The 135720-nt window shown below is 45.3% G+C and overlaps 1 protein-coding gene across 1 annotated transcript; it reads right to left on the reverse strand.

Annotated features, from left to right (window-relative positions):
* Nucleotides 1–84013: 84013 nt before the first annotated feature.
* On the reverse strand, nucleotides 84014–120412 carry LOC137035025 (cytosolic phospholipase A2 gamma-like). The gene is made up of 15 exons (XM_067408270.1): nucleotides 120037–120412; nucleotides 119640–119692; nucleotides 119511–119530; nucleotides 119190–119310; nucleotides 115638–115780; nucleotides 104218–104419; nucleotides 102143–102248; nucleotides 101917–102075; nucleotides 100679–100732; nucleotides 100360–100500; nucleotides 100157–100252; nucleotides 97176–97229; nucleotides 96930–97084; nucleotides 84673–84838; nucleotides 84014–84591 (listed from the first exon to the last, which is right to left on the reverse strand). The coding sequence occupies exons 3-15, from the start codon at nucleotides 119528–119530 to the stop codon at nucleotides 84428–84430; spliced, it is 1581 nt and encodes a 526-aa protein (XP_067264371.1). The 5' UTR covers nucleotides 119640–119692; nucleotides 120037–120412; the 3' UTR covers nucleotides 84014–84427.
* Nucleotides 120413–135720: the final 15308 nt, after the last annotated feature.

Consider the following 135720-nt stretch of genomic DNA (forward strand, 5'->3'; position numbering starts at 1 on the left):
CATCTCTCATATTGATATTGACCTACTATATAACTATTAACACTAGAGTTAGAGATTGTGTATATACTGTCTCGTTTTTAATGCATCTCTCTCTCACACTGTTCTGTTAAAGTATGAATGCAATCTTATATTAATTCTCATGATCAATAATTACTAATGTAAAAAAAATGTGTATGGTTATATTATTTCCACAGATGCATCGATGAGCATCAGTGATCAACTGTGAGGATGATCACATCCACATACCCTGAACTGTGATGCAGAAACACACTGGGAGGATCCATCTGTCTCTGACCACAACTACACTTCAAAATCACATCTCAATCTGAAGCCTCCTACATCTGATATGAGAATTAAATGCGTTGAGCTGGCGCCATTGTACACAACTCTGCTGAGAAACAACCACCATTCATTCAGTCGCCGAGCACCTTACCAATATATACACCAACAGTTTCCAGCTACACACTTGGGATCAGCTCCTGACGACTCTGATGGAGCTGCGTCATAATTTATTGCGGGGTGATCATTAGGGTGGTATAGGGTGGTGTTACGGTATGTAGGTCGAGAGACGAGGCAGGTACGGATTTCCACAAACATGTACTCTTTACTTCAATAAACAAAGGCAGGAACACCAACATACACATGTACACAACAAAGAACCGACCAGGAGTGAATGGAGTGAGTGCAATATAAAGGGTGTGTTAATGAGAGAGTCCAGGTGCAGGTGATCCGTGATGATAGGGAGATGATGAGGGAAGTGAGTGCAGGTGTGGAGAACAGGAGGATACTGGGAAATGGAGTCCAGGGGAACAAGGGATCTGTAACAGTACCTCCCCCTCCCGGTAGGCGCGTCCTCGCGCCGTAGATGTAAGAACCGGGAGGGGGGCGGGTGCCCTGGAGACCTCAAACCGGAGCAGGGGGAGGAGTAGACTGGGTGGAGGTCTCCAGGGCAGGTCCAAAAACCATGGTGGGTCAGGGGCCGAGGGCAGCCATGGAGGGTCAGGAGCCGAAGGCGGCCATGGAGGGTCAGGAGCCGAAGGCGGCCATGGAGGGTCAGGAGCCGAAGGCGACCATGGCGGGTCAGGTGCGGCGGGCAGCCATGGCGGGTCAGGTGCGGCGGGCAGACATGGCGGGTCAGGTGCGGCGGGCAGACATGGTGGGTCAGGGGCCGAGGGCAGCCATGGAGGGTCAGGAGCCGAAGGCGGCCATGGAGGGTCAGGAGCCGAAGGCGACCATGGCGGGTCAGGTGCGGCGGGCAGCCATGGTGGGTCAGGAGCTGAAGTCCTCACGCCGTCAAGCCCAGTCGGCGCAGAAGGACCGGCGGGAGATGGCGGAACGAAAGGCTCTGCCGACCGAAGCGCAGCCGGGACTCCAGAAGGCCGCAGTGGAAGCAGTAGGACAGCCAACAAAAAGAACACCGGGGGAAGTGAGGAAGCCAACTGAAACTGAGGGACGGAGTGACGGAGCGGAGACGGAGGAGTGTAGTCCAGAGGGAAGGGCAGGCTGACGAGTGCACAAGGTGTGAGTGGAGGCAGGATGGATACTGGTGACGCTGGTGGACTGATGGGTAACGGTGGAGCAGAGGGAGGTTGGAGCCGGGGTGTAGGTAATCGCCCAGAGGTCCGAGGTGGAGATCTGGGCGAGGGGGCTTGAGGTGGAGGTTCCGTGTAAACAAAAATGGATGGAGGTGGGAGAGGGAGGCAGGGAGGGAAAACAGTGTTAGAGCTGGCGGGTTCAGAAACACAGTTCATAGGGGCAGTAAGCTCGGCGGCGGCTGAGACTGGCGCTGCTTGCTCGGCGGCGGAGACTGGAGCGGCTTGTTCGGCGGCGGAGACTGGCGCTGCTTGCTCGGCGGCGGAGACTGGCGCGGCTTGCTCGGCGGCGGAGACTGGCGCGGCTTGCTCGGCGGCGGAGACTGGCGCGGCTTGCTCGGCGGCGGAGACTGGCGCGGCTTGCTCGGCGGCGGAGACTGGCGCTGCTTGCTCGGCGGCGGAGACTGGAGAACTTGGCTCGGCGGAGACTGGAGAACCTGGCTCGGCGGAGACTGGAGAACCTGGCTCGGCGGAGACTGGAGAACCTGGCTCGGCGGCGGCGGCTGGAGCTGAGGGCTCGTAGGCGGCGGCTGGAGCTGAGGGCTCGTAGGCGGCGGCTGGAGCTGAGGGCTCGTAGGCGGCGGCTGGAGCTGAGGGCTCGTAGGCGGCGGCTGGAGCTGAGGGCTCGTAGGCGGCGGCTGGAGCTGAGGGCTCGTAGGCGGCGGCTGGAGCTGAGGGCTCGTAGGCGGCGGCTGGAGCTGAGGGCTCGTAGGCGGCGGCTGGAGCTGAGGGCTCGTAGGCGGCGGCTGGAGCTGAGGGCCAGTTCATTCCCTCAAATACAATTAAGATCCCCACAGGCACTGGAGCTGGCTCTGTGGGGACTGGAGCGGGCTCTGGAGATACTGGAGCGGGCTCTGGAGATACTGGAGCGGGCTCTGGAGATACTGGAGCGGGCTCTGGAGATACTGGAGCGCAGGAGACTGGAGAGCGCTCGCCCTTCTTCCTCTTCCTCCATTTACTGGGCCCAGTAAAGGAATGAGGGTCCAGCATGGGGCAGGCAGGGAGTTTGCTGGAGGGGTATGCGGAGGAAGACGGAGGTTGACTGACTGGCCCGGCCAACCGTGTTTCTGGATGGACTGGACGACAACACTTATCCTGAACCTCATCCACAAAGAATTTGGAGCCATTTAACCACAAAATTAAATTGATAGTTTCACTTAAGGAGAAACAAAAAACAGGTTCATCAAAACGGATAGTGTCGTCATCCAATCCATCCAAAAACAGGGAGATCAAAACTGCTTCAGGCCAGTCAGACAAATAAGCGATCTCAACGAACTCCTCCACATACCTCTCCAGCGAACGACCTACCTGCAGGAGCCCGATAAGGCGATCGCTGGCTGTCAGGGTGAGAGGTGTTGGAGGAGCTGGAGCCAAGGAGCTGGGGGAAGTCTCCATCCTTTTTTTTTTTTCTTGTGAAAATCCAGTTGGTAAGGTCCGTTCTTCTGTTACGGTATGGTGGTGTAGAGATGAAGCAGGTACGGATTTCCACAAACATGTACTCTTTACTTCAATAAACAAAGGCAGGAACACCAACATACACATGTACACAACAAAGAACCGACCAGGAGTGAATGGAGTGAGTGCAATATAAAGGGTGTGTTAATGAGAGAGTCCAGGTGCAGGTGATCCGTGATGATAGGGAGATGACGAGGGAAGTGAGTGCAGGTGTGGAGAACAGGAGGATACTGGGAAATGGAGTCCAGGGGAACAAGGGATCTGTAACAGGTGGTCATATCAGGATGATAATTTATCTATATCAGCACTGGAGTAAACAGTGATGTCATCACCCAGCTAAGTTCAGTTCGCATACAATGTTGTCAATGCAGATCAAAACACTGTTGAATATCAAAGGAAGGTGAAACTTGTCATTCCAGCATTCACCAAGAGACGCACAAAACTCTCTGAAGAAGACACCATGTAAGAGCCAATTTGATGTGTCAATAACTTGTATATTTTGTTTGTTTAAAGTGTTGATAAGTAATAACAAATGTAATTGTGATTTTCTTTGAGAGGCAATTCTGATATTTCCTGTATAATTATTATTATTTCTTATGTTTTCTGTATGTATAATTTATATTCTGTTTTTTTAACTGCCACGCCCACTTGGTGTTACGCGAGACTGAACGGGTTCAGGCAGAAAAAGGGAGAAACAGTTTTCTTACCGTTGCTGTCTCTTATGGATAAAACTTGTGTTTAGACGTTTAAGGAAACACAAGATAAAGGTTTAACAAGTGTTATATTCTAGGATACAAGAAGAACCAACAAGATTTGTGTTTATTTTTGTAATTTTGATTAAACTCGAACTTGTTCACGGACTTTGGACGGACTGTGATGAGTAAGAAAGAACCCATTTTTCCTGCCACTGTGTTCCAAGTTAAGTTAATCTAGGACTTTGCATTTACAAAAAGTAAGAAAACTTCTCTTTTTCGTCCGAAACGAACCATATTTTTGTTTTAAGGAGAGGATTAACGTTACCGAGTTATTCACGCATCATCAGACACGATATTTGGATTTTAATGGACTATCGCGGCTGAGATTCTCCGATGGCGTTTGGATTATACACACTACGGATTTCACTGATCGGATTTTGGTGAACTTTCACAGCTTTTTGGACGTTTTGGGGATATTATTGGACTTTGGATATTGCTGAACTGCGTTATTGTTGCTGCGTCATGGACCTGCCATGTTTGCGCTGCCGCACAGCATCGCAAGAGGGCGATCTCATCTGCTTTCGTGATGAACACTGTGCGCGCTTTGAACAAGAACATTGATTGTTATGGAAACAGAGGAATTTACCCCGGCCTCTAAAAGAGTGCCGAAGATGACTGTGAAAGCACAAGAGGAACGGCTTAACCAGTTGATGGGAACTAGAAAAGCCAAGCTGGGACATTTAACAAGGCAAATGAGAGAAATTGAAGCTTTGCTTGAGGACTCTGGTAATGTTGACAGTGTGTATGAATGCATAAATGGTGAGTTTGCACAGTCGTTTCTTGCATTCCAAGACATTAATAATGCAACCAGAGAACTTATGTCAGATGATGAGGCATATTTAGATCAGTTACACTGGTTTGAACCCAAGTCTCAAGCAGTTAAGCACTTTGTAGACAAGGTTAAAGACTGGATTGAAAGAGTAAAACTCCAATCCAAAGAGGCAGAGCAATGTGATGCAGAGGTTGAATGTACTGACAGTGCCTCAATGGTTATTTCTTCTTCACAACTGCCGCTCTGTACGAAAAAATCTGGTAGTCAGGTCTTCTCAGGTGTTTCATCTACAACATCTTCTAGGTTGAGAATTGAAGATGAAAGGGCAGAGCTGTTAGCAAGAGCTAATACTTTGAAGCAGAAACAACAGCTTGAGAGAGAGGAAGCTGAGCTCAAAGCAAAGAAGGAAAATTTAGAGCTCCAAACTGCTGTTGCGGCGGCTGAAGCCAAACTTCAGGTTTTGTCCATGTATGAACCAGCTCGTAGTGTTTCTGATGTATCTGGTAGTGCAGCAAAGGCTGCCACACTGCAGAAACCCATAAAGCTACATCTGATAAAGTAGTACGGCCAAAAACATTTTTTCGTGAGTCAGCACCTGACGCTGATGCAATACCAACAGTCAGTAATGCGCAACAGGGCTTTGCTACATCACAGCCACCAAATACAGGTGTAAGCATTCCTGCACATGTTGATACAGGAAGTTTGTTCAACATCATGCAGCGTCAAAATGATATTGCTGAGATTTTCATAAAACAGCAGTCTTTATCTACTCTCCCGCCTATGGATATTCCAATCTTTAGTGGCGACCCACTTGAATTCACATTCTTCATTCGAGCCTTTGAACATGGAGTAGAGAACAAGACAACAAATAACAAAGACAGGTTGTACTTCTTAGAGCAGTTCACCACAGGGCAACCAAAGGTACTGGTACGCAGTTGTCAACACATGCCTTCTGAAAGGGGCTACAAAGAGGCCAAAAGACTACTCTACCATCATTTTGGCAATGAGTACACAATCGCCACCGCCTATACGGAAAAAGCACTGAACTGGCCAGCTTTAAAGCCTGAGGATAACAAAGCATTAACAGAATTTGCTCTCTTTCTTACTGGTTGTCGCAACACAGTTGATAGTGTGGAATATGTTGAAGAGATGGACAGTCCAAGCAACATGCGTGCAATTGTATCAAAGCTTCCTTTCAAACTAAGAGAAAAGTGGAGGGTAGTTGCCTGTGAGCTTCAAGAAAGGACTGGCTTAAGAGCAAGATTCTCTGACTTGGTTAGTTTTGTAGACAAACAGGCAAAGATTGTTTCCCATCCACTGTTTGGTAATATTCAGGATAACAAAATGGCAAAAGACAATCTCAAATTCAAAACAAACAAATCAAGTAACTTACAAATGAAAGAAAGGAAAGCAACATTTGCAACAAGTGTGACACCTGTTCCGGAACTCAAAAAACAAAGAATAAAGGAAAAGGATGGAACAAAAGCAAGCCATGCAACCCTCTGCTTATGCTGTAATAAAGACCATGGATTGGATGTTTGCAGTGTTCTGAAGCATAAGCCACACAAAGAAAAATTTGACTTTCTGAAATCTAAGGGCTTGTGCTATGGTTGCTTATTACCAGGTCACATGAGTAAAGGTTGTATGCAAAGACTTACCTGTCAGAAATGCTCACTAAAGCATCCAACCATCCTTCATCTCCCAGAAAAGAAGCCAGCACTTTCAGGATCTCAAGATGGAAACAGCTCTGCAACTGTTTCCGAGCCATTTACCGTAACAAGCGAAACTTGTGGCTGTACTGGGGCTGGTCATTTAGTGTGCTCATTGGCCATTGTACCAGTTAGAGTTAAGTCCAAAAAAGGCAATCACGAGGTTACGACGTACGCCTTCTTGGACCCGGGAAGTTCTGCGACATTTTGCACAGAACAGCTAATGAAGGAACTAAGGCTAACTGGTCGGAAAACAAACATCCTGCTACGTACTATGGGACAGGAAAGGTCTGTTAGTACACATGTTTTCACCGAACTGGAAATAAGCGGACTGAATGAGAACAATTTTGTGGACCTCCCTCAGGTGTTCTCACAAAAGGAGATTCCAGTTAAAAGAGAAAACATTCCGCAACAGAAGGATGTTAGAAAATGGAAATACCTTGAAGAGGTGCGTCTTCCTAAGATTGATGCAGGTATTGGCTTACTAATAGGAACAAATGTACCCAAGATTCTTGAGCCATGGAAAGTGATCAACAGCAGAGGAAATGGGCCTTATGCTGTCAAGACCATCCTGGGCTGGATTGTAATTGGACCGTTGGATAGAGAGAACATTCAAACTAACACAGGATGGCCACAGGTGATGGTAATCAGGATTTCAGTGATAAGCCTGGAAAGCCTAATTCAACAGCAAATGAGTTATGATTTTCCTGAATGTAAGCAAGCTGAAAAATTGGAAATGTCTATAGAGGATAGGCAGTTTATGGAGTCAGTATCACAGTCCATAGAGCTTGTTGATGGACATTACTGCATTGATCTTCCATTGAAGAAAAAGGATGTAGCATTTCTCAACAACTATGCTGTTGCTTCTCTGTGAGCTCAATTTCTGAAAAAGAAATTTAAAAGAAATCCAGCTTTCCACAAGGACTATTGTAGTTTCATAGAGGACATGTTACTCAAAGGTCATGCTGAAAAAATCCCTGCAAGCGAAATTGAAGAAAACCCTGGCAGAATCTGGTACATCCCACACCACGGGGTGTATCACCCACAAAAACATAAACTTCGAGTGGTGTTTGACTGCACAGCTACCTACCAAGGAAAATCGCTCAACTCTCAACTGTTACAAGGACCCAACCTGAATAATTCTCTAATTGGTGTGCTGATGAGATTCAGACATAAGCCAATAGCCCTTGCAGCAGATGTAGAAGGGATGTTTCATCAGGTCAGAGTTCCTGCTAAAGACAGAGACCTGCTGAGATTCCTTTGGTGGTCTAAAGGGGATACTGATCAGGAATTGGAGGAATACAGAATGACTGTTCACTTATTTGGTGCCACATCCTCCCCAAGTTGTGCAATCTATGCTCTGCAAAGCTGTGCAAAAGACAACAGTGCACACCACAGATCAGAAGTAATTCAGACAGTCCTTAGGAATTTCTATGTGGACGACTGTTTGACGTCTGTGGCTACTGAACAGCAGGGTATTGCTCTAATGCATGAATTAAGGGAGGTGTGTGCATCAGGAGGATTTAATTTGACCAAGTGGATGTCCAACAGTCGCACTGTACTTGCATCCATAAGTGAGGAGAGCAAAGCAAAGACAGTGAAGGACTTGGATCTGGAGAAGGACAAGTTACCATTGGAAAGGGCTCTAGGGGTTCAGTGGTGTGTTGAGACGGATACTTTGAAGTTCAAGGTAACCCTACAGGAAAAGCCTCTTACGAGGAGAGGTATCTTGTCCATGGTCAGCTCCATTTATGATCCCCTTGGAATACTTTCTCCAGTTATTCTTCCTGCAAAACAAATACTGCAAGAGCTTTGTAGAACAAAACATGAATGGGATGACAGTATTCCAGAAACTCTCAGACATCAGTGGAACCTGTGGTTGGCTAGTCTTCAGAACCTAAATGACTTTCAGTTTGATAGATGCATAGAGCCACTTAACTTTGGTGAAGTCACTTCAGCACAGCTGCATCATTTTGCAGATGCCAGTGAGCTGGGTTATGGCACTGTGTCATACCTGCTCATGGAGAATCACAAAGGTAACCAGCATTGTGCCTTTGTTATGGGTAAAGCAAGGGTTGCCCCAGTAAAATCGGTTACTGTGCCACGTCTTGAGCTCACTGCAGCTACAATGGCTGCTAGAATGGATAATATGCTGAAATCTGAATTGGACTTGATTCTTCAGGAGTCTGTATTTTGGACAGATAGTACTTCAGTCCTGAAGTATCTCAACAATGAAAGCACACGGTTCCGTATTTGTGGCCAATAAGGTAACTGCGATCAGAGAGCTCTCTAATGTGTCACAGTGGAGGTATGTGAGTTCTTCTTCCAACCCAGCCGACATTGCCTCAAGAGGACTTACTGTTGATGCTTTCCTTAAAGCAAATTCATGGCTTACAGGTCCATCCTTTCTGACAAAGCCAGAATCAGAGTGGCCAAAAATGCCAAGTAACACTCTTAAGATATCTGGCAATGATCTGGAAGTTAAGGAAGTCTCAGTCAATGCAGTGTGTGCAGATAATTATGACCATACATCTCAGTTCTTTTCACACTACTCAGATTGGTACCGTTTGAGAAGAGCCATTGCATGGTTCCTCAAATTTAAAAGCATTCTGAAGGCACTGACAGAAAAAAAGGAAAGAGCTGTGCCACACTCTAAGACACAATGTAACCTCAAATTCTGAACTTGAAAAGGAAATGGAAAATTTCAAAGCTTCATTGTCAGGTGTTACATTGACTGTAAGTGACATTGAAAATGCTGAGAAAGAAATCATTCGCTACAGCCAGACAATCATGTTTCCTGAGGAAATTAAAGCCCTCCAGCAAGGTAAAACTGTGAAACGCAGTAGCACTCTCTACAGGTTGTCACCAGTTTTACAAGACAAAATCCTAAGAGTAGGTGGCAGACTAAGCAGATCAGCTATGCCTGAGGAGTCCAAGCATCCTGCAATTTTAGCAAAGGACTACCATGTTTCACAGCTGATCTTAAGATCAATACACGTAGGTGTAGGTCACAGCGGCCGTAATCACATGTTGTCAAAGTTGCGAGAAAAATACTGGATTCCAAAAGCGCAGACTGCCATCAGAAAGGTTTTGTCTCAATGCACCGTTTGTAAACGTCAGCGCAGCATTACAGGCAAACAATTTATGGCTGACCTTCCCTGTGATAGACTTATGCCAGATGAACCCCCATTCACAAATGTAGGCATTGATTATTTTGGCCCATTTGAAATAAAAAGAGGAAGGTCATTGATTAAAAGATATGGGGTAATCTTTACTTGCCTGACGTTAAGAGCTGTTCACATTGAGATTGCTAGCTCTTTGGATACTGACTCGTGCATTCATGCACTGAGGAGATTTATTTCTAGAAGGGGTCAGGTTCAAATAATCAGGTCTGACAATGGAACGAATTTCATTGGGGCAGAAAGGGAGTTGCGAAAGGCTATACAAAGTTTGAATAATGACAAGATTCAAACCACATTGCTTGCAAAAGGTGTACAGTGGATTTTCAACCCCCCAGCTGCATCCCACCATGGAGGAGTTTGGGAACGGCAAATACGAACTGTCCGAAAAATCCTCAACTCCATTGTAAAACAGCAGTCTCTTGATGAAGAAAGTCTTCAGACGCTCTTATGTGAGGTGGAGGCAATAATCAATAGTCGCCCCATCACTAAGGTGTCCAATGACCCAAACGACTTGGAGGCCCTCACTCCAAATCATTTGCTGCTACTAAAGGTAAAACCGTATATGTCCCCAGGGGTTTTTGATAAAGCAGACCTATATTCGAGACGTAGGTGGCGCCAGGTTCAGTATATGGCTGACCTATTTTGGAAGCGCTGGATCAAAGAATACTTGCCAAGAAAGACAAAAGTGGCAAAGCCTAATGAAAAATCTGAAGCCTGGGGACATTGTATTGATTGCTGATGATTCTGCACCGTGAAACTCTTGGGTAATGGGACGTGTGTTACAAACATTTACAGACAACAAAGGTCTTGTGCGCCAGATGTTAGCTGTCAGTATCTTTTTAATAAAACCATATAATGTGAGCTCTTACAATTTAAAGGGATGAAGTATTCTGATTTAAATAGAATAAGTCATGTCAAGTTTGCAAATTAATTATATCTTGGTTTATTGCATATGAAAATTAAATGGTGAAACATTATCTCTACATGAAGGTCAGTAAAAGGTGTCTAGCTTCCTGATAACAACAAACACTCTTACGACTGATTTTATTACAACTTATTAAATTACACATTTTCTAAAATACAAATCACAAAGTTATCTTTGACAAAACTGATTTAAAATAATTCCAGTCTTCACCTACACCCTCTACATGCTGCTCCATCGACTCCTGACAGTCCCATGGTTTACTCTGGCCACTTCTTCATACAGTTACGGCCGTTAACAGTGACGATATGAGACTATCTGATCGTTGTATAAAGTTTTCTCCGTGCTCCCAATTTGAAACATTTACTGCATTAATGTTATTTGTCATTTCTCTAAAGTTATAGCTCGCTATAAACAATCTTTTAATTACTGATCTAGCTACCGGATGTGCCGAGTCAGTTTAGCGGAAGTCGGATGACAAAAATGCGGAAGAGCAGAGAATTAAAAATGGGCGTGGCGGAATAAGGTGAATAGTGACGTGACATACAGCGCGCGCCTCCACAAATGGAGTGCGCGCCGCGCGCACAGTATGTTGACAAGAGAGTAGTTAATTTTTCTGAGAGAAGAATTTATTTTTCCGAGGTGACAAACGAATAAATGGCTTTTATAAAAATGTATAAAGTTATCTTTGGAAAGACACAAAACCTTTTTTTTATTGTTATGTTCACGTTAGTGCTTGTGGCCGTTAGAGTTGCCATGGCAACCGGAAAAACATTCAAGCTGCTAGAGAGGACAGCGTTGACGTTTCTCCGTGTTTCTCGTCAGTTTTATAGCAATTAAGTTCAACAACTGCGTCAGATTGGTTAAGTACCATTACCCACAGTCTACCTTAAGTACTTTATGTTAATATTTTTACCTCTGTGATTGAACGTCTGAAATATATGTTGGCAAAATGTTACGCTAGCATAGCATATGTTTTTAATGATACTGAGTGCAAAACGTCTTCTTGAATGCTTTTATTTTATGTTTCGCTGTGTAGGCGATATGTTTTTATTTATAGTTTGGGTGTATTTAATTATTTTTATTTGGATTTTGTCATGTTCTGCGTGTTTTTCAAAATAAATGAATTTAATTCATTTTGAGCTCTGCATTCATTGTTCACAGCTGTTGGAATAGCCTTTAAATTAGTTTGGGCAAATGAGGACATACATTAGGTTAAACGACTGCATGTCCGCCCATAGAAAAATAAATAAATATAAAAATTACCAACTGATTACCAACACACAACCATTGATACACAACGTTGCCATGACGTCGCAGTTACTAACTGGCAACGTCACAAAGTTACGTTGTGGCAACGTATCCGGGAATTTCACTTTTCCGGTTGCCACAACGTAACTAGTTACGTCGCCACGACGAAAGTTTGGTCACCAAATTACGGTGCAGTTACGTAACAGTCACGTATTTTGGTTAGCTGGGTTATAATGTCCCTCATGTTCTGCCTTCCAGCTTAGAAACACAATGGTGAAAGTGAAACTCAAAATAATTTTGACCAAAATTTGGCTTTGTCATTTGTATTTATTACAGATTAATAACTTCTGATCCGTTTGAATATGTACGTGCTCATGCCATGAATAATGTACGAAAACACGTTTAGAAATGTCATGTGATAGCTCGTTGAGATCAACGCCTGTTACAGATTTCAGCGTTCCGTTTGGCGATTGCATCCCGTGGTGGACTGTTACAGATCTCAGTGTGCAAATTCTACTGCCGGTGGAGGATCCTCTTACACAGCCTTGATCCATTTGTTCATCCCCAGGTCAGACTGTGCAATATTTAAAAGCTATTTTTGGTAAATGATGGATGGTTTTACAATTTAAAATTAAATGGTTATAAGATATAGGTGTCCAAGACTATATAATAAATAAATGAATACATGTCTTTGTGTTAACTGGTAGTAGTTTAAGATGATATATTTTATGATTATTCATTTATGTATCAATTTTCATGTTTGTTAAGAAAACGTTTAATGAGTGTTAAGGGCATTGATCTAAGTGTGGATAATCAGTCTAAGAGTGTTTTACTGTTAACTTCTGCCATTTTATTACTCATTTGTACTAATTGTTAAAGTGCAAATTCTGAAAAGTGAAAATGTCAGTTCAGGGTGATCTAGCTGAGCAAAATGATTCTCTATTACAAGAGCAAGCTGTTTTAATTGTTGGGTTTGATACACCAGAGAATGAGATGATAGAGGGTGTTGTGAAAGATCGCCATGCATCATGTACAACATGCACAGAGAAATCTGAGGCAAGATTTAAAGAGCTTAACTCTGATTTGTTGAAAACAAATGAAATTAGAAAATCTTCTCGTGATAAACGTTTAACACCAAAGATGCAGGAGTTAAAAGAGAAAGAACTGGTCTCAAAAGGAAAAGAAGTTTAAATCTGCATATGAAAATTGGAAGATTCAAGTCAGAGATGTTCGTTCAAAATTAAAATATGAGTGCTCTGAAAGTGAATTGTGTGACATGATGGATGGGGTTGAAAAGCAAGAGTTTGAATTGAGAAAGTTGTATGATAATATGCGACTCCAAGTAGCACCAAGCCAAGAAATTAGGAGGAAAATTGATGCATGTTCAGCTGTAATGGCAGACTTGGTGAAATTAATGAGGGTACGCTTGGTGGAAGATAGTATGGAGTTTGACGCTGAGGCTGAGAGAGCAAGATTACGCATGCTGCTGGACTGTGAGTATGCTAGGTCCATATATGGATCCACCGTTTCTAGAGCCACACTTATTAGTAATCATTCTAAACCCCCATCAGAGTCTGCAAGCATTTCAGCGAAAAGAGCAGAGACTGCTGCATTGTTGGCTGCAAAGAAAGCTGAAGTAGAAATAGAGGCTGACATTGATGCACAAAGACAGCAACTGAACAAGCTTGAAAATCGCAGAGATATTGAAGTTATGGAAGCGAGGCTTCGAGCGTATACTGAGGAGGAATCAAGAGTGAAAAGTCAGCAGTGTGGTTCAGCATGTAGTGATATGAGCATCCCTAGACCATTTGTTTCTAACACATCATGTTTGAACCAGCAAGTTACAAAAAGTGAAGTATCCGTAGTACAAGCGATACAAGGGTCGATGGCCCTATCTCGACTTCCAACTCCAGAACCCTTTGTATTCTCTGGTGATACATTGAAGTTTTTAGAGTGGAGCACGACCTTTAAGGCTCTTATAGAAGGACGCAGCCCAAATCCAGCAGATAGGCTGTTCTATTTACAGAAGTATATTGATGGTGAAGCAAGATCAGCTCTGGAAGGTAGCTTCTATAGGAAAGATGAACAGGCCTATCAGCAAGCATGGGAGAAGTTGAATGCCAGATATGGTCACTCCTTTGTAGTGCAACGTGCCTTCAGAGAGAAACTTAATAGGTGGCCCAAGATTGGGGCGTCAGAGTATGTTAAGCTAAGAGAGTTTACTGACTTTCTGCAATCATGTAGTGACGCTATGCCGCACATTAAAGGTCTTCAGTCGCTGAATGATTGTGAGGAGAATCAGAGGATACTAACCAAGCTTCCAAACTGGGTGACGAGCAGGTGGAACCGTTATGTCACAGAACAGCTAGACCAAGATAAGGATTATCCAAGCTTTAGTGAGTTTGCTTCATTTGTCTCAAAGGAAGCACGCATAGCGTGCAATCCTGTGTCATCATTGCATGCATTAAAGATGTTTGAAGAGAAGCCACCTAAGGAGATAAAACGTTCAAAAGCAAACACATTGGCAACTACTGCAGAGGCTTTAGATGCAGCATGTGCTACGGCCCAATCCAGTAATATTATTGAACCGAAGATTATATTGGGTAGCACAAATTCAGTTAAATGTATGTACTGTGATGAAAGTCATTTTATCCATAATCCATGTCAAAAACTGATGGAGAGAACTGCGGAGGAAAAGAGAAAGTTTGTTCTGGAGAATAAGTTGTGCTTTGCATGCTTGAGAAAGGGACATGGCTCTAAAGACTGCAGAAATAGGGCTGTGTGTGCTGTATGTAAGAAGCGCCATCCAACCCTATTGCATGAAGACCGTCAACCAGAAGACCAGTCACCTATACAGAGAGCCTTGCAGGCTGAAGAGAATACATCTATATCATGCTGTGTGAATGGGGGAGAAGGCGGTATAACGTCTATGATTGTTCCAGTATGGGTGTCTTCATCTAACTCAGAGACTGAATTCTGTGTATATGCCTTATTAGACACTCAAAGTAGTCACACATTCGTCAATCAGGAAGGGTGTGAAAGCTTGCAGGCATCAATGGAACCAGTAAAATTAAAACTTTCCACTATGATGGGAAAAGACTCCATTGTGGAGAGTCAGAGAGTAAGTGGACTTAGAGTTAGAGGATTTTCTTCAGACAGTCCTATCTGCCTGCCTCCTGTTTATACAAGGGACTTCATTCCCTTTGAACGCACACATATTCCCACCTGTGAAACTGCTATGAAGTGGAAACATCTACAAGTGATTGTTGATGAGATGCCTGCACGGATGGATTGTGGAGTTGGTCTTTTGATTGGATATGATTGCTCTAGAGCACTGGCACCTCGACAGGTAATCACTGGCAGGGATGAAGAGCCTTATGCTATTAAGACTGACCTGGGCTGGAGCATCATAGGAGGAACACCACAGAGTGTGAGTTTCAAGGATGTTACTGGTTTATGCCATCGTATATCAGTCAAGGAGCTTCCCTCTGTGACACCTGCTGCTGTTCTTAAAGCACTTGAGTTGGATTTTGTGGATACTCAGTTAGGAGAAAAGAGCATATCACAGGACGATGTTCAGTTTCTGCAGGTCGTAAAGGAAGGTGTCCATCAAAATGACTGTGGGCATCTTGAGATGCCCCTTCCTTTTAAAACACGTCCCCATCTTCCAAATAATAAGAAACTTGCATTAGGACGGCTGAAGTACCTTAAGAGAAAAATGGATAAGGATCTGCAATTTAAACAAGATTATATGAAATTCATGGAAGGTGTCTTCAAGGATGGTGATGCAGAAATGGCAGATGAACGACCAGATGTGGGAAATGTGTGGTATATTCCACACCAAGGTGTTTATCACCCTAGGAAACCAGATAAGATCAGGGTAGTCTTTGACTGTTCAGCCAAGTATGAAGGTACTGCCTTGAATGACCATCTATTAACTGGACCTGATCTTACTAATGGATTGACTGGAGTGCTTTGCCGTTTCCGTAAACACCTGATCGCTGTCATGTGTGACATTGAGAAAATGTTTCATAGATTTCATGTTATTAGAGAAGACCGGGATTATCTGCGGTTCCTGTGGTGGGCAAATGGAGACACGGACATAGAGCCCAGAGAATATCGTATGAAAGTACACCTCTTTGGAGCATCATCCTCTCCAGGCTGTGCCAATTATGGCTTAAAGTATCTCGCCAGTATGAATGAAAGTGAGTATCCTTTGGCTGCTAGTTTCATCAGAAATCATTTCTATGTAGATGATGGTCTCATAAGCTTGGAGTCTGTTGAGGTGGCAATCAAGCTGGTGAAAGAAGCTCAAGCCTTGTGTGCTAAAGGAAAGCTGCATCTTCATAAATTTATTTCTAACAACAGAGAAGTGCTGGAGTCCATTAGTGTGTGTGATCGTGCTGCTGAGGTGAAGAATGTTGACTTCCATCATGACTTTCTTCCAGTACAAAATGTCTTGGGAGTAAGATGGGATGTAGAGAGTGACACTTTCACCTTTAATGTTACTCTTGATGAGAAACCTGCCACACGACGTGGAATTCTCTCCATTGTGGCTTCCGTTTATGATCCATTGGGGTTCTTGGCTCCATTTGTTGTATCTGGTAAGAAAGTGCTGCAAGAAATGTGTCATAAGGGCATCGGTTGGGATGAACCATTACCCTCGGAGTTGAGGCCAAGGTGGGAGAATTGGTTGAATGATTTGCCCAACCTTGGAAAAATACAAATCCGAAGATGCTTTACACCTCCAAATTTTGGAAAGATCTTGAGAACTGAACTGCACCACTTTTCGGATGCTAGCAGTCAAGGTTATGGTCAGTGCTCCTACATCAGATTGGTGAGTGAAATCAAAGTACACTGTGCCTTGGTGATGGGAAAGGCGAGAGTTGCTCCTGTAAAGGTTGTCACTATTCCAAGATTAGAGTTAACTGCAGCGGTGATTTCTGCAGCTGTGAGTATTATGCTGAAGGAGGAGCTGGCTCTTGGAGTCGACAGAGAATATTTTTGGACCGATTCACAAGTAGTCCTTGGTTATATCAACAATGAAGCTAGACGATTTCATGTCTTCGTTGCTAACCGTGTCCAAAGAATTCGGGAGACCACTGATCCAAGACAGTGGTATTACATCAATACAGGAGAGAATCCCGCTGATCATGCCTCAAGAGGTCTCACGGTAGACGAGCTGATCAATTCAAACTGGCTCACAGGGCCCAGATTCCTTTGGGAGAAAGAAGTAGTTGCTAAACAAGGAACATCAGAATTGTCGGTGGGAGACCCTGAGGTCAAAGCTGTCCAAGTATTGAGGACTGAAACCATAGTGCAAGTGGATTTTCAACAGCAACTATCACGATTTTCAAAATGGTCTACAGCTGTGAATGTTATTGCCCGGATCCAAAGATTAGTAAAGAAGTTGAAGACATCAGAACCTTTAAGTGTGGAGGAATGAAGGAGGGCTTCATTCACTCTTATTCAGCTTGCACAACAGGATGCCTTTAAGGAAGTATTGCATGCACTCAGCCAGGAATCTGGGAGGCTACCTCGTAACCATCCTCTGTATCAGCTTGATCCATTTATGCAAGATGGAATAATGAGGGTGGGAGGACGATTAAGGAAGGCATCTGCACCTTTTGAAGTACGGCATCCAGCCATCCTTCCTAGTGACGGTGTTGTCACATGCCTTATTCTGGCGCATTATCATCAAAAAATTCAACATCAAGGTAGGGGACAGACTCTGAATGAACTGCGAGCCAATGGCTTTTGGATTATTGGCGGCAGCAAGGTGGTAGCCCAGTATATACGGCAATGTGTTCCTTGTAGGAGAGCTCGCAGGCCACCAGAACAACAACAGATGGCAGACTTGCCCCTTGACCGTATTGATCCCTCCCCGCCATTTACCTATTGTGGCATGGACTGTTTTGGTCCCTTTTACACCAAACAAGGTCGTAAGGTATATAAAAGGTATGGTCTCCTTTTCACTTGTCTCTGTTCAAGAGCTGTTCATATAGAGATGTTGGGAGACATGACAACTGATGCATTCATTAATGCTTTACGATGTTTCATTGCCATTCGTGGAGCTGTCAGACATATCAGATCAGATCAAGGAACTAACATATCTGGCAACTAAGGAGTGTGATTTTTGTCTGAATGCACCCAGTTCAAGTCATGCTGGAGGCGCCTGGGAGCGGCAGATTCGAACCACTAAAGGGGTAATGAACTCAGTTCTGGCACAAAGTGTTGGGAGATTAAATGATGCCTCTTTACGTACGTTCTTTTATGAAGCTATGTCTATAGTCAATAATCGTCCCTTGACAGTAGATGGCCTCAGTGATCCTACAAGCTTGGAGCCTCTTACTCCAAACCACCTGCTTACCATGAAGTCATCTGTTCCACTCCCTCCTCCTGGTACATTCGTCAAAGAAGATCTTTATGTAAAGAAACGGTGGAGGCAGGTGCAGTATTTGTGTGAACAGTTTTGGAGTAGATGGAGGATAGAATATCTCACTAATATCTCTCTCAGGCAAAAATGGCACACAGTAAGACAGAATGTGCAAGTTGGTGACATTGTCATCGTAAAGGAAGAGGAAGTTCCTCGTAATGAATGGAGGTTGGCTAGGGTCCTTGAAGTTTCCAAGGACAGTGATGGACTGGTGCGGAGAGCCATGATACAAATGGGGAATCGGGGGTTGGGAAAAAGGGGTGAACTCCTCACTAAACCCTCTATTGTCGAACGCCCGATCCAAAAGTTGGTAGTTCTTGTAGCCAAAAGCTGAATAAAATAAAATAAAATCGCTCTATCACTTTATTAGAATCTTAGTCCTATTGGTATCAGTTTGTATCTTGATCATGTGTCGATTTTGTGTTGTTTAATATTGGTTAATATTAAATCATGTAATTTATATGGTGGACAAATGTGTTCATTTTTTGCTAAAGAATATGCATTTATGAACCGTGGAGTTTTGAATCATGTTGGTTTGATCTTATGTATTGTGTTGATGAAATTACCATTGATTATGTAATTGTATTTATGTAGTACATTAAAGGTAATTTGGTGGGAGTGTAGCTGACGCTGATGGGTCAGCTGTGGGTTATGTATGGCTTTATTAATTTTTAAAAGGTTTATTTTTTTTATGATCTGGTAATTATGTATTTAACTTTATGTATTGTACTTTATTATTGTTAAATTCAGTTATCTACCAGCTGAATGTGTCTTGTGACTTTACCTGATTTATTTCACCTGGAAGTATTGGCGCCAACAGTATGGCGATGCATGAATTCAGACAAGCATGTTAGTACTCCTGATTATTCTACTGCTGGTTACCAGGCATACACGGTAAAAAATTATAATATTTTGCATATTCTTTATTTGATTTGTGGTTTAGTGGTGTTATGTGTAAAGCTTTGTTGTTGTTTTTGTTTGTGTCTAGTTTTCACGGTGTTCCATAACAAATAAAACGCATGGACATCAGTACTTTGGAATCGTGGACTGTTTAATAACCAGCGAGTAGTTACAACGCGTCTGATTCATTGTTCAGCTTCTCTCGGTAAGAAATCATGTATTTTTTCCATTTAGGTCCAGTAAAACTTACTTGGTGTAGCGATTCCACAAGATAATTAATTTCAGAGCTGCATTACAGAGGATCATGCTGTTATGTTATCCCTTAATGCTTTAACATGAAGAAATCTGGGCCATGATGATATACTGGCTGAGATCAATCTATATTGTTTATTATTTTATCTGGCAGATATATCGGTGCCACTTAGTTATTAAAAACTGAAATAGAGAAATCTCTTTTGTCCTGTGTGTGGTCCGATAGAAGGCGTCAGTATGATTTCTATGCGTCCCAGATAGCAAACTGACGTCGATTCAACGTTTATTTTTGGTTGTAAAGATCAGTATCAGTCGCCGATCAAATTTCAATGTTGATTCAACGTTCACTATTTGATCGGAACATCAGAACGTTATTACGTCGAAAATAACATCGATTCAATGTCGAAATGAGGTTGTTTCATCAACTGATAGCTATGCCGACGCATATGATCGAAATCACAACGTGTAATATACAGCTATGGAAAAAATTAAGAGACCACTTAACATTGATTTCTGAACTTGGAGTGGTCTCTTAATTTTTTCCATAGCTGTATGTTGGTTAGAGGAATCGGACACTATAAATCCCTTTTCGGACGGAATAGGACGTGCATGTCTTTTGTCTTATTTACTGATATAATTTTATTCATTATAAAAACCCTATTTAAGTAAATTAAACAAGTTCATAGAAGTGGCTATTTATAATAAATCCACATAACTGAGCAGCGAAATCTAGCAGGCTCTTACTCTGACACTGATAAAATGAGCAGTCCTCAAAGTTTCCGTGTTTTTTTTTTTGTTTTTTTTTTGTTTTTTGTCCAATGCCATCCATTTTAATATTAAATGAAAGCATAGCCTACCGAAGATTGCTCAAACGGTATCGCAGGCAGGTCATAAAACACACGAGAAGGAGCGTTAATGAAAACCATAAATGCAACATACTGTATGAGAAACATTGCTAATAAAAGACTTGGATGCAAAAGCCTCTAAGGGCCGTCTGAAATTTTCTTCTAAAATGAGCATTTTTTATCAAGCTCGTAGGTTCAGTAATTTCACTTGAATTGCAATTAATAGGTCCTTTTCATTGCCATTAAAGTGAAATAACGAACATAAACATATAAGCTTCATAAAAATGCTCATTTTATAAGAATTTCAGATGGCACTTAGAGGCTTTTGCATCTGAATTCTTCATATATGTGTGTGTGCATTTATAAATTTTATATATATATATATATATATATATATATATATATATATATATATATATATATATATATATATATATATATATATATAGGCCTACTGTTTATATTTTAATTTTAATTTAATATATTTTAATTTTTTAATTTTATATTTCAAATTGATCTTCATGTTACATGTATAAATAGGCCTGTGTACATATGTAAAAATATATTTAAAAAAATATATATATATATATATATATATATATATATATATATATATATATATATATATATATATATATTCATGAATCATGTTATGTATAGTTTTTAACAAAAGACAATATTGTGAAACAACGAATGTGAAATGACTGAGTGTACACAAAGCAACACGCATACGCGCGCACACACACACACACACTGATGCCTGGATGCTACTGTATATGCACACAATCACATATTAATCAAAACCAGCAAGTACACACATAATTCACCCACTCGACCAACAAAAACAATCAAAATATTTTTTGAGACTCCATCTATCTTACATTTTTTTTTTTTTTTCATTCTGATTGTCATTGCTCATTGTTTCAGTATGTGTTATAATCAACATCTTCAACGCTGGTTCACATACTGTGTTTGAACTCCATCTCATAATACTGTATGGTTACAATTTTTGTTGTTGTTGTTGCTTCCGTCCTGTGCTCATTGTAGTGGACATGAAAAAAATCTAATATATTGTATTTTATTTTATTTTATTTTATTTTATTTTAATTTATTTATTTATTTATTTATTTATTTATTTATTTTTACAGTTAAAGAGAATCTGAAAGCACAAAAATGGCTTTTTATATATATAACAAAAGTAAAGTGTTGGTATAAAAAATACTCCAAGCACGTTTTCAAAAAATATAAAGTTCTTTGAAAGTTTCACTTTCTCATTTTGCACGAATGGGTCGATAGAACTACAAAATGCATTTTAATTTCATGATTTAATAATTATTTAATTATTTTAAATGATGTATTAATTGTAGATGTATTTATTTACATAATGTTATAATTATATGTTTGTAAATGCTGCGTGACTGTGGCGTGTTTTAATGCGCGTGCTCGTTGAACGTTCGAATCTCTTTCAAACGCTGGAGCGGATCAGAGTTGCCATGGAAACGGGGAACCGTCAGGCAGCAAGACTCCGTCTCGCTGTTGTTTTCATTGATTTTAGGTAAGTTTAGTCCATAAAATCACACACATATAAAACTGTTCCTGACACTTTTCTTAAGTGTAATTGACACACTTATGTTAAATATTTACTTAAAAGAAATGATTTAGTGTCTTTGAAAAAGTCCGTTAGCATCTCAACCGTTTTCAGAAGCGGTTGGCTAACGTTAACTTTGTTTAATGAAAGTTTAGGCTTTTAATCGCGTCTTTATGTGTAGATGAGATGTTTTGATAGTTTTGTAAAGGTTTTGCTGTGAAATTTTCAATGAATGATAGTAAACGTATTTATTTATTTAAACTAAAAGTATGCGCTTGCTGTACCGTTAATCGGTGACGTCACTTACATGAGCGCGAAAATGAACTGAAACTATTTCAAACATGTTTTGATCTCTAATGTAATTTCAGGGGAGACAGAAAACCCCCTCTACAACAAAGGGGAAGCTGACAGAGGAGGAGGAAACACAGGTGAACTGAGAAAGCTCATTAAATAATTTAATATGCATTTATTTCACAATATATCTAACCCATATCACCATGCATCTGCAGTTTTCTTTTGCAAAATTATTATTATATTTTTAATATATTAAGAAGTCTTTGACATCCAAATGTAAGTGACACTGTATGTACAATAGTGAATTCTAATACTAAAAATATAAATTCTGTTAACTTAAGATTATTTTTTAATATTATGTATATTATTCTTCCCACCTATGCTCTAGCTTGGTTCCTTGTAATAAACCTGTAATAAATATTGTTGGCTCTGAGACAAATTCCATGTTGTGTTCCTAGATCCTTCCATGCGGATGACCTCCTGCACCCCGGCAGAGCTGAGTGACCTCCTGTCAAAGGCCATGAACCAGATGACTATAGTAAGCAAAACCTCAATCATTCAGTACACTACTGTTGAAAAGTTGTGGGTCTGTAAGGTTTTTATCTGTTTTTGAAAGAAGTCTCACATTCCTTGAAAGGCCTGTAGGCTAAATAATCAGCTAAAAGAAGTAACATACGTGACAAGTATAATGTTATAATGCTTGTAGTTATAATCATTTATTTAACTATTATGATAACAGGATATCATGGTCGTTAATTTATTGTATTTCTCTAGGTCTGTTTTGAGTTATGTTTTTTAAGTGAAGAGACGCCATACTGTTCCACTCAAAGGTATTTGGGCAATTCCACGCAAAGGTCATCCTTGCCATGAAAAAAAAAAGAAAATAAAAGAACAAAACCCTATGTAAGTTGTTAATTTAGGTCTGTAATATACTGTATTAATGTGCTCTATTGGACATTTTAAGAAAATTGCCTTGTTTATCCACAATATATGAGGTAAGCAACAATGCTTAGATAACATTTTCAACCAACCATATTTCATGCTCTCAAAAAATGGATCAAAGACCCCCCTTTTTTAAACTTTATTTTAACAGTAAGCATTGTGTAGAAAGATGGAGGCATGCCTGAGATATAAATACACTCATTTCGTCATAACAGCACTGCCTGTGTAATTTATAATGGCTGGAATAAAGAGGTCATGACGCTTCAGTGCTCTGTCACGTCCATAACGTTTTAAAGATTAAGTTTGTGTCATATAACAATTATAAATGCAAATAACTTGAAACTTCATATGCAAAGCTAAATTATGTTTATGCTTATTAGGATCAACAATTCATTTTACTACGTTGCTCTGAATAACCATAATAAGCGTTACGGACGTGACCGTTACGGACGCTTCATATTAAATCCTATGAGTTTTCTTCTTTTATAATGCTGTGATCTGTTTCAGGCTTACCGTATCAGAACATATCCAATAATAGCAATCATCTTTGTGCTTCATTAGTTTTAATATGAAAAAATGTCTCAACTTTTTAGTTCATTCGATTTTATAACAAAATTCAAACAATACCTATAGATATCACTCGTGAATAAGCGGCAGATCAAGCGGATCAGGCACACATGAAATAATCTTTGCTCTTTTCCAGTTACAGAACGAAATATCAACATCAGAACGTCGGCCTATATGATAAAGTAAAAAGTACAGAAGAGCATTGTGTCTCATAGGACACTTCCCCCGGGATGTTACGTTTTTACCTATTGCGAAATACCGGAGTGAACATGGCTGTAAACGACTTTTGCAGATTATGCGAAGTTAATGCATCCCGAAGTTTGCATCCCGTGTCTCGTTTCCCATTTCCGCGGTCATTTCGGTTTTCGATTTCTCTAACCTACAATGTAAAACTCAGTGCTTAGCATCTACGTCACGGCTCTCAGCCCGCCCTCTGTTCGTTGATTGGCCCGGCTGTTTCCAGACCGGTGGCAAACAGAAAGCTCTGACGCTGTATCAGACTGATGCTGCGTTCCAATTCGCCTACTTATACTATGCCCTAAAAGTATGTACTCTTTCTGTGAACAAAAAGTACTTACTTTTGAGTGTGTAGCAAAAGAGTAAACAAGCTTTGGGACATACTAACACGTCATACAATCGCGTCTTTTCTCTCTGTCGCATCCTGTCAATGTAAACTGCCCTTTCAATCATCTTACATCGTCCACATTTCATTTAGTTAATTTCGTATCGGAGAGAAATGCAGCACGTTGATATGCAGTCGCCGGTCTTTCATGTGGAGAACTCTCCTCATATTAATGCATAATGATGCATTTAAAAGTTAATGGCCATTCGGATCTTTATAAAAGTCCACATTGGTATTTGCAGATGAAAAATAACACGGGTAACATTAAATATATATTTTTTCTATCAGGTTAAACTGATTATTAGTCACTCAAACCTCTCAGCGTCGATCGCGCGTATCCGCCATATGTTTTGTAGTTTTTTTTAATACTTTTACTCGTGTAGTTTGTAGTTCTGAACTGAATCCGCGCAATGGGTTGTGGGCAATATTAGCCTTTATAGTGTGCACGGATCCACACTTCGAAAATCTACCGGAAATAGTAGACCATCCAGGGACTTTTGGCATACTCTTTTCAATATACTATGCTTTGGGACACACTTATTTTAATCTCACATACTATTTAGGATGGATAGTATGGACATTGGAACGCAGGGTGAGTACAGAAGCGAAATGAAATTGAGCGGAAGTAGGAAGTCTGACGTAGTCAGGCTATTATGATATAGGATCCAATCTAAAAAAAAATAAACTTGTAATGCCATTTTAAAAATCTTCAGAATAATTTCAGACTGTTTTCTTAATGTTAAAACTGCCATTGAGAGACATTTTATGGGTCAACAAAAGAGCCATGATGGTTTGATTGTTGATTTCTCAAACATGTTTTATGTGTATTTCAGATGTGTCACATCCATAACAGAATTTTGTCACATCCATAACGTTGGTTTTTCCTCATTATACACTTCATAAAAAATGTTATATTTTAAACATTGATATTTTTGTGCTCAGCTAAGACCCCTTTATCATGTGAATATCAATATTTATACATTCAACTTAAAAGTTCACAGACTTTTAAGAAAGTTTCACAGTATACTGCAAATTCTGTCATTTTCTGTCACATCCATAACACGTGCCTATTTGCCTTTTTTGGGGGGGTTTAAAAATATTTTAGAAAAACATATTTTGTCTACAAATTCCCCAGATTGGGTGCTCTGAGAATATGCATTGACAATTTATATATTGTAAGAAATTTATTTTTACAGAGACATTTTAACTGTCATTATGAGTTCAAATGTCACATCCATAACGCTGGAATTGCCCATTTATTTATTTGTATACGTGCATGTATTTTTTTACTGATAAATTCTTAAATACTCTTTACTTATAAATGCTGATTGTGGTTCAAGGGGTCAACAACTTTAGGCATGTAAGTTATTTTTCTCAGAAATTTGGCCAGCTTACTCATTGCTCATACTCTTAGCCTGTAATATGTTTGAATTTATATCATCAATGCAATATCAGGGGGTAAAGATATCATTAGAGTTCTTACAGTTATGGCTGTACTCTTGTTACCAGATGAGATGTAATCTCTAGGGTTTGGAGCTGTGATTCTTCAGGACAAGATGCCATTCACACTTGATACATGAAGATGGTGAGTTTCACAATAGCTGCACAGTCACACATCAAGAGACTGACTCAAGCTTTCATCCTTATGAACTTACACACATATATATATATATAGGGATGGGTACCGAAATCTGGTATTAAACAGGCCCCTGGGGAAATTACACGCACTATTCATTATTGCTATATAGATGTTAGGGCTGGGGTAAAAAATCGATTCACCTATCACAATTTGTTTACAATTTTTAAAAAAAAAACATTTTTATTCCAGAATCGATATTAATTCATATGAAATTTCTCTATTTTAGTCCTTGCCTATAGACGAGGTGGACAGAAGTTACCCACTCTTGTGTCGTTATCAATGCTTGTCACATGGCGTAAACCAGTCCTGCTGTTAATGAGCAGAATTACTGAAGGAAAGAAACAACAACAGAATAAGAGAAAAACTTCAAGCCACAGCCTTAGATGAAATCAACCAAAGATAAAAGACCTTAAAGGGTTAGTTCACCCAAAAATGAAAATTGATTTACTCACCCTCAAGCCATCAAGCCTAGGTGTAAATGACTTTCTTCTTTCTGATGAACACAATCGGAGATATATTTAAAAATGTCCTGCACTACAAAAAAAATTTCTTACTTAGTATTTTTGTATTGTTTATATTCCAAATATCTAGAAATTGTTAAATCAAGATGCCTTTTCTAGATAATTAAAATTACATAAAATATTTCTTGTTTTCTGGGGGAAAAAAATAAAATAAAAAAACACTTTTTGCTTAAAACAAGCAAAATTATCTGCCAATGGGGTAAGAAAAATCTTGTTTCTGTTTGAAATCCCAAGATGAAAATCAAAAATCTAAAATCTGTTACAGTTGCCGATGGATATTGCCGCACCTGTCGTGGGCAGCCTATAACACATCTCGATTGAGACAGACTGCTTCAAAGCTCATGTGTGCTGTGATGTACGGGACATCTGTGATCACATAAACGGTAACATCTCAGCATGTTTAATAATAAAACCCGTTATAATCTGTGATATTGTCTACACTGGATGAGGAGTGACGCAACACAACAAATTCCCGACAGTAAGCAGGTTCCCCGTTCAATTTTTGACGTAGACCAAGTGCTTTGCAACAGTCGATCAGCTTTTAGCTGTTGAGGCGCAACACAAGAAAAGTGTTAGTTGTTGTGTAGAGTTGTTTAATCCTCCTCTGCTTTATAGATGAAATCAACTGAAGATAAAAGACATTAAATCTCTCAAGATCTCAGCAATGTTAATTATGTTCTTAATTTGTATATAATAAAAAGAACCGATAAGAATACCGTTGAAGTACCCGATCAATAAGTAACAGTACTAATACCGTTAGAACTGTAACGATACCTATCCCTACCCATATGACATACATGTAACTGACATAACTTCTATGAGTCACATGATATAACTTCTTAAGGCTGTCATAACCTAATGTAGCTCTACCCAACCACTGCATGGAGGCTGAAAGATGGCTTCCTGAAGATGAAATGACAATATGGACTTGAGGAGGGGAAACAAAAATAACTCTTTTTCATATTCACTTTTATATGATATGTGAGGACTAGGAGGGGTGTTTTATTCCAACTCTAGTCTTCATAGAACATGTGTTTGTCAGGATGGTTGTTATTTTGTAAGATTAGGGAGAGACTGTACCTCTCATTTGTGTGTCATGTGTACTATAATTTTAGAACAGGAGCTTGTACTCCTTTGATTTGATTGAAAAGTTTCAGATGGAGCTGTTTTTTACTTTCTGTTCTCATTATGTTCATGTAAACAGGTCATGGTGAAATTTTTCTAGCATTTATATATACTACTACTATTACTACTATTAATATTGTTCATATTATTAAACAAAATTAACAAGATCTTTTAAAAACATAATATAATGACTTTATTATAAAAGGACCCACTATGAAAATATAGTTTTACAGTGTTATCGGTGTCTTTCACCTTTATTTATTTATTTCCTTTTACTTTACAGCACATCACTGACAGGCTTTCCTGTGTATCACTGATTCAAGGTTTTCACCATCGTATTTATCCAAATGAGGTTTGTAAATACATGGATGTTTCATATTTTGCATTAATTATTTATCTTATGAAAATTACAATGTAAAAGAAGATGTCACAAGGTCATTGGTCTTCTCACAAAATGCCAGGTTAAAGGAATATTCAGAGGAGCGAGTTGAAATCATTTCTTTTGGGCATTATCATGCCACAAATATTGTATATTGAGCTAAACGAACTAAACCTGGAATGATAATTTGTGTTACCAGATGAGATACTTTGTAATGGGTATGTATGATGTATGATTTTGATCTGTACTATTTCTATTGCAGGATCTCAGGGATCCCCAGTTGAAGGCATCAGGACATCAGATGTTGGCCTGGAGTGGACAAATGTACCAACAGTACACCACAAAGACCTCTGCTTTTAAATGGATGGCTGATTACTACCGTGCTTTGTGAGGGTATTACTATAGCAAAACTGAGCACCTGTGATAGTGGGATTTCTAATTTTAAAGAATAGCCAAACATCAGTAAATTATTATTTATTTATTTTTATTAAAAAAATTAAAGAATTTTTAAAAGTTGCTAACTTTTTTTCTCCAGTTACAAAAACAGCCGTTACTCCTTTTCAAATTCTTCATTGGAGGTGCACAAATCCTATTTCACAAATTAAGATATTCATATGCTCACATTTAAGCCGTGTTCTTTGGACACTGTAACAGTCCTGATATGATGTCACACTTTGCAGCATCTTTTTTATTAACATGAATTCAAATTTAAAAAAACAGTAATATATTCAAAATGTAAAAATATACAATCTGACTATCTAATCTTGTCATTATTAATCAATCAGTAATCAACACTGCACCACCCTGAAATTACATGCACTGTAGAAGTATGATTTTGGCCAGAAATGAACAGTAGCTAAATATTTATCATAAATGCTACTATTTGACATTCAATATTTTAGTCTATATTAAAGGGATACAAGTCTCTTTTATGGATGATGTTTTTTTTTTTAATTACAAACTTTTTTTGTTTTTTGTAGCTAGCATTTAATATTTCTTTAATGTTACCAAATGAGAACAGCCAAACAGTGTAGGTGATTCACAAAATCATACACAAAGAAATATGCATGATTGGCCAAATTTTTCTGATCTACAAAAAAATTGACCCTATGAGTTTCTTAATTTGTGATTTGTATTTGCACTAAGTGACAATAGCACATTTTCTTACACTAGGTGAAAATAGTGATAGATTCTGTTTACACCATGTAAAGTATCAGTTCTTTGCAATAAGAGTAAATAGATGCTATCTATAGGCCTACTTAATATTGGCAGATACTATTTGCACCTCAGTATTTTTGTACATTAACAGGATGCAATAATATAGAGTGTACATGATTGTATTTATTAAAATTATTAAATGGATGCTGTCTTATTGGTAGAATAAAACCCTCCCTACACCTTCTCCTAACTACCCAATAAGCACTTTTAATATTATTAAACACTCATTTGCAGCTTATTTCCTCTTTTAGAACATTATTTTCATTTGTATTTAAAAAAAAAAATAAGAGCTTAGCAAAAGGCAGATTTCAACCTGCATCAAAAGCCAGAACTCCCTACTCGCTACATGCTGTGTCACTGAAGACGTTGCCTTCTGTGCTTCTTTTTTAAAACTTGAGTGGCCCAAAAGCTAGTGTAAATAGCCTTTGCCAACAAGGGATGCTATTTGCACTTTATGTAAATAGACACTCTGAAATTTAAAAGGTGTAACTGTTGTGTTTGTGAGAGAGAAAGAAGTTAAGTTTTCAACTCCTAAAACATTTTGATGACTTCACTGAAATATTGTCTACACCTTCCACTGTCAGTTGCTCAGTTTCACTACAATAATGCCAGATAAAATACAGCATGTGCATAATTGAGTCACTATTCTAACAGCTGGGGGCTATAGACTTATAATAAATGAGCAATATTATAATAAATATATACATTCGCATTTATCCAATTACAGGAGTGAATCCGTTAAATCATCGGGGCACTTCATGAATTGACACTGGTTTACATTTAGATAAAAATGAAATATTTTAATTTTGATATGTCAATAATAATTATAAAATAAATTAAAATATTCATAAACTTTGAAATTAAAAAATATATTTCATTTTCCATGGTATTGAAATTGCGGGTTACATCTTTGTCACCATTTTCACCCCTGATGAGTTTACATCCCTGTTGTTACAAGAGCATGGAACTTACATTTTAATTGCAAAGGAAAACCAATTCATCTGCTATATTCTTCTGTCCTCCATTTTCAAGGGTAAGATTTCTTTATAAATCATCTACTGACCCATATGTCTTTATTTTTGTTGAACACAAAAGGAGAGAGTCGTAAAGTCTCAGTCACAGTTAGAAAATAAGTGATGGTGAATTCTGACTCAGGCTGTCAGTCTCTTGATGTTCTGCCTTACATCTCTTTTTGTGCTCCAATAAAAATAACACATTTGGTACAAAAGAACATGACCAGTTTTATACTTGAGTAATTATTGCTTTTAATTTGTAACTTATTATTTATAATAGCCTATAATTAACTTTTATACCTCATTGTGTATTTGAGTGTAAATGCCTTTTCTTTGTCATTCTTGTAGAAGCCTACATCGTTAGAGCATACAAACCTATTTGTAACTGTATTTTGTAAATATTAAAAGCAATGTTAACTGATTGTGATGTGTGATTATTTTGTAAACATGCTTATCTTTTAGTATTAAGTGTTTGAGATTTTTAAAACAAGTAGAAAATGTGTTAATTGTATAGAGTTATTTCACCCAAATGAAATCAACATCAACGTTGGGTAAGCAAACCAGTTAGATCGATTTCATGTTGAATACGTGTTGATCTACAACGTCGTTTCACTCAACTGAAATCAACATCGTTTCGACGTTAGGTAAGCAAACCAATTAGATCGATTTTATGTTGAATATGTGTCGATTCTATAACGTCGTTTCAACCATCCGAAAATCAACATCGTTTCAACGTTCGGTAAACAAACCAATTGCGTCGATTTTCCGTTAGATTTGAATGGAGTGTCTGACGTTGATTCAACATTACTCCGATGAGCAAACTGATGCCGGATCAACGTCGTTTCGATGTCACGAGAAACGTCGTTTCCCTTTCAGTCGGTCACGTTCGACGTACGTCAGTAGTGACCGACGAATTGGGATATCGCTAGAGAGCCCCTATCAGCTTCGAGAGAACTAAAACAAGCCAATGGAATTGGCGTGCGATATTTGCATAATGCGCACCTCCCCTAACAGGTGGATATAAAAAGGGGGGCAGATGCAATCGCACTCTGTCTTTCGCTTCGGAGCCTACCTGGTGTCCTGCGGCTGTTTGAACTTCAAGCCTCTGAAGAAGTTTCGGCGCTTGTGTTGGTGTGACGACGCCTGCAGCGAGGTCGCGAGTTGGAGTGAGCCGGGTGGAAACATCCAATGTTTTCCCAGCGTTCCGCTGTAATTCCACTGGTTGGTCTGCGATTTGGTCTGGTTCCTCCTGTGTTTTTCTAAACACGTCGTGACGCTCCCTGTGTGTCTCGACACAAAAGAGCTGAAGTTTCCCCTTCTAAAAGAGCTTCACAGACAGACACTGCGTCTTTTTCAAGATGTCATTCTGTCTGTGCGTTTCTGGAGGCGGTCGTTTCCTATCCTCTCTGACGGCCACGATCACTTTCTCTCATGTCTGCTTAGCGTGCTGAGACTGTGTTTGTGGGTGGTCATATTTTCTTATGGAAATATGTCCACGTCGGCGCGTTGTTTGCTCGCCTTTCTCGTAAGGGCTTGAGCGCTCAGCGCGCCGTGTGCCGTCGAATTGCCGGCTGACAGCGCGCGTTGCCACGGCAACCCTGCGCGCTGTCTGGCGCTCTAGATGCACGGTCGAGACTCGGCTGCCTTTAATGAGGTGGAGTCCCCTCACTTATTCCCCGATCTAGTTATTTTTCTGAATCAGAAAAGTGCTACTTTGGTTAATAAGCCTGGGTGACCAGAGGATCACAGTGGGGCAATACCCGCCGACTCATTCTCCGTGGGCCCCCCACTCCTCTAGTGCATCGCAAACATGTTGTGACTATGTTCGTGGGTGGATCATGTTTAGATACATGGCCACGTCGGTGCCCAGGGTGCCGTGTGTCGTCCAGTTGGGCGGCCACGTTCACTGTCCAACATGGCTGGTAGCTTCTGCATGTGTTGCTGGTCCTCCTTAAAATAAATATGGAGGACCTAACATCTTAGTCAGGGCTCCAGCAGAGGATCAGATGTCGACTGCTACATTGGAGAGAGTATTGTTGGGCTCTGAACATGAAGATGAGGCTGAGCGTCCCACGGTTGTGGCGTGCTCATGCCGAATCGGATTCAGACTTGGCAACAATGCTTTCCCGGGCCCCCGGGGGTGTCGTGAGACGCGTACTCGCCTTGCCGCGCCCCCTGGCTTAGCCCGGATGTGCATGAGAAAACTTGGCAGTTTGTGGCCTTTTTTGGCGTTAATATGGAACGCCAAGAGGGTCATAATCTGCACTACAAGTTTTTCTCTCACTACCCCCTAGGGTGGGGTGGCAGTGCTACGGGCACACCACCTCTGCCCTGCATGAGTCTTGGCCCCTGGCAAGTCTGCAGTAGGTCAAAGCACTCATTGCATGTGGGTAGTTCTGAGTCGGGGTTGAGCTACGCAGGATGCAAATCAAAGCGCAGGCCCCTGGCCAGACAATGTCCACCATGGTGGTCCAGAAACACCCCTGGCGAGTCTTGCTGGGATGTGCCGTCGTCAAAGTGTGCTTTCTCGATGCGCTCATCTCACAAACTGGCCTTGAACCCAGCCCGCTCAACCCGCAGTCACCTGACTAGCGGGAGACGGTCCTGGAGATATGGCGACCTGGAGCTGACGTAAACGGTTCTTTCTCCCCGGAGGAGGGCCGGGTGGAGAATTGGTCTGTTCCGCCGCTGGCTCTCCGGAGTCCAGCGGTACCCACTAAGAACTGTTTTCCGATCCTCTACGTCCCAAGAGTGTGGCTGGCGATGTGCAGCGCCCCGCGTTGCTACTCCCAGCCCCCTCTCACCTCGCCAGCAGGTGTCAGTGTGTTGGTGCAGGCCGCGCCCCGTGTGCCGTCTCCCATACGCACTGCTACCTCGCAGAGTCTGATCACACTCTGGGCCGCTACCACGCCGCCCGAGTCGGGTCCCCGTACTCTGGTTCGCTGCCCCACCCCCGGTACGTCTGTGGTGCGTTTGGTTCTGCTGGCTCGGTGTCTGGAGGCCTGGTTAGTGCCCCCAGCCCGTTCCGCTGGCTCATGCGTACTATCAGACTCGGCTATGCGATTTATTTCGCCCGGTGTCCTCCGGCGTCCAGGGGTGTCCACTTCACTTAGGTGTCGTTGGACATTGCACCTGTTCTCCGAGTGGAGATTGCTGTCCTCCTGGCGAGGGATACAATCGAGCCGGTCCCTCCAGCCGATTTGAAGTCAGGTTCAGCCCTACTTCATTGTACCCTAAAGGGCGGTGGGCTATGGCCAATCCTGGATCTGCGCGTCTTGAACCGGTACCTTCAGGCTGCCGTTTAAGGTGCTCATGCAGAAGCGCATTTTCGAGTGCGTCCGTCCCGGGGTTTGGTTTGCAGCATTTGACCTGAAGGATGCATACTTTCATGTCTCGATTCTGCGCTCGGGTCGAGCATGTCAGTACAAACTCCTACCCTTCGGGCTGGCCCTGTCGCTCCACGCCTTACACGGTTGCGGAGGTGGCCATTGTTCCCCTCAAGGAACAGGGCGTTCGCATTCTCGACTGCCTCGACGACTGGTTGTTCCTGGCCAGCTCGCGAAGCAGTTGTGCGTACACAGGGAGATGGTTTAGCTCACCTCAGCCTGTTGGGTCTTTGGGTCAGCTGGGACAAGAGCAAACTCGCCCCCGGGCAGAGGATCTCTTTTCTCAGTCTCGAGCTAGACTCGATCGCCTGGATTGTGCGCCTCTCTGAGGAGCGCGTCCAGTCGGTGTTGAACTGCCTGAGTTCGCTCAAGCGCAGGATGGCGGCCCCACTGAAAGACTTCAGAGGCTCCTGGGGCATGTGGCATCTGCAGCCGCGTTTCGCCGCTCAGGTTGCTCCATATGAGGCCGCTTCAACACCGGCTCCGCGACTGGGTCCCGAGATGGCCATGGCAGCGCAGCACGCTCAGTGTCCTCGTGACACGGAGCTGCCGCCCTACCCTCATCCGGTGGTCGGACCCTTTGTTCCTGCGGGCGGGAGTACCCCTGGGACGCTGTGGTCCACACAGATGCCTCTACCACCGGATGGGGGGCCATGTACAACGGGCATGCGGTTCGGGTCTTGGACGGGGCCTCGACTGCATTGGCATATCAATTGCCTCGAGTTGCTAGCAGTATGTCTTGCACTGGGCCGCTTCAAGGAGCTGCTGTCAGACAAGCATGTACTGGTCCGCTCGGACAAGCACGGCGGCCGTTGCGTACATCAACCATCAGGCTGGTCTACGCTCCCGTCGCATATCGCAACTCGCCTGCCATCTCTTGCTATGGAGTCAGAAGCATCTGAGGTCGCTTCAGGCCACTCATGTCCCAGGTGTGCTTAACCGTGCAGCCTACGAGCTCTTACGGCAGCCTCCACTTGCGGGCAAGTGGCGGCTCCATCCCCAGGCGGTCCAGCTGATCTGGCACTACTTCGGCGAGGCCCAGGTAGTCCTGTTGCCTCCCCAGGAACTGCCCTCGGCCAGTGGTTTTCCCTGACCGGCGAGTCGCTCGGCACGGATACCCTGGCACTCAGCTGGCCCCGGGGCCTACGCAATATGCGTTTTCCCCCAGTGAGCCTTCTCGCACAGCTCCTGTGCTAGGTCAGGGAGGATGAGGAGCAGGTCTTGTTAGTGGCTCCATATTGGTCACTCGGACCCGGGTTTCGGACCTAATGCTCCTCACGACAGCCCCTCCTTGGCCGATTCCTCTGAGGAAGGACCTCCTGACTCAGAGATGGGGCTTCCTATGGCACCCGCGTCCCGACCTGTGGAACCTCCACGTGTGGTCCCTGGACGGGATGCGGAGGTTCTGGGTGATCTCCCGCAGGCGGTCGTAGACACCATCACTTCCGCTAGAGCTCCTTCACGAGGAGCCTCTATGCGTTGAAGTCGAACCTATTCGTTGAATGGTGCTCCTCTCGCAAGACGAGAGGACCCCCGATCATGCTCGGTCAGATCTGTGCTTTCCTTCCTGCAAGAGGGCTTGGAGCGAAGGCTGTCTCCCTCCACCCTCAAGGTGTATGTTGCCGCTTCGCTGCACATCTCCATGCAGTTGATGGCAAGCCCTGGGGAAACACGGTCTGACCATCAGGTTCCTGAGGGGGCGAGGGGACTGATTCCTCCTTGCCCACCCTCCTTACCCTCTAGGGATCTCACCTTAGTTCTTAGCTAACTTCGGCGTCATCCCTTGAGCCTTTGCAATTAATCGAGTTAAAAGTACTGTCTCTTAGACCGTCCTCCTGGTTGTATTGGCCTCATGTTAAGAGGGTAGGGGACCTGCACGCATTTTCGGTCGACGAATCGTGCCTGGAATTTGGGCCTGGGGATTCTCACGTCTTCCTGAGACCCCGGCCTGGATATGTGCCCAAGGTTCCTACCACTCCCTTCAGAGATCAGGTAGTGAACCTGCAAGCGCTGCCTTCGGAGGAGGCAGACCCAGCCCTAGCTTCGCTCTTTCCAGTTCACGCCCTGCGTGTTTACGTGGATAGAACTTGAAGCTTAGGACCTCAGATCAGCTCTTTGTCTGTTACGGAGACCAGCAGAAGGGAAAGGCTGTCTCCAAGCAGAGGATGGCCCACTGGTTAGTGGATGCCATCGCCCTGGCTTATGTTCCCAGGGCGTGCCTTGCCCGTTCGGGTTGAGAGCCCACTCCACCTGAGTGGCCTCTTCCTGGGCGCTGGCTCATGGCGCCTCGCTGACAGATTGTAGAGCTGTGGGCTGGGCGACACCCAACACGTTTGCTAGGGTTTTTAGCTTACGTGTAAGCTGGTTCTTCCCGTGTACTCGCTTCCACCAGCCGGTAGACGCGTTGAACCTGTGCTCGTGTCGGCTTGCAATGCCACTCCCGCCCCCTGGGCAGGATATGTGCATCTGTTGACTCCAGTCGTGTTCCCCGTTCGGTGAACCCTGTCGAGTTCCTCCACCTCCACCTTCGGCTCGGGCATTGCGGAGTGTCTGATGCCAGACCAACATCCATCTTCGATGTTGTCTGTTGGTTGGGTTCCATATGTTGCAATCCCTCTACGTGAGTGATTCCATATGTGTATTGTCCACGGTTACTCCCTACGGTGAGCCCGTGTCTTTCCCTTAGCAGAGCTTCTGCTTTCTCCTGTCAGATGAGTCTCCCCCTACTCAGGTGGAGCCATCCCAGGGACTCATATGCGTTCTGCCCTGCGGGCCAGTCCATATGTTTTCCATGTAAATTCCTTCCCCTCTGGGTAGGTAGTGGTTCCGCAGCGTTCCTTACGGGTTCGCTTCCCCAGTGTAGTCTAGTTTACTTAGTGGGTATATCGGAACAGCAGTAGACTTCCCGGCGTAAGCTCGCCCCCTTCTCCGTCCCCTTGGTGCGACGGGCGGCTAGAGCCTGCGCTGGGCACTGGAAGGGGTTTCGTAACTGTGGCGTTTTAGTTGGGATCCCAATTCGTCGGTCACTACTGACGTACGTCGAACGTGACCGACTGAAAGGGAACGTCTCGGTTACGTATGTAACCCTCGTTCCCTGAAGGAGGGAACGGAGACGTACGTCCCGTCGCCACAGTTTCTGTACCCTCGCTGCAGTGCGGACACCGGTTGTCTCCTCAGCGAAAAACAGAGTGCGATTGCATCTGCCCCCCTTTTTATATCCACCTGTTAGGGGAGGTGCGCATTATGCAAATATCGCACGCCAATTCCATTGGCTTGTTTTAGTTCTCTCGAAGCTGATAGGGGCTCTCTAGCGATATCCCAATTCGTCGGTCACTACTGACGTACGTCTCCGTTCCCTCCTTCAGGGAACGAGGGTTACATACGTAACCGAGACGTTCTACGTTGATTCTATGTCAGTTTGCTATCTGGGCGTGTGTATATCGTGTCCTGGCCACACGACTGAGCGATCGAATGAACACAAGAGATTCAAATAGTCCATTTATTTTTAGCAAGTACAAGCAGCTCTTTAAAAAATGAATGTAAATAAAGTCGTTTTTTCATCTGGTGATTTGTATTTATTGTCATTGTACGCTCCTGAGCGTGACATAAAACTTGGCGGCGACTACCCAGAATGCAACGCGCAGTGACGTAGTTTGCCAAGTCGTGGCCTCCAGATCATAGGGGAGGGAACGATATATTTTTCTCATGGCCACGAGTTAAATGTGTAAACAACCTGCGTGACCATCGCAACCTGGAATTATCACAAATGGACAATGCCATAATATTTTTAATTAAGAAAAAGAACGGAATTAAGAAATTATTATATTAACGTGCATATTATTATTATTATTATTATTATTATTATTATTATTATTATATGAAGTTTATAAATGTGTGAAAAACCAGAGGGGGGATGTTTTTTTTTTTTTTTTTTTTTTTTTTTTTTTTTATAAACCACAGTAGAGCTATACTATTTTTGGCAGCTGTTACAGAAACATTTTTACAAAGAAATTCTGATTTAACTTTGAGATTTGAAGTATTAGATATAGCTTAGATATTTGCAGCACTACAATGACACTAATAATTCTTAATTTCTGATGGAAATGCAAAATCAATCGGTAGTTATTAATAGAATAACGAGACACAACCCTTTAAATTCAATCGCGTTTGGTCCCATTTATTTATACGCGTTTACCTCAGATTTCATTAGATAGAATATAAGTGTACTGTGCTGTACGCAGGGTTTCATAATTACCGAGGTCAGAAAATGTAGTTTACTAGGGGGGTACGGGGGCATGCTCCACCGAGATTTAGATTTCCCTGGTGTACATATGTGCATTTTTAAGACGTTTAAAGGCCAACAAATTGGATAACAAGAGCTTTAAAACCATGTCAACAAATACATGCATGCACAGTTTTGAGACAGCTTTAATCGCGTGTTTGGTAATTTCATGACTTAACAGAACACCGAAGGTCATTGCTCATAGTTTATTTTGAGCTTTATTTAAGCTATAATAAAGTATTTATGCAGCGCGCGCCGGCGCATTTGCTCATGTAATACTTGAGTGCGCGCCACGAACAGTATGACGGATGATTGAACAGTCATGTTAATTTTTCTGAGTTTTACTAACATCATCTGACCGCAGTTCACTGTTGTTCAACTGTTTCACACATCGCACCCTGAATATACAGATGTAACTAATAATATAAAAATATTAAATAAAAAAATAAGAATGGATCTAAAAGACTGTTCGGTGGGATTAAAATGTACAACATTTAAACATTGATTTATAAACTTCATTCGAATGCTGTCTGCAACATCGCGCGCAATACAATATAATATGCACTATGTTAATATAATAATTTCTTAATTCCATTCTTTTTATTAATTAAAAATATTATGGCATTGTCCATTTGTGATAATTCCAGGTTGCGATGGTCACGCAGGTTTAACGTTACACATTTAACTCGTGGCCATGAGAAAAATATATCCTTCCCTCACCTATGATCTCGAGGCCACGACTTTATATGGCGTGGCTACCACATAAGGATGTCTTTTCCTCAACAAAACGATCTCGTGGCCGTTCCCACGAATTAATATCTTGTGGCCACGACATATTATCACGTTTCCACGAGTTTAAATGTTGCGGCCACTACAAAGCTAAATGAACCGAACATGTCCCCTGCGGTCACCGTACTAACTGTCCAATGACAGTGAGTGTTACAAGTGAGAGAGGATTGGCTCTTCAAATTGAGGTGAAAGTTGATTGGCTGCTCCCACGTGTGTAATGTCCAATGGCATTTTACCACTCGATTGACAAATGGATAAAGAAAAGCATTTGGCAAACCGACAAAGAAAAGCAACTGGTATATAGAGAAAGAAAAGCATTTGCCAAATTCTTTAAAAAAAAAAGCGATTTAAATGCGCATTTAAAATGATTTACTAATGAACTTTTTATTGTTTTATTGATCTACATTTTAAAACATGAATTAAATATCCCATTTCAAATTTGTCTATTTATTTATACATTCAAAAAAGATTTTTAAAATTTATTGTTTTATTAAACTACATTTAAAAACAGGAATTAAATAAACAACTTTAAATATGTCTATTAATTTGCCCATATAAAAGGTGAATCCTTTATATACATTTTTATGTTTGAATTATTAAATTAATTAATTGATTCTTCTTTTTATTTTTAAGTGGCACCCCTGGTCCTCCATAGTATGGAGGAGGAAGAGTAAATCTAGATTATAGATACATGTCTTCAGCCAAGCATTCTCATTACACATTTCATAACCTTGTTATTAACCCCAGTTATATCTGATGGAATTGAAACAAATGCACATACATGAATACATGACGTTAATTAACCACATGACTAGTATTATCTTAGAGCTGTTACATTTTTGGCATTTTGACATTACATTCACAGTCACCAATGACTATAACAAATCACTGTTGATTGTAACATAGAAATATGATTTTTCTGTGAATCTGCTTTGAAATGATATGTTGTAAAATTGTGATACACATAAACATACTGTATGTTCAAAATACAAGAAAAAGTAAAAATGCTAAAAGGTTATAAACAGAAGCTTATGGGTTTTAGAGTGACTGGAGTTTCAGTTTCAGTTTCGCTCTGGTGTTTATGATGTTTCTTCCAGCGAGCTCCATGAGTTCAGTGATCATCTCAGCGCTGTAAGGACCTTGAAAAGTCGTTTATTTGTTCCTCCAGGCCTCAATTTCGTCTAAAGAAACATGAACACACTTAAATCAGAACACAGTTGATATTTCAGTTTCATTCAGGACATTGTAAGACTTTAACTTGCCTCCACAGTTGATCATATTAAAGAGAGGGATGTGGATCACGGTTGGAGCGTTTTGGCCTGTGAACACATAGAAGTCCTTCGGTCTGTCTGAGAGTTCATTGGCTATGTTGGCCTCAGGAAAAGGGATGTTTAGTTTCTTGCACGTCTCTGCAGCTTCTTTCACTGTCTGCTGTAGAAAAGCATTGAGCAACATCACTCTATGCTTGTTATGAAATGCTCATCTTGAACTAGCTCTCTTCTTCTTCTTCTATATTTGAATTCCGGCAGTGTAGACACTGCTAAGTGTATTACTGCCCTCCACCGGTCAAAGTTTGAACTAATTGTTATATACTTGCACTAGCATATTGCATATGACAATTTAGTTCAAACTTAGACCTGTGGTGGGCAGTAATACACTTAGCAACATCTACACTGCTGGAATTCAAATAAAGAAGAAGAAGAAGAGAGCTAGTTCAAGATGAGCATTTATGGTCAAAATGTATATATATATATATATTTTTTTTTTTTATTTATTTTTTTTTTTTTCTAGAAAATGAGTGATGGTTTCTCTAGATAAGACTCTTATTCCTCGTCTGGGATCGTGTAGAACGCTTTGAAGCTGCACTGAAACTGTAATTTTGACCTTCAACCATTTGGAAGCCATTGAAGTCCACTATAAGAAGATTAATCCTGGAATGGTTTCATCAAAAACCTTCATTTCTTCTCTTTTCCTTAATCATTTAAGGCACAGCTAGTGGACTATCCCTTACATATACCACATAATAAAGACTGTTAAAATGAAACCATTTAAACATAGCTTTTCTTGTTTTACCTGTTAAAAATGACACACAGCATTTGTAATTATGTCAATGTTTTTAAAGTTCTGTGAATGTAAGGAGGAAAAAAGATAAGAAGAAAAAAACTTTTGTGTTTCACAGAAGAACGAAAGTCATTCAGGTTTGGAATGACATAAGTGTGAGTAAATGATTCCAGAATGTACTTTTTTGGGAGGGAACTATTCCTTTAAATGAGCTTTTATGAGAGTATGTGTGCATTATTTAGAGATATTATATATGCATATAGTACCGTGAAAGGATCATCACCCGCTGAAGTCCAGTGAAATGATGAGGTCGATGTCTCTCTCTTTTCTCAGCACTGAGAAGTAGGGTGAGTTCAGCAACAGTCCAGCGTCTTCATAGTCTCTCGTCTCAGTTTTCAGAAGAGTGGAGGGCACTGTTGGATCTGATAGTATTGGTGTGAGAGATCAGTGTGAAATGAGTCTGTTTATTAATCATACTAAAGTCCAGTGAACAGCAGATCTGGGGCCCGTTTCAGAAAGGAGGTTAAGTGGAAACTCTGAGTATGTTAACCCTGAAATGAGGGAAACTCTGGGTTTTCCATTTCAGAATGGGAGGTATGTCAAACCTGAGAAAGCAGGTTAAATCAAGCCCGTTTCTGAAAGAGAGGTAACTTCTACTCAGAGTCAGTTACCATAGTAACTTACTCTGTGAACCTAACCTGGTCAGGAGCAGGTTTTCTTCGGTAAACCCAGAGTTTCCTTCGGTCTCCTCCCCTTTTTTAAAGTGCAAGTGATGTTTAAATAGTTCACTCATTCATTCACACTGCAAAAATGCTTTTCGTACTGAGTATTTTTTTTGTCCTATTTCAAGTACAAATATCATTTTACTTAAGTAAAATTATCAATATCTGCCAGTGTGATAATAAAAATAATCTTAATGCAAAACAGAAAACAAGATTATTCGGAGTGTCTATTACTAAGTGCATATTTACAGTAGCTCCACCCCCTAATGTTAGAACAGATTAAAATTGTGGATGCAGTGGTGTAGGCAGTGGTGTGATGGGTGCGGAGAACTAACTTGTGATGTGATTGACGGGGTTCGAATCCACCTTTTGCCGAGCTTGCTATTCTCCCTTTTCCCATCACATAAGAAAGGCATTTATTTTCAATAAAAATGAAGAAAATGTTCTAAAAGTGGAAGTAAATTGCCTAACGAGTGTTTAATATGAAATGATATAATCATTTACACTCTTATTGCATCGTTAAATAATTTTTTTCTTCTTTTTTTGCATGTGGGATACCATGAAAATGAATATTAGTTCAATAATTTACGAAAATAACACTCTACCAGTTTTCACCTTTTGATATTATGATAAGAATTAAACTTGCATTCACTCAGAAGTATCCAGACTTCCTTTTGTCATGTGCTGTTGCCATGGTGAATCATAATATCGGAGCTCCATTGATGATGGCTTTTCATAGTCGTGGTGCACGTGCTTAACTCCGAGTCAACCTACTCAGAGTTGATTGAACTAACTGAATTCAGCTGTACTGAAACAGAAAACTCAGAGTTTCCCATCTCAAAGTAAGTCAACTCAGAGTTCAAGTTTTAACTCAGAGTTGGTTGAACCTCCTTATTGAAACGGGCCCCTGTTCTCACCTGTCATGTTATGAAGGAAGTTATAATTCCTGCCCCAGATCCACTGAACCAAACATCTGCAAATGCTCAAGCAAACATCTGTACAACAAATACACTCTTCAATATTTATTTTTAATATTTTTCAGTTCTTCAGTCAGTAAATGGTTCTTTTGTTATCAAGAACATGGCTGTATAGATGTGACTGCATGGTAGATTAAAAATGTTTCATTACAGGATCTTCAGATCAATATTTTTGTCATTTATCAATGTTTTTAGCTTGAATTAAAAATTCTTTGTTCTCAGTTGCAGCTACTAAAAACATTAAAAGTCCAGTGGTTTACGCTTCAATCTGGCTATAAGATCAAAAGTGGGAGACACTGTGATGGACTGTCCGTTACACTGTTTTATAGGCTCCAGTATCAAATATTAGAGACAGTTCAACCTACCAAATGGCCAGAAATTGAACCGACCACTCAAAAAGTTGCATACATCCATGTACAGTTTTGCTGCTTTTTTGTCAGCAATTTTTTCAGCATTCAGTTTTTCCACTTGAAAAATTAGCTGACTTTTGCCTCCAGCGAGGTCTGTGAAAAGAGGGGCACATGTACATTAGTGAGTTCATCTTAATGTAGTTTGCGTGTCAACAAGCAAAACATTGAAAATATGTTTTTCGGTAAACAAACACTCCGGAGAGGTAGTACGTCTTTCCTTCATGTCCTTGTTTTCATTGCATCAATACCCTCACTTTTTCTTGGACAGCAATGGTGGAAATGTTTACCTGTCAGCTTTGTTCTGATGTCTTTATCAAAAGCAGAAGGATCAGCGTCTTTCAACATTGCGAGATTCATGTTCACAAGGTTCAAGAGCACCTGGTGACATTCGTCTGTAGTTGGGGAGTTTGGATCTTTTGAAGGAAGCAGAAATTAAACATGAACACACTGCAAAAATGTCTTGAATGCCAGCACATCAGTTTTATCATGTTCACACTGAAAACTAAAGCTGCCTCAAATGATTCAGTTGACTTCTCTTTAGCAAGGAGAATCCAGCTCTGTGGTTCTGGAATCACCTTAATCATTACACCAAGATCTCAGAGTGCTTTGAGGGTCATTGGAGGACAGTCAACGGATACTGAATAAAGCCAGTACTCAAGACTACTGTTACTGTAGAAAGATTGGTTTCGATATATTTTTAAAGATGTGAGCTTTTTTGTAGATTTTTTAGAATGTGACACTTAATTTGTCAGTGTGTAGCTTGAACATTTGCTTGGCCATGAAAAATTGATCAACACATTTTAATACATGGAACTTATCAATAAATAAATGCAATACAATTCTTTACCTTGCCTCATTTACTCAGACTTATTTTTTATTTCAGTTAGTAAAAGATCTGAAAACAAAATTAAATGGAACCATGAGTGCACATGATATAATGAAATAACCTGGAGCAGAATTAAATCCTCAGAACAAGTACACTTGTACCTTTTATCCATTTCCAGAGCTCCTCTTCATCAGCTAAAACGCTGCTACACAAAGCTGCAGAAAACACACAATGACACGTTGAAACTAATTGTATCTCCACAGCTTCATGAAACAGCTCACTGCTGTACTGTATTTTAGTCTGTACTGTATTTTAGACTATAATTTAGGTCAATAAAATGTAATGTGTATTAGTAAGTTGATATTACAAATAATATTATTACCTTGCAGGTACAGCATGTCGATTTCATCCTGCGGCTTCTTCTTAGAGCCATTGTCAAACTGACTGCCAAAGCTGGAGGTGTTCACAAACGCTCCAGTGAGAGAATAACCTGCTTCATGTGGAGTGATCTCAAACCAGGGGTCTGTGGACAGAAACATGTTCATATAACAGCTGAAACAAACACATTAACTTTCTGTCTCTTTCAGGTAAACACAGACCGCCTTCCTTGCGCTGTTTGCAGTGCTTGTCAATCACTGTGTAGATGGGAAACGGGTCTTTACTGTGCTGGTCCTGCTGATCTGTGAGTGTGTGTTCATCTATCTGAAGAGAATTTTTTTTTACAGCATCATATTGTTGTAGAGACTTCCAGGACAATCACAAAAAAAGTTTGAGTGATGACATTCACATGTTCTGCGTAAGGTTCTCTTAGTTCACCCTAAAATGAAAATTAAGTCATAATTTACTCTCCGGTCTAATGCTGTATGCCCTTCTTTCTTTTTTGGACCACAAAAGGAGAATTTTTAGTGTCCCGCTCCAAGTGTTCTGGGGGTTTATAATTGTCACAAATCCTGTCAGTTCCTCGGACTACATTTCCCATCATCCAATCACATGCACTCACTCCACCAATCACCTGTTGCCACATACAGCCATGCACACTCCACACTAATCACCACACCCAGCTGATGCGCATTACCTGGACTATAAAGGACTCATACACACACCACCTCACCGCGAAGTCTTTATTCCTAGTGACAATTCTGAGCGTACCTTGTATCCTGTCTGCCTGTGTTTGATCTTGCCTGTTCCTGTGTACTGACCCGTTGCTGCCTGTCCTGACCCTTGCCTGGTATAGCGTTCTGTGTATGATATCCGCCTGCCTCGATCTACTGCCTGTACCCTGACTACGATTCTGCCTGTTCCTTACTGTTCCTGTTTGTTCCTGTTTTGACCCTGCCTGTACGACCACTCTACTTTAATGAAATGCTGCATTTGGATCTCTGCCTCAGTCCCGCTTTGTTACAGAAGACTTCGCCACCACCAAGATCCAGCAGCTTTCCAGGAGGATCTCATTACGGTATGGACATTAATCTATTGCTATTGTGGAGTTCGCAAGGCACGCGATCGTTGGAGGAATATGTGCAGGAGTATCTAAACATTGCTTACCTCTCTGATTCCGGACTGTGCACTAATTGACTTTTTTTGTGATGGCGTCAACCAGCCTCTCCAGAATAAATTAAGACGAGAGGGAGCGCGTTCATCACTTAGCAGCTTTATGGACTATGCATTGTTGACTGTTGGCTCTCCGTTTACTGTGGGTGTCGCGGAGGAATGCGACACCATGGTGTGTCCCGTAATGGCCGCCGCGCCAGGTAACACGCACAAGATGGCGGCTATCATCACAACAGCAACAGTTCATGTCGCCGCTGATCGCCCAGAGCAACGTCACGCCTTCGTTGATCGCCCAGAGCAACGTCACGCCTTCGTTGATCGCCCAGAGCAACGTCACGTCGGCGCTGATCGCCCAGAGCAACGTCACGCCTTCGCTGATCACCCAGAGCAATGTCACGTAGCCGCTGATCGCCCAGAGCAGCGTCATGCCTTCGTAGATCGCCCAGAGCAACGTCACGCCTTCGCTGATCACCCAGAGCAATGTCATGTCGCTACTGATCGCCCAGAGCAACGTCACGTCGCCGCTGAATCACGTCACATCTCTGGATCTGTCTGGGAGTGGAGAGGGTTGCGTTCCAGTGTGGCTGATTCACCGCTGATGTCGGCGGGAGCGGCTGGAATTCCCAAGCATCAGCCGGCCGCCTCGCTCTCAAACCAGCCGGCCGCCTCGCACTCAAGTTCGTCGGACGCTTTGCTCGCAAGTTCGCCTGTTTCAACGCTCTCGAGTGCGCCTGTTTCAACGCTCTCGAGTGCGCCTGTTTCAACGCGCTCGAGTGCGCCTGTTTCAACGCTCTCGAGTGCGCCTGTTTCAACGCTCTCGAGTGCGTCTGTTTCACCGCTCTCGAGTGCGCCTGTTTCAACGCTCTCGAGTGCGCCTGTTTCAACGCTCTCGAGTGCGCCTGTTTCAACGCTCTCGAGTGCGCCTGTTTCAACGCTCTCGAGTGCGCCTGTTTCAACGCTCTCGAGTGCGCCTGTTTCAACGCTCTCGAGTGCGTCTGTTTCAACGCTCTCGAGTGCGTCTGTTTCAACGCTCTCGAGTGCGTCTGTTTCAACGCTCTCGAGTGCGTCTGTTTCAACGCTCTCAAATTTGTCGGTTGCAGCCCGAGCCCGCTGCCGTCCCTGAGCTGTCTGCTCTCCCTGATACGGCCATGGAGGCCGTCACCGAACTGCCCGCTCTGCCTGATACGGCCACAGAGCAGCCTTGGTCGGCCTTGCCACCACCGTTTGGACCATTTTCTCTACCGCTGCCGCTCAGGCCATCTGCCCTGCTGGCGCCACCCGAGCTCCTTGCCCATGAACCCGCCAATGCCTCCCTTGATTTCCCCAAGAACTTTTTGGGGGGGGGCAGTACACCTGGGGGTGGGGAGCTTGGGGGTGGGGACCCTGCCCAGCCACTGCTGCCACTGCTGTCACTGATGTCACTCATGGACTGTAGGCCACTAGGGCCATGCATGGACCCTGACCCGCCGTGGCTGCCCGAGCCGCCTGACCCGCCGTGGCTGCCCGAGCCGCCTGACCCGCCGTGGCTGCCCGAGCCGCCTGACCCGCCGTGGCTGCCCGAGTTCCTGGACCTGCCCTGGAGACCTCCATACCCGCCTGCACATCCAGTATCTCCTGCCTGTAGGTCTCCAGGGCACCCACTCCCCCCTCCCCAGTTGTGCCATCTACAGCGCGAGGACGCGCCTTCCGGGAGGGGGACATTCTGTCACAAATCCTGTCAGTTCCCCGGACTACATTTCCCATCATCCAATCACATGCACTCACTCCACCAATCACCTGTTGCCACATACAGCCATGCACACTCCACACTAATCATTACCTGGACTATAAAGGACTCATACACACACCACCTCACCGCGAAGTCTTTATTCCTAGTGACAATTCTGAGCGTACCTTGTATCCTGTCTGCCTGTGTTTGATCTTGCCTGTTCCTGTGTACTGACCCGTTGCTGCCTGTCCTGACCCTTGCCTGGTATAGCGTTCTGTGTATGATATCCGCCTGCCTCGATCTACTGCCTGTACCCTGACTACGATTCTGCCTGTTCCTTACTGTTCCTGTTTTGACCCTGCCTGTACGACCACTCTACTTTAATAAAATGCTGCATTTGGATCTCTGCCTCAGTCCCGCTTCGTTACAATAATAGGGTTTGGTGAAAAACAAACCAAAATTTAATGTATCATTTAAAGGTGCAATATGTAATATTATTGCAGTAAAATATCCAAAAACCACTAGGCCAGTGTTATTTTGTTCACTTGAGTACTCACAATATCTCAAATGTTTCAAACTATTTTTAAATTTGTAAAAAACCTAATTGTTGTTATATAGCGCGTTTAGTCTTATTGTTTAAATCAATATTAGTAACAGTAATACAGCATTTTCTCCATCATACAATATGTTTTACAATGAATTGCATGCCATTTATCAACACAATCATCCAGCATTTAATATGATGTTGTAAAATCGATCTATCGTACTGCAGTGTGTAACAGTGTCTCACAGAAGCCGCCGAGCAAACGCACCGAGTAACGTTATAGCATCATTTTCAGCATGCTCAAATGTATCTAATATGACAAACAGAGCTGCGTTACCTCATACTCATGACCGGAAAACGCGAAGCGGCGCCTGCGACTGTGTCATAATAAAAGTCCTGCTGCTCGTGAGGCGTGTGTTGATCAATCGCTCCAGCTCCTCGAGTCCTATCCCTATTCTTTTGCTCCGTCCGTTGATGTGAAGACCACATGTCCCAAGATTCTGCGCTCAAACTTGGCATCATCAAGCTATGCCTTTTTTTTTTATTTGGTCTCTAGCGACCTCTAGCGGACAGAATTATTACATACTGCACCTTTAACAAAAAATCTTGCCCTTGGCCGAAGGCTGCCTTCCTCGACTCCCTACTCTCCACCACTGGTCTTTTCAGCCTCGCAGTAGACAGTTTCGCTGAGCGCTTCACTGCAGCACAGAAGTCTTCGTAGGCAATGCGTCACTTCAGAGTCGGCGCCAGAGCAGATCTACTGGAGGGGCATTGGGTCATCGGCGGGGAGGCACTGCCGTTTGAAAAATATTTTTACGCAGTGGCGACATCATAGTCCAACACAGCAGAAATGCAATAAATAAGAGAAACACATTTTATTATTATTATATTATTATTTGCGAGTTTCGTTTATTCTTGTTGTTGTTAATTTCTATATCATGTAGCCACATTTCCATTACACATTTGCGCAAAACTTTTGCGATATTTTTTTAACCATTTAGTTATTTTGGCTTGAAATTTCGTTTGTTGGAAATATGAACTGAATTTAGAAATGCTTTTGAAATTAAAAACGTTGCGTTTAATAAACAAAATGAAGAAAGCATTTGGAGTGGAGGAGTCACATTAAAAGGCAGAAAAAGCATAAAGTTATGCCCTCTCTCTATTTGAAATTCAGCTCAGTCACACACAGCGTAGGGCTGTCGTGGAGTCTATACGCAAATAAATGCAGTTTACACATCTCTGACATGTCAGAAATAGTTCATCCACCTCTCAACAGTTTATGCACTTCCAGAAAACCATTATGTAGGCCTACCACTGGTTATAAACATTAGACAACATAGCCTCCATCAAAAACACCCCTTTACAACATATAAGTAACAGGACAGGACCGCTGACATAACTGAGGCACGCATTCGGGCAGCAAGTAGCCAATTGGACAAGCCACGCATCAGACAGAAATGACATGAGCCAACACGATCACATGAGAATGCGTATCAATAGTACGAGTGTGTAATCTCGTAGAATATATATAGGCCTATAAATAAAGTGCCATAAAGTGCGTATCATATGCAAGCGAAAAACTGCGTACCATAAGCACGCCAAAACTCATTTTGGCGTATATATTCTACGAGATTACAATCTCGTACTATTTATATGCATTTTCGTGTGATCGGGCTCCATAAGCATATCTTACCTCAAAGACTATAGAATAACATAAGACGTGTCACTCGTATTGTTTTGAATGGGAGAAAGTGTAACGCGCAATATGGCGGAATAAGTCCCGCCTTCTAAATAAGAGCCAATCGCCGACTGGTAAAGTCATCGCGTCACTTCAGCGGCCGTTAGAATCACCAGTTTCTATAGAAACAGTCAGCCTCCGAAGAGACGCGCATTTAGGTCTGCGCATGCGCATTAGCTTGATCCAGCCTGAAAATTACAGTTTTTTTGTCATGATTCGAGCGTTTAGAATCTAAATTTATGAGCCGGTTGTTGTTAGATTTCATTGGTGATTTCAAATATGAAATTTAATTGTAAGGTTGGCGAACAGTTTTGGAGAATTTGATGTTTCCCCATTCAAAGAGATTGCATGATGCCCAGGATGCCCGAGAGGTGTTTCAAAGATGGCCGCCGAGTGAAATGACTTGTCTTAAAGGGACTTTGCTTACCTGTAAGATTTACAGGCAGCCAAGTATAAAACACACACAATTCTACTGCTTAGCAGGCCTTATCATCAAAGCCAGGGCTGGCTTTAATAAGTGAAATGAACAAACGACTTACCTTCAGAAGAGTTGCAGGCGTAAATCCATTTTTTGTCTATAATTAGGCTAACAGTTAGCGATAAATGTCTATGATAAAGACGGACAAACTGAAATGGATTATGCGCACAGCATGCTGAAAATCAAATGTAACAAGTTTACTCGGCGACCAATAAGCATTGACATATGATGACCAAGCCTAATAACATGTCATGAACAACCAAAATTAATGTTTTCCCCGTTGATTTCCTTTTATTTCATTTAAGTTACAGTTTGTACATTTAATATTAAAAGAATAACTAAAAGTTGTTTTTTTTGGGCCACGCCATGGCCTGTGGTAGGAGGGGCATCAATGACCGCTAGGGGGGGGCACGGCCCTCGATTGCCCCACCATAGCGCCAACACTGCGTCACTTCCTGCCAAAGCGCTCCAGCTCTGCAGCTGCTTCAAGTCACTAGAAAAGCACACTAACTCAGCAGTCCATGAAACCACTAAATAAACGATACCGCGAAACCAGTGACCTTCAGCCATCTGGAGGCCATTTAAGTCCACTATAAGGAGAATAATCCTGGAATTTCATCAAAAACCTTAATTTATTTTCGACTGACGAAAGAAAGACATGAACATCTTGGATGACATGGGAGTGAGTAAATTATCAGGAAGGCAAGGCAATTTTATTTGTATAGCACATTTCATACACAATGGTAATTCAAAGTGCTTTACATAAAGAAGAAGAATAAAAATAGAACATAAGGAATAGAAATAACAGTAAAAACAGAGAATTTTGCTATCTGGACGGATGAGCTAGGAAGTCTCAGGGAGTTTTTTTGTTGTTGTTGTTGTTGTCCGTCAGAGTGGATCTAAACAGACCTATCCATCAGAGCAGATCTGAATGGATCTTCCTCACATGACAGGACTGCTACCTGTTAAGGCACTTCAAACTGATAAACAAAGTTTCAATCTCCCCTTTTGCCAAGACACCTCAAACTGCACCACACAGCCCTAATCCCCCTTCCAATGTATTGAGGTCCTAGGCCATTGAGTGATTTATAAACAAGTAAAAGTACTTTAAACTCAATTCTAAATGCAACTGGAAGCCAGTGCAAGGACCTAAGGACTGGTGTGATGTGTTCATGTTTTCTGGTTCTGCTCAGAATCCTGGCAGCAGCGTTCTGTACGAGCTGCAGCTGTCTAATGGTCTTTTTGGGAAGGCCAGTGAGGAGCCCATTACAATAATCCACCCTGCTGGTGATGAAAGCATGAACAAGTTTCTCTAAGTCTTGATTGGAGACAAAGCATCTAATTCTTGGGGCTGTAGTCGTTAGGTGATAGGGCTACGTAAATCTGGGTGTCATCTGCATAGTTGTGATATGCAATTTGGTTCTTTCTCATTATTTGGCTCAGTGGCAGCATATATAGGTTGAACAGGAGGGGTGCGAGTATTGAACCTTGAGGGACTCCGCATGTCATGGATGTCCACTCAGACTTATGGTCACCGATACTCACATAATAACCTCTCCCTTCTAAGTATGACCTGAACCATTTAAGGACCATCCCAGAAAGCCCAACCCATTTTTCCAGCCTGTCAAGAAGTATGTTGTGATCGACAGTGTCAAACGCAGCATTGAGATCGAGAAGAACCAGCACTGATAATTTACCTGTATCTGTGTTTAGGCGAATATCATTTATTATCTTTATGAGTGCTGTCTTTGTGCTGTGATGCGGTCGGAAACCAGATTGAAAGTTGTCAAAATATCCATTCAGGCTTAAGAACTTGTTCAGCTGATTGAAAACAACTTTTTCAATGATCTTGCCTATGAAAGGAAGATTTGAGATTGGTCTGTAGTTACTCAATATGGTGTTATCCAGTTTGCTCTTTTTCAGGAGGGGCTTAATGTCATGATCATGAGTTGGAGTGCCAAGTTTAGCCACCAGAGGGCACTCCAACAAGGACTTTTGTCACCTGTCTACTACATTACCCATAAGACATTTCCCTGGACTCATTATCTCATTGTCATTGCACCCAGCTGTTTTGTGTTTCATCATTAGTGTCTGTCTATTTATACTCAGTTGTTTCTGTCCTTTGTTGTGGTTTGTTGTATTGTTACGTGCACCGTTTGTATCTCTGGCTTTTTGTTTTGTGGACTGTGGATTATCTGGATTTTGACCCCTTGCCTGCCTTTGGATTTACATTTCTGGATTCCCCAATAAATGCTAATGCTGCAACTGGATCTCAACATCTTGTTCTTGTGTGCCCGTGACAGAACAAACCACCCTAAATACTAGATCCAGCAGCATGAGCATTCGGATTAGTCCCCCAGCCTCCATTGGAGAGCGGATGGCTCTAGTTCGGGCAGTGGTGGCTCTGCGACAGGAGGGGAGAGAGGTAGGGGGTTTTGCCTAGTTTTTCTGGACGATGTCAAGAGGGCTGCGGTACAATGATGAGGCGCTTAAAGGGGTGTTTAATGGATGCCTCGACGACCCTCTGCCTCAGTGGGAGTTGGAGGGGCTCCAGATCCTGGATTTTTGGCGCTTTGTCCATTATCTCTCCCACAGAAGCCGTTGGGCAACCCACGCTCAGCCAGAGCCCGTTCCCGCCTGTGAGTCCACTCCAGAGTCTTCAGAGGAGGTGGGCACTGAGCCTCAGCTTCACTCCGGTAAAGGGAGGAGGAGGAGAAGGAAGAAGGCTTCTTCCATCCTTCAAGGCCCGGAGGCCACTCCAGCCAGTGAGTCAGTCAGCTCCAGCCAGTGAGTCCGCTCCAGCCAGTGAGTCCGCTCCAGCCAGTGAGTCCGCTCCAGCCAGTGAGTCAGCTCCAGCCAGTGAGTCCGCTCCAGAGCCCGCTCCAGCCAGTGAGTCCGCTACAGAGCCCGCTCCAGCCAGTGAGTCCGCTCCAGCCAGTGAGTCCGCTCCAGAGCCCGCTCCAGCCAGTGAGTCCGCTCCAGAGCCCGCTCCAGCCAGTGAGTCCGCTACAGAGCCCGCTCCAGCCAGTGAGTCCACTCCCGAGCCCGCTCCAGCCAGTGAGTCCGCTCCAGCCAGTGAGTCCGCTCCAGCCAGTGAGTCCGCTCCAGCCAGTGAGTCAGCTCCAGCCAGTGAGTCCGCTCCAGAGCCCGCTCCAGCCAGTGAGTCCGCTACAGAGCCCGCTCCAGCCAGTGAGTCCGCTCCAGCCAGTGAGTCCGCTCCAGAGCCCGCTCCAGCCAGTGAGTCCGCTCCAGAGCCCGCTCCAGCCAGTGAGTCCGCTACAGAGCCCGCTCCAGCCAGTGAGCCCGCTCCAGCCAGTGAGTCCGCTCCAGCCAGTGAGTCTGCTCCAGAGCCCGCTCCAGCCAGTGAGTCCACTCCAGAGCCCACTCCAGCCAGTGAGTCCACTCCAGAGCCCACTCCAGCCAGTGAGTCCACTCCAGAGCCCACTCCAGCCCGTGAGTCCGCTCCAGCCAGTGAGTCCGCTCCAGCCAGTGAGTCCGCTCCAGAGCCCGCTCCAGCCAGTGAGTCCGCTCCAGAGCCCACTCCAGCCAGTGAGTCCACTCCAGAGCCCACTCCAGCCAGTGAGTCCACTCCAGAGCCCACTCCAGCCAGTGAGTCCGCTCCAGCCAGTGAGTCCGCTCCAGACAGTGAGTCCGCTCCAGAGCCCGCTCCAGCCAGTGAGTCCGCTCCAGAGCCCGCTCCAGCCAGTGAGTCCGCTCCAGAGCCCGCTCCAGCCAGTGAGTCCACTCCAGAGCCCGCTCCAGCCAGTGAGTCCGCTCCAGAGCCCGCTCCAGCCAGTGAGTCCACTCCAGAGCCCACTCCAGCCAGTGAGTCCACTCCAGAGCCCACTCCAGCCAGTGAGTCCGCTCCAGCCAGTGAGTCCGCTCCAGAGCCCGCTCCAGCCAGTGAGTCCACTCCAGAGCCCACTCCAGCCAGTGAGTCCACTCCAGAGCCCACTCCAGCCAGTGAGTCCGCTCCAGCCAGTGAGTCCGCTCCAGCCAGTGAGTCCGCTCCAGAGCCCGCTCCAGCCAGTGAGTCCGCTCCAGAGCCCGCTCCAGCCAGTGAGTCCGCTCCAGAGCCCACTCCAGCCAGTGAGTCCACTCCAGAGCCCACTCCAGCCAGTGAGTCCACTCCAGAGCCCACTCCAGCCAGTGAGTCCGCTCCAGCCAGTGAGTCCGCTCCAGCCAGTGAGTCCGCTCCAGAGCCCGCTCCAGCCAGTGAGTCCGCTCCAGAGCCCGCTCCAGCCAGTGAGTCCGCTCCAGAGCCCGCTCCAGCCAGTGAGTCCACTCCAGAGCCCGCTCCAGCCAGTGAGTCCGCTCCAGAGCCCGCTCCAGCCAGTGAGTCCACTCCAGAGCCCACTCCAGCCAGTGAGTCCACTCCAGAGCCCACTCCAGCCAGTGAGTCCGCTCCAGCCAGTGAGTCCGCTCCAGAGCCCGCTCCAGCCAGTGAGTCCACTCCAGAGTCCGCTCCAGCCAGTGAGTCCGCTCCAGAGTCCGCTCCAGCCAGTGAGTCCGCTCCAGAGTCCGCTCCAGCCAGTGAGTCCGCTCCAGAGCCCGCTCCAGCCAGTGAGTCCGCTCCAGCCAGTGAGCCCGCTCCAGCCAGTGAGTCCGCTCCAGCCAGTGAGTCCGCTCCAGAGCCCGCTCCAGCCAGTGAGTCCACTCCAGAGCCCACTCCAGCCAGTGAGTCCACTCCAGAGCCCACTCCAGCCAGTGAGTCCGCTCCAGCCAGTGAGTCCGCTCCAGAGCCCGCTCCAGCCAGTGAGTCCACTCCAGAGTCCGCTCCAGCCAGTGAGTCCGCTCCAGAGCCCGCTCCAGCCAGTGAGTCCACTCCAGAGTCCGCTCCAGCCAGTGAGTCCGCTCCAGCCAGTGAGTCCGCTCCAGCCAGTGAGTCATGCTCCAGCCAGTGAGTCCACTCCAGAGTCCGCTCCAGCCAGTGAGTCCACTCCCGGGCCCGCTCCAGCCAGTGAGCCCACTCCCGGGCCCGCTCCAGCCAGTGAGCTCGCTCCAGCCAGTGAGTCCGCTCCAGCCAGTGAGTGAGTCCACTCCAGAGTCCGCTCCAGCCAGTGAGTCCACTCCCGAGCCCGCTCCAGCCAGTGAGTCCGCTCCAGCCAGTGAGTCCGCTCCAGCCAGTGAGTCCGCTCCAGCCAGTGAGTCCACTCCCGAGCCCGCTCCAGCCAGTGAGTCCGCTCCAGAGCCCGCTCCAGCCAGTGAGTCCACTCCAGAGCCCACTCCAGCCAGTGAGTCCACTCCAGAGCCCCCTCCAGCCAGTGAGTCCGCTCCAGCCAGTGAGTCCGCTCCAGAGCCCGCTCCAGCCAGTGAGTCCACTCCAGAGTCCGCTCCAGCCAGTGAGTCCACTCCAGAGTCCGCTCCAGCCAGTGAGTCCGCTCCAGAGTCCGCTCCAGCCAGTGAGTCCGCTCCAGAGCCCGCTCCAGCCAGTGAGTCCGCTCCAGCCAGTGAGCCCGCTCCAGCCAGTGAGTCCGCTCCAGCCAGTGAGTCCGCTCCAGAGCCCGCTCCAGCCAGTGAGTCCACTCCAGAGCCCACTCCTGCCAGTGAGTCCACTCCAGAGCCCACTCCAGCCAGTGAGTCCGCTCCAGCCAGTGAGTCCGCTCCAGAGCCCGCTCCAGCCAGTGAGTCCACTCCAGAGTCCGCTCCAGCCAGTGAGTCCGCTCCAGAGCCCGCTCCAGCCAGTGAGTCCACTCCAGAGTCCGCTCCAGCCAGTGAGTCCGCTCCAGCCAGTGAGTCCGCTCCAGCCAGTGAGTCATGCTCCAGCCAGTGAGTCCACTCCAGAGTCCGCTCCAGCCAGTGAGCCCACTCCCGGGCCCGCTCCAGCCAGTGAGCTCGCTCCAGCCAGTGAGTCCGCTCCAGCCAGTGAGTGAGTCCACTCCAGAGTCCGCTCCAGCCAGTGAGTCCACTCCCGAGCCCGCTCCAGCCAGTGAGTCCGCTCCAGCCAGTGAGTCCGCTCCAGCCAGTGAGTCCACTCCCGAGCCCGCTCCAGCCAGTGAGTCCACTCCCGAGCCCGCTCCAGCCAGTGAGTCCGCTCCAGCCAGTGAGTCCACTCCCGAGCCCGCTCCAGCCAGTGAGTCCACTCCCGAGCCCGCTCCAGCCAGTGAGTCCGCTCCAGCCAGTGAGTCCGCTCCAGCCAGTGAGTCCGCTCCAGAGCCCGCTCCAGCCAGTGAGTCCAGTCCAGAGTCCGCTCCAGCCAGTGAGTCCGCTCCAGCCAGTGAGTCCGCTCCCGGGCCCGCTCCAGCCAGTGAGTCCACTCCAGAGTCCGCTCCAGCCAGTGAGTCCACTCCAGAGTCCGCTCCAGCCAGAGAGTCCACTCCAGAGTCCGCTCCAGCCAGTGAGTCCACTCCAGAGTCCGCTCCAGCCAGTGAGTCCACTCCAGAGTCCGCTCCAGCCAGTGAGTCCGCTCCAGCCAGTTAGTCCGCTCCAGCCAGTGAGTCCGCTCCAGCCAGTGAGTCCACTCCAGAGCCCGCTCCAGCCAGTGAGTCCTCTCCCGGGCCCGCTCCAGCCCGTGAGCTCGCGCCATCCAGTGAGTCCGCTCCAGCCAGTGAGCTCGCTCCAGCCAGTGAGCTCGCTCCAGCCAGTGAGCTCACTCCAGCCAGTGAGTCCGCTCCAGCCAGTGAGTCCTCTCCAGCCAGTGAGTCCGCTCCAGCCAGTGAGTCCGCTCCAGAGCCCGCTCCAGCCAGTGAGTCCAGTCATGAGTCCGCTCCAGCCAGTGAGTCCGCTCCAGCCAGTGAGTCCGCTCCCGGGCCCGCTCCAGCCAGTGAGTCCACTCCAGAGTCCGCTCCAGCCAGTGAGTCCACTCCAGAGTCCGCTCCAGCCAGTGAGTCCACTCCAGAGTCCGCTCCAGCCAGTGAGTCCGCTCCAGCCAGTTAGTCCGCTCCAGCCAGTGAGTCCGCTCCAGCCAGTGAGTCCACTCCAGAGCCCGCTCCAGCCAGTGAGTCCACTCCCGGGCCCGCTCCAGCCAGTGAGCTCGCTCCAGCCAGTGAGTCCGCTCCAGCCAGTGAGCTCGCTCCAGCCAGTGAGCTCGCTCCAGCCAGTGAGTCCGCTCCAGCCAGTGAGTCCACTCCAGAGTCCGCTCCAGCCAGTGAGTCCACTCCAGAGTCCGCTCCAGCCAGTGAGTCCACTCCAGCCAGTGAGTCCGCTCCAGCCAGTGAGTCCGCTCCAGCCAGTGAGTCCGCTCCAGCCAGTTAGTCCGCTCCAGCCAGTGAGTCCGCTCCAGCCAGTGAGTCCACTCCAAGCCCGCTCCAGCCAGTGAGTCCACTCCCGGGCCCGCTCCAGCCAGTGAGCTCGCTCCAGCCAGTGAGCTCGCTCCAGCCAGTGAGTCCGCTCCAGCCAGTGAGTCCACTCCAGAGTCCGCTCCAGCCAGTGAGTCCACTACAGAGTCCGCTCCAGCCAGTGAGTCCACTCCAGAGTCCGCTCCAGCCAGTGAGTCCACTCCAGCCAGTGAGTCCGCTCCAGCCAGTGAGTCCGCTCCAGCCAGTGAGTCCACTCCAGAGTCCGCTCCAACCAGTGAGTCCACTCCAGAGTCCGCTCCAGCCAGTGAGTCCACTCCAGAGTCCGCTCCAGCCAGTGAGTCCGCTCCAGCCAGTGAGTCCGCTCCAGAGCCCGCTCCAGCCAGTGAGTCCACTCCAGCCAGTGAGTCAGCTCCAGCCAGTGAGTCCACTCCCGAGCCCGCTCCAGCCAGTGAGTCCACTCCCGAGTCCGCTCCAGCCAGTGAGTCCGCTCCAGCCAGTGAGTCCGCTCCAGCCAGTGAGTCCGCTCCAGCCAGTGAGTCCACTCCCGAGCCCGCTCCAGCCAGTGAGTCCACTCCCGAGCCCGCTCCAGCCAGTGAGTCCGCTCCAGCCAGTGAGTCCGCTCCAGCCAGTGAGTCCGCTCCAGCCAGTGAGTCCGCTCCAGCCAGTGAGTCCGCTCCAGCCAGTGAGTCCTCTCCCGAGCCCGCTCCAGCCAGTGAGTCCGCTCCAGCCAGTGAGTCCGCTCCAGCCAGTGAGTCCACTCCCGAGCCCGCTCCAGCCAGTGAGTCCGCTCCAGCCAGTGAGTCCACTCCAGAGTCCGCTCCAGCCAGTGAGTCCACTCCAGAGTCCGCTCCAGCCAGTGAGTCCACTCCAGAGTCCGCTCCAGCCAGTGAGTCCGCTCCAGCCAGTTAGTCCGCTCCAGCCAGTGAGTCCGCTCCAGCCAGTGAGTCCACTCCAGTGCCCGCTCCAGCCAGTGAGTCCACTCCCGGGCCCGCTCCAGCCAGTGAGCTCGCTCCAGCCAGTGAGTCCGCTCCAGCCAGTGAGCTCGCTCCAGCCAGTGAGCTCGCTCCAGCCAGTGAGCTCACTCCAGCCAGTGAGTCCGCTCCAGCCAGTGAGTCCACTCCAGCCAGTGAGTCCGCTCCAGCCAGTGAGTCCGCTCCAGAGCCCGCTCCAGCCAGTGAGTCCAGTCATGAGTCCGCTCCAGCCAGTGAGTCCGCTCCAGCCAGTGAGTCCGCTCCCGGGCCCGCTCCAGCCAGTGAGTCCACTCCAGAGTCCGCTCCAGCCAGTGAGTCCACTCCAGAGTCCGCTCCAGCCAGTGAGTCCACTCCAGAGTCCGCTCCAGCCAGTGAGTCCGCTCCAGCCAGTTAGTCCGCTCCAGCCAGTGAGTCCGCTCCAGCCAGTGAGTCCACTCCAGAGCCCGCTCCAGCCAGTGAGTCCACTCCCGGGCCCGCTCCAGCCAGTGAGCTCGCTCCAGCCAGTGAGTCCGCTCCAGCCAGTGAGCTCGCTCCAGCCAGTGAGCTCGCTCCAGCCAGTGAGTCCGCTCCAGCCAGTGAGTCCACTCCAGAGTCCGCTCCAGCCAGTGAGTCCACTCCAGAGTCCGCTCCAGCCAGTGAGTCCACTCCAGCCAGTGAGTCCGCTCCAGCCAGTGAGTCCGCTCCAGCCAGTGAGTCCACTCCCGGGCCCGCTCCAGCCAGTGAGCTCGCTCCAGCCAGTGAGTCCGCTCCAGCCAGTGAGCTCGCTCCAGCCAGTGAGCTCGCTCCAGCCAGTGAGTCCGCTCCAGCCAGTGAGTCCACTCCAGAGTCCGCTCCAGCCAGTGAGTCCACTCCAGAGTCCGCTCCAGCCAGTGAGTCCACTCCAGCCAGTGAGTCCGCTCCAGCCAGTGAGTCCGCTCCAGCCAGTGAGTCCGCTCCAGCCAGTTAGTCCGCTCCAGCCAGTGAGTCCGCTCCAGCCAGTGAGTCCACTCCAAGCCCGCTCCAGCCAGTGAGTCCACTCCCGGGCCCGCTCCAGCCAGTGAGCTCGCTCCAGCCAGTGAGCTCGCTCCAGCCAGTGAGTCCGCTCCAGCCAGTGAGTCCACTCCAGAGTCCGCTCCAGCCAGTGAGTCCACTACAGAGTCCGCTCCAGCCAGTGAGTCCACTCCAGAGTCCGCTCCAGCCAGTGAGTCCACTCCAGCCAGTGAGTCCGCTCCAGCCAGTGAGTCCGCTCCAGCCAGTGAGTCCACTCCAGAGTCCGCTCCAACCAGTGAGTCCACTCCAGAGTCCGCTCCAGCCAGAGAGTCCACTCCAGAGTCCGCTCCAGCCAGTGAGTCCGCTCCAGCCAGTGAGTCCGCTCCAGAGCCCGCTCCAGCCAGTGAGTCCACTCCAGCCAGTGAGTCAGCTCCAGCCAGTGAGTCCACTCCCGAGCCCGCTCCAGCCAGTGAGTCCACTCCCGAGTCCGCTCCAGCCAGTGAGTCCGCTCCAGCCAGTGAGTCCGCTCCAGCCAGGGCGTCCGCTCCAGCCAGTGAGTCCGCTCCAGCCAGTGAGTCCGCTCCAGACAGTGAGTCCGCTCCAGCGTGTGAGTCCACTCCCGAGCCCGCTCCAGCCAGTGAGTCCACTCCCGAGCCCGCTCCAGCCAGTGAGTCCGCTCCAGCCAGTGAGTCCGCTCCAGCCAGTGAGTCCGCTCCAGCCAGTGAGTCCGCTCCAGCCAGTGAGTCCACTCCCGAGCCCGCTCCAGCCAGTGAGTCCGCTCCAGCCAGTGAGTCCGCTCCAGCCAGTGAGTCCACTCCCGAGCCCGCTCCAGCCAGTGAGTCCGCTCCAGCCAGTGAGTCCACTCCAGAGTCCGCTCCAGCCAGTGAGTCCACTCCAGAGTCCGCTCCAGCCAGTGAGTCCACTCCAGAGTCCGCTCCAGCCAGTGAGTCCGCTCCAGCCAGTTAGTCCGCTCCAGCCAGTGAGTCCGCTCCAGCCAGTGAGTCCACTCCAGAGCCCGCTCCAGCCAGTGAGTCCACTCCCGGGCCCGCTCCAGCCAGTGAGCTCGCTCCAGCCAGTGAGTCCGCTCCAGCCAGTGAGCTCGCTCCAGCCAGTGAGCTCGCTCCAGCCAGTGAGCTCACTCCAGCCAGTGAGTCCGCTCCAGCCAGTGAGTCCACTCCAGCCAGTGAGTCCGCTCCAGCCAGTGAGTCCGCTCCAGAGCCCGCTCCAGCCAGTGAGTCCAGTCATGAGTCCGCTCCAGCCAGTGAGTCCGCTCCAGCCAGTGAGTCCGCTCCCGGGCCCGCTCCAGCCAGTGAGTCCACTCCAGAGTCCGCTCCAGCCAGTGAGTCCACTCCAGAGTCCGCTCCAGCCAGTGAGTCCACTCCAGAGTCCGCTCCAGCCAGTGAGTCCGCTCCAGCCAGTTAGTCCGCTCCAGCCAGTGAGTCCGCTCCAGCCAGTGAGTCCACTCCAGAGCCCGCTCCAGCCAGTGAGTCCACTCCCGGGCCCGCTCCAGCCAGTGAGCTCGCTCCAGCCAGTGAGTCCGCTCCAGCCAGTGAGCTCGCTCCAGCCAGTGAGCTCGCTCCAGCCAGTGAGTCCGCTCCAGCCAGTGAGTCCACTCCAGAGTCCGCTCCAGCCAGTGAGTCCACTCCAGAGTCCGCTCCAGCCAGTGAGTCCACTCCAGCCAGTGAGTCCGCTCCAGCCAGTGAGTCCGCTCCAGCCAGTGAGTCCGCTCCAGCCAGTTAGTCCGCTCCAGCCAGTGAGTCCGCTCCAGCCAGTGAGTCCACTCCAAGCCCGCTCCAGCCAGTGAGTCCACTCCCGGGCCCGCTCCAGCCAGTGAGCTCGCTCCAGCCAGTGAGCTCGCTCCAGCCAGTGAGTCCGCTCCAGCCAGTGAGTCCACTCCAGAGTCCGCTCCAGCCAGTGAGTCCACTACAGAGTCCGCTCCAGCCAGTGAGTCCACTCCAGAGTCCGCTCCAGCCAGTGAGTCCACTCCAGCCAGTGAGTCCGCTCCAGCCAGTGAGTCCGCTCCAGCCAGTGAGTCCACTCCAGAGTCCGCTCCAACCAGTGAGTCCACTCCAGAGTCCGCTCCAGCCAGTGAGTCCACTCCAGAGTCCGCTCCAGCCAGTGAGTCCGCTCCAGCCAGTGAGTCCGCTCCAGAGCCCGCTCCAGCCAGTGAGTCCACTCCAGCCAGTGAGTCAGCTCCAGCCAGTGAGTCCACTCCCGAGCCCGCTCCAGCCAGTGAGTCCACTCCCGAGTCCGCTCCAGCCAGTGAGTCCGCTCCAGCCAGTGAGTCCGCTCCAGCCAGTGAGTCCGCTCCAGCCAGTGAGTCCACTCCCGAGCCCGCTCCAGCCAGAGAGTCCACTCCCGAGCCCGCTCCAGCCAGTGAGTCCGCTCCAGCCAGTGAGTCCGCTCCAGCCAGTGAGTCCGCTCCAGCCAGTGAGTCCGCTCCAGCCAGTGAGTCCACTCCCGAGCCCGCTCCAGCCAGTGAGTCCGCTCCAGCCAGTGAGTCCGCTCCAGCCAGTGAGTCCACTCCCGAGCCCGCTCCAGCCAGTGAGTCCGCTCCAGCCAGTGAGTCCGCTCCAGAGCCCGCTCCAGCCAGTGCGTCCACTCCAGATTCCGCTCCAGCCAGTGAGTCCACTCCAGAGTCCGCTCCAGCCAGTGAGTCCGCTCCAGCCAGTGAGTCCGCTCCAGCCAGTGAGTCCGCTCCAGCCAGTTAGTCCTCTCCAGAGTCCGCTCCAGCCAGTGAGTCCACTCCCGGGCCCGCTCCAGCCAGTGAGCCCGCTCCAGCCAGTGAGTCCACTCCAGAGTCCGCTCCAGCCAGTGAGTCCACTCCAGATTCCGCTCCAGCCAGTGAGTCAACTCCAGAGTCCGCTCCAGCCAGTGAGTCCACTCCAGATTCCGCTCCAGCCAGTGAGTCCACTCCCGAGCCCGCTCCAGCCAGTGAGTCCACTCCCGAGCCCGCTCCAGCCAGTGAGTCCACTCCCAAGTCCGCTCCAGCCAGTGAGTCCGCTCCAGAGCCCGCTCCAGCCAGTGAGCCCGCTCCAGCCAGTGAGTCCACTCCCGAGTCCGCTCCAGCCAGTGAGTCCGCTCCAGCCAGTGAGTCCGCTCCAGCCAGTGAGTCCACTCCCGAGCCCGCTCCAGCCAGTGAGTCCACTCCCGAGCCCGCTCCAGCCAGTGAGTCCGCTCCAGCCAGTGAGTCCGCTCCAGCCAGTGAGTCCGCTCCAGCCAGTGAGTCCGCTCCAGCCAGTGAGTCCACTCCCGAGCCCGCTCCAGCCAGTGAGTCCGCTCCAGCCAGTGAGTCCGCTCCAGCCAGTGAGTCCACTCCCGAGCCCGCTCCAGCCAGTGAGTCCGCTCCAGCCAGTGAGTCCGCTCCAGAGCCCGCTCCAGCCAGTGCGTCCACTCCAGATTCCGCTCCAGCCAGTGAGTCCACTCCAGAGTCCGCTCCAGCCAGTGAGTCCGCTCCAGCCAGTGAGTCCGCTCCAGCCAGTGAGTCCGCTCCAGCCAGTGAGTCCACTCCAGAGTCCGCTCCAGCCAGTGAGTCCACTCCCGGGCCCGCTCCAGCCAGTGAGCCCGCTCCAGCCAGTGAGTCCACTCCAGAGTCCGCTCCAGCCAGTGAGTCCACTCCAGATTCCGCTCCAGCCAGTGAGTCCACTCCAGAGTCCGCTCCAGCCAGTGAGTCCACTCCAGATTCCGCTCCAGCCAGTGAGTCCACTCCCGAGCCCGCTCCAGCCAGTGAGTCCACTCCCGAGCCCGCTCCAGCCAGTGAGTCCACTCCCAAGTCCGCTCCAGCCAGTGAGTCCGCTCCAGAGCCCGCTCCAGCCAGTGAGTTCGCTCCAGAGCCCGCTCCAGCCAGTGAGTTCGCTCCAGAGCCCGCTCCCTCCAGTGAGTCCGCTCCAGAGCCCGCTCCAGCCAGTGAGTCCACTCCCAAGTCCGCTCCAGCCAGTGAGTCCGCTCCAGAGCCCGCTCCAGCCAGTGAGTTCGCTCCAGAGCCCGCTCCAGCCAGTGAGTTCGCTCCAGAGCCCGCTCCCTCCAGTGAGTCCGCTCCAGAGCCCGCTCCAGCCAGTGAGTCCGCTCCAGCCAGTGAGTCAGCTCCAGCCAGTGAGTCCGCTCCAGAGCCCGCTCCAGCCAGTGCGTCCACTCCAGAGTCTGCTCCAGCCAGTGAGTCCACTCCCGAGCCCGCTCCAGCCAGTGAGTCCACTCCCAAGTCCGCTCCAGCCAGTGAGTTCGCTCCAGAGCCCGCTCCAGCCAGTGAGTTCGCTCCAGAGCCCGCTCCCTCCAGTGAGTCCGCTCCAGAGCCCGCTCCAGCCAGTGAGTCCGCTCCAGCCAGTGAGTCCGCTCCAGAGCCCGCTCCAGCCAGTGCGTCCACTCCAGAGTCTGCTCCAGCCAGTGAGTCCGCTCCAGCCAGTGAGTCCGCTCCAGCCAGTGAGTCAGCTCCAGCCAGTGAGTCCACTCCCGAGCCCGCTCCAGCCAGTGAGTCCACTCCCGAGCCCGCTCCAGCCAGTGAGTCCGCTCCAGCCAGTGAGTCCACTCCCGAGCCCGCTCCAGCCAGTGAGTCCACTCCCAAGTCCGCTCCAGCCAGTGAATCCGCTCCAGAGCCCGCTCCAGCCAGTGAGTTCGCTCCAGAGCCCGCTCCAGCCAGTGAGTCCGCTCCAGCCAGTGAGTCCGCTCCAGAGCCCGCTCCAGCCAGTGCGTCCACTCCAGAGTCTGCTCCAGCCAGTGAGTCCGCTCCAGCCAGTGAGTCAGCTCCAGCCAGTGAGTCCACTCCCGAGCCCGCTCCAGCCAGTGAGTCCACACCCGAGCCCGCTCCAGCCAGTGAGTCCGCTCCAGCCAGTGAGTCCGCTCCAGCCAGTGAGTCCACTCCCGAGCCCGCTCCAGCCAGTGAGTCCACTCCCGAGCCCGCTCCAGCCAGTGAGTCCGCTCCAGCCAGTGAGTCCGCTCCAGCCAGTGAGTCCGCTCCAGAGCCCGCTCCAGCCAGTGCGTCCACTCTAGATTCCGCTCCAGCCAGTGAGTCCGCTCCAGCCAGTGAGTCCACTCCAGAGTCCGCTCCAGCCAGTGAGTCCACTCCCGCTCCCGCTCCAGCCAGTGAGACCGCTCCAGCCAGTGAGTCCACTCCAGAGTCCGCTCCAGCCAGTGAGTCCACTCCAGATTCCGCTCCAGCCAGTGAGTCCACTCCAGAGTCCGCTCCAGCCAGTGAGTCCACTCCAGATTCCGCTCCAGCCAGTGAATCCACTCCCGAGCCCGCTCCAGCCAGTGAGTCCGCTCCAGCCAGTGAGTCCACTCCCGAGCCCGCTCCAGCCAGTGAGTCCACTCCCAAGTCCGCTCCAGCCAGTGAGTCCGCTCCAGAGCCCGCTCCAGCCAGTGAGTTCGCTCCAGAGCCCGCTCCAGCCAGTGAGTTCGCTCCAGAGCCCGCTCCCTCCAGTGAGTCCGCTCCAGAGCCCGCTCCAGCCAGTGAGTCCGCTCCAGCCAGTGAGTCCACTCCCGAGCCCGCTCCAGCCAGTGAGTCCGCTCCAGCCAGTGAGTCCGCTCCAGAGCCCGCTCCAGCCAGTGCGTCCACTCCAGAGTCTGCTCCAGCCAGTGAGTCCGCTCCAGCCAGTGAGTCCGCTCCAGAGTCCGCTCCAGCCAGTGAGTCCGCTCCCGGGCCCGCTCCAGCCAGTGAGTCCGCTCCAGCCAGTGAGTCCGCTCCAGCCAGTGAGTCCACTCCCGAGCCCGCTCCAGCCAGTGAGTCCACTCCCAAGTCCGCTCCAGCCAGTGAGTCCGCTCCAGCCAGTGAGTCCACTCCCGAGCCCGCTCCAGCCAGTGAGTCCACTCCCAAGTCCGCTCCAGCCAGTGAGTTCGCTCCAGAGCCCGCTCCAGCCAGTGAGTTCGCTCCAGAGCCCGCTCCCTCGAGTGAGTCCGCTCCAGAGCCCGCTCCAGCCAGTGAGTCCGCTCCAGAGCCCGCTCCAGCCAGTGAGTCCGCTCCAGCCAGTGAGTCCACTCCCGAGCCCGCTCCAGCCAGTGAGTCCACTCCCGAGCCCGCTCCAGCCAGTCCACTCCACTCCACTCAGTCCACTCCCGAGCCCGCTCCAGCCAGTGAGTCCACTCCCGAGCCCGCTCCAGCCAGTGAGTCCACTCCCAAGTCCGCTCCAGCCAGTGAATCCGCTCCAGAGCCCGCTCCAGCCAGTGAGTTCGCTCCAGAGCCCGCTCCAGCCAGTGAGTTCGCTCCAGAGCCCGCTCCCTCCAGTGAGTCCACTCCCAAGTCCGCTCCAGCCAGTGAATCCGCTCCAGAGCCCGCTCCAGCCAGTGAGTTCGCTCCAGAGCCCGCTCCAGCCAGTGAGTCCGCTCCAGCCAGTGAGTCCGCTCCAGAGCCCGCTCCAGCCAGTGCGTCCACTCCAGAGTCTGCTCCAGCCAGTGAGTCCGCTCCAGCCAGTGAGTCAGCTCCAGCCAGTGAGTCCACTCCCGAGCCCGCTCCAGCCAGTGAGTCCACTCCCGAGCCCGCTCCAGCCAGTGAGTCCGCTCCAGCCAGTGAGTCCGCTCCAGCCAGTGAGTCCACTCCCGAGCCCGCTCCAGCCAGTGAGTCCACTCCCGAGCCCGCTCCAGCCAGTGAGTCCGCTCCAGCCAGTGAGTCCGCTCCAGCCAGTGAGTCCGCTCCAGAGCCCGCTCCAGCCAGTGCGTCCACTCTAGATTCCGCTCCAGCCAGTGAGTCCGCTCCAGCCAGTGAGTCCGCTCCAGCCAGTGAGTCCACTCCAGAGTCCGCTCCAGCCAGTGAGTCCACTCCCGGGCCCGCTCCAGCCAGTGAGCCCGCTCCAGCCAGTGAGTCCACTCCAGAGTCCGCTCCAGCCAGTGAGTCCACTCCAGATTCCGCTCCAGCCAGTGAGTCCACTCCAGATTCCGCTCCAGCCAGTGAGTCCACTCCAGATTCCGCTCCAGCCAGTGAGTCCACTCCCGAGCCCGCTCCAGCCAGTGAGTCCGCTCCAGCCAGTGAGTCCACTCCCGAGCCCGCTCCAGCCAGTGAGTCCACTCCCAAGTCCGCTCCAGCCAGTGAGTCCGCTCCAGAGCCCGCTCCAGCCAGTGAGTTCGCTCCAGAGCCCGCTCCAGCCAGTGAGTCCGCTCCAGCCAGTGAGTCCACTCCCGAGCCCGCTCCAGCCAGTGAGTCCGCTCCAGCCAGTGAGTCCGCTCCAGAGCCCGCTCCAGCCAGTGCGTCCACTCCAGAGTCTGCTCCAGCCAGTGAGTCCGCTCCAGCCAGTGAGTCCGCTCCAGAGTCCGCTCCAGCCAGTGAGTCCGCTCCCGCGCCCGCTCCAGCCAGTGAGTCCGCTCCAGCCAGTGAGTCCGCTCCAGCCAGTGAGTCCACTCCCGAGCCCGCTCCAGCCAGTGAGTCCACTCCCAAGTCCGCTCCAGCCAGTGAGTCCGCTCCAGCCAGTGAGTCCACTCCCGAGCCCGCTCCAGCCCGAGAGGCCGCTCCCGAGTCCGCTCCAGCCAGTGAGTTCGCTCCAGAGCCCGCTCCAGCCAGTGAGTTCGCTCCAGAGCCCGCTCCCTCCAGTGAGTCCGCTCCAGAGCCCGCTCCAGCCAGTGAGTCCGCTCCAGCCAGTGAGTCCGCTCCAGAGCCCGCTCCAGCCAGTGAGTCAGCTCCAGCCAGTGAGTCCACTCCCGAGCCCGCTCCAGCCAGTGAGTCCACTCCCGAGCCCGCTCCAGCCAGTCCACTCCACTCCACTCAGTCCACTCCCGAGCCCGCTCCAGCCAGTGAGTCCACTCCCGAGCCCGCTCCAGCCAGTGAGTCCGCTCCAGCCAGTGAGTCCACTCCCGAGCCCGCTCCAGCCAGTGAGTCCACTCCCAAGTCCGCTCCAGCCAGTGAATCCGCTCCAGAGCCCGCTCCAGCCAGTGAGTTCGCTCCAGAGCCCGCTCCAGCCAGTGAGTTCGCTCCAGAGCCCGCTCCCTCCAGTGAGTCCGCTCCAGAGTCCGCTCCAGCCAGTGCGTCCACTCCAGAGTCTGCTCCAGCCAGTGAGTCCGCTCCAGCCAGTGAGTCCACTCCCGAGCCCGCTCCAGCCAGTGAGTCCACTCCCGAGCCCGCTCCAGCCAGTGAGTCCGCTCCAGCCAGTGAGTCCGCTCCAGCCAGTGAGTCCGCTCCAGCCAGAGAGGCCGCTCCAGCCAGTGAGTCCACTCCCGAGCCCGCTCCAGCCAGTGAGTCCGCTCCAGCCAGTGAGTCCGCTCCAGCCAGTGAGTCCACTCCCGAGCCCGCTCCAGCCAGTGAGTCCACTCCCGAGCCCGCTCCAGCCAGTGAGTCCGCTCCAGCCAGTGAGTCCACTCCCGAGCCCGCTCCAGCCAGTGAGTCCGCTCCAGCCAGTGAGTCCGCTCCAGAGCCCGCTCCAGCCAGTGAGTCCGCTCCAGCCAGTGAGTCCGCTCCAGAGCCCGCTCCAGCCAGTGCGTCCACTCCAGAGTCTGCTCCAGCCAGTGAGTCAGCTCCAGCCAGTGAGTCCACTCCCGAGCCCGCTCCAGCCAGTGCTTCCACTCCCGAGCCCGCTCCAGCCAGTGAGTCCGCTCCAGCCAGTGAGTCCGCTCCAGCCAGTGAGTCCACTCCCGAGCCCGCTCCAGCCAGTGAGTCCACTCCCGAGCCCGCTCCAGCCAGTGAGTCAGCTCCAGCCCGTGAGTCCGCTCCAGCCAGTGAGTCCACTCCCGAGCCCGCTCCAGCCAGTGAGTCCGCTCCAGCCAGTGAGTCCGCTCCAGCCAGTGAGTCCTCTCCAGCCAGTGAGTCCACTCCCGAGCCCGCTCCAGCCAGTGAGTCCGCTCCAGCCAGTGAGTCCGCTCCAGAGCCCGCTCCAGCCAGTGAGTTCGCTCCAGAGCCCGCTCCCTCCAGTGAGTCCGCTCCAGAGCCCGCTCCAGCCAGTGAGTCCGCTCCAGCCAGTGAGTCCACTCCCGAGCCCGCTCCAGCCAGTGAGTCCGCTCCAGCCAGTGAGTCCGCTCCAGAGCCCGCTCCAGCCAGTGCGTCCACTCCAGAGTCTGCTCCACCCAGTGAGTCCGCTCCAGCCAGTGAGTCCGCTCCAGAGCCCGCTCCAGCCAGTGAGTCCAGTCCAGAGTCCGCTCCAGCCAGTGAGTCCGCTCCAGCCAGTGAGTCCGCTCCAGCCAGTGAGTCCACTCCAGCCAGTGAGTCAGCTCCAGCCAGTGAGTCCACTCCCGAGCCCGCTCCAGCCAGTGAGTCCGCTCCAGCCAGTGAGTCTGCTCCAGCTAGTGAGTCCGCTCCAGCCAGTGAGTCCGCTCCAGAGCCCGCTCCAGCCAGTGAGTCCGCTCCCGGGCCCGCTCCAGCCAGTGAGTCAGCTCCAGACAGTGAGTCCACTTCCGAGCCCGCTCCAGCCAGTGAGTCCACTCCCGAGCCCGCTCCAGCCATTGAGTCCGCTCCAGCCAGTGAGTCCGCTCCAGCCAGTGAGTCCGCTCCAGAGCCCGCTCCAGCCAGTGAGTCCGCTACAGAGCCCGCTCCAGCCAGTGAGTCCGCTCCAGCGACCGAGCCCGCTCCAGCCAGTGAGTCCGCTCCAGCCAGTGAGTCCACTCCCGAGCCCGCTCCAGCCAGTGAGTCCGCTCCAGCCAGTGAGTCCACTCCCGAGCCCGCTCCAGCCAGTGAGTCCGCTCCAGCCAGTGAGTCCACTCCCGAGCCCGCTCCAGCCAGTGAGTCCGCTCCAGCCAGTGAGTCCGCTCCAGCCAGTGAGTCCACTCCCGAGCCCGCTCCAGCCAGTGAGTCCGCTCCAGCCAGTGAGTCCACTCCCGAGCCCGCTCCAGCCAGTGAGTCCGCTCCAGCCAGTGAGTCCACTCCCGAGCCCGCTCCAGCCAGTGAGTCCACTCCCAAGTCCGCTCCAGCCAGTGAGTTCGCTCCAGAGCCCGCTCCAGCCAGTGAGTTCGCTCCAGAGCCCGCTCCCTCCAGTGAGGCCGCTCCAGAGCCCGCTCCAGCCAGTGAGTCCGCTCCAGCCAGTGAGTCCGCTCCAGAGCCCGCTCCAGCCAGTGCGTCCACTCCAGAGTCTGCTCCAGCCAGTGAGTCCGCTCCAGCCAGTGAGTCAGCTCCAGCCAGTGAGTCCACTCCCGAGCCCGCTCCAGCCAGTGAGTCCACTCCCGAGCCCGCTCCAGCCAGTGAGTCCGCTCCAGCCAGTGAGTCCGCTCCAGCCAGTGAGTCCACTCCCGAGCCCGCTCCAGCCAGTGAGTCCACTCCCGAGCCCGCTCCAGCCAGTGAGTCCGCTCCAGCCAGTGAGTCCACTCCCGAGCCCGCTCCAGCCAGTGAGTCCGCTCCAGAGCCCGCTCCAGCCAGTGCGTCCACTCCAGAGTCTGCTCCAGCCAGTGAGTCTGCTCCAGCCAGTGAGTCCGCTCCAGCCAGTGAGTCCGCTCCAGAGCCCGCTCCAGCCAGTGAGTCCAGTCCAGAGTCCGCTCCAGCCAGTGAGTCCGCTCCCGGGCCCGCTCCAGCCAGTGAGTCCGCTCCAGCCAGTGAGTCCGCTCCAGCCAGTGAGTCCACTCCCGAGCCTGCTCCAGCCAGTGCGTCCGCTCCAGCCAGTGAGTCGGCTCCCGAGCCCGCTCCAGCCCGTGAGTCCGCTCCAGCCAGTGAGTCCGCTCCAGCCAGTGAGTCCTCTCCCGAGCCCGCTCCAGCCAGTGAGTCCGCTCCAGCCAGTGAGTCCACTCCCGAGCCTGCTCCAGCCAGTGAGTCCTCTCCCTAGTCCGCTCCAGCCAGTGAGTCCGCTCCAGAGCCCGCTCCAGCCAGTGAGTTCGCTCCAGAGCCCGCTCCAGCCAGTGAGTTCGCTCCAGAGCCCGCTCCCTCCAGTGAGTCCGCTCCAGAGCCCGCTCCAGCCAGTGAGTCCGCTCCAGCCAGTGAGTCCGCTCCAGAGCCCGCTCCAGCCAGTGAGTCCGCTGCAGAGCCCGCTCCAGCCAGTGAGTCCACTCCCGAGCCCGCTCCAGTCAGTGAGCCCGCTCCAGTCAGTGAGCCCGCTCCAGTCAGTGAGTCCACTCCCGAGCCCGCTCCAGCCAGTGAGTCCGCTCCTGCCAGTGAACCTGCTCCAGAGCCCGCTCCAGTCAGTGAGCCCGCTCCAGCCAGTGAGTCCGCTCCAGCCAGTGAGCCCGCTCCAGTCAGTGAGTCCGCTCCAGTCAGTGAGTCCACTCCCGAGCCCGCTCCAGCCAGTGAGTCCACTCCAGAGGTTGTTCTCTGTATTCCCAGGTGCCTTGCCCTGCTGGCGCCAATGAAGCGCCTTGCCCTGCCGGCGCCAACGAAGCGCCTTGCCCTGCCGGCGCCAACGAAGCGCCTTGCCCTGCCGGCGCCAACGAAGCACCTGGCCCTGCCGGTGCCAATGAGGATCCTGGCACTGCCGCCGCCACCGCCAGAGCAGCCCGAGCCCGCTGCCGCCCCAGAGCAGCCCGAGCCCGCTGCCATCCCAGAGCAGCCCGCTCTCCCTGATACGGCCACGGAGGCCGTCACCGAGCTACCCGCTCTCCCTGATACGGCCACGGAGGCCGTCACCGAGCTGCCCGCTCTCCCTGATACGGCCACAGAGCACCCTTGGTTGGCCCTGTCCCCGCCGCCCAGGCCGTCTGCCCTGCTGCCGCCGTCCAAGCCTTCTGTCCTGCTGCCGCCGTCCAAGCCTTCTGTCCTGCTGCCACCGTCCAAGCCTTCTGCCCTGCCGCCACCGCCCAAGCCTTCTGCGTGGCCGCCTCTGCCCAGGTCGCCTGAACCGTTGAGACCCGCCTGGTCTATTCCTCCAGCACCGCCCTGGCACTCAGCCAGGAATCCAGGTCTGCCAGTGCCCGCCTGGTCAGTTCCTCCAGTGCCGCCCTGGCGTTCAGCCTGGACCCCAGACCTGCGGGAACCTGCCTGGTTAGTTCCTCCAGCGCCACCATGGCAATCAGCCAGGACTCCAGGCCTGCTGGCGCCCACCTGGACAGTTCCTCCAGCACCGCCCTGGCCTTCAGTTGGGGACTCTGGACCTGGCCCGCCATCCCTCCCCCTGATCCTCCTCCTGTCCACCTCCCTCCTGAGTTTTTGTGTTTTTGTTTTTTTGTTTTTGTTTTTGTCTGGTGGAGCGTCTGGTAGCCGCTCCTTTGAGGGGGGGGTACTGTCATGATCATGAGTTGGAGTGCCAAGTTTAGCCACCAGAGGGCACTCCAACAAGGACTTTTGTCACCTGTCTACTACATTACCCATAAGACACTTCCCTGGACTCATTATCTCATTGTCATTGCACCCAGCTGTTTTGTGTTTCATCATTAGTGTCTGTCTATTTATACTCAGTTGTTTCTGTCCTTGGTTGTGGTTTGTTGTATTGTTACGTGCACCATTTGTATCTCTGGCTTTTTGTTTTGTGGACTGTGGATTATCTGGATTTTGACCCCTTGCCTGCCTTTGGATTTACGTTTCTGGATTCCCCAATAAATGCTAATGCTGCAACTGGATCTCAACATCTTGTTCTTGTGTGCTCGTGACACTTAACAACTACAGTTTTCAGGGATTTTGGAAAAGTCCCAGAGAGAAGTGAGGCATTAACCACTTCTAGGAGAGTGTTCGATTCTCACCTCACCACTGCAGAGACAGACAGACCATTGCTGAATTTAACATAACTTATTTGATATATTTAGATATCAAATATTCTACATTTGAATACAGTTTAATCTGTAGTTCGTTTGAAAAAGTTATTGTCAGAATGTTATAGACTTTTTGCATATAAAGTACAGTTTCAGCAGAATTACCTTTCCTTGGGTTTAGATGCACTCATCTATAAACCAATAGTTGACATTAATGTACATTTCTATTATTTGAAAACTATAAACAATTTTTTTTAAATCATTTGATATATAAACTAATTCTTGTGTAGATTCTTCAATTCTTCTACTTTGATTGAATCAGATAAATTATTGCTTTAAGTCCTAATTGTTGCATCTAAATTGTAGCAGTAAGTTTCAAACATACAATTATTTACAGTATATTTAAATAACATTTTACAGATTTTGTTGCATGGAAAATTGAAAACTTTATCACACTGAAATATTTATTGTTATTTGCCAAATTTTATTTCTACTGTTTTCACATGCTAATCTAACTATAATGACATTTAATTACCCTGCTTTTGCTCAAAAGAGATTATTTACATAAAGCTTTAAAGATATACTCACTATTCCTGTAAATCCTGAGTCTTCACTAATAACAAGACAGCCGTTGTCTCTTGGATCAGCAGAAGATGCTCTTTTATAGGGCTCTCAAAGTAAACTTCAAGTTTAGACATAACAATGAAGGGTGGAGGTGATGAACGTTAAGTTATATAATCATATACATCATACAGGAAACATATTGTTCTGACTGATTGTTATTATAAGGTATTTTTCTCTTAGAAAAGGGGAAAGGCTTCATGCACGTTGACAGCAGAATTTTAGAAATGTGTGAAAGTGTATTTATTGAACATACAGTTCTTAGAGAAGAGATACCTCTAAAAAAGTAGCCATTCAATACATTTCGATCAATTGTGGGTTATGGTGCCTGGGAAAGGACGGGTTTGGCTCACTTATTTTTGTGAAGTTGTGGCCTTGATGTTGAGGGATCAACGTCCAGAGCTGGCCCGTTATATAGGCAGTAGGCAAATGCTAAGGGCGCAATCTCGCTAGGGGGCGCCAAAGAGGTCGGATGCGTGGACAGGGGCGGTTCTACCGGGGTGGCACGGGGTGGCATCTGCCACCCTAAGAAAAAGCTTTACCACCCCAAAATGATCACAGAATAAAATATGTAAGCAGTGTTTCTGCTTTTCAGGAGCGGCGCTTCAATATGATGACCTAAAAAAATTGCACAACGCAAAGTAATGGCAAGAAAACACGTCTTTCAATAAACTGTGCATTTTGGTTTCACGCGCACGCAGCGCGCCCAGTGTGCTTCATTAACAAATGACTCTTATGAACCGGTTCTTTGAGAGTCAAAAACACAGCACAGCCAAGCTCACTTACGATTTTTTCCCATATTTGTACGTGAATCTGAAAATTACTGCTTCCCGGCTAACTCAGAAGTCCTGTGAGAATTGTAGTCCCATCCAAATATGTCTGAGATTAATTTTCGTAATTTTTTGGCGAGCTGATTCAGCGACCACCCGCTCCACTTTCATCATGGATAAAGGTATTTTTGACATCCGACGAACCAATAACATGAAATCAATACGGAGATCCCAATCACAGAAACTAATAGCAGAGTTGGGGTAAGAATCTAAACGTATTTTAGCATTTCTCGATTGCTAACACATTATAAGTGATTCAGTTGGCCCAGTTTCCCAAACCAGTTATCAAAAGACACATTTCTCAAAACATTTAACAATGACAACATTAGGTAGCAAAACTGATGACACTCCAGCCAAAATCTGAGACGGAGAGCTTAATGAATAATTTACAGGGGTTTTAAACTTACACAGTACCAGTAGGCTACTTTAGATGAGGGAAATTTCACGTTGTACACTGTAGTGAACAGCACATTCTAGGGCCCAGTTTATGGCCAGGCCCCTCTCTGTCCCTAACAGCGGACAAAGGTTTGCTACATTTTGATTGGATCTTGGTGGACTAACACAAACAAACTGTCCAATGCCATCAGATAAAGATATAAGGACAACATCCAGACCTCTCTTAGAGGGCAAGAGGAAGACCTCTTGTACCAAGCCTGGGAAGGACAGGACTTCTCATTGGTCCACAGGCAGTTTCTGCCCTTCACCCATCTAGACACTACATCCTAAGGTTGGCCACAGACCCACCATAAAAATTCCTCAGGATCTTAGCAGCAATGGGTGAGACAAAGAGAGATCACAAAGATCCATTCAAAACTATGTTTGAAAACCTTAGAACTGATGCAAACTACACATCCAATTCATACTTATTCACAGAAATAAGTATTCTCAGTGACAGCCATTTGTAGTGCAACATCTGATACAAATTCAGCTGTTAATGCGCAATTGAATGACAGTTCAATCTTTTTCCATCATGTTTAGTCTCTATTTGTTTAGAATATTGCCAAAGATATTCTGGTGGTGGGCTGGAAAGTGAGAAATGCATTGGTAAACTTTAAAGACACTGTAAAGACTTCCAACTTTCTACTTTATGCAAATGAGTTCCACAGGGGAGAGAAGGGTGGGTCACACTCTGTGTGTCCCCTCTGATGCCAGCAGCCAATCATAGCACTCGAATGGAGAAGTGCCAAATTGCAATCTCCTCCTCATCGGAAAGGGATAAGGGTACCCTTTCAACAGACACTCCTTCTTTCTGAGTCTGCCCTTCAAACAGGGAAAGACATAACAGATATTGTTCTGTGTCTTAACTCTTTTAGGAGTGAGACATTAACAGATATACTGTTCTGAGTCTGTCCTGCACGAGGATAGAACCTAACAGATACAATACCGTTCTGAGCCTCTGGTCCATCCTGCCTGAGGCAGCGACAGAGACGACCACGTTCTAAGCCTCCAGTTTGTGAGGAAAGAGAAATCAACAAACACTACCTTCAGAGTTTCCGTCCAGCGAGACAGTAACGACATCTGCAACAAGGTTAAGCTCAGGAGAGCAAACCTTCAATCCATGGTACCTTCGTCTGCGTGTTCCAGATTGTTAAGGACCTTCTGCACCTACGCCAGGGCCTCATCTGCGTGTTCCAGATTTTAGGACCCTTTGGTGCTCCAGGAGATCGGCATCCCACAGAGCTTCGTGTTCAAGACTGTTAAAACAGATTCTGGCTCCTCTCCCCACTGCATTGTCACCCAGCACAACCAGTGGAAGACGTCACCGTCATCGGCTTCAACCACATGGAACGTAAATATCACTTAACCAAACCTCTTTCCAGAGACCTTGACATTGTTGTATATTATCAGTATATAATTTCCTAATTCCCATTAGATGTAATATAGCTGATGTTAGTTAATAACAAATAATCTTTAGTTTATTTGTTTGGTGCATAATAAGGTTTTCCACCTTATTATTTTCAGGGAAATAGTTCATCTTTCCATAAGATAACGTAACTCTTCCATAGCCACACTCAACTTAATCACTTGTATTCTATGTATCTTATGCACTTTATTCCTCTATCATTCATGGTATTTATCTTTTTGTTAATAAAATTTATTTTATTACACTTGTGTCTTCCTTGTGCTGATAATACAGAAGAGGCTCTACAAGTTAGCAATCTTTCAGATAAATCAGCTGACCACTTTACATTAATTCTAAATGAATGAAAGCCCCTTTTGGGAGTGCTCTCAAACTGCCACAGACATTTCCACCTCTGTTAATAACAGAAACTCAAAAATTGTTTTGTTGCTCTTTAACTTAAAAAAATTATAAAATTAATACCTTTGAAGTAGCCTGTGTAATATTAATAAAACTGCTCATCTCCTTTAGTGATACAAGCTCAGACTCATTTAGAAGTTTTTCATATAGTGTATATACTTGGTGCCATGATGGATATTGAAATTTTGTTATTTATTAATTTTAAACAGTATATAGATACTTTCTGGTAATGCAATGTTTGAGAACACAATTGTGTATGTAAGGCTATAAATCTCCAAAAACTATGCATGAGCGCTTGCTTTGGTGTTGCCACCCCTCATAGACCTCATGCCACCCCTTTGCCACCCTATAAATAATTTTCTAGATTCACCCCTTTGGATAAATCGCAATATAAGGGGGCGCCAAAAAAAAAAAAATCTTGCCTAGGGCGCCAAAGGGCCGGCACTGTCGACGTCCTATTCATTCTGGCCACAAGTTTTTTTTTTTTTTTTTTTTTTGAGGGAATGTATATGTAACTAGCAAAATATTTTTGTCATGACAACTCTTGATGTGTTTAATGGGTATGACAATGTTGGTAAATAAAACTTGATTGTTGAAGATTTTAACATTCATGTAGACAATATAAATGATGCATTAGGGGCTGCGTTTACAGATTTACTAAACTCATTTGGGGTCAAGCAACGCGTCACTATACTCACTTATTGTTTTAATCATACAATAGATTTAATTATATTGCATGGAACCAATCCTATCGATACAGAAATATCACTTCACCAAATGATTTCAGTTATTTCAAAAGGTCCTCACCTACAACAGCAAAAGAAACAAAACCCACAATGACACTGACCAAGCAAATAAATATAGTAAATAATAGGATGAAAATGACAAATTATTGTCATGGTTTTTGCCACAAAATACGTTTTATGATGTTCTGAAAGTGCATACTCTCTCACGCTCTCTCTCTCTCTAACGCAAACATACACACAGTACGGACACACACTCACACTCGCACATAAACATGCTGTCAGCACTGCTCTCATGAATTAATCAGTAAAATAGTTTAGCAACTTAAAAGTCTCACCAGCGAAATAATAACTGTCAGGTTCTTGAGGTAGACAAACTTACAGTTTTGCTATTAGTTGAAACACTGCTGCCGAACACTGTTGACAGATGCACATCAGGTAGGCTAATTCACATAAGCTTGTTTTCTCTTATTTTGTTATTTATTATTTCATCTCTCTCTCTCTCTCTCAACTGCATTAATAACATTAATACATTAATACTTAGTCTGTTATCAGTGGCTTAAGCCTCCGTTACTGAAATTACGTTTTGGAATTACAAATGGAGGCTTGGGTTGAGATGCATAATAAATTAGTCCCTCACACAAGAGCGCTGTAAGGACAAAAACATCTTGGAAAACATCTGAACAGTGTCTTGAGGTGTGTTAACCTCGGGTGTGCATTATCTTCTAATAATTCAACTGTCACGGTTCACTAATCCGCTGTCTCATACTGTTGTCTGTGTGTAGGTTTTGGGATGTGTCACTTGATTGTTCTGTGTGGGCGTTGCCGCTGATTGCTGATCAGCGGCAGCTGTGGATCATTACACCTGCCTATATAACGCCTTGTCTTTCGTCTCATGTTTGTCAGATCGTTTGTTGAAGTCCTGGTGTTGTCCCGTTGTTTCTCGTGTTTCTTGTTCATGGATTGGATTCTCGTCGCTGTTCCCTGTTACCTGTCTGTCTCGTTGGATTACTCGTTCTGGATTTCATTCACGGATACTCACACGGACACACGGACCCACCATTCAGGACCATCATTCATCACGGACACTTCATCGCCCATCGAAGTCCCTGTGTTACCCCTCTCCTGCTGTCTGTGTTGCTGCTGTGTTTTGTGGTCTACTTACCTGGCGTGAAGCTCTATTAAAGAGATATTAACTTGCATTTGTATCCAGTCTTCTTTTCCGTGACAGAACGATCTGACCAACCATGGATGCAGCAAGTTCAGCAGCTTTCACTGAGTTCATCAACCACAGTATTTCTCGCATGGATCAGCAGCAGGAGAGCATCTCTTCCACCGGACGCGCTGTTCAGGCCTTGGTAACACAGGTGTCCAAGCTCTCCCAGCAGCTGCAACAACTTCGCGCTCCCACTGCGCCAGCCCCGCCGCCTGTTCCCCCATCATCACCGGAGCAGAGAGACCTGCCTGAGCCCCGCCTTCCCGTCCCACAGAGCTATGCTGGTGAGCCAGATTTTTGTCGGCGTTTCTTAACAAGTGTTCTCTTCACTTTGCTCTGCAGCCACGCACCTTAGAGAAGGAATAATCTAAGGTAGCGTTTGTTCTAACCCTCCTGACCGGAAAGGCGGCACTCTGGGGAACGGCGGTGTGGGAAAATCAAGATCAATGCTGCTCCTCGTTCCCGGCACTCTCCGCCGAGATGAGGAGGGTGTTTGACCGTGCGGTGGCAGGAAAGGAGGCCGGTAATAAGACCAAGCCCGATAGTAAATTCGAGGCTACTATCGGGCGGGATCTCCGCCGAGAAGTCCTCGCCAGCCACCTTCCTCCCGGTAAGACTGAGATGGGCAACGCATAACATCACCTGCGACGCACTTCTGGACTCTGGGGCGGAGGGCAACTTCATGGACATTTCTTTCGCACGACAACACGGTTTACCCACATCACCTCTGACGCACTCCATATCAGTCAACGCTCTCAATGGACAGTCTCTTCCCAGTGTTTCCCATACTACTGATTTCATCACCCTCGTCACATCTGGTAATCACACTGACAAGTCCCAATTTTTGCTCATGGACTCACCTCATGCACCCGTTTTTCTTGGACATCCCTGGCTCACTAAACACAATCCCCGCATCGACTGGCAACAAGGAACCATCACTGAATGGAGCACCCAGTGTCACAAGTCTTGTCTTTTGTCTGCTTGTCCCACGGTGTCTGTTTCTGTTTTGCAGGAGGAGGCGGTGGATTTGTCTAACGTGCCCATGGAGTACATCGATCTGAAGGAAGTGTTCAGTAAGTCCCGGGCTGCTTCTCTTCCTCCTCATCGTCCCTATGACTGTGCGATAGATTTAGTTCCCGGTAAGTCTCCGCCTAAAGGCAAACTTTACTCTCTGTCTGTTCCTGAGAGGGAGGCCATGGAGAAATATATTTCTGATTCTCTAGCGGCTAAGTTCATCCGCCCTTCCTCATCTCCAGCGGGGGCGGGGTTCTTTTTTGTGGGGAAGAAGGACGGATCTTTGCGACCTTGTATTGATTACCGGGGGCTGAACAACATTACGGTAAAGAATACCTACCCTTTGCCGTTGATGTCTTCAGCTTTCGAGAGGTTGCAAGGAGTGTCCGTTTTCACTAAATTGGACTTAAGGAACGCTTATCATTTGGTCCGCATCAGGAAGGGGGATGAGTGGAAGACCGCTTTTAACACCCCCAGAGGGCAGCTAGAGAATGGGCTTTTTGTCAAGGCGGAGAAATGCGAATTTCGTGCACAGTCTGTTTCTTTTCTAGGGTACATCGTCTCGTCTGAGGGAATTCGCATGGATCCTGACAAGGTTAAGGCTGTGGTGGATTGGCCAAACCCAGATTCCCGTAAGGCCCTACAGCGGTTTCTGGGTTTTGCTCATTTTTACCGGCGTTTTATTCGCAATTTCAGCCAACTAGCCGCGCCTCTGACCGCCTTGACCTCCCCCAGAACGACCTTCAGGTGGTCAGATGCAGCCCACGCTGCATTTGCCAAACTAAAGAGCCGCTTCGTTTCGGCTCCTATTTTGATTGCCCCTGATCCTTCGCGTCAGTTCGTGGTGGAGGTCGATGCGTCAGAGGTGGGGGTAGGTGCAGTTCTTTCCCAGCGGTCTCCCTCAGACGACAAGATGCATCCATGCGCGTATTTTTCGCATCGTTTATCTCCCACCGAACGCAATTACGACATTGGTAACAGAGAGTTGTTGGCAGTCAAATTAGCGTTGGAAGAATGGCGTCACTGGTTAGAGGGATCGGGGGTTCCCTTTATTGTTTGGACTGATCACAAGAATTTAGAGTATATACGATCGGCTAAAAGGCTCAACTCCAGGCAGGCTCGGTGGGCACTTTTTTTCGGACGTTTTGAATTTACTCTATAGTACCGCCCGGGCTCCAAGAACATCAAGCCCGATTCTCTTTCTCGCATTTTTGACCCTTCCGAACGCCCGTCCACTCCCGAGTGTATTCTTCCCGAGACGTTAGTGGTCTCCACTCTTACATGGGAGGTCGAATCGAAGGTCCTAGCGGCCTTAGAAGGGGTAACGCCTCCGCCCGGATGCCCACCGAACCGTTTGTTTGTGCCGGAGGGGCTAAGGTCCTGCGTTATCAAGTGGGGTCATTGTTCCAATGTGGCTTGCCATCCAGGGGTTAATCGAACTAGGTTTTTAGTCAAGCAACGATTCTGGTGGCCAGCTATGGCTCGTGATATTCACAGTTTTGTTTTGGCTTGTTCAGTTTGTGCCACTGGTAAGACTTCCAACCGACCTCCAGATGGGTTACTCCAACCTCTGTCTGTCCCTTCGAGACCCTGGTCCCATATCGCACTAGATTTTGTTACCGCCCTCCCACCCTCCCAAGGGTATACGGTTGTTTTGACCGTGGTGGACCGATTCTCAAAGGCGACCCATTTTATACCCTTAGCCAAATTACCCTCTGCTAAGGAGACAGCGGTTGCGGTCATTGATCACATCTTCCGGTTACATGGCCTCCCGGTGGATGTGGTTTCTGACAGGGGTCCCCAATTTGTGTCCAAATTCTGGCAGGAGTTTTGTAAGTTACTGGGGGCGACGGTTAGTCTAACCATTGGTCTGGGGATGGAACCCAGAGGAAAGACTGAGAGGGCCAACCAAGATTTAGAGGGAATGTTGCGATGTTTGGCGTCCAAGAATCCTTCCTCCTGGAGTCAACAACTCTCTATGATTGAGTACGCTCACAATTCACTGCCAGTGTCTTCTACGGGCCTTTCTCCATTTGAATGTAGTCTAGGTTACCAGCCACCTGTGTTTCCCAGTCTGGAGTCCGAGGTCGCGGTCCCCTCCGCTCACGCCTTCGTCCAGAGGTGCCGCCACACTTGGAACAGAGCCCGCGAGACTCTGCTGCAAGTGAGGGCACGTACCATGGCTAAGACCGACGGCCACCGGTCGAAGCCTCCCGTATACGTCGTGGGTCAAAAAGTGTGGCTTTCTACTAAGAACATTCCGCTCCGCTCCGTTGTCAATAAGCTTGCTCCCAAATTCATTGGCCCCTTTACTGTCACTAAAATTATTAGTCCAGTGGCAGTCCGCCTCAAATTGCCTCCGGCGTACAGGAGGATTCATCCCGCCTTTCATGTGTCCAAAATTAAACCTGTTTTCCGTTCTCATCTTAATCCGCCTACTCCGGTTCCTCCTCCGCCGCGACTCGTAGACGGGGAACCAACCTATTCGGTTAATCGTATTCTGGACTCTAGGCGGAGGGGACGCGGATTCCAGTACTTGGTGGACTGGGAAGGTTACGGTCCGGAGGAGAGAAGTTGGGTTCCTGCTAGGGACATTCTGGATCACTCCCTTATTGATGATTACAATCAACAGGTAAGGAGTTCTGGGAGGGAGGGTACTGTCACGGTTCACTAATCCGCTGTCTCATACTGTTGTCTGTGTGTAGGTTTTGGGATGTGTCACTTGATTGTTCTGTGTGGGCGTCGCCGCTGATTGCTGATCAGCGGCAGCTGTGGATCATTACACCTGCCTATATAACGCCTTGTCTTTCGTCTCATGTTTGTCAGATCGTTTGTTGAAGTCCTGGTGTTGTCCCGTTGTTTCTCGTGTTTCTTGTTCCTGGATTGGATTCTCGTCGCTGTTCCCTGTTACCTGTCTGTCTCGTTGGATTACTCGTTCTGGATTTCATTCACGGATACTCACACGGACACACGGACTCACCATTCAGGACCATCATTCATCACGGACACTTCATCGCCCATCGAAGTCCCTGTGTTACCCCTCTCCTGCTGTCTGTGTTGCTGCTGTGTGTTTTTTGGTCTACTTACCTGGCGTGAAGCTCTATTAAAGAGATATTAACTTGCATTTGTATCCAGTCTTCTTTTCCGTGACATCAACGGCCTGTCGTCAATTATTCCTATAAGCATTAATAATAAGTAACAGATTACAGTTGTTTTATTACACTCTGTACTACACTGTTAAATGTCGCTGTAGATTTTGCAGCACAGTACTGTAAAAACCTACAGTACAGTACCATATTTCTATATTACAGTAAAATACTGTAATTTATATTGCATTCTGGGTAATTTTGATTAAGCGGGAATATTTTACAGTACATTTTAGTGTTGCTGTAACCCTGCTGTAACCTGGCTGTAATATACCAGGCAATAATACAGGATTGCTGTAAATAACGCGCCACCTGACGTCACATCACACAGACAGAAGAACACGGCCGCTGGTGACTGGAGAAGCAGAACGGTGTATTTCTGGAAGTTTGGTAAGTTAATTTTACTATTAGGTTTTTTCAAAGTGTATCGTTTTTATTCCGGAATGAAACTGCACATTTAGCCAGCGAATGTTGCTAGCTGTAGTCGAAAACACCGTTATTAGATGTGTACGCGCTGTTTTGCCCCGCTGCTCTCCTGAAATTTTAAAATCTAACGTAACTCAGTGAATTAGCTTTGGGGTTATTTCGACCAAACTCAATGTCGATGATTGTTGGAACCGTGGAAAGATGAACCGAAACAGGTTTGGTGAGTTTTAATTTGTTTCTGTAGAGTTTGAACGAAGTTTGTTTTACTAATGCGCGCGAGGTTGGAATCAGCTGAGAGATCGATAGACGGCCGTTTGTGTTTAAACAAAAAGGATCTTGCGATTAAAAAAAAAGTCTATTCCTGTGGGGATCCTTTCCATAATGTTGTCCGATCCGAGCCTGTCAGTGAGAAAAACAAGCACTTTTATAGTCGTACACTGACGGTGCACACAAGCTCAAACGTATTATATTTGCCGTCCACTGACGGCTGCAGCGGCCGCGGTCTTCAGTTAGTGCTTAAGCACAAAAACATGGAAAAAGACGGCCCAGATCGAAAATACTTAAGTTTCACTTGAAACGTACTGTAAATGGGTGGTTTGGGGTCAGAGAGATTGGCTATTGTTAACTTGATCAGATTATTACTGCATCTGTTTGGGCAAGAAGACCCTGTTCTGTAGCATAGTGACTGTAATGACAATAAACGATTATGATTATAAAAAAATATGAAATGGGGTACAAATTACCTTTATCACCATTTATAATTATCTATTAGACAACAAAGCAAGTATAATGCATGCCATGGCAATATATTCAGCAAGGTCAAGGATAATATTTTACTAACCTAGATTGAAGTAGGCCTATATGAAATGCATGTGGCAGCAGTGTATGTGTTAGCCTATCCCCAACAAGCAACATCAATGAATAAACATTTATTTTGATTTCTTCCAGCAGTGTGGTCCACTTGTCTTTGCATCCTGGGAAGTGCATTGCTTTCACAAGGAAGCGTATTTGTAAGTATTAGCCATAATAATACAACCTTTTACACTTTAAAAATAAGTTGCATTTTGTTTTGCTACAGAATTTTCATTTGACATTTCTATCTTACACTGTCTGTTCATCTTTATTAGTGCTGTGGATAACAGTTTTTGTAATACGTGTATTTGTGTTTGTGCCTTGACTTTGTTACAGTTTTGGCATTGAGGGAAAGAAATGTACTGCCCTACAGGGAGTGAGCAGAAGACCAGGATGGTGGTGCAGAGTGATGGCCATCAACCCACATGTCAACAGCTTCGTTCGGTCCTTTGTGTTTAAATGGAAGACTTCACACTGAGGGACTGTGGCCTGTTTGCAACCATCCACGTGCCCTTCAGTTAGGGGTGAATCTTGTGGGACACTTGTTGTTTTTGCACACTTTTTAAGATAAATCAAATTTCTGATGCACTGTACCAAGACTGTTGCTGATGGGGCGAAAGATGGTGACAATTCTGAAATGTTTTGAAATGTTTAAATATATTGATTTGAATAAAAATATATTTTTTAATTTACTCTGGTTTGCCTTTTGATTTGTAATGTTATTCTGTAGTATAGTACTATTGTAATATTACTAACTATAGTATGTATATACTATTCTAACCTATGTATTATATAATTATATATTTTATCATTATTAGCAATGATTATAAGTAATATTTATCAGTGAAATAACTATATAATACAATATAGCAAAATACAGTAAAAATTGATCAAATTACAAAATACTGTAAAAATACAGTAAAATACTGTTATGTAGTTATACAGTACTGTTCTTTGTACTGTTAAATTGCATTACAGTACATTGCTGTAAAGCGAAATACAGTACATTGCTGGCAACCCTGCTGCCAGTACTGTACTGTAAAAATACAGGGAAATTGTTAACAGTGTGTCCAATCAGCATCCAGGACCACAACCATCAGTTTATAATAATGAGCTTTTCTGCTGTTAGCTGTATATCAAATGACAATACCTTATTTTTATACTTTATTAGTATAATGGTACAGAAGCAGATGGTACAGAAGGCCGATTTGCAGTTAAAAGCTGCTAAATGACAAGCATTATAAACATTTTTATGATCCGATTTATTGAATACAACACAGTACTGAATGATTACATTTTATCCGTTTTCTTAATAAACAGTAAAACTACACATTCTAAACAGCTCTAGTTTTAAGAGGTGTACTGATAATTAGTTAACATGCAACCGGACCCACTTTATATTAAGTGGCCTTAACTACTGTGTACTTACATTTAAATTAATAATTTGATACAATGCACTTATTGTGTACATACATGTTTTTACATTTTACTTATATTTTAAAAACACTTGCATGTAATTACATCTGTAATTAATTTCTGTAATAACATTTATAATTACACTGTTGACCCATCGCTTACACCGTACCCCTACCCTTAAACCTACCCATACCACCAAAGCTTTCCCTAACCTTACCCGTATCACACCTCAATAGCAGCAAAAGTGTTTTGCAATTCAATATGAACCCAATAAGTACATTGCACTTAGTTTTGATGTAAGTACATAGTAGTTAAGGCCACTTAATATAAAGTGGGACCATGCAACCTAACTGATCAACACTTATTGGTATAACTTGTGTTATAACTACTGCTGACATCAATTACAGTGCACTTTTGCAGCCAGGCATGTTCTAAATATATTATAGAAATGTTATAATTTATAACAATTTGTCTCCAGATGCCTTTTGGGAAATAAGTTGCCAGGGTAAAATTTATTTTTATTTTTTTTAACATATGTAGCATATTGTATAAACTGAAATGTAAATGTATAACTACATCTGTTAATTCCACACAAATCACATTTTGCAGAAAATAGTGCCAATATGTTAAGTAATGATTATTATTGTATTGTAAAATGACTGATCTGCAGATCAGTTTAGCCTATATTCAGATTCTCATTAGTTAACTAAAAAGTATTAATTACAACCTATAGTTCTAATTAATACCTCTTAATAATTAAAACTTTTTTAGTGATACATTTTAGTCTCAGTGACCACACGAATCTCTTCCAGCAGTCTGTTTTTGTTGTTTGTGATGTTTTTTCCAGCGACCTCCATGAGATCAGTGATCATCTCAGCACTGTAAGGACCTTGAAATGTCTTATATTTTTTCCTCCAGGTCTCAATATCATCTGAAGAAACATTAACACACTTAAATCAGAACACAGTTGATATTTCAGTTTTATTCAGGACATTGTAAGACTTTAACTTGCCTCCACAGTTGATCATATTAAAGAGAGGGATGTGGATCACGGTTGGAGTGTTTTGGCCTTTGAACACATAGAAGTCCATCGGTTTCTTTACATCTTCCTCGGGAATGTTGACTTCAGGGAAAGGAATGTTTCGTTTCTTGCACATCTCAGCAGCTTCCTTCACTGTCTGAGGTAAAAACGCATTGCAGTATAACTTCATTAAAAGGGTTAGAGGAGTTGTGTGAATGGGACATTTTAATTTGGAAATTACTACAACCACACGTAACAGAAGAATTATTTTTAGGGTAGAATTTATTTTTTTTTTTTTTTTTTACATATGTAGCATATTGTATAAACTGAAATGTTGTCAAAACAGACAGAAAACTGATGAGAGCAGCTCTGGTGAAGAACAGTGACTGGATCTGAACTGGATCACACTAAACCCCACAACACACTGTAGACACGCGTTTGCACTGCACAGAGTGGCTCTCTCACAATGTACTCGCCTATGTGTTCCAGTTTTTGAAAGTCTTGAACAAATATTCAGTATGGGTTTTATGACCTTATTTCAGTTACTTAAAAAGTATTAATTTTTCACTTGCCACACATAAACATAATTTTCTCAAAGCTTGAAAATGTTATAAGTAACAGAAACGAGCACAAATGTCAGTGCATGTCAAAACACCTCCAGGGCCCATAAAACACCTCAGACCCCAGAAGGTTAATCAGTCTGGAGCGTCTTAAGAGAAAGGATCTTAATCTCCACTGATTGCAAGGGCTCAAAGGGTGCTCTAGGGTGCCGTCAAGACTGGAGAGAGGTCCCAAGAGGGGATGAGGCGAGGCCGAGGAGGTTTCAATCTCCTGGCGCCTCTCAGGAACCTGATGACCAAGTCTTATTTCCCCAGAGACTTGCTGTCTACTGCATCATGGTGTGCAGCGACAGTGGCGACATACACTGTAAGGGTGGAGGGAGACAGCCTTTGCTCCAACCCTGCATGCACAAAATTGACAGGGCATCTACGGAGGTCTTCCCTACAGGAAAAACACCAGTCAACTAAGAGGTTCCATTTCAAAGTGTCAGTGTTCCTCGTAGAGGGGGCTTGAGCTGAAGTGATAGTGTCAACTACCGCTGGAGGTAGGCCACTTCAGTTTTCCGCATCCTATCCAGAGACCACACGTGGAGGTTCCAGAGGTCTGGAAGTAGGTGCCATGTTCCTGAAAAATGCAGGTCCTTCCTCAGGGGAATCCGCCAGTTTGGGGCTGCCGTGAGGAGTTCTGGAAACCAGGGGGCCAGTAAGGCGCAACCATCAAGACCTGCTCCTCGTCCAATCTGAACTCTGTGTTTGTGTCGAGCAGGGGGAATACTACACATTATTAGGTTGTTTATAAGGCATTATGCATGTATTATAACGCATGAATATAAGAATACCCTTATAATGCATTATACACAACTTTTTCGACTGAAGAAAGAAAGACATGAACATCTTGGATGACATGGGGGTGAGTAAATTATCAGGAAATTTTAATTTGAAAGTGAACTAATACTTTAAACTTTCTCGAGAACTGAACATGCTCATGCAAATGCTAACTACTATCCTTCAGGAGAGAGCAGAAAGGAAAAAAGCTCCCCATCTGTCTTTTGTGGTCAGTCTAGTGAATGCATCTTACCATCTTACCTTAAGAAAAGACAGCATTCCACCGAAATGCATGTCCCACATCACTCATTGAGAAATCCATTCAGTGTGCACATTTAGCTCCCTCAGGAGCTGTTACGTGTGGTTGTAGTAACAAGCACAACAACGATGAAGATGACAATAACAACAATACTTTAATTCCAAACAGAGTAAGACAGCGTACACACGTGTAGACACAAACGAGAACGGACAAGGAGTGAAGGAGAACACAGGGTATATATATATATATATACAGGTGACTAACAAAGGGAGCTAAACAAGGTGACTGGATAATTAACAAGACACAGGTAGATCAAATGAACTAATAAACAGAACGGGAAACTAGGTCACAGGAACACGACATGTAACATTTCTCCCCCTCCCGGATAGGCGCGTCATCGCGCCGTAAGAGTCCAGAGGAGGGAGGGAGTACAAACAAAACAAAAGAAAAGAGTCCATAGAAAACGACAAAGACAGTCCAAGGGGGAGTGGAGGGTGGGAGGAGCCAGGGGGAAGCCAGGAGCAGGAGGAGCCAGATGTTACCCCAGAAGCCGGCCAGGACGAGGCCCCAGGGTAGATTCGCAGGTGGGAGGAGCCATGGTGGAGTCAGCTTGGGGGCAGACAACACCCTGGGGGCGACGAACGGAGATTCAGCTGGAGACCCAGATGGAACTGTAGAGCCGATGAGCCCACGCGCAGCTAATGGTCCTAGAGACCAAGGAGGAGCCACGGTGACGAGCGTCCGAGGAGGAGGCGGACATCCAGAGGGCAGAGGCTGAGCCGGAGGGACCGAGGATGTAGGCGGAGCTGGAGGGAAGGAGGAGCCAGACGGAGCTGTAGGTGCAGGCAGGTGGACGACTGACCAAGGTGGAGCCGGAAAGATGAGGGAGCCCGGAGAAGCCGTATGGCCGATGGTGTCCGGTGGAGCCGAGGGAAGGAGGAGCCAGGGTGACACCAAAGTGTCGACGGGCCGAGGTGGAGCAGGGGGCGTGGAGGCTGGAAGTGGAGGCAAGGGATCCTCTTGAATGGATGGAGTGGAGGGCCTGAAGATACTTGACATCCCCACCTGGCATGTGGGATATGTCAAGCGGCTGAAGGGCAGAAATGATGGTGGGGCTGAGGAACTGGCTGTGAGACTGGGTGACGGAGGAGGCTGGAGAGGGAGGCTGGGTGGGCAGACAGGGAACTCAGGAGATGGAGAACTGGAGAACACTGGAGATTGGTCCTCTGGAGGTTCAGGAGATTCATTAAAAACAGGGAAATCAGGGGAATGGGAAATCACTTCTCCGAAAAAAATCGATTAAATCAGCCGTAAAAACTTTCAGTTCCTCAGCATATTTGCCAGTGTCAGTCATTGTTTCCATCGCCGTGGTGTTGTGGGCGGAGCTTTCCTCCCAGCCCTCGAGCTCCACAAGCACTCCCACGACGTCAGATGATGTAACCAGCTCGCGCACCTGGTCAGAACCTTGCTGTGAGTTTGGCTCCGGGGCGATGGTACTGTCCGATCCTTTCCTCGGTCCAGGCTCATCCATCGCAGTGGACTGGCCTCCTTGGTCTGCGGTGGGCACGTGAAACATCTCCGTTGTGACGTTCGTCGATGGTTGCTGACTGGCTTCTGGCAGTGGGGTGGGGCTGGTGGCGAAGTCATCCTCTGCGGGGCCGATGGTAAACCGAGAGTTGTTGTTTACCAGCACCCACTCCACGTATGCGGCGAAATCCTCCGTTGGACCGTCCGCTGGAATGCGTGCCTTGGACCGCTCGCTCAGGCCGGTATAATAGTGAACACAGAGCGAGCGGTCCGGGAAGTGAGTTAGGCATGCAAGCTGGAGAAAGTCACTAGTGTGTTGTTCCAGCGAGCGGTCTTCCTGCTTCAGGCAAAGGAGCTGGACTGCGGGTAGAGCCATGAGGGGAAAACACAAACAAAAACTGAAGAAAAACCATTCTTCTGTTACGTGTGGTTGTAGTAACAAGCACAATGACGATGAAGATGACAATAATAACAATACTTTAATTCCAAGAGTAAGGCAGCGTACACACGTGTAGACACAAACGAGAACGGACAAGGAGTGAAGGAGAACACAGGGTATATATACAGGTGACTAACAAAGGGGGCTAAACAAGGTGACTGGATAATTAACAAGACACAGGTGGATCAAATGAACTAATAAACAGAATGGGAAACTAGGTCACAGGAACACAACATGTAACAGGAGCAAACAAACACAATTTCATGAACACTCATGAAAAAACAAAGGGTCTCCTGAACACAAGAATGAGGATGACGTATTTCCCAGGTGGGCTTTTATACTCACGGTTGCACCAGTAGTGACGCCATATGTTACCACCTGCCAATGCCAATGTCAAGTTCATTGTAATGTTTATACTGCGTTCCAGTGTGACGTCCCTTAGCCTACTCCTAATGCTATTGATGCAGAATGTGGGGGTTCCTGATTGGTTCCAACACATTAATTGATAATTATCAATAGAATATAAAAATGGTTGTGTATTATTGGAGTGACTCTTTTTTTGTGTTCACCTTATACGTGTGACTTAATTTTTTTTTATCTTTTTTGTTTCTGCTATACCCCTAGATTTCTGTTCATTATTATTGGTTGTATAATTTATTGAATTTAAATGTCCCACTTCAGAACTCGGTGTGTTCCAGTCATCACACGTCACGTTCACATGTTGACCATTTGAGGTCGCCACAAAACAATGCACATATTGCATTTTTGTGTAAGCTATGGTAAAAACAGAATAAAAATAACATAGTCGCTTTGAAAACAGCTGACGAAAAGCAAAAACATATGTATCATGTATCAAACAGGACTTGCTGACATCTTCGAAGTGATGTCAGACGACGGGTCTCGCTGTGGTCGGGGTTGATCGAAGTACCAAGCCATAACATAAAAGAGGGATTAGACAATGAAATCAAATTCAAATTAAATTGGGATATTCCCACGTTCAACCTCATCTGGAATGCAGCATTAGACTTATGCCTCAGACACTAGATATTCCAGAGGCATTCCCCCATAGCGACCCCTAAGGGACACAGCGTGAGTTTACATTTTTGAAACGGAAATGTTTACTTTCTTGTTCCCTTTCAGTCGGTCACGTTCGACGTACGTCAGTAGTGACGACGAATTGGGATATCGCTTAGAGAGCCCTATCATCTTCGTGTAAACTAAAACAAGCCAATGGAATTGGCGTGCGATATTTGCATAATGCGCACCGCCCCCGACAGGTGTATATAAATAGGAAGCAGATGCAATCGCACTCTGTCTTTCGCTTCGGAGCCATTCTCTGGTGTCCTGTTCAGAAGACTCCTTTCTTCGTTTCGTTTTGTTCTAAAACATTGCCTCAGAAGAGGATTTGCAGCGAGCTATCAGTGCTGGTGAAGAAGGCACGTTCAGCGAGGTCGCGAGTGTCCGAGGAGCTGAGCTATAAGCTCTAAAACTGCTGTTTTCACAGCAACACAAAGAGTGTGTGTGTGTAGCGATTTGGGCCGGTTCCTCGGTGTGTCAGGGAGTGGTGTACCTGACACATCGCAACGCTCCCTGGGTGCTTCAGCACGAGTGAGTTGACTTCCCCTTCTAAAAGAGCTTTACAGACGAACCCTGACAGTATGTCATTTCGTCTGTGCGTTACTGGGTGCGGTCGTTCCCTGGTCCCTGCTGATGGGCACAATCGCTGCATCTCGTATTGGGGCGTTCAGCACGCTGAAGCAGCTTTTGTGGATGGTTCATGTTCCCATTGCGGGAACATGACCATCACGGTGCTGAGGTCGAGGCTCTCCTTCCTGAAGTCTCAGGAAGCGGGGGTCCCCTCTCCTATGTCGCGTAAGACCGCTTTTTCCGGCCCCGGGAACCGGAATGACGGTACGGCGCTGTATAGGAAGGGCGACCTGAGGATAACGGTCAGGGCTTCCCCGCCGAGCGGAAACGCTCCTCGGGCCCCTGCCGCCTCAGCAGCACCGCAACCAATCTTGCCGCCGTTGGTTTCTGCTGGGCCCTCTTCGGACTGTCCAGCCGTTACCTTTGGTGCGCCGGCAGCGGATCGGATGTCGATCACAGCATCGGAAGGTGAGCCAGAGTCCTCGGGGAAGACCCGGACGCGCTGCCGCCCTCCGGGACGGTAGCGTGGCCCGAGTCGGATCCTGAATTGACGGCTGTGCTCTCCCGGGCCGCCTTGTGCGTCGGGCTCGAGTGGAACCCTCCACCCTGTCCCGGCCCATCTCGGTTGGATGATTGGTACTTGGGGGGGGGGGGGTCGCGCTGGCCAAACCCAGCATCCCGCCCCAATACCTTTCTTCCCGGAAGTGCATGACGAGGTGACCAGGTCTTGGCAAACACCGTATATTGTTCGTTCGAGGCCTGGCCCCACGTCCGCCTTCACCTCCCTGGACGGCGGGGCAGCCAGGGGGTACGTGAGGATCCCGCCAGTCGAGCGGACTGTTGCGATGCAGCTGTGTCCAACGGCCACTGGCTGGCGTGGTGAGCCGCGTCTCCCGTCCCGGGCCTGTAAATTCTCAGCCGGTCTGACTGAGAAAGCTTACAGTTCCTGTGGGCAGGCTGCCTCTGCCCTGCATTCCATGGCGCTTTTGCAGGTCTACCAGGCAAAAGCGCTGTCAGAAATGCCCCAGGAAGGTCCTGACCAACAGCTGCTGGGGGAGCTGCGCGCTGCCACCGACCTCGCCCTCCGGGCGACGGAGGTGACAGCACGCGCTGTTGGTCATGCGATGTCTACCTTGGTAGTCCAGCAACGCCATCTCTGGCTGACCTTGGCGGACATGCGGGATGCCGATAAGCAAAGGTTCCTAAATTCCCCCGTGTCCCCGGTCGGCCTATTCGGCGACGCGGTTGAGAGCTCCGCCCAACAGTTCTCCGCTGCACAGAAGCAGGCTGAGGCCATCGATCATGTCATGCAACGGCGGTCCGCTGCTGCCTCCACCCAGCCGCCTGTGGCCCAACCTCAGCCTGCTCGTCGCCGAGGGCGCCCGCCTGCATCGTCCTCCGCCCCTGCTAAGACGGCAAAGCAGCAGCCTACACCAGCCAGACAGCAGGGTGCCGGTCGCGGGCGTGGTGCCCAGCCCGTCTCAGCTAAGCCAGGTGGCAAGCGTAAAAAGAAGTCACGGCCCTGAGACGGGCAACCTGGAGGGGAAGGATCTTGCTCTTCGGGAGAGTTTTCCACCATCTCTCCCACCCCCGGAGGAGGGCCGGGGGGAATTTGTGTTTGTCTGTCCACCGCCGCTGGCTCTCCGGAGTCCAGCGGTACCCACTTTTTCACAAAAAGAGCAGTTTCCTCAAACTCCAGGTCACAACAAGGTGTGTCTGCCAGTGTGCCAGGCCCCGCCTCGCCGCTGGCAGCTCCCTCCCCATTCGCCAGCAGGCGGCAGTGTGATGGCGCAGACCGCGTCCCGTGCGCCGTCTCCCATGCACACTGCTGCCTCGCAGAGTCCGACCCCACTCCGGGCCGCTCCCAAGCCGCCCGAGTCGGGTCCCTCTCTGCCTTGCTGCCCCACCCCCGGTGCGTCTGTGGTGCCTTTGGTCCCGCTGGCTCGGAGTCTGGAGGCGCGGATCACGCTTCCCAGCCCGTCCCGCTGGCTCATTCGCACTATCAGACTCGGCTATGCGATTCAGTTCGCCCGGCGTCCCCCGGTTTTCAGGGGTGTCCACTTCACTCAGGTGTCGTTGGACAGTGCACCTGTTCTCCGGGCGGACATTGCTGTCCTCCTGGCGAAGGATGCAATCGAGCCGGTCCCTCCAGCCGATATGAAGTCGGGGTTTTACAGCCCCTACTTCATTGTACCGAAAAAGGGCGGTGGGCTACGGCCAATCCTGGATCTGCGCGTCCTGAACCGGTACCTTCACAGGATGCCGTTCAAGATGCTCACACAGAAGCGCATTTTCGAATGCGTCCGTCCCCGGGATTGGTTTGCAGCAATAGACCTGAAGGACGCGTACTTTCATGTCTCGATTCTGCCTCGACACAGACCCTTCCTCCGGTTTGCGTTCGAGGGTCGGGCATATCAGTACAAAGTCCTACCCTTCGGGCTGGCCCTGTCACCCCGCGTCTTTACGAAGGTTGCGGAGGCGGCCATTGTTCCCCTCAAGGAACAGGGCGTTCGTATTCTCAACTATCTCGACGACTGGCTGATCCTGGCCAGCTCGCGAGAGCAGTTGTACGAACACAGGGACATGGTTTTAGCTCACCTCAGCCGGTTGGGTCTTAGGGTTAGGGTTAGGGTTAGGGTTAGGGTTAGGGTTAGAGTTAGGGTTAGGGTTAGGGTTAGGGTTAGGGTCAACTGGGACAAGAGCAAACTCGCCCCCGGGCAGAGGATCTCTTATCTCGGTCTCGAGCTAGACTCGGTTGCACGGACTGCGCGTCTCACCGAGGCGCGCGTCCAGTCGGTGTTGAACTGCCTGAGCTCGCTCAAGCCCAGGACAGCGGCTCCACTGAAAGATTTTCAGAGGCTCCTGGGGCATATGGCATCTGCAGCCGCGGTCACGCCGCTCGGATTGCTTCATATGAGAACGCTTCAACACTGGCTCCGCGGCCGGGTCCCGAGATGGGCGTGGCAGTGCGGCACGCTCCGTGTCCCCGTGACATCGAGCTGCCGTCGCACCCTTGTCCGGTGGTCGGACCCTTCGTTCCTGCGGGCCGGAGTACCCCTCGAACAAGTGTCCAGGCACGCTGTGGTCTCTACAGATGCCTCTGCCACGGGATGGGGGGCCACGTACAACGGGCATGCAGTGGCAGGTCTTTGGACGGGGCCTCAGCTGCATTGGCATATCAATTGCCTCGAGTTGCTAGCGGTACGTCTTGCGCTGGCCCGCTTCAAGAAGCTGTTGTCAGGCAAGCACGTTCTAGTCCACTCAGACAGCACTGCAGCCGTTGCGTACATCAACCGTCAAGGTGGTCTACGCTCCCGTCGCAACTCGCCCGCCATCTCTTGTTGTGGAGTCAGAAGTATCTGAGGTCCCTTCGGGCCACTCATGTCCCAGGTGTGCTCAACCGTGCAGCCGACGAGCTGTCACGGCAGCCTCCACTTGCGGGCGAGTGGCGGCTCCACCCCCAGGCGGTCCAGCTGATTTGGCAGCATTTCGGCGAGGCCCAGGTAGACCTGTTTGCCTCCCCGGAAACTGCCCACTGCATGTGGTTTTATTCCCTGACCGGCGGCACGCTCGGCACGGATGCCCTGGCACACAGCTGGCCCCCGGGTCTGCGCAAATATCCGTTTCCCCCAGTGAGCCTTCTCGCACAACTCCTGTGCAAGGTCAGGGAGGACGGGGAGCAGGTTCTGTTAGTGGCTCCGTACTGGCCCACTCGGACCTGGTTCTCAGACCTCATTCTCCTCGCGACAGCCCCTCCCTGGCCGATTCCTCTGAGGAAGGACCTCCTGACTCAGAGACGGGGCACCCTGTGGCACCCGCGTCCCGATCTATGGAACCTCCACGTGTGGTCCCTGGACGGGATGCGGAGGTTCTGAGTGATCTCCCGCAAGCGGTCGTAGACACCATCACTTCCGCTAGAGCTCCTTCCACTAGAAGTCTCTACGCGTTGAAGTGGAACCTGTTCGTCGTATGGTGCGCCTCTCGCCGAGAGGACCCCCGATCATGTTCGGTCGGATCCGTGCTTTCCTTCCTGCAAGAAAGGTTGGAACGAAGGCTGTCTCCCTCCACCCTGAAGGTGTATGTCGCTGCTATCGCTGCACATCACCACACAGTTGAGGGTAAGTCCCTGGGGAAACACGATCTGATCGTCAGATTCCTGAGGGGGGCCAGGAGACTGAATCCTCCTCGCCCTTCCTCCGTACCCTCTTGGGATCTGACCCTGGTTCCTACAGCTCTCCGGGGTCATCCCTTTGAGCCTTTGCAATCAGTCGACCTGAAACTAATGTTTCTTAAGACGGTTCTTCTGGTTGCATTGGCTTCCTTGAAGAGGGTAGGGGATCTGCATGCATTTTCGGTCGACGAAACGTGCCTAGAATTCGGGCCCGGTGATTCTCACGTCATCCTGAGACCCCGGCCTGGATACGTGCCCAAGGTTCCTACCACTCCCTTCAGAGATCAGGTAGTGAACCTGCAAGCGCTGCCCTCGGAGGAGGCAGACCCAGCCCTAGCTTTGCTCTGTCCCGTCCGCGCTCTGCACGTTTACGTGGATAGAACGCGAAGCTTCAGGACCTCAGATCAGCTCTTCATCTGTTACGGAGGCCAGCAGAAGGGAAAGGCTGTCTCCAAGCAGAGGATGGCCCACTGGATAGTGGATGCCATCGCTTTGGTGTACGAATCCCAGGGCGTGCCTTGCCCGCTCGGGTTGAGAGCCCACTCCACCAGAGGGGTGGCCTCTTCCTGGGCGCTGGCTCATGGCGCCTCGCTGACAGATATCTGTAGAGCTGCGGGCTGGGCGACACCAAACACGTTCGCTAGGTTTTATAGCCTACGTTGTAGAGCCGGTATCCTCACGTGTACTCGCATCCACTAGTCGGTAGACGTGTTGTACCCACTCTAAGTGTCGGCTTGCAATGCCATTCCCGCCACTGGCCGGATACGTGCATACTTTCACTCCAGTCGTGTTCCCCGCTTGGCGAACCCTGTCGATTTCCTCCGCCTCCCCCTTCGGCTCGGACATTGCGGAGTGTCTGATGCCAGGCCTACATCCGTCGCTGACGCTGTCTGTTGGATGGGGCCCATATGTCGTGACCCCTCTACGTGAGTTGTCCCATATGTGTAATTATCCACGGTTTAAAACTCCCTACGGGCCGAGTCCGTGTCTTTCCCGTAGCAGAGCCAGCTCTGCTGTCACCTGTCAGATGAGTCTCCCCCTACCAGGTGGAGCCATCCCAGGGACTCCATATGCGTACTGCCCCCCGGGCCAGTCCATATGTGTATTTCCCACGTAAACTCCTCCCCCATTGGGTAGGTAGTGGTCTCCGCAGTGTCCCTTACGGGTTCGCTTCCCCAGTGTAGTCTAGTTTACTTAGTCTAGCTTACTTATTATGCAAATATCGCACGCCAATTCCATTGGCTTGTTTTAGTTTACACGAAGATGATAGGGCTCTCTAAGCGATATCCCAATTCGTCGGTCACTACTGACGTACGTCTCCGTTCCCTCCTTCAGGGAACGAGGGTTACATACGTAACCGAGACGTTTTTATTGTAAAATAATGCACAGTATTTGTTATTACCTGTCAATGTCAAAAAATCCCTTTTTGTGCCTCGCTGAAGAAATTTATACAGGTTTGGAACAACATGAGGGCAAATAAAAAGATAATTGAATTTACATTTCTAGTGGATCCATTCCTTTAAAGGTGCCCTAGAACGCTTTTTCACAAGATGTAATATAAGTCTATGGTGTCCCCTGAAGCAGGTCCTGATATTGCTGAGTTAGATGCGTTCCTGGGTCAACATATTTTGTTGATCCTGGAACAACATTCTAGTCTGAAAATTTAGTCTGAACCCTATTCATACCCCTAAACCTAACCTTACCCATAAGTTCTCCCAAAAATCAGAGGGAAATGATAGATGAATAGCACTGATGTAGAAGCACCAATTCATGATTTTAAGCCTAAACTTGACATTATCTGTAAACTTGTCCCTCAAATCTGATTGGATGATTTGAATGTTGTTCCAGGATCAACAAAAATGTTGACCCAGGAACATGTTGAACTCGTCAATATCAGGTTATGCGTCCCCGCAATGTGTCTGTGAAGTTTCAGCTCAAAATACCCCATAGATTTTTTTTTATTCAGTTTTTTAACTGCCTATTTTGGGGCATAATTAGAAATACGCCAATTCAGCGTGTGTCACCTTTAAATGCTTTCACTCCCCGCCCCCAAATCTATAATACATAAACAAAGTTCACACAGTTAATATAATCCTAAAAATGAATCTTTACAAAGTGGTGGTGATGCAGCATATCAGGTCATGTGAGTATAGTATTTATTTGGATGTTTACATTTGATTCTGAATGAGTTTGATGGTGCTCCGTGGCTAAAGCTAACATTACACACTGTTGGAGAGATTTATAAAGAATGAAACTGTTTATGAATTATACAGACTGCAAGTGTTTAATAATGAAAATAACGACAGTCTTGTCTCCATGAATACAGTAGAAACCATGGTAAATTTAACCACATTTAACAGTACATTAGCAACATGCTAACGAAACATTTAGAAAGACAGTTTACAAATACCACTAAAATTATGATATCATGGATCATGAGTTATTATTGCTCCATCTACCATTTTTCGCTGTTGTTCTTGCTTGCTTACCTAGTCTGATGATTCAGCTGTGCACAGATCCAGACATTAATACTGACTTATTTAATGCGTTGAACATGGGCTGGCATATGCAAATATTGGGGACGTACATATTAATGATCCTGACCGTTACATAACAGTCGGTTGTATGTTGAAATTCGCCTATTCTTCGGAGGTCTTTTGCAAAAATCAAATTTACATAAGAAGGTGTTTGAGACTCACAGTATGTCATTTCCATGTACTGAACTCTAATTATTTAACTATGCTGAGGTAAATTCAATTTTCAATTCTAGGGCACCTTTAAATGAGTGAGCATTATTATATAAAGAGAATTATGTAATACCATGAAAGGATCACCATCACTGAAGTCCAGGGAAATGATGAGGTCAATGTTTCTCTCTTTTCTCAGCACTGAGAAGTAGGGTGAGTTCAGCAACAGTCCAGCATCTATATAGTCTCTCGTCTCCTTTTCCTGAAGAGCGAGGGGCACTCTTTCATCTGACAGTATTGAAGTGAGAGATCACAGAGTGAAATGAGTCCGTTTATTATTCGCAATGAATTGACAGTTAACAAACAGGTCTGTTCTCACCTTTCATGTTGTGGAGGAAGTTGTAATTCGTACCCCAGATCCATTGATTCGGATCTGCTGATGATTAAAGGGAAATTTACACATTTCAATAGAATTTTAATATTAGGGGGACTCAGCCCCCAATGAGGATATGATTTTTTAAAAAAGAAATAATTTAATATATTGTTTGTATACTAGGCATGAACAATACAGTAGGTTCTACACTACCTATCAAGTCAAAATGACTCTAACATAAATAAAAATGACATAATTTACCAATATAAGCAATAAAATATAACCAAAAATATAACCAAAAAAAGTAGATGGCTGCAGAGGACCACTCATTAGCTCATTTGTGATTTCCACTCCCTTTAATAGTTCTTTTTGCATGTTTTGCTTTTGGACTCATTATAAAGTGATATTTAGTTAATTTTACACTGAACTATGAATTATAGCAAGAGGAGGAAAAGTCACAAAGTCTCATGCCATTTAGATCAATGGGATTTCATAAAATAAATAAGTTAATAAATAAGCCCAGATTTGAGATGGGAAACCATCTTAAATGAATCCCACATCATATTATGTAAACTGCATTTATGACAAAGAACTACACAGATGCACATATAACTATCTACATGTATCAATAAATCTCTCTCTGCTTTTGACGCTGTCGTTGTGCTGCTACAGATTCAAGAACACGCTGATCAGTGCAGACTAAAATACGGATATAAGCCGAAGCCTGCCGCCGGTTTCATATGAGTTTTAAAGGTACAATCTGTAATATTTTTTTCCGCTAGAGGTCACAAGAAGCCTATTCAAAACAAAGGCGTAGTTTGATGACGCCAAGTTTTAGAGCGGAAACTTGGGACATGTGGTCTCCATCTCAACGGACGGTGCAAAAGAATAGGGATTGGAGTCGGGAAGAACTCATGTTCATGGATGCAACGTTACTGTAGTATGAAGCAGAGCATGACCGAGTGTTGTGGAGCTGAACGAGGAGCTGGAGCGATTGATCATCACACGCCTCACGAGCAGCGGGACTTTTATTATGACACAGTCGCCGGCGCCACTTCCGCTTTTCCGGTCATGAGTATGAGGTTTACGGGAGCTGTCCTTGTCGACAGAACCAGTGGCAGATGGTAAACAGTAACTATGTTCCATAAATAAGTAACCAATCCACCATAAAACGTGCAAGAAGTAAATAAGGAACTCCTTGAAGCAAACTAGTGGTTTGCTGGACGCTAGACACTACTTCCGCATTTGTCCACGACACTGTTGTCATGTGGTTTCTACGTCAGTAAAGGCGGTAACAAAGGGTAACTGACGCCATTGACAGGCGACTGCACTGCCCCGTGTCACGGTTTAGAATGGGAATTTTCTCATGATTTACAAGTAGTTGAAAACATTAGAGATATTGTTAGTAATCAGCTGGACAAAATATATAACACTAGCCTAGTGGTTTTTGGATATTTTACTGCGAACAGATTGTACCTTTAAAGGGGACTAAGGCGATCATGAATAAGTGTATATATTAATCGCAAGTTAATCACCAATTTTTAGGGGGGCTGGCCGGGTGACACACAACACATGTAGTGCCGACAAGAAATACTCTCTTCAGAATAAATGTACTTAGATTATTCTATATCAGTGGTCGCCAACCCGTCGATCGCGATCGACCGGTCGTTCTTTATCACTGTTCCAGTAGCTCGCGAAAATAACAGAAATATGAGTACAAAAATACATTACATTTCTCCAGTCTTTGTACTGTATTTTTGTATTTATTTTTTTGTTATTTTCTGGAACTACTGGGGCAGACAGATGAAGGTAAATAGCCCACATTACGTCTGAGTCTGTAAACGGCCGGCAGAGCAGCTCACTGTTCACGATGCTCGAAATATAGGAAGAAAATATAAATATTGAATTGGGGGTGAGGGATTAGGAATTCATCTCTAAAAGGAGATCAGTCTTCAGGAAGATTTCGATGGCAATGGCATTTTATTTTCCTCTTACTTCCGAATAAAGTAGCTAATTATTAGCGCATTTCAGCTTTGTTTACAGCGGTAAACAAGGAAACACTGTATCACTGCTGCTCCATAAGCGCCACCTGCTGTCAGAGAGTGAATCTGCATCTCATTCAGCCTGCTGTTTTTTTTTTCATGCCTTTTTTTTGTGTGTAGCATTTATAATTTCGCAAAGATAAAGTCAGACCGAACTGTTTTTGCTTTAAATCTTGAAATTAAATCTAATTCAAATAAAAACCCTGCTGAAAAATCCAGGTAAAACCAGACTAAGCTGGTTGACTGGTCTTAGCTGGTTTAAGATGGAAGTAGCTGGTTTTAGCTTGTCTCCCAGCCTGGGTTAGCAGGTGTTCAGCTGGTTTAAGCTGGTCAAAAGTCAAAACCCCTCTAAAACCAGATATGACCAGGCTAGGAGACCAGTTAAAACCAGCCTGACCATTTTAGGCTGGTTTTAGCTGGATTTTTCAGGAGGGAAAACAACTGTTCATGCAACGTGCATAGCATCTTTGTTTGGATTGTGATTAAAAAGCAGTGGTTCCCTCTAATTTGAAATGGCTATATATTTTTGTTTATTATAATAATATTAATAATAAATATCTGCAACCAGTATCAGAATCGGCCAATTTGCTTGTAAAAAATAAATAAATAAAAACGCTAAATAAATCAGAATCTACATTGACCACGAAAAAAATACTAAATACAATCTGGGCTGTCTTTTTCTATGAAGTAGATCTTGTCTTTCAAAAAGGTCGAGGTCAGGGATCTTGGGCTTAAAAAGGTTGGTGACCACTGTTCTATATTATCTTATGATTATTTTAAGGTTCTAATTAAATACCATTTTTGTCTGTACATTTTTGCTCAACTGACAATATGGTTCAATTACTTCAGCTGATTTCTTCAGTTTTTAACTTTAAACATGCAATTTGGTTTCGCTTTTAGTAAAAACATCTTTGTGGAAAGCAGTAGTGGCCTTTGGTGTTTCACCTGATTCACTTGAGGTGGTTAACGCAAGTAAAGGGAACATGTCTCGGAGAGTGCCCGAAAGGAGCCCCGATATCATGTTACTCACGCCACCCTTCTCTGTTGACAAGAAAATGATTTGTTGGTTAAAGTGGTTTACAAAATCAAAAGTGAACTAGTAGCCTACAATGTACGGTGTGCATCATATTAAAGACAATTCAACTTACTCAATGGCAGGGACAATAATCTAAGTAGAAATTGTAATGGAAACCAATGGGGAATGAATTTGCTGTAGACACCATATATATTTTTCAGATGTGTAGCTGCGGTACTCAGTATGTCCAGCTCAGGTTTGAATCCTGAGATCTCTGTAAAAGAAGGGAACATTATTAAGTGTTTCTTATCAGGCAACATAAAGTTTGTGTTTTTGTTTATTTATTTTTGTCCAATACTGAAATAATGTTACTTTATTAGCATTTCTTACTGCTTTAATTTACTGACAAGTTTATCTGTCTTCTATATTTTACCAAATGACATCAGTTGCACCTTTTCTGTGTTCCCAGATCTCCTCTTCATCAGATAGAGCGCTGCTACACAGAGCTGCAGAAAACACATTTTTTAAGTGTTTAAAACAGTTGGGGGGGGGAAAGCTTCTAATTTTTTAAAACAAAATGTGGTAACACTTTAAAATAATGGTCCATCATTAATAAGTAACTATGCAGGAAGTTATGCAGGACTAATGAGTAGTTCTACATTAACACTTCAGCTACTACTATTAACTAATATAGAAACAAGCTTAACTAATCAATAATATCAAATTTAGAAGATAATTCCTTATTAGCTAATCAATAATTACCTAATATGATTAGCATCATTAATAACTATTGACTAAGGACAAATTGCAAAGAACATTATTGCCTAAAGATGTTTTTCACTTAATAATGGTCCTGATCACTAGTAGTTCCTGCATAGTGACTATGTAACACCTGAGTAATTAATGATGCATTTTATGACCACATTGAGAGTAAAAAAAGACAACTGCTCACATCTCAGACACTTTAATGTTGTGATTAGTAATTAATTAATAATTCTTTATCATTTGTCATAGTTACCTATTAGTTCCTATTTATGCCAATCTCATTCTCTAATTATTGATTAGCTAATAAGGAATTATCTTATCCTAAATTTGATATTACTTACTGATTAGTTAAGCTTGTTCCTGTATTAGTTAATAGTAGTAGCTGAAGTGTTAATGTAGTACTACTCATTAGTCCTGCATTACTTCCTGCATAATTACTTATTAATGATGGACCATTATTCTAAAGTGTTACCCAAAATGTAATATATTCTGAGCAGTGGAAGTGGATGGGACTTGTCCTCACCACAATTTGCCAAAACCTATTTTGACCCCACTATTTTTTAACACAGCTCAAGAAAGGGATGGGTCTGTACTGAGGAGGAATCTCATTTTTTTTTGAACAGGACATTTATTTTATTTGTGTTTTTCTGATAATGAGAAGCAGTCTGATGCATAAAATTATGTAATTTGATCCCTTAAAATGTTCATCAGGAATAACTTTTTTGAAGTTAGTTTTGAACATCTCTAATTGTAATGTTATTGTTGATATTTCAGTTTTGACCTCGAAATTAGCAAATACTACAGACCTGATGTCCAGATCTATTTTTTAATTCAGTTCTACTTACAGTGTACTATGGAGAATCAATCTAATATTAAGAATAATAATAATCCAAACTTAATAAACTCTCCTAACAGAGTTTGTTACCTTGCAGGTACAGCATGTCAATTTCAGGCTGATCCTTGATCTTACAGCCATTTTCAAACTTGCTGCCAAAGCTGGAGGTTTCCACAAACGCTCCAGTGAGAGAATAACCTGCTTCATATGGAGAGATCTCAAACCAGGGGTCTGCAGACAGAAACACGTCTATATAACAGCCAACACGTGCACTGACGACATTAGCAATTAAAATTTCTGTTTCTTTCAGACAAACACAAACCTTCATTGTGATGTTTGCTCTGCTTGTCGATCACTGTGTAGATGGGAAACGGGTCTTTACTCTGCTGGTTCCACTGATCAGTGAGTGTGTGTTCGTTGATCTGAAGAAAACATTTTTTTTGCAGCATCATGTGTTATTGTGAGACAACTGTATTCAGTTTCTTCAATTATCAACAATTATCAGAAGAGCAGAACGTAGAAAGAAGAGCAAAGAGAAAAACAGCACAAGCACGCAAAAGAGTAAAACATAAGCAGAAAATGTAATAGCACAAAGAACAGAGTAATAAAAGCAAAGAAACAACTTTTAAGAGCACATAAACATTGTGCAGTATAATTTTTAATGTAAGTTTTGATTCATGCTTGTTATTTTTTTAAAGGTGCCCTAGAACGTTCTTTCACAAGATATAATATAAGTCTAAGGGGTCCCCTGAATGTGTCTGTGAAGTTTCAGCTCAAAATACCCCATAGATTTTTTTAAATTATTTTTTTTTAACTGCCTATTTTGAGGCATCATTAACTATGCACCGATTCAGGCTGCGGCCCCTTTAAATCTTGCACTCCCTGCTCCCGATCCAGATCCAGATGTCCTGCCCTTGTCCAATGCCTTGAACATGGGCTGGCATATGCAAATATTGGGGTCGTACATATTAATGATCCCGACTGTTACGTAACAGTCGGTGTTATGTTTAGATTCGCCTGTTTTCCGGAGGTCTTTTAAACAAATGAGATTTACATAAGAAGGAGAAAGCAATGGAGTTTTAACTCAATGTATGTCTTTTCCATGTACTGAACTCTTGTTATTCAACTATCCTGAGGTAAATTCAATTTTTGATTCTAGGGCATTTTAAATGTGCTTTTAATTTTTCGAATCACACTTATTATATTTTGATCCGTGGCGTGAACACTATTCAGCATCCCTGTTGCTTTTATGGGAATATTTCAAACAATTATAAACTAATATGGCTTGCTGTGTGGTTAATGGTCAAGACAGATGCGTCTGTGTATATGTGCACACATGCGGAAGATTAACAGAACACACATTGTTGGATCTTGGCAAGTTTTGTCCATCAAATTGACTGGACAATGGCTGGAGAATGTCTCTTGTGACACCACTAAATCCAACAGCACTGCTTGGATATAATAACTAAACTGCTGCACTATTTTGAAAAATTATACTTTGGCTGCGGGCTTATTTGTTTGTGAGAGTCGAATGTATACAATCGTATACAGTTTTACAATATAAATGGTGCTTCAAATGATATAACTTCTCTTTATTAATATTTTTGATAGTGTCTAAGATAGATAGATAGCTCCTTAGCCTGAGCTAACTTGGTCAAGTCGAGCTAGACAGGCATAGTTTCAGCAACCAGGCACCTCAGCTCCACCCGTGTCGCGCCTCGTTGCCCATTTTTTGTTATCCGGGAGTGACACACAGTGACGCACTGCCAAGATGGCAACAGCCAGTTCCGCCCACTTTAGGCTTCAAAAATGCTCTTCAGAAACCTATGGGTGACATCATGGACACTACCCCGTATTTTTTACAGTTTATGGTTAGGCCTCAATCAGACAGAACATGTTTTTTGCAGTGAAAGGCACCATTTTTAAATGGTTTTCTAAAGATAGTGAGCGTTTTGCATGCTGTTTATGGCCCGAGGGCGCCTCTCGTTTTAGCCGCCTGCTGCGCCTCACATTTTGTAGGAGTGCTTTTGAGTGCCTGAATTTAAAAAAAAAAAGTATCCTTGATTAGACTGACAGAACAGCTGACTTTATGGTTGCCCAGCAACGTAATAATGCAGCACACTGCTCTTTTCTAAATAAAAAAAAAGCAAACCAAAAAAAGGCCTTGTGGAGTGCCTCGCATTTTCAAACCTAAAAAACACGTTCTGTCTGATCGGGGCCTTACATTATTGTTTACCCTGAGCTTTAAGGGCAAGGTCCATTATCAACAATCTATTAAAAATAGTTAACATTAGCACATTTGCTGAATGACCACCCTAAATCACAGCAAATCAATGACTAGATCATAAATCATGTATTTCATGAAGGGGTGCATAATAAATTGTTACAGACCTCTTTCACAAATGTCGTAATGACAATCACTGCCCAGAAGTCAGTCAAATCCACGAAGTCTCTCTCAAAGTAATATTTCTTCAGTTTGGCAAATGCATCTGTCCGGTTGACTCCAGGACCACTGAGTCTCTGGATGATCTTGTCTTTCACAGTCTCTAGTTTGGTGGACCAGTCTGATTCCTGATATAAGGAGGCCATACACCTTCAGAGGAACAACATATGCTCTTATTTTTGATTCACCACATCTGTATGATACACATATAAATATATATATATATATATATATATATATATATATATATATATATATATGAATTAAATTATATATATATAAATATTAAATATATATATATATATATATATATATAAATATATATAAATATTAAATCGTTTATTTAATTTTAATCTTTATTGTATTTGTGCTATTGTTTTTAATTTGCTTCTTTGTTCTTTTTTTATAACAAAAAATGAAAAAAAGAAGAAAAAAAAAACATCTGATATATCATTATCATATATATATATCATACGGCGGATCGGCGTTGCGGCGTATTGCGAGAACTTGAGACAGTCTTTGCTATGTAAAGCCAAGAATAAAAATATTGTAACTGCCGTAAACGTGTTATCCTCCTTCATTGTTGCTTCCTGCTAAGGGCATAACAATTGGGGGCTCGTCGAACTAAATTTGTGTTTGGATTCGTGCGAACGATTTTGGAAAAAAAAGAAAAAAAATAAATAAATTTTTGGAGGAGGGTAAAAGGTAGGATATTTGAATTGAATTTTTATATTATCCGCTGATTTTTTTGAACTGAAAAGTTGGAACGCTCCATTAATTAGTTAGGCTTTATAACATGAGATGTTGGGTGTAGGTTATTTAAAGAACAAACCTTCCGGGTAGGTTTAGTGTGTGTCTTTGTGCACGTAGTTTTTTATTTTATTTTGTTATTTTTGGTTGGCTTGGGGCTTAGAGCAGTTGTCTCGGGGGCACAGCCGAGGTTTGGAGGGTGACTTGGTAATTGGTCGTCTTTCCAAACTTGCGGGATTTAGTGCATAAGTACCCGGTCTTGGGCCAACTGAAGACTAGGGTTTGTTTAGTTTAAATGGATGGTTTAGTTTCTTTAAATAAACCTTGATTGTCATTTAAAAAAAATATATATTTTGTTGTAGGTGTAATATTTGTTAAGCGGGATTAGTGGTAATTATGGCGACCGATGTTATTGAAACATTTTTTCAGTCTCCGTCTGAAGAATTGTTAAAGGAAATGACCAAAGAGCAATTGTTGGAATTAGCTGCGCATTATGATATCGAGTTGACGTATAATCAAAGAAGGTCAAAAGATGGAATTAAGCTAGTCCTTGAAACTGCGCTGGGTGATCTTAAAATTTTGAGAGGATCTAAATTGCCTGATTCAGCTGCGTTGCCTGCTGTAAGTACGCCTATTTCAACTACCCTTCCGTTGTCTGCTTTAAGTTCTCTTTCATTTGAGCAACAGAAAGAGTTGTTGCTCATACAACGTGATACTGAGTGTGAGAAACGTCGCTTGGAATGTGAGAAGGTCCAAATGGAGTTGCAGTTGGAGAAAAGCCGGCAAGAATTAGAGCAACAGCGTTTAGAGATTGAAAGGCGCCGATTAGAGTTACATGAAGGTAAGCTGGAGGACGCAGGTGTTAATGTTGATTCAGAAAAACTGAGTGTGGTTCGTAATTTACGATTGGTACCGCCGTTTAATGAAGCTGAGGTGGAGAGTTTTTTTCTCCTATTTGAGCGAGTCGCAGTAGCGTATGATTGGAGTGATGTTGAACGCGCTATGCTGCTTCAGTGCGTTTTAACCGGGAAAGCGCAACAAGCCTATTCTATGCTATCAGATGCTGACAGCCAGAATTATGAAGCCATTAAAGCGGCGGTGTTAAAAATTAATGAGCGTGTTCTAGAGTGCTATCGGCAAAGGTTCCGTACGTTACAACGAAAGCTGAATGAAACAAATGTTGAGTTTGTGAGAGATTTGACTGTGCAGTTTGATCGTTGGTGTGTAGCGGCAGATAGTACAACAATGGATAAGCTGAGAGAGTTAGTTTTATTTGAACAATACAAAAATACACTTCCCGAGATGATAGCCACTTATGTTGCGGAGCGTCAGGTTAAAACTGCTTCAGAAGCTGCACTGCTGGTGGATGACTGGGAGCTTATTCATAAGCCCGTGCTGATAAATTCAGTGATCGTCAGGTTCATACACGGGGGAATTCTTCCATTGTCCCTATTGGTTCAGCCAGGCGTTTTGTGAAAAAAACAAGGCTACTTCTGTTCCTGTATGGAATCAGGAGGGTACTTTGAAAGGAATATCGGTGTTAGCACCCAAGGATGTAGAGGATCATCAGCAATTATTTGAACCATTCATTTCTAATGGTTTTGTGTCGCTTCCAGGTAGTGTTGAGAAAGTGGCAGTGAAAATACTCCGGGACACGGGGTCATCGGAGTCGTTTATTTTGGAGTCGGTGTTGCCCTTCTCAACTGAATCGCACACTGGTAACTCGCTTTTGATTCGTGGCATTGGGCTTAATACATTATCCGTACCCCTGCATAAAGTTGATTTGACCTGTGAATTAGTGCATGGAGTGGTGGATCTTGGTATACGCCCTATTCTACCTGTTGATGGCGTTTCACTGATCCTTGGAAATAACTTGGCCGGCGGACGTGTTTGGGTTAATGAATCACCCTCTTTGGTTGTGACTGATGTACCGTCCTGTACTGATGGTCCTGATGACAGTGCGCGACAGTATCCGAAAGTGTTCGCCGCGTGTGCAGTGACTCGTTCTGGTGCTCAACCTAGCGCTGAAGAGAAAATCAGTGACCCTGAATCGTGTTTCATTTTGAGTGATTATCCCATAGTGGTTTCTCTTGTCTACTGAACAGCAGAATGATGAAACATTAAAACCACAATTTGAACAGGTTATTGATAGCATTGAAATTCGTGATAGAGCGCAAGGCTATTTTATTGAACAGAATGTGTTACTGAGAAAGTGGTCCCCACATGCTGTGGATGGTATGGGAGATTCTGTCATTCAGGTCGTGATACCAGTAAAGTTTCGTTTGTTAGTGTTAAAGATGGCTCATGATCAGCTCGCCGGTCATGCTGGTGTTCAGAAGACCTAAGACAGAATTCTTTGTTACTTATTAAAAAAGACGTTGCAAGTTTTATTAAGACCTGTCATACGTGCCAGCTTACAGGCAAACCGAATCAGTCATTAAAACCAGCTCCTTTGCGTCCAATTCCGGCTGTATGTCAACCATTTGAACATCTCATTATTGTTTGCGTCGGTCCTCTTCCTCGTTCGAAGGCTGGAAGTGAGTACCTGTTGACCGTGATGTGTCAAGTTACGCGTTATCCAGCTGCGTACCCACTGCGCTCGATTAATACAAAATCTATTGTGAAAGCGCTTACGCAGTTTGTGTCTATTTTTGGGTTACCGAAAATCATCCAATCGGACCAAGGAAGTAATTTTACTTCGAAATTGTTTGCGGAGGTGCTTTTCGAGCTGGGTGTTAGACATAATTTGTCAACAGCGTATCACGCCCAGAGTCAAGGGGCACTCGAACGTTTTCATTCTACGTTAAAATCACTATTGAGAGCTTACTGTCTGGAAATGCAGCGGGACTGGGAAGAGGGTCTTCCGTGGCTGATGTTAGCAGCCAGGGAGGTTACGCATCAGAGCATTGGGTTTAGCCCAAACGAGCTGGTCTTTGCACACAAAGTCTGGGGGTTGTTGGCTGTCTTGCGTGATCAATGGGTTGATTCAGAGCCACCAACAAAAATTTCAGAGTACGTGCTGGGTTTTCGTCGTCGGCTTTCATTAGCTGGGGAGTTAGCTGGGAAATGTTTAAATAAAACTCAAGGGAAAATGAAAAAGTTGTTTGACCGTAACACTGAACATAGGAAGTTTAGTGTTGGAGATCAGGTCATTGCGCTTCTGCCTGTAGTAGATTCCCCGTTTCAAGCCAGATATACTGGGCCGTATGAGATAATACATTGCGGGGCCATGGATAATTACACGATTTTGACGCCAGACCGAAGAAATAAATCCCAAGTCTGTCATGTAAATCTCCTTAAGCCATATTATCAACGAAACCGACCGGTCTCCGTGCTAGTGGCGCCTGTGGTGCTAGTGGATAGCTCCCCTCGGTCAGGTATTTCACAGGACATGTCTGTGGACGAATTAGAATCTCCTGATGATTGCGTATTACTGGGGCGTTTGAAGAATTCTGAAACGTTGAAAAATTTGTCTTCTAATCTTAAACATTTAGACGTGACGCAAAGTCAGGAATTGATTAGTTTGCTTTCTGAGTTCCCGGAGCTGTTTTCGGATGTTCCAACCCAAACGACACAGGCAGAGCATGATATTGAGGTGGGCGAGGCTGCTCCTGTCCGTCAGCGTTTTTACAGGGTTCCACTGAATAAACGAGAGTTTTTAGAAAAGGAAGTTCAGTATTTGTTGGATAACAGATTAGCCGAGCCTTCATTTTCCAGCTGGTCCTCACCGTGTTTATTGGTAAAAAAATCGGATGGTACGTTCCGTTTTTGCACCGATTATAGGAAACTGAATTCTGTTACAAGGCCAGACTCTTTTCCTCTGCCGAGAATGGAGGACTGTGTTGATCAGGTCGGTGCAGCAAAATTTGTGACCAAATTAGATTTACTGAAAGGCTATTGGCAGATTCCGCTGACAGAGCGTGCGCGTGAGGTTTCATCATTTATAACACCTAACGGATTATTTTCTTACCGGGTTATGAGCTTCGGTCTTCGAAACGCACCGGCGACGTTTCAAAGAATGATGAATAGAGTTATTGTGGGACTAAAGGGCGTGACGGTTTATCTGGATGATACGATCGTGGTGAGTGATACATGGTCAGAACATCTTAAACGGTTACGTTCACTTTTAGTCCGTCTCTCTCAAGCAAATCTTACGTTAAATCTCGCTAAGTGCGTGTTTGCAGGAGCTACAGTCACGTATCTGGGTAAGGTAGTGGGGCAAGGACAGGTGTGTCCAGTGAGGGAGAAGGTGAGAGCCATAGATGAATATCCTGTTCCAGTCACTAAAAAGGAGTTAATGCGTTTTCTCGGCCTGGTGGGTTTCTACCGCTGTTTCTGTAGGAACTTTTCGGCGGTCGTTGCCCCTTTGACGGACCTTTTGAAAGCTAAAGCTTTGTTTGTTTGGTCTGAGTCTTGTCAGAATGCCTTTGAGGCACCTGTCCTTATGGCACCTCAGTTGGAGAAAACTTTTAAGATTCAGGTGGATGCCAGTAAAGAGGGAGCAGGGGCAGTGTTAATTCAAGAGGATGATGCAGGTATTGAGCGGCCGGTTTGTTTTTTTCTCGCGAAAGTTCAATAGTCATCAAATTAACTATTCCACAATTGAAAAGGAGGCATTTGCGTTAATTTTAGCACTCCAACATTTCGAAGTGTATGTTGGTGGGAACAGTTCAGCGGTAATAGTTTATAGTGACCATAACCCGCTTACATTTTTACATTCTCTTAAAAATCCAAATCAACGGCTGATGCGTTGGTGCTTGTTTCTTCAGCCCTTTCATTTGGATGTTAGGCATTTGAAGGGCTCAGAAAATATAGTGGCCGATGCACTGTCTAGGGCACCATTGTAAAACCCATTGTAAGCTGTGCCTTGAAGAGTTAACAGGTTTGTTTTTCTATTTATTATTCTATTCATGTGGGGGAATGTTGTTGATATTGTGAGTATAGGCCTACTAAAGTGTGTTGGTGCGGTTATGAATGTTTATTGTTGGCGGAAACTTTATTGTTTCCTTTTCTTAAGGGGGGAGTGTCACGGCTGTATACTTGTCATTTTTGCCGTGTCTGGGTTTGTTTTGCTCCTCTTACAGGTGTGCTGCGGAGCTGAGGCAATCAGGTGAATTGGGTGCACCGGTGCACAGGTGTGCCCATCATTAAAAGCTTCCTGTTTGGCGTCCTCAGTGAGCGTTCCATTCTGTCACCTGGAACCCCGCGTATTGCGAGAACTTGAGACAGTCTTTGCTATGTAAAGCCAAGAATAAAAATATTGTAACTGCCGTAAACGTGTTATCCTCCTTCATTGTTGCTTCCTGCTAAGGCGTAACACAGATGCTTCTTTAACAGTCAGGCTGATGGCTGAGCCTTTGATAATATTTTTCTAAAGGCCACCTTCTGGCTTTATAGGGTAAGAGGCTCTTTAAAGAACCCTAGATTCCATCCTTCCTTGTTAACCTGGAGTCTGAGGCTGATTTGGGGCCCTGGAGAAGTTTTGACATGTCCTGACATTTGTGCTTTTTTCAGTTGTTCATAAACATATTAATGGAAAAAGTGTCATTACACTGTATTCAGGCTACCATAATATGTGAGGAAAATGTATGTGCATGTTTGTTTTTTTGAAGGAATAACGTTTATGCGTGGTTACTGAAAAAAACAAAAACTTAAGTCACTGAAATAAGACCAAAAAAATTATGTTACAGCTGTGTTCACAAGACTTCTGGGTATTGGAGGTTGTATACTAGAGTTTTTGCTTCAAAATGATGTAGAAAATTATCCTGCCTACTCATTCATATAAAACAATAGAGATATTTCAATTTTCTAATACACTTTTTGTCAAGAAATACAGTATGCGTGGAGGCGTGAATCATCATGAATAATCCTGTTATTCACACCTGAGAAGACAGATGATGGAATTGCATAATGAGCTGTAATGATCTGCATGTTAATGAGCTCTTTCAGTCAGGTAGGCTGTGAAAAAACCCTCATGTCTCAAGCTCATCATGGTACAGGGGTAGGCAAATTTGGTCCTAGAGAGCCACTGTCCTGTAGAGTTTAGCTCCAACCCTAAAAAAAAAACCCTTACCTTCCTATAGCCTTAGTAATCCTGAAAGGCTCAATCAACATCTTGTTCAGATGTGTTTGATTAAGGTTGGAGATAAACTCTGCAGGATAGCGGCTCTCCAGGACCGACCTTGCCTACCCCTGTCATGGTGTATATCAAACATACAGAAAAAACAGCAATAAAAAGTGTCTGAACAATTACGTTACCTCTGTGGCATTTCATATAGCCTTTTAGCTTAAAAGCATGCACAGTTGGAGAAATATTGATGGATTCTCATATGTTTATCTCAATTTTCTATACAGAGGAGTAATATTTATTCAATATTTATTGTCATTACTATGAGCGCTGGATACTATGTTTTAAATTCATACTTGCAGCCGGAGGGCACTCTGTGCACCTTTATTCCACAAATGCCTCCTAAAGATGAACAGAATATGTGACAATCCAGGACAAAACAGATGCTTCCAGAGATCGCTAACTATGGCTATGAAAAACCTTTTGATGACAATAAATACACGATTGAGATGATGTATACATGTATTGCCTCAGAATTTGCGTCTGAATAGCGCTAGCTTCGTGGGCGTGGCCGCATTAGCGGATAATGAGCTGAATCACAGACTTCTGACATGGCTCTTTTTTCATACCGATTACATAAATAGAGAATATTTGTTTTCGGTTTAAAACCTGACATTTCACTGTTTTTTTTTAGACATATGTCTCATTTTTGTGTCATTAGTATTTACTAAGTTACAGTTCATTTTCTATCAGATTGGACTTCCTTCAAAGGGAGATGGGAGATCACGCATCATGTTAGTTTTCTTTATTTTGCAAAAAGCACAACATTTAGTTTTTACTCTTAATGTACACAAATAAAAGAAGATATTCAACAGATTAAAATGGTGTATAACTCTTAATTGTATGTGAAACATTGACGGAGTATTTTGAGTCACTTTCACACTGGTAAGAAAAAATCTGGGGTAGGGCTGCACGATTAATCGCATGCTATTCTCACGCGCATTTCCTCAGTAAAGCCGGTTCCCTGATTACCGCTAAATCGCCATCACCTGTTTTTAAACGGAGCGCCTATTAATAGACAGAGCCGTAGTTCACAGACAAGCCACGCAATATCGCGTTCATTATCGCAGGCGATTCATCTGCGATATGAACGCGATATTGCGTGGCTTTTCAGTGATCTACGGCTCTGTCTATTAAATGCCGCTTCATTTGAAAGCAGGTGATGGCGATTTAGCGGTAATCAGGGAAGCCGCAGGAAAGTGAGCTGGGTTTATATTTATATTTCTAAATATGTTGACCTTGTGTTCCTGTATAGTTTTTCCGGAGTATGTTACTTGTTGAGCTTCGCTTTATTTCCTCTTATCTATGGAGATGCAGAGGTGAAGCCCAGGCGTTGCTATGCCCAGGCTAGGACTAGGTTTAGGTGTTTATTGTTATAAACCACCCTTTGTATTACTATCCCTTGTTAGGTTGTATAGTTCCTAGTTCTGGCCTCCTCCTGAGGGAGTTGTTAGGCCGTATGCCCATTTCCCATTGTTTATGTAGGTGCAATGGCTGAGGTTAACAGCTAAGGTAGCAGGCTGTTATTAACCTCCCTGCTGCTGTTTTCTCAGGTGGTAGGCCCTTATATTTACATAGATAAGTGTATGCAGTGTATGCTAGGCCCACTATCTAGAACTTTATTCATGCTATGAATTTGTCTTTCCCGAGCCCCTTGAATTTACATTCAGGTTTGAGTTACGGTGCTAGATTTTTAGCTTCTGTCCTCTATTGTTCAGTACAGATTTATGATTCTGTTTGGTGAGAGCATTTATCCTCTTTGGATGGCATGTATTTACAAAGCATTTGTTTGCTTTGGGTTCTAAGCTTTTGCCCTACATGTATGTGAGCTTTACTAACTAGTGCTGCCACATGTTAGCACCTGTTCTCATAGTAGTAGCCTGTTTTGGCCTCTGTTTAAGGATGTGGTGACTTTGGTACTCCCCTGTTAGGGTTGGTGTTTCACTGAGTGCATCACCTGTTGGATTGCACACTCAGGTTGAGTGTAGAGAGTCTTACTTTTAGTTTGGTCTCTGTTATCTCCCGCTATGTGATCATTGCCACAGCAGCTATATTGCATATAACTGTAAAAGTTATTGGCTCTATTGTCTTTAGCCTCCTTCTAGTTTGCAGCTTTCAGGCGCTGTTGGGATATGGTCATGAGTTTTGCTCACTTTCTTTAACACTGCCACAGGTTTATGCTTGTGCCGTTTTAGGTTGTAGGCCTCCCTTAGACCATGTTAGCATTTCATCCTCACTTGTAAGTTGCTTTGGATAAAAGCGTCTGCCAAATTAATAAATGTAAATGTCATTGTACACTGTAATTATATGTTGGTACATTGCCTGTTGGAATGTGTAGACTTAGCTCAGGTTGTGTTAGGCTAGTTACCCACAACTGTTTGTTGGGTCTAGAGCTGGTGCCCTTTGAGCTTGGTCCCCTTTATACCACTAGCTGGTGCCACGTGTGGTTGGAGTTGTAGGCCCTATTTAGGCCTCCTTTGAGGTTACATGTTGGCACAGTTTTTGTGTTGGTATTTATTGACTCATCACCATGGGTAGGCCGTGATTGCCACTAGCTGATGCCACGTGTTTACAAGTCGTAGGCCTTGTAGGCCTCCTGGGTAGCATGTAGGAGTTCGGTTGTGTACTCCTCCCACTTTGAGAGTAAAAGGTGTTTTTACTGAGTACGTTTCTGAGTGGCTTGCCTCTCAGAGTGAGTTTTTGTGTTAAACCGCTCTGCTGTTCGGTTTTTCTGCATTTGCTTCCTTGAGCATGGTTTATCCTTTAGCTCTAGTTGAGCTAAGTAGCTACCTCGTAACTAACTTGGTTCTATTTTTGCCTCTAGAACTTTAGTGGCCACTAGCTAGCGCTGTGTGTTGACAGGTAGGCCTCCTGGGCCTTCTTTGAGAACATGCTGGTGTATGTTGTAGTGTACTCCTCTCGCTAAGAGAGAAGAGCTGCTTTACCGAGTATGCTGCTCTTGGACTTCCCACTATGTGACTAAGTATACAAGTGTGATATGTAGTTCTTTATGCAGAACTTTTGGTTATGTTGTAGGCCCCTTTCCGGCCTCCATGATTATGTGCCTACAGTATGGTCTATCTGTTAGGTTAAGCTTTGTACCCCCCCTCTTTTAGGGTTATTTTTGTAATTGTGCTTAGCTCCCTAAGCTGATCATTGGTTGAAGACTTCTATGAAGCCTCCCGTTGAGATCAGCCCCAGGCTGGTTTGTGCTCCCTTCTACCAGGTTTTCTTAGTGCAAAGCCTCCTCAGTGCAAATAATCAGGTGCTGAGTAGATCCTAGGATTGAGCAGAGTATACTCCCATCAAAAAGAGGATTCATAGCATTCAGCTGAGTTCTGCTCTCCAGGATGCCCGTCTCTATGAGTTGCTTAGCTTACTGCCATTTTGCAGTCACTCTTACTTGCTGTTTTCTATGAAGGATGCATTTGTGGAGATTCTGTTTACAGACAGGGTTGACCAAGACTGAGTTTGTCCCCTGTAAGATTAAGTTGGCCTCCCTGGTGGCCTTTATAGCGACTGGCTAGTGATTGGCTCCGGTTCTCTTGCCACATTCCCTTTAAGGGACCTCTTTCCTTGGAACGTTGGCCCCAGAAGCTTTGAGCAGCCTTGATAGGCTTTCTGCGGAAGGTCTCTTTGAGGCTCAGCTTGGGCTGTTGGCCTTAGGGAATGCTGTCACTGACAGCCTTGCGTGACCCGAGGATGAGTTGCTTCTGGCGTTTCTCTCAAAAATGCTGGATGTTTGTCTAGCCATCTTTGGCATGCACTCTCCTCGAGCATGGCGGCCTGAGTATATCATTCCCTAAATGCGGTAAATGCAGAGTTGAGTTCCCTTTTGAAAGGGAACGTCTCAGGTTACATATGTAACCATCGTTCCCTGAGAACAGGGAACGATACTCTGTGTTGCCATGCCTCAGGCTGCCTGCTGAACAGTCCCTCAAGACAATAAGGTACTGACTGATTCTCTAGATGCTCCTTATATACTTCCGGGTTGTACTATGATGATGTCATAGGCTGTCGCCGGCCAATGGTATTGGAGTGGTTTGATTCTTCGCTTTCAGACATCAGTTCACAAGTGATGTTCCCCAAATGTGGTAAACACAGAGTTGAGTTCCCTGTTCTCAGGGAACCATGGTTACATATGTAACCTGATTCGTTTTCTAAAACCCTGTAGTGTTAACATAAATACACGGAATTAAAGTTAAACTATTTAGCATGTATACTTTGATTCCACATATGTGGAGTTATTATTTTGGCTAATCTGCCAACAGGGGTTTTCTTTTTTTTCTTTTTTTTTTCAGAATCACATGTACACATATTCGAGAAATTATCTTAGACCAAGTGTAGGACAGTGTCTACACAACATTTTCTAAATGAGGCCCCAGGGGAGTGAGGTTGACACGCACAGCTCTTACTAGCCTACGACAGTTACGTGTGTGTGTGTGTGTGTGTGTGTGTGTGTGTGTGTGTGTTGTTTCTCAGGGTTTGTACCAGGTGGATCCAGAGACTCCGCTTAAATAAAGGATGCAGTCCAATAGGTCTGCTTTATCCAGTTGATCCAGGGATCCCAGAAATCCCACCATGGCTCTTTCTCCTCCTCCAGAACCCAGTAAGGCAATGTTTGGCACCTCATCCTGAAATGCACACAAATTATTTTATAAATATCTGATGTTCATCAGCTATGGAACCATTTGTCAGTCATTTCAAGAAAATACAGTATATCCAGGCAGATATATTGGATGCTCAGATAAAGTACACAGTCAAGGGGCCTCATTTATAACTATTGCGTACGCACAAAACAGGCCCTGAAAGAGGCATACGCCAGTTCCTACGCATAAGTTGTGATTTATAAAAACAAACCTGACAGTAAAAGTTGCGCACCTCCACGTAAACCCTTCATACAAACATTTTGGAGACAGAGCAGTTTGGCGACACCGATGGTGAGCTGAGGGACTGACGGCAGATGAAGGAAAATTACTTTAAATCCTCATTATGAGTCCTAATCATAAAATCAGTGCATGTTCACAATAACAGTTTAAATAAATAAAAGAATAATTTAAACTTGCATGGAAACTCACGTTTTCATTTTGATATACACATTTACATTCATATTACACTTTTACTAATGGTGATAAGCACTGAATTTACATGAAGCAGTCATTATAGAGAAGTTAAACAAAAATTAGATGAATTTAGATAGTAAATGTGCTACTTTCGATCACTTTTCCTGTGACGCGCTGTTTTAATGACAGCGAGGGGTGATAGGCAACCAATAATTCCTCTATAAACTAAACGTTATGACACAATATTTTAGAGAGAATGATGATCAGTGATGCACACTTAAAGTCGCCCTTTTTACTCATGCAGTTGATGATTTATAATGATTTATAATGATATATATCATTATATATGATTAATGATTTATAATGCATTTGCAAATGACTTCTTACTCATTAACAAGCACCTTTATAAACCCTTTACAAAGGGAACCTTAACGTAAAGTGCTACCGATATCATGATGTACAATAAGGATTTTAATTACAATGTTAATAGATAAAACAACTATTTTTTGTTAGTATGCACGGCATGAACTAATTTGTAAAAACTGAGAACAAATACTTTTAAACATATATTAATAAATGTCTAACCATATAGTAAAATGTCTCCCTTGACAGTATTATGTGATAATATGTTGTGAACTTTTGACAACTTTTGACTTAAAGACATGGATTTAACACATGTATTTAATCATTGCAAATCCTTGAACAAGAAAACTACTTAATAGGGCTGCAACGATTAATCATGATTAATCGTTTGCAAAATAAAAGTCTGTGTTTACGTAATATATATATGTGTGTTCTGTGTATAATAATTATGTATATATAAATACACACACATACAGGTATAAAGTTTAGAAATATATGCATGTATTATAAATATATATATTTATATATATATATTTATATATATTTTATATTACATATAAACATAAATATTTTATATATAAATATAACATTTTTCTTAAATATATACATGAATGTGTGTGTATTTATATATACATAATTATTGTACACAGAACACACACATATATATTATGTAAACACAGACTGCTCTGAAACAATTACCAATTGTAAAAGCGCTATATAAATAAATTTGACTTGACTTGACTTGACTTTTATTTTGCAAACGATTAATCACGATTAACCGTTGCAGCCCTACTACTTAAGCCAATGAGACATTTAACAACAGAAGGTGAATACGGTGAGTGTATCTGAGGTATGAATGAAATCTGAGGTAAACATGCATTTCTCCAAATGTGCGCACTTTTGGACTAAAAGTTTGTGTGTATGCACTGTGATCAAAAATAAATGGGACCAAACACGATTGAATTTGTGTCTAGTTATTCAATTAATAACTAGGCTAAAAAAAAAAAGAATAAAAAAATCTGGATTTTGGAGTTAGTTGAATCAATGTTAAAATGATAAAGTTATTTTTCAATAGACATATTTTTTGTTTTTGTGTGAAAAGAGGGTGGGTGGTGGCAGTGGGGCTCATTAGGTGCTCAGCACCCCTAAAGCTCTGACCCTAGAATCACCCCTGTTTTTACCCATACCCTGGCAACAGTGACTGGCATTAGTAAGTACTTCAGAGCACAGACTTGTGTACGGTATCTTTTTAAAGGCTAAACCTCACAGATAAGTTATAAAAGTAAAGTAATAAAAAGTTATAAGTTTTAATTTATGAAAATGTAATATATATTTTTCAAATGTTTAACTCTAAACCAAGAAAATCAAAGCCAAACACCTGAACAAGCTCTGTGCCAAATATTTGGTTGATATTAAAAATAAAATAAAATAAAATTTTAAGTTTTTTTGGGCGCAGTACCAAACTGTTCCACTAGATGACATCCAGGCTCCACTGGTAACTATATAAGGACTCTTTGATTTCCATATATGGTTTGAGTGATCTGAACCAAACTGAATATTTGCTCAATTTGTTTTACATTCTTTTTTTGGCCCTTTTACACTGTAACCTTATAGAAGAGAAAACAAAGGTGATTCACTCAAAGATGCTTGCTTGTTTCTGTCTTATATCAGGAGGAATAAAAGATCCAAGTGTTTTCCAAGTATCTTGAGTGCCATATTTGGCATCGCAAGCCACCAGTTCCACGTGACACATAATAATAAATGTACAAAACTGTTCATCTTATTGTGGCCTCAGAGAACTTTTGGTTTCCTGGCTTTTAGTCAAGTCACCTTTATTTATATAGCACTTTTTACAATGCAGATTGTGTCAAAGCAGCTTTACATTGATATCTGGTATATAATTGTGGCTGCACAGCAGCTCTCAAACAATGGTGTCAATGCAGGCAGATCAAAGCACTGTTGAATATCAAATGTCAAGAAAATTATTTATATGGTGGCAAAGGGGTGACATGAGGTCTATGAGGGGTGGCAAAACAAAAGCAAGCATCCATGCATTTTTGGAGATATATGGCCTGACATACACAATTGTGTTCACAAACATTGCATTACCACAAAGTAGTCCTATATACCGTTTAAAATTAAAAATAAGATTTCAATATTAATCATGGCACCAAGTAAAGGCACTATATGAAAAACATCAACAGATTCAAAATGAGTCTGAGCTTGTATCACTAAATGAGATGAGCAGTTTTATTAATATTACACAGGTTACTTCATTGGCATAAATCACATGTTTTAGTGCAAGTTAAAGAATAACAAAAACGTGTTTTTTTTGCAAACAGTTTTTGAGTTTTTGTTATTAACAGGGGTGGGAATACTTAAAATACTTTAAGTTCCTTGAGTACCTGACAGGATATTTGAGGGTCATTTAGTTTTTACAGTGGGGGTGCCAAAAACCGATATTCTTTGTCCTCCAGAACCCAGTAACGCAATGTTTGGCACCTCATTCTGAAATGTGCACAGATTGTTTGCAAACATTTGACTGGCCACAAAAATATTTGCATTTGTTTTTCGAGAAGGTGCAGGCAGATATATGAAATATAAGATTTATTTTTACCCAATCAACGTATATCTGAAGCTTCTTCAGGCTTTGTAGAACAGCTTTTCTCCTTCTGGCTACAAATTCCTCCTCCTTCTGATTTAGAGAGTGTTCGATTCTCACCTCACATTTGCATTCTCTACACAGACAGACAAGACAGACTGTCACTTTCTGATTTCATATTTAAATGCAATCTAGTCTGCATTTAATTTCAATCAGTTATTCAAAGATTTTTTTGAATAACTGATTGATTGTGTAAGTATTGCACTTTAATTGTGTAAGTATTGCAGTACAATAGCCTACTTATTTTACTGCTTCCATGAATCTGAGCAGAATTACCTTGAATTGGATGCACCCATCTATAAAACAATTGACAATAGTTAAAATCTGTAAAAAAAAAAAATGAATTCAAACTCATTCACTTTTTCATTAAAGCTTCTTTTAAGGATGTTTAGAACATATACTCACTGTTCTTGAGACCAATAGCAACACAGTCTCTCAGATCAGACAGAAGAAAGGCTCTGAAAACACACCCAAATCTGACATCAACATTAGGGATGGAGATGGGGGACATTAACTCAAAACTTCAGATTTGCTTGTAACTGAGAATTACTGGCAAGAATTACTTGTTTGGCTTTTTACTTTTTATTACAACTCTTTTACAAGATATATTTGAAGACAAGCTCACAAAGGCTGATAAAGACAAAGAAGCAAGCTATAGACAATGCCAAAGACAGCACTTTGCCTGTTTCCTGGAGATATACAGCTTAATCCAGTCCTGCATATACCTAGCTCATTTGCACAATCAGAGACATAATTGTGAACCTGAGCAGTTTGACAGCAAAATAGGTGTTGGCCAGCTTACCGATGGATCTGCAGGAATATTGGACTGTTTTCAGGATGGGAGATCAGACTACAGTTCGCTTATCACATCCTAACTGCATGACTGTGGCCTGGGTGGACTGTGAGCTGCTTTGTGTCATGTGGCTGGTGTGCTGGTGGATCGATTTTGATGTGGGCAGCAGACTGCACTAGAATCTTCGAGACAGATAAGAGGAAGCAAGATGGTTTCCTTGGAAACTGGCGTACGGTCTGTTGGTGACATGGTTGAGCGTTCTCTGTAGCAACTCATAATGTAGCTAATATCTGCGCATACCAGTCTCACGGCAGTTCGTGATATGGTCACGTAATTTAATCTATTTATTCGTGGCAGGGGCACGTTTATTTAGTTATTTTCGTAATTACAGCACGTTTTTTAAACGAATGCATTTCAATGGGATGCATCTTTCGTGCAATAGCACGATTCTTTCTGCCAGTCGGGCTGCAGCAGAGAAGCTGTTTATTCAGCATTTATGATCACGGTTTATATGTGCAGTGCTGCTGCTAGCCATTTTCGTGCCCTTACCATAATTCTTTTATGATTTAAAAATAAAGCCAGTCCTACCTCCTACTGTCAAAGTACAGTTTCGTCAGGTGCTGTGCAAACATAGACAAATATACGTAGACGCCTCATGACGTGCTGGAGCGTGATCCAGCGTCGCCGCCATATTGGTTGGGTCTCTCCACTCAACGCTAGCACCAGAGTCAATCGGAGTCAACGGAGAGCGAGCAATTATGCCCGTATTTTGTGCAGCTTAGGTTGCAATAACCGACGCAGTATTGATACCAGATCGCATGGAATTACATTTCACAAGTAAGATTGAACAATGATTTAGGTTATTTTACTATTTATAAAATTATAATTGAGTGAGTGTGAGTGAGTTAAATAAATTCAAATGAACAATCAAACTTGTTTCTTTATTAAAATATAAAATTCATTCATTTATACCATGGGCGTCGGAAGCAAAAATAAAATGTGAGTGGGTCCTCCCTCCAAATTTTATTTATGCAATTATATATATATATATATATATATATATATATATATATATATATATATATATATATATATATATGTGTGTGTGTGTGTGTAAATTAGATAGATAGATAGATAGATAGATAGATAGATAGATAGATAGATAGATAGATAGATAGATAGATAGATAAAATGCCAATCAATCGGTAGTTATTGATTTTTATTTTTTTTTATATAGAACGAGACACAAACCTTTACATTCAATCGTGTTTTTGCTCCCATTTATTTTCACACATTAGCTTAGTGCATACAAGGAAATACACAATTACCTTTGAAAAATAAGCAGGGCCGTACGCAGGGTTTTATATTTACCGAGGTAACAAAATGTGTTATGCTAGGGGGGTTGGGGGAATGCTCCCCCGAGAAAATTTTGATTTTCTTGGTGTACATATATGCATTTTAAGTTTGACTTGCGCCTGGCGCTGAGGCGAAGGTGGAATGCGCGTCTGTTTGTTGTGGCCGTAAAGAAACATTTCTTTATAAACGCAGCGTTTTACTTGGCGATGTTTTAAAAATTATTTTTATTTTGTGGTATTTTTTATGCTCTGTTGGTGGTTTGTGGAGTAGCATCACCTTAGGGGGATTAGACAAATGCTGAATTAGAGACGGTAAAAATGAGTGGGTCCAATATCATTGGTCTTAAAAAGTGGGTGGGCCTTGTCCCACCCACATACATGATTTGTACATTTGTACATTGTACATTGTAGACGAGGATACATCTTCCTCAGTAGAAATAAATGCGGGGGGCGGCGCATTGGGGACCTATCCAAGATGGCGCCGCGCTGATACGTCCGCTCCAATAGGCAGCGTCAGTCTATGAGGCGTCTACGTATATTATGTCTATGCTGTGCAAATTGCGCAATCCAACGGACCACTGGACTAAATGGGTTATTGTGTTATTGGGTTATTGAGTTGTTGGAAGGAGGGGGGGGGGCACCATCTTTAGAGCAATTAAATACTCTTGTTATGCCTGTTTTGTTATGCCTGAAAGGTGCCTAATAATATATACTGAAATAATATCGGCATTATAATTACTGACTATGATCACTGATTTTTTATTAGGCTATTTTTGGTGCCCTACGCACAGATGCGCTTGGGGGGAGTGGCGGCACTGTAGTGATTCAATGTATACATAAATAATGTATGAAATAGATTGTCTTGAAAAAACACGCATAAATACGCTACATAGGCTTCTGGAGTCGTTTTTTATGAGAAAATTTTACTTCCGCATCTGAAAAATGCCCAATCGGACGTGACGTCAGTGAAGGGAGCGCGATCAATATAAACTATAGGAAAACGACGTGTGCTCAGATCACAATATTGTACAGATTATCATCATGAATCAGGCAATAGCAAAGCTATTGGTCATCTAGGAGTAACTGATTACTAATAACAGAAACGAATAAACTTTGATCAAGCGTATGTCACACGCGTTATTATCCGTCCACACTAACGTTACGTGATATAGCCGTTTCTCATCACGACTGATTTGGTAGTTAGCAAATGTAATAATCAAACACAAAACTTAAAATGTGCACCGTAAGTCTTCATCGAGCTGCATCTCTGACGGATCCGTGATCATGTCTCCCGCCGGCGGCCAAACATATAGTGTTACTGTATGTGTTTCATGTTATCCTTTATTCATTAATTCTGTGTTATGAGTTTATTCCGTGCCCATTCACTGATCGTGTGAGGATGTATGACGCCGTGATTATGTAGTTGTGTGAACTTGAATGTATATAAAAGTTTACATGGCATGAATGAAATCGGAGTATTTACATTACCAGCACATAATGCAAAACTGTTTTGTGTAAGTGTGAGACTGTATGTGTAACGGTGTGTAAAAGTGTTAAATTAATGCATAAATGGGGACAGCGCCATCTGTCTGCTACGTGATGGCATATAGCACGTGAAATAGGGACCACCCACAGCAGAGATAATGAGACATGCTGTGGGTAAGTCGCACATTTTCAACAGCTGGAGATTTATAAGTTAAAATGATTAAAAACACATAACTAACTGCTTTATTGCTGATTTATACTGCAATGAACTTCTTATACAACTGCTGATATATGTTTGGCATCGAATGTGTTGTTTTATGTTGAGTTATTTTTAGTTTGTAATACGAGGCCTACTCGTGATTAATTTGTGCATTGTCTTTGTTTTATGTAGAAGTGATTTTAATTCTCCGTGCTGTTTCCTTTATTTCTACGTGTTCCCCATTGTGCAGGTATGTTGTAAGATGTGTTGTTTTAATGTTTAATGTATTAATTAATAGTTCAAATGGAATTATATAAATTCGCCGCTAGGTGGGGATGTTTACCCTTCAAATCCAATTTAATTGAATTGAATTGTTCAGTTTTTCATTTATTTGTGATAAATTCATTGAAAAGTCTATTGAAGTTGTCAAATTGAAAATTGTTAACACTATACGATCACAATGCATAAAGATTTAATTGATTTAAAAAGATTAAGAAAAAGAAAGAACTGTTTTAAATAAACAGCAGAGATAATGAGACATGCTGTGGAAGTGATTTTAATTCTCTGTGCTGTTTCCTTTATTTCTACGTGTTCCCCATTGTGCAGACCACCCAGGCAAGACCGTCACATTGGTGCCGTGAAGTTGTGATGCCGCTGTGTTGCTTTGGGTCACGTCTTCAAGCAAGTTGTTAAAGATTGCTGTGTTGCTGCATTCTGGAAGGATCCTTCATCGTTTCGAAAGCTCATCATCGGTTCACAGCCTTTCCATAAGGGACTCCTTGCTTTATCCTTTTTCAATTTGTTGGACTTTTCACTCTGATCATTTAATTTTGAGTTTGTTTATTTGTGTATGTACACTTGTAGCACATTTTAATGCCCATAATGAGTGACAGCAATAGATATTTGCCTGATCAATTCACTCCTAGTCCAGTGGGCAGAGGCAGAGGGGTTTTAGGTGTACCAATTCCCTTTTCAGTGGACAGCCCCAATACTGGCAATAGTGATAGTAGACCTGGCATTACCAGAAGGGTGTGCACTGCGTGCGCAGAGTGTGATGTATCGGGCATGCAGTCAAATGTCATTCATAAACCTAGTGAAGTGATCACGTCAACACCTAATGTTGAACATAGTGTACCTGATATGTTAGGACAAATGAGTTCAATTGTCCATCAGATTGGTCAACAATTAGCAGACAACATTATATCTCATCTTAGTCCTTATAGCACTGACACCCCAAATAGACAAAACCCAGACAATAAGGCTACAAGCTCTTCAAGCATTGCAAATTTGTCACAAAACCAAGTAATTCAGCACAGAAAAGTCAAGGAGCCAGCTTCATTCAGAGGAGATGATTCTGACACAATTGAAATTGAAGAATGGGAAGATCTGATGAGGACATTTGTCAAGAAGAACAACATGAGTGCCGAAGAACATGTAGAAGAAATCCTTGTACACCTGCGTGGTAAAGCAAAAGATGTAGTCAAATTCTGGATCAGGAACTGTGACTCCTCGACTACTGTCTGTCCAAATTCTGTCTACAGCCTGTTGCGTAAACATTTTAGTTGCAACCACTACTCGCCTGTCCCTCTTGCTGATTTTTACACTACCTTGCCAGAGGAGGATGAGAATCCATATGACTACTGGCTGAGACTCAACAAAGCAGCAGATGTCGCTTCAGAATGCCTGCGAGAGCGAGGTAAAACACTTGACAAGCCCAGCGTGGAAATAGTGCACATGTTTATCAGACACTGCCCGAGTAAAGATTTGGCCTTAACCTTCAGGTCCAAACCAATTGACAAGTGGTCAGCACATGAAGTACAGGCCGTACTTAATGATTACCAGTCTGATTTATCTTTCAAAGCTACAAGTACAGTGCATCGCAGCCAAAGTGAAAGAGTTTCAGTCAACAAGATTGATGTTAACACAGTTCCGGTGCCTGCTCCCACGGTGTGCGAACAACAACAAAAAAGCACAGATTTCTCTGCTCTTGAGAAGGTCATTGACATGCTTGAGAAAGTCCTGCTGACCAATACTAACCGACCTCAGTCTCATCCTAAATACCAGCCTTTTAACAGACTTCCTAGGATTGAAGGTTTGGATGCTTTGCCGTGTGCTATCTGCGATGATGCTGCTCACTCCGCCTTAACGCATTGCCGTGAGCACAGACTGTGTTTTCAGTGTCAGTCTCCAGGTCACTCCAGACGTTTCTGCCCTAGGAGAAGACGACAAGCATCTCAGCCCACACAGGAAAACTAACAGGTCTGTGCGTAAGGGAGGTTAGTACAGACCAGATTGATAACCCTCCCATCTTTGACACACAAGATTATGAGTCCGTATATGAGCAGTACAAACCCAGTGTCTCACCTGATAAAACTGCTGTATTTCAAGGAATACAACGAGTCCCCAGAGCTGATTCATTATTTTACACAACTGTGTCTGTTGAAAATGGCCCATCTTTCACTGCATTACTCGACAGTGGTTCAATGGCCTGCACTCTCAGCGAGGCAGCTGAAGCAAGATTGTTCGAGAGCCTTTCTAAGTTGCCAAAATGTCCCGCCGATGATGTTGTGATCATTGGATGTGGTGGTCATCGAGTCACACCAACAGCAATGTATGATCTGTCTGTCTGTGTTTATGGATGTAAAATGATGATACCAGTGCTGATCGTTCCAGGCCAGACAGATGAGATGATCTTGGGCAGTAACGCCATCAAAAGCCTGCTGACTCTCCTAAAGAATACAGATGACTATTGGAAATTGGTCTCACTACCAAGTGGTAATGAAGAAAGTGAGAGTTTGGAGTTCATTTCATTACTGTCTAACACACAGAGATGGAGAGGCGATCACATACCTGGAAAAGTAGGTACTGTTAAGCTCAAGCACAGTGTGACGCTTCAACCACAGAGTGAACATCTTGTATGGGGCAAGCTTCCTGTCAGCACTGCATTGTCTGTGGGTAGTACAGTGCTTGTGGAGCCTACCCAATCCAAATGCAGCCCTAAGCAGATCATGGTAGGCCGAGTCATTACACCTTTATGGGGCGATGGTTGGATACCTGTTAAAGTTATAAATCCCACTAACAGTGTGTTGACATTAAGAAGAAATGCAAAGATTGCAGATGTTTCTCCATGCGTTGCTGTGGAAGATCTTCCAGAAAGTGAGTACATTAAGTCTCAAGTTCAACACTTTCAACATGAGTATGGTCCCCAGGAATCTGAGGATGAGATGGTGCGAACCTTGAATGACTTAGGATTGAGAGACCTAGATCTGACAGCGTGTGAAGTGTCTTCCTCTTGGAAGACAAAATTACTCCATCTTATCAAGAAATATGAGTCCATATTTTCAAGGAACAAGATGGATTGTGGTGAAGCCAAAGATTTTGTACATCGGATCCGTTTAGTGGATGACAAACCCTTTCGTCTCCCCTACCGTCGTGTACCTCCAGGCCATTATGAGAAACTGAGAGTAGCGTTGGATGAAATGGAAGTGAAGGGCATTATCAGAAAATCAAATAGTGAGTATGCTTCTCCTCTTGTCCTGGTGTGGAAAAAGAATGGTGATCTGAGGATCTGTACAGACTTTCGTTGGTTGAACGCCAGAACAGTAAAAGACGCCCATCCTCTACCACACCAGTCGGACGCCTTAGCTGCTCTTGGAGGGAATGCTTTCTTCTCGACTATGGACCTTACCTCAGGTTTCTATAATGTTCCTTTGCATGAAGACGATAGGAAATACACTGCTTTCTCGTCTCCTTTTGGATTACACGAATATAACAGGATGCCGCAGGGCCTCTGCAATAGCCCAGCTACATTCATGCGTATGATGATGTCGATCTTTGGTGACAAGAATTTCACCAGTTTATTGTGCTACCTTGATGATCTCATGGTCTTTGCTCCCAACGAACAGGTTGCCCTTGAAAGGCTGGAGATGGTGTTCTCAAGACTCAAGGCCCACAATCTCAAGCTTTCCCCTAAAAAATGCCATTTCTTGAGAAAGTCAGTCAAGTTTCTTGGTCATGTAATTTGTGAAGATGGTGTTAAAACTGACCCTGGGAAAATAAAGGCCATTACAGATGTTAAAGCAGTTGATTTGATGGACTCTGATGGAATCACTCCATGCCATAGAAAAATCAGATCATTCTTAGGTATGGTACTATACTATCAACATTTTATAGAGAGATGTTCTGCCAAAGCAAAGCCTCTGTTCGATCTTATCTCCAAAACAGACACAAAACGCTCTAGAGGCAGAAGGAGGAAGCTCAACTCGAAAGCTGTGTGCGTCAAACTCTCACCTACTGACTGGACGGACAAATGTCAGAAAGCATTTGACATTTTGAAAGAGGATCTTCTCTCGAGCGTGACGCTGGCTCACCCAAACTTCGAACACGACTTCATACTAGCTGTAGATGCCTCATTTGATGGATTGGGTGCTGTTCTTTCCCAGATCCCAGCGGGTGGCACTCTGGCCAGGCCAGTTGCATTTGCTAGCAAGACGTTATCACGTTCTCAGATGAATTACCCAGCTCACAGGCTAGAATTTCTCGCACTTAAGTGGGCGATATGTGACAAGTTCCATTATTGGTTGAAGGGGCGTCATTTTATAGCTTGGACGGATAATAATCCCCTCACTTACATACTCACCAAGCCAAGACTAGATGCTTGTGAGCAACGCTGGGTTGCTAAGCTAGCTTCCTTCAGCTTCGACCTGAAATATGTGCCCGGTTCTAAGAACGTAGTCGCAGACGCGTTGAGCAGGGAACCTTTTGTCCAGTCCAGTGTAAGCCATCGACTCGTAACTGAACCTTACCAGTCTTTGCTCAGTCAGGTTGATGGAGTTGTAGATCAAGTTGTCCAAGATTCTTTCCGACTTACCACTAACTGTCAAGTATTGAGTCATGCTGACGACTCTTCTGGATCGACCGGAGTTGGCGGTCGATGTCAGACTACAGCTGGTGCTTTGAGTTCGCAGGATGTTGCTGCTGTATTGGACGCGCATTGTTCTGGAGGTGTAGGACAATTCATGGGTGTGGACCCCATTCCACACTTCCTTGATATGGACCAGCCTGCCGCACTTAATATGAGCACTCTTTCAGCTGCACAAGAACAGGACACCGCTGTGAGTAGAGCACTCTTTTATGTTCAGAGACATCGACGTCCTGACAAGCGTGAACGTGCTAGTGAGCCTCGTACTGTCCTAAAGCTTCTCAAGCATTGGAATAAACTTACCATCAGAGACGGCATGCTTTTTAAAGTCAAAAGAGACAATCAAATGAACAAAAAGTTGCATCAACTCATTGTCCCAGATGCCTTGAAACAACAAGTGCTTCATGGTCTGCATGATGCAGCTGGTCATCAAGGTCGCTCCAGGACTCTTTCATTGGCCAGACAACGGTTCTTTTGGTTAGGGATGGAACATGACATAGCAAATTATGTAAGAAACTGCATGCGATGTATTGTAGGAAAGACTCCTGAACCGAAAGATCGTGCTCCTCTTGAGAACATACGTACCTCTGAGCCGATGGAACTGATCTGTATCGATTTCTGGACAGCAGAGCGGGGTGACAAGAGTGTGGATGTTCTGGTAGCGACAGACCATTTCACTAAATTAGCCTACGCTTTTCCCTGCAAGAACCAGTCTGCAAAACAGGTTGCTCATCATCTATGGAATGGTCTCTTCTGTGTTTACGGATTCCCTCGGCGAGTGCATTCGGATCAAGGTCCAAGCTTTGAGAGCAAATTAATGAAGGAGTTGTTGAATATGTCAGGTGTCAAGAAGTCGCACACCACTCCCTTATCACCCGATGGGAAACGGGATCACAGAACGCTTTAACAGGACCTTAGGGAACATGATAAGAGCCTTACCCCCCTGAGTCCAAAGCCAAGTGGCCACAGTCTTTGCAAATGCTGACTTTTTGTTATAACTGCACCGTTCATGAGACCACAGGCTTTGCGCCTTTCTATCTGATGTTTGGGAGAGTTCCACGTCTTCCAATCGATGTGATGTTTCAACATGTTCTCAAGGATGATACTGTTGTTAAATATTCAGATTTCGTATCCAGGCTCAAATGTGATCTCGGCGAAGCTGCGAAAATTGCACAGAAGCACAGTTCTACTGAGCAAACTCGGCATGCAAGGATCTACAATCGTAAAGTGAAAGGATCACCTTTGACTGTTGGTGACAGAGTCCTTCTGGCGAACCGTGGTGAGCGTGGCAAACGGAAAATTGCAGATAAGTGGGAGTCCAGCCTTTACGAAGTGATGTCAGTGAGATCACCCATTAATGTCTATCGGATAAGAGACACTGAAACAGGCAGAGAAAAGACTGTGCACAGGAATCTCTTACTCCCTGTTAACTTTCTGTACAAAGATGGGGTCGATTTACCATCCGAGTCCCATTCAAGTGATTCAACTACAGACTTGCCTGATCATCCCGAGAGTGATAAGAGAACAGCTCACTGGGTTATGCAGTCTGATCAGCACAGCTGCCCTGATAATGATAGTGACTCAGTTGTTTTGTCTGAAATTCAGTGTTCTTTGGATGTGCACAATTCTAATTCAAGAGCAGACTCTGATACCCGTAGTAGCTCTGTATGCACTGAACAAGGAAGTGATGTCCCGCATTTGTTGGATGAAGAACAACCTCCTGATGATGAGTTAGATCAGAGTTCCTCTCAGCACTCCTTGACCCTGCCAGTTTTTCCACTTTCACATGTAGTCAATAACCCTGTTCCGGATACAGTTGACCCTGTAATATGCAATCAACCAAAACACATTCATACAGACACAATTAGTACTAGGGCTGGTAGGACCATTAAACCTCCACAAAGATTGATCTGTGAGATGCATAGTCAGTTTGTGCATGATTCATCACCTTCAGTGATTTCTCTTTTTGATGTGGTGAAAAACCTTTTTTCATGGGTAACTTATAAGTTGGCTCTAGACATTTTGAGTTTAAATAGTCTTTTAAGAAGTTATTTCTATCCTTGAATTGTGTATGTAAAGAGAGGTGTTTAGGGCATCTCTTTAAGTCTATGTTAAGTCTGGATTTTGGTACCGGTCCATACTTGCATACTTCCTATGGAGGAATTTTGTAATTGACATATATGCTGAAATGTGTCAAGGACAGTCACACTGTCTTCTATCAGTTTCTTTTTTTTTTCTCTCTCTCCCTTTTTCTAGTTCTTGTGTTAAGTTTTCTACTGTATAGGCGCTTCCCCAGTTTAGCATAATTTTAGGGGGTGCATGTAACGGTGTGTAAAAGTGTTAAATTAATGCATAAATGGGGACAGCGCCATCTGTCTGCTACGTGATGGCATATAGCACGTGAAATAGGGACCACCCACAGCAGAGATAATGAGACATGCTGTGGGTAAGTTACACACATTTTCAACAGCTGGAGATTTATAAGTTAAAATGATTAAAAACACATAACTAACTGCTTTATTGCTGATTTATACTGCAATGAACTTCTTATACAACTGCTGATATATGTTTGGCATCGAATGTGTTGTTTTATGTTGAGTTATTTTTAGTTTGTAATACGAGGCCTACTCGTGATTAATTTGTGCATTGTCTTTGTTTTATGTAGAAGTGATTTTAATTCTCCGTGCTGTTTCCTTTATTTCTACGTGTTCCCCATTGTGCAGGTATGTTGTAAGATGTGTTGTTTTAATGTTTAATGTATTAATTAATAGTTCAAATGGAATTATATAAATTCGCCGCTAGGTGGGGATGTTTACCCTTCAAATCCAATTTAATTGAATTGAATTGTTCAGTTTTTCATTTATTTGTGATAAATTCATTGAAAAGTCTATTGAAGTTGTCAAATTGAAAATTGTTAACACTATACGATCACAATGCATAAAGATTTAATTGATTTAAAAAGATTAAGAAAAAGAAAGAACTGTTTTAAATAAACAGCAGAGATAATGAGACATGCTGTGGAAGTGATTTTAATTCTCTGTGCTGTTTCCTTTATTTCTACGTGTTCCCCATTGTGCAGACCACCCAGGCAAGACCGTCACATATGCATGTGTACATAATTTGTATTTATCAGTGTTGAAATTGATTCAAGTAAAAACGGTGAAGAAGCATTGCGTGTGTAAGTTTATTAATTTAATATAATCATTTACAGAAGTATTACAATGTTGAACTCCATATCGCCAGGATGATAATCCTCCAGTCTAAAATGAACGCGTTTTTCGACGCGGATGCAGAAGTGAAGTCCCGTCTCTTCACCTGCACAAAACAAACACCGGCACGGAAGAAAGCAGCGTAGTTTTTCTTGTTAGTAAACCTCTGGACTCGATGTCCTGACAGGCTGAAGTTTGTGCAGCAAACAAACACAATAATTTACCATTACGATGATAAATAGAATACAAAAACTACCGAAAACACACTGATTCACGGCCGCTGTTGCTAAATACCAATATATTCTGCACTGAATCAACACAGAGCTCTGCGAACATCTCCCTGTAGTGACGTAAAAAAAAGCGGTTTTTACAGAGACCGTCACTTTATTTAGCTACTAAATTAATGCCCTTATGTCTCGCAAAACATTTTTAAACCCTGCAGTACCTTTTTATATGGTATTTTTGTACAAGGTTATATATTCATCTCGAAAAAAATGTTAAACCTGCAATATGCACTCAGTCAAGACCAGGCTGTTTTTGTTGTTAATCTTGAAATTATACAATAATTTAAATGAAAAACAACTGATCATGCTCATGTTCATAACATTTTTGTTGGGATTGTGATAAAAATCCAGTGTTTGCCTCTAATATCAAAGAGCTACACATTTTTATTATTTTTTTTTTACAAATAAACAAGAAATAAATTTGCTTTAAAAAAAATAAATAAATCTGCAACCAGTATCAGAATCAGCCAATTTGCTTCTGTTTGCCATAAAAAATTAAAATAGGTGCATCACTAATAATTTAAAAAATTAAATGAAGGATTATTTAAAAAAAAAAATCGAATAGTTTTTTTTTTTTTTTTCTTTGCTGTTTGTTGTTTATATGGTTAATATTAATGCAGCTATCGGTGCACTAAGGTTAAATATTACTATAAACATATTTATACTATGGATAGTTAACACAAAATGATCATATATTTTTTTCAAACCTGTAAAATGTGGTGGTGGAGAGATACAGAAAAACTGTTGAGAAACCATATGTGAGTCAGCTTTGAACAGGCCTTCTCTCGAGATTATTGGGTAGATCATTTCACTTCATTTCTTTATAAACATTCTAAATGTTACAAACAAATTGTGTTAAACAATTTAAACCACAGTGTCATCTTGACTCTATACACCTATAAAACAACCTATATTATTAACAATATTTTATTGTTATTTAATATCTTGTAATCCTTCTGATGCACATCTTAACAAATATAAAAATATAATTTAGGAATGATATATCAATAGTAATTATATATGGATGTGATGTTAAATGAAACAAATATTTTCTTAATTTGTTTATCAAGATATTGAAATTCTTTACCAACACATAGGTTATGTCTAATAAACTGCAGATATATATTTTGTAACTGATGTTAAAAATAGAATTTAGTGGAAAACCAAATCCTGGTGGGTAGAGGTCATTTTTAATTACAGGTTGTAAACTTAAAACAGAACATCAAGTTAATATGGTCATTTGTGTTAAGTATTTCAAAGTATTCCAAAGTATTTAGATTAAGTTACTAAACTTGAGTGATGTAACGAAATATGTTACAGATTACTTTTTAAAGCATGTATTTTGTAATCTGTAGTGAAATACATTCTAAAAGTAACCTTCCCAACCCTGACTATCATCGATATACTCACCTGCATCTGTTAACTCTGCTGTGTGTCTAATAAACAACCATATCTGTTACCTTCAGTCTCTGACCCTTCTGTATTGTAACAGTAAGAAATCTCAAAAATACAACTTCCTTCCTTGGATAAACGACACGATACATCAATTAATGAAGCAAAGAGATTATGCCTTATAAACACTTTTCTTAAAACCAGATATGAAAGAGAGAGTTGTTTAAAGGATTGACAAATCAAGTAGTTAAGGAATTTCGGATTTTAAAATAAAATTATTATATTCACGTATTATCTGAAATGAAAGGAAATGGAAATATGATCTGTAAACAAATTAAGTTTAATAAAACCAAAGTGTAAAATTCCTGATAAATACATTCTTAAAGTTGGAGAAGAATTTGTCCACGATCCAAAAATAATTGCAAATAACTTTTTTTTTTTTTTTTTTATTATTCAGTCAAAGATCTTGCATCTCTGATGAAGAAGATGCTAATCCGTCTGAGAATATGACAATGTTTCTTTAAAATCCAGAAAGTTAATCAATCAGTAATCATGATATTTGTTAATGAATTAAATACTAAAGATACATATAATCTTGATACTGCTCTTTAAAATAAATAAATAAATAAAATGGAAGTATTTTTGCCAAGCCCCTTACTAATCTTATTAATGTTTCTATTTCCCTGATGGTTGGAAAAAGTTTTCAAATCCGGGAATTCAGATGAAATGATTAATTATAGACCAATTAGTCTTCTTCCAGTTTTTTCTAAAGTGCTGGAGGAGGTTGTATCAGAATGTTTTTGCATCATTTAGAGATAAGAAATAATAATTTTACCTTACAATATGGGGTTTAGACACAATTACTCTACAGAATCAGCTACTTGCTTGTTATTGGAAAGTATTAAGTGGTCACTTGATAAAAGACTATTATATTAATGTATTGTCTTAAATATAAACATGGTTTGTAGTGCATACAGTTTTATAATTTACTGCACTTTAAATTTCTTCTTGTTATTTCCCTATAGCGGCTAATAAAGCGGAAGTCTCACACATTCACAGAAAACACCTTCCACGTTGAAAAATAAGGTGGATAGCTATTTTAATTTTTTTTAAAGGGTTAGTTCACCCAAAAATGAAATTCATTCTCCCTCATGTCATTCCAAACCCGTAACTTTTCATAAATAATAAAAGCAGAGATTTCTGTCACGCAACTACCACTTTGACACTTCAAAAAGTTCATAAAACTAATCCATATGAATTGAGCGGTTTAGTATACATTTTCTGAAGAGACCCAATTGCTTTATAGGCTAATGGACATGATCTTGATGTATGACTTTCTATATCTCATTAAAAAAGTAGAAAATTTCCAATAGAATTAAGATTTATTACTGGCACTTCTATATTTTGATCTCAATCTCAATTTATTCATAAAACAATGGTGGTTTACCATTGTGCTGAACAATATTAATAAAAAGCAAAAACAGAAAAACAAAATAAAATGACAGTAAGACAAATAAGACACAAATACAGCAATTAATGGTTAGGCAAAGCTCATTTGAACTCCTTGATTATATGCCTTCTCAAAGAGATAGGTTTTTAATCTTGCTTTGAAAAGCGATTTTGAACAGATTAATCTAATAGAGAGCAGTAGGCTGTTCCACAGCTCAGGGCCGGCTATGGCAAAAGCCCGGTCACCTTTTGTCTTCTCTATGGACCAGTAAGAGATTCTGATTGGATGATCTTAGCTGTCTAAAAGTAATCAATTTAAACCATTTGCAAATATTTTATTTTAAAATGTGCACACATTCACTCTTATAAGCCTAATATGCTGAACATGCAAACATTTCTTGTTTCGTTATATTAAGTTATAAATATAATAGTCATGATTGCATATTTTCAATTCAAAATGGTGAAATTTCATAAAAAGTTGAGTAGTTTGCATCATAGATAGTCTATCATTGTCGGTCGCTAAATTGTTTAATTGCCAGTCAAACTGTTAAAATGCAATGCTAATAAAGTTTAAGAACCCTTCTGTTAAAGTTTCTTTAGGATTTAATTCAGAAAAGTAAATTACAATTAATAAATATATCATAATTTGCAAAATGTGCTAATTTTACTGCCCACCTGGAGAACAATGAGTTTTGTTGTTAAATGCTGTATTTTATGAATGTCTTGGCGTGTCGTTATGAAAGTCAGAATGTGTCATCGACACTATGAAGATACTACAAATGTTTCGGGAGAGTGCCACTTTGTGGTCAGAAAATATAATTACAGTTTTAAAACTGCTAATAACTTTTGCCTGTTTTTGTCATGACATTGGTCTTGATAGTAAAATGACAACAAAGATACCAATTAGTTGGTTGAGCTTGCTGTATGATAATTTGAATTGCGTTGAAAACCTACTTTTTCAAACTACTCCTAGACCGTTGGTCCAATTTTCACCAGATTTGATATGGTGTTGGATATGACAATGTTCATGTATTTGGTCTTGGTGGAACAGATCTGTTAGACATGCTGCTGTTGCACAAATGGCATACATACAAACACACACACACACACACACACACACACACACACACACACACACACACACACAGACACAGACACAGACAGACACAGACACAGACACAGACAGTTAGTTTGACCAATCTGGTTGTTAAAGAAAGAAGAGGAACTGACATCTGAGGTTACGTTTACACGACAACAATGTACTAAACTTTCCTTTGCATTCTTGAAAAGTTTTGAGTACAGACGACAACACTGTCAAAACGTTCCCCGTCCACACAGATCCACAAAAAACGACTAAAAATGCTGTATTCTGCTGTGAGGCCTGTAGTTGCCGATGTCT

The sequence above is a fragment of the Chanodichthys erythropterus genome, chromosome 13 (assembly GCF_024489055.1).
Source record: "Chanodichthys erythropterus isolate Z2021 chromosome 13, ASM2448905v1, whole genome shotgun sequence".
Taxonomy (NCBI): Eukaryota; Metazoa; Chordata; class Actinopteri; order Cypriniformes; family Xenocyprididae; genus Chanodichthys; species Chanodichthys erythropterus.

What these genes read in the sequence shown, in the direction of transcription:
- LOC137035025 (XM_067408270.1), bottom strand. Translation starts at nt 119,530, where the DNA reads ATGGGTGCATCCAATTCAAG. An exon ending in TTCAGATATACGTTGATTGG is followed by an intron (nt 115,781 to 119,189) that starts GTAAAAATAAAT and finishes TGTGCATTTCAG; the next exon opens with GATGAGGTGCCAAACATTGC. An exon ending in TTACGACATTTGTGAAAGAG is followed by an intron (nt 102,249 to 104,217) that starts GTCTGTAACAAT and finishes TGTTTTCTTCAG; the next exon opens with ATCAACGAACACACACTCAC.